Raw genomic sequence first — 135,891 nt, forward strand, 5'->3', positions numbered from 1 at the left:
GTCCTAACTTTGCCCTCTTGGGTGCTTCTGCTACCCAAGAAGAAGCAGCTCAGGCTGCCCCAATAAATGATGAGAGACATGTGGAGAGACAGAGGCCTAGCCAAGAGCCAGCACCAAGGCTCCGGACATGAGTGAGGTCATTTTAGACCTTCCATTCCCAGTGGAGCTTCCACTGACTAGTCACAAGAGTGAGTCCAGAGGAGGCAACATAAGAACCATCAATTCAACCCACAGAATCCTGAGAAAAATACATTGTTGTTTTAAGGCACCAAAGTTTGTTGTGGTTTGTTATGCAACAATAGGTAATTGATACATCAGCAGGGAGGTAAACCCATGACTGTGGAAAACAAAGAAGCCTTGAATACCTGTGCAATGGAGTCCATTAGAAAAGACATGCCATATAATTTGGATGCAAACAGAGTAGAGACATTTTTCACTTTTCCCAGAGATATTTAAAACAGTTTTCTGGGAACATCTTATCTTTATTTTGTCTCAGTTGTTTGAGACATAGCAATATATTATGCTGTCTTAGAAATGTTATTTCAGGCCAGGCGCGGTGGCTCAAGCCTGTAATCCCAGCACTTTGGGAGGCCGAGGCGGGTGGATCACGAGGTCAGGAGATCGAGACCATCCTGGCTAACATGGTGAAACCCCGTCTCTACTAAAAATACAAAAAACTAGCCGGGCGTGGTGGCGGGCGCCTGTTGTCCCAGCTACTCGGAGGCTGAGGCGGGAGAATGGTGTGAACCCGGGAGGTGGAGCTTGCAGTCAGCCGAGATCGCGCCACTGCACTCCAGCCTGGGCGACACAGCGAGACTCCGTCTCAAAAAAAAAAAAAAAAAAAAAAGAAATGTTATTTCAGGCCAGGCTCGGTGGCTCACATCTGTAATCTCAGTGTTTTGGGAGACTGAGGAGGAAGGATTGCTTGAGGCCAGGAGTTCAAAACTAGCCTGGGAGCGACCCCGTCTCTACAAAAAAAAAAAAAAAAAATTAGCTGGGCATGGTGGTGCATGCCTGTATAGTCTCAGCTACTCAGGAGGCTAAGGCAAAAGGATCACTTGAGCCCAGGAGTTATGGGCCACAGTGAGCTATGACGGCACCACTGCATTCCAGCTTGGGTGACAGAGTGGCACCCTGTCTCTAAAAAACAAAAACAGGCTGGGTGCGGTTGCTCACATCTGTAAACCCAGCACTTTAGGAGGCTGACGTGGGTGGATTGCTTGAGTCCAGGAGTTTGAGACCAGCCTGAACAACATGGTGAAACTCCATCTCTACTGAAAATACAAAAATTAGCTGGGCATGGTGGTGCATGCCTGTAGTTTCAGCTACTCAGGAAGCTGAGGTAGGAGAATCACCTGAGCTGAGGAGGTAGAGGCTGCAGTGAGCCAAAATCATGCCACTGCACTCCACCCTAGGCAATCGGAGTGAGACCCTGTCTCAAAAATAAATAAATAAATAAAAATAATAAAAAACAAAAGAAATGTTATTCCAATCCCATTTTTCTAACATTAGGATGAATTGCTTCCTTTATTTCTATTATTATATAAATAATATATAATAAATATGTTTATTATATATAAAATAATATTTATATATTATATATTTTAATATATATTATTTTTTGACTTATACTCAAGTTCTATTCTTCCTTTATTCGATCCTATTTTTGTGATCTTTACTAAATAAACCATTTATGCATTACTTTTTTTTTTTTTGAGACGGAGTCTCGCTCTGTCACCCAGGCTGGAATGCAGTGGCGCAATCTTGACTCACTACAACCTCTGTTTCCCGGGTTCAAGTGATTCTCCTGCCTCAGCCTCCCGAGTAGCTGGGATTACAGGTGCCTCCCACCATGCCCGGCTAAATTTTGTAGTTTTAGTAGAGATGAGGTTTCACCATGTTAGTCAGGCTGGTCTCAAACTCCCGACCTCATGATTCACCTGCCTCAGCCTCCCAAAGTGTTGGGATTATGGGTGTGAGCCACCGTGCCTGGCCTATGCATTCCTTTTTAAAGTGATTTTTAATGAATATTTAATCAACCAATACCTTGGTCCTAAAATGTGCAGGTTTTATAGATTGGCTCATGAAACATTTCTCTTTTTGTTTTTTTGGAGACAGAGTCTCGCTCTGTTGCCCAGGCTGGAGTGCAGTGGCATGATTTCGGCTCACCGCAACCTCTGCCTCCCAGGTCCAGATGATTCTCCTGCCTCCACCTCCCAAGTACCTGGGACTACAGGCACACACCACCACACCTGGCTAATTTTTCTATTTTTAGTAGAGACGGGGTTTCACCACGTTGGCCAGGCTGGTCTCGAACTCCTGACCTCAGGTGATCCATCCGCCTCAGCCTCCCAAAGTGCTGGGATTACAGGCGTGAGCCACCATGCCCAGCCCTGGCTAACTTTTTTATATTTTAGTAAAGACCGGGTTTCACTGTGTTGCTCAGGCTGGTCTTGAACCCCTGAGCTCAGCTCAGGCAATCCGCCCGCCTTGGCCTCCCAAAGTGCTAGGATTACAAGTGTGAGCCACTGTGCCTAGCCTCTTTTTTTTTTTTTTTTGACACAGGGTCTCTGTTGCCCAGGCTGGAGTACAGTGGCACAAACATTGCTCACTGCAGCCTCAACATCCTTGGGCTCAGGTAATCTTTTCATTCAGCCTTCCAAGTAGCTTGAGACTACAGGCACGTGCCACCATCCCTGGTTAATTTTTCTTTCTCTTTTTTTTCTGTATTTTTTATAGAGACAGGGTTTCACCATGTTGCCTACCTAGGCTGGCCTTGAACTCCTGAGCTCAACCAATTCACCTGCCTGGCCTCCCAAAGTCCTGGGATTACAGGCCTGAGCCACCACGTCAGGCCAAAACATTTATTTCTACTCACCTTGTCTTTTGCCTTTCTTTACTATAGATGTTGGAAAAGAAAATGCTAAAATTTCCAGGTTCCCTTACAGCTAGAGATGACTATATAAAACAATCTTGTTCAATGAGATGTAGGTGAGTATCTGCTGTGAGATCTTCCCTTGCCAGGTAAAAAGAAAAAGTCTCAAGAGGAGAAAGCCCTTTGTCTTGGCTCTTTTGCTTTCTCCCTGATTCAAAACAGGAGAATTAAGATGGTTTAATAAGGAGACTGTTTACAAAGCTGTGGGCAGGGTATAGGGAGACCACAAGGGATAGAGCAATGCCCCAAGGTGAATAACAGAAAAGAGGCTGATACTGCTATAGGCCTGAAGGCTGAGGGGAGTCACTGAAAACTAGGAGACAGCTGTGTGTGTGTGTTGGAGGAGGCGGCTGCCTTGAGAGGTGCTGTGACCTTCAATGAGGGACAGAGACACTCTCCTCCCTCCATTGAATCTCCTGTGTGTGCTTTCTTTTGGTTGAGATTCACTGAAAGCCAGGAGACAAGGCCTGCCTCCTGGACACAAATCTGGGTGGAAAAGAATGGAGAGTTCATCTCGACGGTACAAGCAGTATAAAAGGCATTTGTTTTCTTTCTTTCTTTCCTTTCTTCCTTTTTTTTTTTTTTTTTTTTTTTGTGATGGAGTCCTGCTCTGTTGCCTGGGCTGGAGTGCAGTGGCATGATCTCGGCTCACTGCAAGCTCCACCTCCCAGGTTCACGCCATTCTCCTGTCTGCCATTCTCCTGTCTCAGTCTTCCAAGTAGCTGGGACTACAGGTGCCCGCCACCATGCCTGGCTAATTTTTTGTATTTTTAGTAGAGCTGGGGTTTCACCGTGTTAGCCAGGATGGTCTCGATCTCCTGACGTCATGATCCACCTGTGTCGGCCTTCCAAAGTGCTGGGATTACAGGCATGAGCCACCGTGCCCGGCCTATTTCTGTATCCTACTGTGCAACACATAGTAAGAGTGCCTGGCACAAAGTAGAATATCTTTTTTTTTTTTTTTTTTAGACAGAGTCTCACTCTGTTGCCCAGGCTGGAGTGCAGAGTGCAATGGTGTGATCCTGGCTCACTGCAACCTCTGCCTCCCGTGTTCAAACGATTCTCCTGCCTCAGCCTCCCAAGTAGCTGGAATTACAGGCGCGCACCATCACACCCAGCTAATTTTTGTATTTTTAGTAGAGGCGGGGTTTCACTATGTTGACCAGGCTGGTTTCGAACTCCTGACCTCAAGCGATCTGCCTGCCTCAGTCTCCCAAAGTGCTGGGATTACAGGCATGAGCCAGCACGCCCGGCCTACGGCTTTTGTGAACATTAAATGAGATAACAATAAAATGCACCTGGCACATAGTATAGTAGAACTCTCTATAAATCTAGGTGATTTCCTTCCTTTCTTCCCTCCTCTACCAATCCTTCTGCAAGTCATTTTAACCTTAGCTTCAGAATATCCTGAATTCTCAACTTCATTCAACATGATCACTCTAGCCACGCCACTCTCATCTGGACTACAGGTAACAGTTTCTTCGCCAATCTCCCTGCTTCCTCTTGCTCCTGTTCCCCTCAAACCCCAATCCATTCACCAAAGCCAGGGAGATTTTTTAGAAAGACAATGTAGATCATGTCATGCCCCAGCTTAAATACCTTCAAGTACTTAGAATTAGCCCAGACTTCTTTATGTGGCCTGGCCTCTGCCATTCTCTTAGACTTCATCTGCTTTAGGCTAACTGGCTTTCTTTTTTTCTTCCCCTCTTCCTGGAATTTACTGAATTTATTTCCATCTTATCGCCTTAGCATTGGTGGATTCTTCTTTTGAAATCTGCTAACTGGTTCCTTCAGATCTTAGTTTAAATGGGGTTTCCTATGGGAGAAAGTATTACTAATCTAAAGTGGTCATCTCAGCCAGGCTCGGTGGCTCACGCCTATAATCCCAGCACTTTGGGAGGCCAGGCCGGGTGGATCACTTGAGGCCAGGCGTTCGAGACTAGCCTGGGCAACATAGCAAAACCCCGTCTCTCCCCAAAACACAAAATTAGCCAGTCTCATAACCCTGTCTCAAAATAAATAAATAAAAAAAAATTAAAAATGCTGTATTGTCTTTAAAAAATAAAGTGGTCATCTTTTATCACACCATCTTCTATAGCACTTAACGCTATCTGATATCTCCTTGTTGTATGTTTGTTTCCCCCTTCATAAGAGCAGACACATTGTCTTTCATGTCCATGTTCTGACCCCAAAGCTGGAGCAATGCCTGAAACACATAGTATATGTTCAGTATTTGTTGAAAAATGAATGTTTGAGGATCATGAGGATGAAGAAGAAACCTCAGACTACTTGATCATAAATTCTAGCAATTTCCGCAAGAACAAGAATTGCAGTTTGAAATCAGATGCTGGAGGACTGGAAACCTTGATAGGTCTGGGGCTGAAGGCTGGGGAAGCAGAGGGAATATATTGGAACTTCGGCCCTTTTCTTCGTATCTAAGGACCTCAGAGACCATGCAAAGGGCTAGAATCTTATGGCCAGAAACCACACAACGGGTATTTTCCATCCATAATTCTTCGCAGCCACTTCAGCTAGGCTGCAAATGCGCAAACGCCTTTAGGACCCCGAGTTCCTTTCTGTTTCTTTATGAATGAACCGGCTCCAGTCTGCGCACGCGCAGCTCCCAGTACTCCCGCTCCACGTGAGGCCCACCCTTCCCTCCTGCTGGCGGCACCGCCCTTACCCATTCTAATGGACCAATGGCGAGCGGCCTGAGGGGCGGAGCCCGGCGCGGCGCGGCACAGTAGTTCCCCCGGCGCCGGGCTCCCTCGCGTTAGACGTGCTGTGTTGTGATCACGTGGGCAGCTCCGGGCGCGGCGCTTGTTTTGGTTTCCCTCTAAGTTGCCCACGGCAGCTTCTGGGTGAGCGACTTTCCTGCACCTGCCCACACCCTGACCTCGTCTTCGGGCTCTCTCAGCCCGCAGTTCCGCAAGCCCCTGGGGCGGGCTCCTGCCATGCCGCTGGTCCGTTACAGGAAGGTGGTCATCCTCGGATACCGCTCTGTAGGTGAGTCTCCGCCCTGCAGAACTCGGACGCGCAGCAGCTTTGTGGCCAGAAGAGGCGCGCTGCCGTGGGAACGCGACCCAGGGAGGAATGGTGACATCGTAAGAATGGGGTTGTAGAGCGAGGATTGGAAGAGTGGAGGAATAAAGGTTGGTGGTGTGTGGAGGCTGCAGGAACCGCAAGCACTTAAGGCTCAATGAGGACCTGGCTGCGGTAATCTCAGAGTGGTCCCAGCGTTACTTTGGGGATAGGGGTGGGGTCACAATTTGAAAACCGGGATGCGGTCTCCGTGGGGACAGATAGTCGCAGGTGTCCTGGGGCGGGGCGGACTCGATCCTGAGGAATCTTGGATATTCCTGCGGGTAGGATGGGGTGGGGAAGGCGGCGGGAAAGGCTTCCTGCTGCGCTTCTGAATGCATCCGGTAGCCAAAGTGCGGACACCCCGGGTGAAAAGACGATGAGGGTAGACACAAGGGATAGGATTGCTTGAGGCACTCACAGACTGTGGTGTTAATTTGGGGTACCCTTTGGTCCTGGGCCACAGTCCGAAAGGACAGAGGATGTGAATGTGGATGGATGATTTGGATACAGCTGCCACACTGCTCCCCACAGGGAAGACATCTTTGGCACATCAATTTGTGGAAGGCGAGTTCTCGGAAGGCTACGATCCTACAGTGGAGAATAGTGAGTAGACTTCTCCCCTAGTGTGCTGGTGACGCGACACGGAGGGATTGGATAGCCCACCCAACTCCATAATGTATTTCTCTGGTGCCAAGGGGCTGATTTATTTACACATTACATCTAATTTCTTCTTCAGCAATCCTGTTCGATGGATGGCTAGAGTATGGATTTTGCAGGATACTGAGTCTGGGATAGTTTAAATGTAGACATTAAGAACCTTAGTGTGGGCCGGGCGCGGTGGCTCAAGCCTGTAATCCCAGCACTTTGGGAGGCCGAGACGGGTGGATCACGAGGTCAGGAGATCGAGACTATCCTGGCTAACACGGTGAAACCCCGTCTCTACTAAAAAATACAAAAAACTAGCCGGGCGAGGTGGCGGGCGCCTGTAGTCCCAGCTACTCGGGAGGCTGAGGCAGGAGAATGGCGTGAACCCGGGAGGCGGAGCTTGCAGTGAGCTGAGATCCGGCCACTGCACTCCAGCCTGGGCGACAGAGCGAGACTCCGTCTCAAAAAAAAAAAAAAAAAAAAAAAACAACCTTAGTGTCTCTTTCCAGTTACCTGGATAACTCCCTGGAGCTGATCTATCTGTGTCAACCCCAAGGTTAAGAATGTAAGGGGAGGCCAGGCGCAGTGGCTCACGCCTGTAATCCCAGCACTTTGGGAAGCTGAGGCGGGCGGATCGATTGAGGTCAGGATTTTGAGACCAGCCTGGCCAACATGGTGAAACCTCATCGCTACTAAAAATACCAAAATTAGCTGAACATGGTGGCACACACCTGTAATCCGAGCTACTAAGGAGGCTGAGGTAGGAGAATCGCTTGAACGCAGCAGGCAAATGTTGCAGTGAGCAAAGATTGTGACACTGCACACCAGCCTGGGTGTCAGGATGAGGCTGTCTCAAAAAAAAAAAAAAAAAAAAAAAAGGCCAGGCACCATGGCTCACGCCTGTAATCCCAGCTCATTGGGAGGCCAAGGCAGGTGGATCACCTGAGATCAAGAGTTCGAAACCAGCCTGGCCAACTGGTGAAACCCTGTATCTACTAAAAATACAAACAATTAGCTGGACATGGTGATGGATATCTGTAATCCCATCCACTCGGGTGGCTGAGGCAGGAGAATTGCTTGAATCCAGGAGGCGGAGGTTGCAGTGAGCTGAGATGGCGCCACTGTGCTCTAGCCTGGGCAACAAGAGCGAAACAACGTCTCAAAAAAAAAAAAAAAAAAAAAAAAGAATAAAAAGAATGTAAGCAGGGGGAAGGGAGTGGGAGGGATGAAGATAAATTGATCAATAGGTACAGATATATAGTTTGATAGAAGTAAGACTTAGTAGTATCAGTAGGGTGACTATAGCTTACAATAAGCTATTTTACATTTCAAAATAGCTATAAGAGTTCAAATGGTTCTAGCATAAAGAAAACACAAATATTTAAGGTGATGAATATTGCAGATATACTTACAAATTATATGAATGTATTATCACGTGTACCCTGAAACTTGGTGCATCTATTATTCATCAATAAAACAAAAGTAATTATTTTTCTTTTCTTTTTGAGACAGGGTCTCACTTTGTCATCCAGGCTGGAGTGCAGTGCCGCAATCTCAGCTCACTGCAACCTCCACCTCCTGGGTTCAAGCAATTCTCATGCTTCAGCCTCCTGAGTAGCTGGGACTACAGGCATGCACCACCATGCCCAGCTAATGTTTTGTATTTTTAGTAGAGACAGGGTTTAACCATGTTGGCCAGGCTGGTCTCGAACTCTTGGTCTTAAGTGATCCGCCCACCTTGGCCTCCCAAAGTGCTGGGATTACAGGTGTCAGCCACTGAGCCCAACCCACAATCTACTTTAAAAAAAAGCTGCCAAAAAAAAAAAAAAAAAAAAGAAGGTAAGACAGCCAGGTGCAGAGGTGCATACCTATAGTTCCAGCTACTTGGGAGGTTGAAGTGAGAGGATCACTTGAGCCCAGGACTTCCAGGCTATAGGGTGCTAAGAGTGCACCTGTGAATAGCCACTGCTCTACAGCCTGGGCAACATAGCAAGACTTCATCTCAAAAAAAAAAAAAAAACATATATATATATATATATATAATTATCCGGGTGCAGTGGCAGGCGCCTATAATCCCAGCTACTCGGGAGGCTGAGGCAGGAGAATCGCTTGAACCCAGGTGGCAGAGGTTGCAGTGAGCCGAGATCGAGCCACTGCACTCCAGCTTGGGCAATAGAGTGAGACTCTGTCTCAAAAACAAAAAAAAAAAGTCAGGGGACATACATTGCTGGCCCTATAAGGCACCTCACAGTCAAGTTTTCTTTTCTTTTCAGCTTACAGCAAGATAGTGACTCTTGGCAAAGATGAGTTTCACCTACACCTGGTGGACACAGCAGGGCAGGTACCAGTTGGGGTATGGTATCCAAAAGTGGCAGTTCAGCCCTCAGAGATGAAGTCTGGTAGTCTTTGTGGCTCATCTGTAAAGTAGTATTAAAAGCATTTTACCTGTTAAGAGTATGCAGGGCTCATTGGAGCTGCTCCATAAATACTTGTTGAAGTGACTATAGTAGGGCGTGCCCCAGGGAGGGTCACCTGGATGTTGTCCCACCAACCTTTGCCATCTGAGTGGTTTGGATCTAGGTACTGATGTTTCCATTTCTTGACAGGATGAGTACAGCATTCTGCCCTATTCATTCATCATTGGAGTCCATGGTTATGTGCTTGTGTATTCTGTCACCTCTCTACATAGGTAAGTGACCAAGGTTGTGAGTGTGGGACTTGGGAAGACCTGCGGACTGTCTCATAAAGTTATAGCTCCAATTCTTGTGTTTAAAGCTTCCAAGTCATTGAGAGTCTGTACCAAAAGCTACACGAAGGCCATGGGAAAACCCGGTAAGTGGCCTTGGGGGATAGGGACATAGTGTGGGCATGAGGGAGTAGGAGAGAGCAGAGGGGAGAATTGTCAAGTTAGAGAGGCTCGGATATAGATGCTGCCTGGTCTGATAAGGAGTCGTCCAGCCTTGATATAAGGAGTTGGGGAATGAGGGGATTCTGAAATAACTGCTGTTTCCTCACAGGGTGCCAGTGGTTCTAGTTGGGAACAAGGCAGATCTCTCTCCAGAGAGGTATGTAAATCTCTGCTACTTAGAGGAAAAGGAAGTGAAATGGACTAGGGAATCAGTCAGGCTCTCATCCTGGCTCTGCCACTGACTCAAACAAGTCATTTCACCTCTCTTTGTCTCTAACCTGAAGCTTAAGGAAGATAATACTTCTATCTTAAAAGCCACAGTTTCATATTTCAAGCCTCAGTCCTAGATTCACCCATTGTTCCTTTGTTTACCTATATTTTCTCTTTCCACAGCCCTCCTCCCAAAACTTGGGGAAATGGCGTGGGTCAGAGGAAGTCTTTTTCTTCCTTCTTTTTTTTTGAGATGAAGTCTTGTTCTGTTGCCCAGACTAGAGTGCAGTGGCGTGATCTCGGCTCACTGCAACCTCTGCCACCTGGGTTCAAGCGATTCTCCTGCCTCAGCTTCCTGAGTAGCTGGGACTACAGGCGCATGCCACCACGCCCGGCTAATTTTTTGTATTTTTAGTAGAGACGGGGTTTCACTATGTTAGCCAGGATGGTCTTGATCTCCTGACCTTGTGATCCACCCGCCTAGGCCTCCCAAAGTGTTGGGATTACAGGCATGAGCCACTGCGCACAGCCCATTTTCTTTTTAATAGAGATGGTATTTCACTGTGTTGCCAAGGCTGGTCTTGAACTCCTGAGCTCAAGTGATCCACCACCTCGGCCTCCCAAAGTGCTGCATTACAGGCATGAGCCACTAAGCCTGGCCAGGAAGCCTTGATTCTGAAGATTTTTCAGAGCACTTACCAACATTTCTATCCTCCATCTTTATGTCCCAAATTTGCTTCCAGAGTGAAGGGGTGGCCTGCACCTCCACACCTGTGGGTGTTTCTCGTTAGGTGGAACGAGAGACTTGAGAAAAGAAATAAGACACAGAGACAAAGTATAGAGAAAGAAAAGCGGGGGCCCAGGGGACCGGCGCTCAGCTTACAGAGGACCCACGCCGGCACCGGCCTCTGAGTTCCCTTAGTATTTATAGATAATTATCTTTACCATCTTAAAGATAAGGGAGTGGCAGGACAATAGGATCATTTTTAGGGAGGAAATTAGCAGTAAGACATAAGAACAAGGATCTGTGACATGAGTAAGTTTAAAGGAAAATCCTGTGCCTTGAGATAAACCTTTTAGCAACATTGTTTCATCCTATCACATGGGGATAAACCTTGGACAATACCTAGCTTTTCTAGGAACAAAGTCACACCCTGCACGCCCAAAATCCCTTAAACCTTGAGTTACCACAGCACATGTCTCTTGCAAGGACAAGGTTGCAGATTAACAGCATCTCAAATACAGAACAAAATGGAGTCTCTTATGTCTACTTCTTTCTATACAGACACAGTAACAGGCTGATCTCTTTCTTTTCCCCACACAGAGAGGTACAGGCAGTTGAAGGGAAGAAGCTGGCAGAGTCCTGGGGTGCGACATTTATGGAGTCATCTGCTCGAGAGAATCAGGTGCTCGGCCCGAAGACTAGAAGGGTGGTGGTGGTAGCCGTGTTTTCCTTATTGTACTGCTTGGTGGGAATGTTGCAGGAATGGAGCTTTCACCCCAGATCTGGGTGGTATTGGCACTGAACTGACTTTTGCCCTGAATCCTCTCCCCTTATAGCTGACTCAAGGCATCTTCACCAAAGTCATCCAGGAGATTGCCCGTGTGGAGAATTCCTATGGGCAAGAGCGTCGCTGCCATCTCATGTGAGCCCTTGGGTGTGGTGTAACTGCCTTGTTTCTGCCTCTGGCACTTGCCATGTTCCAGTGGGGGGTCAGACCCTCAGGACTTCACGGGTATGGTTGCCAGCTGTGTTCCTGACCCCTGGACACACAGTGTGGCATCCTCATGTTTGCACACTTTCCCCAGGCTCTAGTGGCCTGGATGTCAATGTTTACAAAGGGGCAAGGACCTCTCATGGACACTGGCCTCTAGCCCTCTGTTTTTGCTAGATGAATTCTGTTATAACCTGTGGGGTCAGGATATGAGTCCTGGGCATTATTTATCCAGGACCCATCCTCTTGGGTGAGTTTTGGGTGTTGGCTGGGTAAGGGGAGCCAGGGACTTCTGAAACAGAGCTGGCTCCCTGGGGTGACAATGTATATATGCAAATAAACTGAGAAATCTTTTGTTGTTGACTTCTTTTTCCTGTGTGTGTGTGAGACGGAGTTTCACTCTGTTGCCCAGGCTGGAGCGGTACAGTGCTGCGATCTCAGCTTGCTGCAACCTCCGCCTGCCAGGTTCAAGCAGTTCTCCTGCCTCAGTCTCCCACAGGCACCCGCCACCACGCCTGGCTATTTTTAGTAGAGATGGGGGTTCACCATGTTGGCCAGGATGGTCTCGAACTCCTGACCTTAAGTGATCCGTCCGCCTCAGCCTCCCAAAGTGCTGGGATTATAGGCGTGAACCACTACTCCCGGCCTTATTGTTGACATCTGTGTATCTAGGGAGAGCTCAGAGCCAGTATCTCTTTTTCCAAGGAGTCATGGCTGTGGTCTTTGGTGGGAAATCTTTCCTCCTACCTTGTTCCTATTCCTTATTCCTCACTTGTTAACGACCATTATCCTAACTTGCCTTTCCTACCTTTCTATTCTGCTGGGTTCCTCATATACTGAGTCCAGTTGGCTGCCACTCCCGTCCAAGTTTTGTAGCCTTTCAAGATCCCCTTAATTACAGAAACACCACCCTCTAGTGGCCAGATGCAACATGCTGACCTAGCTGTCTTCCTGGGGCCTCAGCATTTGCTTGGACTCAAAGCATACAGGGTTTCGGGAGAAGGAAGCCCCTCATTCCTAATGATGTAAGAATTGAGAGAAGTGTAGAGGCAGAGAGACTAAAGTGTTGTGAAGACTTTGACTTCCCGAGTGTTGAGTAAAGTAAGAAATAATGCATCTGGTGCCTATCAGTCCCCCCGGCCCTCCATGTCCCCAGTGTTTTTCATTAAAATGGCTGTCCTTTGCTCTTTTCATACCTTTCATCTTTTTGTACTTTTCACACCTTTGGTGGTCTACTTTTTTCAGGTGTCAAAGGCTATTGGTTCTGCTTTTATGGACCTACCACCTCAGTAGGATTGATATTTCAGCTAGGAAAGTTTGGTCCTGTTTGCCTCCGCTTTTCTTGATCCCCACCCTGCCACCAGCATGATTGCCTAACTAGTCTAATACCTCCTCCAAGGACGTGTAAGGGTTACTTTAATGGTAGATCTTCACAGGGAAGGTACAGACCTCTTCTGACAACTGGGGGAGCCCGAGGTACCTATCAATGTACTTACTTGGGAAGGATTGACAGAACCTAGATGTGATTTTTAGCTGTGACTTTGTCAGTGCCTGGCTCCAGGCTTACAGTGGGGATATGGCTTGTCATGCTGATTTTCAAAAGTCCTGACAGCTGCTTTTGCTTTTCTGATCCAGCATCTAAAAAGAAATAAGGGCTGCTAGAAGAAACATACTCCAAACAACAATCTCACTGGCTTAGGAGGTTCTGGGAGGTCACTAACCTCTCTCCTTATACTAAAATTAAGTCCTTTTGCACATCTGACCTGGGATACTCATTACAGGGGCCTACTTTCCTGCTGCCATTTTCACGAGGTCTGGGGTAGACTTAGAAACATGTGAAATTTTCTAGTTTATCAATAATCTCAAGGCGTGGGGACAGTAGTGATAGCGGTTAATAGCTCCTCCACTTAGCTGTGTGCCGGGTGCGCCTGTAATCCCAGCACTTTGGGAGACCAAGGTGGGTGGATAACCTGAAGTCAGGAGTTTGAGACCAGCCTGGCCAACGTGGTGAAACCCCATCTCTACTAAAAATAAATTAGCTGGGTGTGATGGTGGGCTCCTGTAATCCCAGTTACTAGGGAGGCTGAGGCAGGATAATTGCTTGAACCTGGGAGGCGAAGGTTGCAGTGAGCTAAGATCACGCCATTTCACTCCAGCGTGGGAGACAAGAGCGAAACTCTGTCTCAAAAAAAAGAAAAAAAAAAAACCCTGAAATAGTGGGTGGCTATCTGTGTTATTACTGGAGGTCTTTCTGGTGAGGGTCTGCCTCTCCCTGCCTCTGGGTGCAAACCTGGGAGGGGCCTTCCATTTTCCAACTTGTTTCTTGGTTAACTTATTCTATTGTAACCAAAAGAGGTGTGCGATCACTGCTGGAACTTTTTTGCTTAAATATGTGTGAATGGTCAGTGCAGAAAGCATGATGCCAATGTGTGGCTGGAGTAGGACACATCTAGTCCTGATCCCTCCTATGACTCTGACCAGTAGGGATTAAGGTCTCCTGCACTGTCGAATATAAAAGCATCAAGTCACATGTGGCTATTTAATTTCATTAAAATAAAAAGTTCCTTACTTGTACCACCTGCATTTCGAAGGGCTCGACAGCTCATGTGGTTAATGGCTACCATATTAGATAGTGTAGATTTAATCCATTTCTCTCACTGTAGAAAAGTTCTGTTGGGGCCGGGCGCGGTGGCTCATGCCTGTAATCCCAGCACTTTGGGAGACCAGGGCGAGCGGATCACGAGTTCAAGACCAGGCTGGCCAACATAGTGAAACCCTGTCTCTACTAAAAATACAAAAAAGTAGCCGGGTCTGGTGGTGTGCGCCTGTAATCTCAGCTACTAGGGAGGCTGAGGCAGGAGAATCGCCTGAACCTGGGAGGCAGAGGTTGCAGTGAGCTGAGATCGCACCATTGCACTCCAACCCGGACGACAGTGCAAGACTCTGTCTCAAAAAAAAAAAAAGAAAAAAAAAATTCTGTTGGATAGCACCGTAAACCCTTTCCCCACAAAGCTGGCATTGGATCGAATCGGCCTGCCTCTTTCTCCACATCTTCCTTTAAAAAACTGTAGTATTATTTGTAATCCTAGGAAAAACGTGGCCTTTGGTTTGAATAATGGCTCAACTTCTGACTAGATGTATTTCTGTGGGCAATCTTACCTATTGTAGCCTTAATCTTCATCTGTCATATGGAGATAATTCCATGTAACTCATAATGAAGGTGAGGAATAACTAAGAATATAGAAAGTATCTGGACATAGTTAATTTGTCTCCTTTTGTCCACCCCATATGTGCAGTTGATGCAGAAGAGGCATTCCAATCCTTTCTCATCCAGACTTACGGTGGGGGGGTGGTGCCTGCAAAGAGTATGTTTTGCGATCTTGTCTAGAACAGTACTCCGGCCAGGTAGCAGCGAGGCTACTTCAGTTTACTAAAAAAGGGACAGGGGTATTGAATATCTGAAAGGACTGGAGGTGGGAATGGGAGCACCCTGAAAAGGAAGGGAGGCTCTACATTTGTTTCGATGGGGAGGTGTGTGTAGTGACTGTGTGGGCACCGACAGTCCTTCCTCACACGGGGGACTGGGAGCCAGGAGGAATGACTAGGGACTAGTCCAGTTTTCTTCGGGTCCCTAAACGTGGCAAGAACCCACCCTCTGCAGCGCCAGGCGCGGTACCTCACTTTCTCCATTTGCGGACTCCAGTTCCCAGGATGCTAAGCAGCGGCCAATCTCCTGGCTCTTCTTCCATCCCCCTCCCGGGAAAGACTGCCCCTGGCCAAAGCGAGGGGGCAGTTGGAGTTTCAGGGACCAATGACTGCAAGGGTATGGAATTAAAAAGCAGCCGGAGTCCTAGTTTCGCGGCCTGGGCGGTAAATGAAGGGGCTCCAGGGCCGCGGCAGACAGGAGGTGGGCTTCGTTCCCACGTGTCTGCCCGGCTGCCGGCCCGGCGCGGTCGGGGTTAACCCGGAGCGGAAGGATCCCGCAGCGTGTGCGTAGAACTGCAGAGTCACAGCCTTTCCTCCGAGAGGGCGGGATCCCTCCGCCGCTCCGCTCCAACACAAAATAGGGCCGCCTCTTCTCCTTTCTCCCCCTCTCGAGTGGGGTGCCCCGGGCAAAAGGCCCCCCCGGATCTCGCGCCGAAGGCTTCACGAATCTTCACGACCGCTGCCCAGCTCTCGGGCCAGGAAATAGCCCCTTCGCAGGAACCACCCTACCGGCCGAACAGGAGGCGGAGGGGGGGAGGCGGAGCGGCGCCGCGCTGCACTACTTTCCTCTCCGGTTGCAAATGGCTGCCTCGTTCCCCACTTTCCGCTCAGTTTCCTGACCCCCCGGTGCCGGGAGCCGGGGTTGGGCCATGCACCTCTAGGCCCCCTGCGATCACAGTCAGCCGGGGGTCGAGGGGGTGCCACCGACCAAAGCCGGCCAGGCCGGGGGCGGGGCAGCTCCCGAGGCCAGAGGGGAAGGGAGGCGAGCGCAGGGCCTGGAGCGGCCGGAGGGGAGCGGGCAGAGGGCTCGCACCGCCCGCCCCTTCCTCTTCCTCGCCCACCTAGCCTCCTCCCTTCCCCGGGGGGAGCAGAAGGTGGGGGGCTCGAAGCCGCCGAGGGTGAGCGCTCGGGGTCGAGAAGCCCGGCGCTGGGTGTGTGTCAGGTTCAGCCCCGCGGCCCCGCCGGCCCCGCGTCGCCGTAGCTCGCGCGGCCCCGGGCGCCGGCCGGGGCGGGGAGAGGGGCTCGGCGCTCCTGCGAGGGTCTCACGTTCCATCCGGGCCAGGCGCGGGGCGGCGCGGCATTCCTTCCGGGCTGCTGGGGAGGCGCCTCGACGTTCCATCTGGAGAGCCTCGACGTTCCGCCCGAGCCCGGCGCGGGCGGCCGGGGCGCTGGCCGGGCCCTAGGACTAAGAGGCCGCCCGGCGACGCGGATGCGGAGCCTGCTCGCCCAAGATCAAAGCCACCGGTGCTCTCTTTGTGTCCGCTCGGGATTCGCCGCCCTGGGGCTGTCCATGGAAACCTAAACTGCTGGAACCTGAGGCAGAGAACCCCTCTTTGGCTTCTTGCTGTTTTTTGTGGGGGGAGGGTGGCCACTCCGACCTGGATTTACCGTTCTTGGCCCCCCTAAGCCCCCCCGTGCGGGGGGCGGCTGTGATCGCTCTGGCGGTTGGAGGTCGGGGAGCGGCCCGGGCTCTGGCCATGTTCTCGGATGAGGATTTCTGGATCGCCCTGTGAAGAGGTGAGTGAAGTCCGCCCGGCCAGGGCCCAGAAAGGGTTGGACTGGGGGCACAGCCAGATGGACTATCTTAGCCGGAGCTGGCCTTTAGGTTGGAGAAGGGGGTGCCAAAGCTGGGGAGCGTTCCTTTGGCAGGGTCTGTCAAGGGAACCTGAGCCAGTCACCAGGGCAGAACTGAGGCCTGGTATCTTGGGGTGTGCCTCTTTAAAGACTGGGGGTTCAGAGAACCACGGGAGTTTGGGAACCTGGCCAGATAGCCTCTCTGCCTGTTTATTTTTGTGTTGGGGGAGCTCGACTAAAGTAGGACCCAGGCCCTGATGCCAGCACCAATCCCAGGCTGCTGCTGCTCTTCTCAGGGTTCCTTGTGGGCCTTGGGACAGAGCAACTTGGGATGGTGGGGGAGGGTGCCACTGCCAGGTCAGACTTATTATGCCAGTTGGACCTTAAGGTTGTTCCTACCGAGTTGGGCACCCAAAGCAGTCCCTGGAAAACTCAGGGAACCCCAGATCCTTCACCAGGCCTTCTTTCACTGGGCAAAGGGAGAGTGTGTGGAAACTGACTAGTTGTGATGAAGGGGATGGCTGGGGCAAGAAGGAGGCGGGGCTGGGGGCAGCTCTGGCCCTGCTGTTCAACTTTAAACTATCCCTGCCTGGCAAAGTGACCCCAGTGAGGCCTACTGCTGTCTTAGCCTGCTTTGCCTCCCCTCCTCTTGGGATGGATCTAATCTCTAGAGGATTATAGAAGAGGCCGTTGAGATTTGCTCCCTGTGAATGTAGGCTGCAAAAAATGGCTTTTGTCTTTTGCCTTCTCCCGGCCTGGTATGGAGAGCTGGCTGCTGTGAGTCCCTGGCCGGTCCTGCAAGCCCCTCCCAGACTTCTCCAACCCTTTTTTGACCAGGGATTGTTAACTGGTTTTCTGATCCTGTACCAACTGTGCAGAATGGGGTGGCCTGTAGCTCTCTGGAGGAGAAATGGCTTGATCAGAGCTCTTTTCTCCTGGAAACCAGTGATTCTACCCCTGGCAGAAGGTATTGGGGAGAACGAGTGTGTATGTGCCTGCAGCTTGAGCCTCAATCCTGTGGGCCTTGCTTGGGCTGGGACTGCCCCTCTCACACCTGTCATGCTGCCCAGCAGGGATTTGGCTGGTGCATTTTGCTCCCTCTATCTGCTCCAACATACATATTCTAGATTTCTTTGAGTCTGGTTTTGAAAAAGAGAAAATAGAGGTTTTGCCTTTTAAAGATTTCTCAAAGGTGAGAGGTGGCACGGGGTAGTGGAGTGAGGTGAGCTGTCAACCCTGCTCTCCACTCCTGCATTCTATGGAGAGTCCCTCCTGTTTGTCCTGAAACAACTTCCTTACGTAGGACTGCACCTTGTTAGCTGTGCCTGCCTTCAAGATGAGCCAGGGACACAGTTCAGAGGGTCTGCAGGGCCAGTGTTCCTTTTGGATCCATCTCGGAGGGCTGACCCAAAATGGGGGTGGGAAGAGGTGTGGTTTGAGTCTCAGGCTGGGAACCAGGAAGTCCTGAGTCCTACTGAAGAGCTGTTCACTCAAGGGCCTGCTGCAGCCTTACACCTCTCCAAGTGTCCATTTCCCCCTTGCCTGGGAAAATGGAGTGAAAGCTGTTGGTCTGGGAGGGAGGCAGGAAGGAGAGTGGGTTGAGATAAATCCCTGTCCTTTTCTTTGCTGTTTTGGACCTCTAAGGTATAGGACTGAGGGGTGCCAGCACAGTTTTACTCCCTACATCTGTACCTACTGTCTGGGATCTCTAGTTCTGTGGAGGAAGCCTGGCGAGACACTAGTCCAGTTTAGATCCAGGGAAAAAATCCTTGGTGTGTATGTGTGTGGGTTTACTGACTGTGAATGATGGGACTGGGTAACCTGGGGTCTTTGTTTAGATACGTTCAGGGGCCTGTTAACTGGGAATCAGCACTGGGATCCCGGTGCTGGACTTCAGGGCTGGGGAAATAGGGACTGAGGGGTCAGGCTTTTTGGAGGTGCCCCCTAGATTATTTTTGGTACAACTTGTATGACATTCTTCTCTTTGCTGCTTAATCTCTCATCTTCCATGGCCCCATCCATGGGCTCTGGCTTTGGAGGATGGTCGTAGTCTGTCTCTCAAGGCCAGATGAAGGTGGTTTCTTTACCTTCTTGAGCAGTACCAGCCTTACCAGCTGAGAGGGCTGAACTTGGGGGAGAGCTGAGGAATTTGCCCCTCTGGCCTTGTGTGAGGCAGCTCTCCTCCTACCCACTGTATTATCATTGTTGCCTTTTACTTCTTGATGTTTGTGACTCTTTTGGCCTCAACTTTGAGAGCAGAGCGGGTAGAGGATCTTTGGGGGTATGTAGTGGTAAGATATAGTAAGATGCAAACAATTAGAAAACTTTAAGAGCCCCTTGGACATTCTGGGTGTGGTCAGGCCTTGAATGACTGAATGGAAGAGGGGCCTGGCTGCTGCCCTCCCCTCCATCTCCCACTTCCCATGGTAGCTTCTAAGGACTCCTTGAAGTTCTGGAGCAGCTTTTCTATGAGCCGGCCAGATGACCACCCTGCTTTCCTTTCAGGTGTGGTTGTGTGGCAGGTTTGGGAAAGAGAGATGGCTTGGGAATGGAGATGATGTGTATCAGGTGATGCTTTACTTTATCCAGTAGGTTCTGAGAGTGTTAGGGGAAAAAGGAATTTTCTTTCCTGTGACATGTCTCCAGAGGGGCATAGCCAGTATCTGGAAATAAAGGGTGAGTTCAGAGCAGGAGGAGTGATACTGTAGTTCTTAGGGAATTGATTTACTGATTTGGGGCACCTTTGAGGGTTCCCCCTTGTCTTGTTTGTCCCAGTCATTCAACCCTAAGTGGCTGACTGGGGTATTTGCCTTCCAGTTTGGGAGGAGAGGCTGTCCTTGCTAAGGGTGGTGTGGTCACTCTGGTTAGCCAAGAAGAGTGGAAAAGGTGAGAGATTAATTTATCAAACTTTTATTGTTTAGAGTTCTGTTTTAGGGATTTCCCCCACCTCACCATCACTTTAGGAACACTGTATTCTTCTCTGATTAAGAGAAAGGATTTATACTTCCCACTACAAGCTGCTGGCACTTATCCCTTTCTTCCTCCTCCTATAGGGTCCCTTTCCTATTCCTCATGTCTGTAATTATTGTTCTTCTCCCCCCTCCTCCCCCGGCTGTGCTTAATTCCCTCTAAGGTCTAGGAAAATAATACCCAAAGGTGTAGGTCTCAACTTTTTTAGGTATAACTTTAGTGTGTTTCATTAGGCTCTGATACAGGCATGCATTTCTTAGAAGGGACAAGGGACCGTTATTCCCCACCCCCATGTATGTGTGTGGAAACCCTGCTTGAGGGAAGAGGAAGGAAGCTACTCGGCTCTGCTGTGCTATGTCCTGCCCTGTTTAGAACTCCTCTGAGTGACTGTATGCTTCCTGAGACTACAATTCCCAGCATGCTTAGCCTCAGGCCTGGCTACACATGCTCAGTAACTCTCAAGGTCCACTTCTGTTAACTACTAGGGATATCTGAAGAGGAAGGGCAGTTGGTGTTGCTAAGGGCAATGACCTGAGACCTTCAGGCTGGATGAGACCCTGAGCTCAGTTAGGGCACGGGCCAGGGGTTCGTCTGAGCTGGATTTAGGTTGGAAGTGGGTGGAAATTAGGGAGTTTCTTCTTTTGTGATGGTGATGTCCTCGTAGAAACAAGTGGCGGTGGGGGAGATCCATCCATAGCTAGGCTATAGTTCTAGTAGTGTGTTCCATCTCTTGCAGTGCCTCAGACTCTGCCTCTGGGAGAGGGATTTTTGCTGGACTCAGGCTTCCTGGGTCATGACTACCCCTGGGTTGGCACGGACTGGCCTCTAGAATGGCAGCTTACTTGAGACTTGAAGAAAAGTTGTGGGAATAGGGCTCACCAAAAGCCAAAAACCCAGAGGCAAGGCAAACGGCAGTATTAGATATAAATGGATATGCTTCTAGTTGGATGCTATGGCCCCAGGAACTCTTACAGAGGAAGTGGGAAAGTCAAATGGATCCCCTGAGAATCTCTCCAGAGTGCGAGAAGAGGGTATGTGTTTATCTGGGGAGGAAGTGACCCTACAGGTTAGGGAGAATGACTTTCTTGTCAGTATAGGAGTTTGTAGTATGGCTTGCTCTGATGTCTGGAGGGTCTGGATGCCTTCTTCCCAGGATTCTGGGAGAAGTGCTTCTTGGGAAGACTTACTAGGCATATAGATCTCTTTCTTGGCACCAACAGGTCTCCCCGAGAGGGCCCTGCCCAGTCGGAGAGAGGGATGGACAGCCAGAAGCTGCCTGGTGAGGATAAAGATTCAGAACCGGCAGGTAAGTAGGACAAATTCTTTGTTTGCTTTTAGATTTCACAGGCAACCTTACATTTCTGGTCCTGGCCCAAGGACATGAGCTAAGTCTATGCAGCAGATAAGTAATGGAACAACTTTGTTCTTTGGGACAACAGTTGAAATATCATCACTCTGATCCACTCAGGTTTTGGATAATCTCATGTATCTGGTGAGTGGACTTTGTATTAAATAGGGATGATGACTGACACATGCTGTTTGTCTGTTTATTCAGCTGATGGACCTGCAGCTTCTGAGGACCCAAGTGCCACTGAGTCAGACCTGCCTAACCCACATGTGGGAGAGGTCTCTGTCCCTAGTTCTGGGAGTCCCAGTCTTCAGGAGACTCCTCAGGACTGCAGGTAACTTGTTTGAGGGCACATAAGGATTTTATTTGAGAGTCTAGGGCTTTCTTTTTTTTTTTTTTTTTTTTTTTTTTTGAGACGGAGTCTCGCTGTGTCTCCCAGGCTGGAGTGCAGTGGCGTGATCTCGGCTCACTGCAAGCTCCGCCTCCCGGGTTCACGCCATTCTCCCGCCTCAGCCTCCCAAGTAGCTGGAACTACAGGCGCCCGCCACCACGCCCGGCTAGTTTTTTGTATTTTTAGTAGAGACGGGGTTTCACCATGTTAGCCAGATAGTCTCGATCTCCTGACCTCGTGATCCACCCGCCTCGGCCTCCCAAAGTGCTAGGATTACAGGCTTGAGCCACCGCGCCCGGCCGAGTCTAGGGCTTTCAAGGAAGAGAAATTAGGAAAATGAGTGTCGGGGAAGCATGGGCATGCCAAATCATGGGGTTGCTGGGGGCCTGGCGTGGTACTGATGCTTGTGTGTCCACAGTGGGGGTCCGGTGCGGCGTTGTGCTCTCTGTAACTGCGGGGAGCCCAGTCTGCATGGGCAGCGGGAGCTACGGCGCTTTGAGTTGCCATTTGATTGGCCCCGGTGTCCAGTGGTATCCCCTGGGGGGAGCCCAGGGCCCAATGAGGCAGTGCTGCCCAGTGAGGACCTGTCACAGATTGGTTTCCCTGAGGGCCTTACACCTGCCCACCTAGGAGAACCTGGAGGTGAGTGAGGAGAATGGGGCAGCAAATGGGAGAAGGACTGGGTAGTCCTGAGCCAGCGATCCTCTTTCTGTTAACTCTTTCCTTTCTGTTTACCTCTTCCCACCTGTAAAGGGTCCTGCTGGGCTCACCATTGGTGTGCTGCGTGGTCGGCAGGCGTATGGGGGCAGGAGGGCCCAGAACTATGTGGTGTGGACAAGGCCATCTTCTCAGGGATCTCACAGGTGGGGCTGGGGCCAACGGATTGCATAGGTGAAGGGTAGGGCTGGTGGGCTTCTGAGAGTCAGGGTGGAATGAGAAGGAGTGTGGGTATACTGGGGCAGAGCTAGTGCCTGAACTGTTTCTTTGGGGAGAGCTGGCTGACACTGAGGCTCTTTCTTCACCCTGGCAGCGCTGCTCCCACTGCACCAGGCTCGGTGCCTCCATCCCTTGCCGCTCACCTGGATGTCCACGGCTTTACCACTTCCCCTGCGCGACTGCCAGCGGTTCCTTCCTATCCATGAAAACACTGCAGCTGCTATGCCCAGAGCACAGTGAGGGGGCTGCACATCTGGGTGAGAAGTCCTGATCTTTGGTCATAGGGCAAATGAGAGACCAAGTGTGCCTTGGATTTTTGTACTCTACAGAGCACTGATCAAAGTATAGAATTATATACTGTTGGTCTGCCCCACTAAAATAGGTGTGAACTTTATGAGCACCAGGGGTTTGCCTGTCTCGTTTACCATTGTGTCTCCAGTGCCTAGAACAGCTGGCAGACGTTGGGCAGGCACTCAGTAACTTTGTTATTTGTTCATTCTGTGGCCATGGAGTGCCTGTTTTGTGTACGGCACTGTGCTGAGGCTTACAAGGAATCCATAGCTGACCTGTGGTGTCTCTACCCCCTGCAGAGGAGGCTCGCTGTGCAGTGTGTGAGGGGCCAGGGGAGTTGTGTGACCTGTTCTTCTGTACCAGCTGTGGGCATCACTATCACGGGGCCTGCCTGGACACTGCTCTGACTGCCCGCAAACGTGCTGGCTGGCAGTGCCCTGAATGCAAAGTGTGCCAAGCCTGCAGGTAGGAATGGAAGGGCAGGAGGGAAGTCTTAGGCACAACACAGGTTAGGGTTGAAAATGAGGGCAATCGGAGAAGACCTGTTAACATGAAAACAACAAAAAAGAAACGAGGGCAGAGAGGACACTGTAATGTTCCCTGTGCCTCTGCAGGAAACCTGGGAATGACTCTAAGATGTTGGTTTGTGAGACGTGTGACAAAGGATACCATACTTTCTGCCTAAAACCACCCATGGAGGAACTGCCTGCTCACTCTTGGAAGTGCAAGGTGAGTGTACCCTGATTCTGCCCTATTGTCCCTAACTCTGCCTCCTACAGCATCCTCTGTCTTGACAAGTCCTGTACTTTTCTTTAGTCTTTGCTGTCTGACCAATGCCTGTTTTGCCCACTCCTTTCCCTTAGGCATGCCGGGTGTGCCGGGCCTGTGGGGCGGGCTCAGCAGAACTGAATCCCAACTCGGAGTGGTTTGAGAACTACTCTCTCTGTCACCGCTGTCACAGAGCCCAGGGAGGTCAGCCTGTCAGCTCTGTTGCTGAGCAGCATACCCCTGTGTGTAGCAGGTAAGTGGTGTGGACTGACTGAGATTGGGCTGGCAGGTTGGAAGGACTGAGTTTGGCAGGGTTCTTCTTAAATTGAGTGGACTTTGAGAGGAGAGCCTTAAGGTGGGCAGTGTCATCCACAGCATTCGTGCCTCGCCCCAGTGCACTCTCTAGGATTTGTTAGCTGGTGAGAGCCACAGTGCCTGCTCCCCTGTACCCTCTGCAGATTTTCACCCCCAGAGTCTGGCGATACCCCCACTGATGAGCCCGATGCTCTGTACGTTGCATGCCAAGGGCAGCCAAAGGGTGGGCACGTGACCTCTATGCAACCCAAGGAACCGGGGCCCCTGCAATGTGAAGCCAAACCACTAGGTGAGTAGGGTTTGAGGGTCCCTGAAATTCATCCCCTTTTATTCTGTGACAAGAGACAGTTTGTGCATTGCCCCAGACCCTGCACTTCCTGTGGGGTAGATCTGAGCTAGATAGGAGCATCGTGTTGTTGTGTCTGCAGGGAGAGCAGGGGTCCAACTTGAGCCCCAGTTGGAGGCCCCCCTAAATGAGGAGATGCCACTGCTGCCCCCACCTGAGGAGTCACCCCTGTCCCCACCACCTGAGGAATCACCCACATCCCCACCGCCTGAGGCATCACGCCTGTCCCCACCACCTGAGGACTCGCCCGCATCCCCGCTTCCTGAGGCATTGCACCTGTCCCGGCCGCCGGAGGAATCGCCCCTCTCTCCGCCGCCTGAGGAGTCTCCTCTGTCTCCCCCACCTGAATCATCACCTTTTTCTCCACTGGAGGAGTCGCCCTTCTCTCCACTGGAAGAGTCACCCCCGTCTCCTGCACTTGAGACGCCTCTATCCCCACCACCTGAAGCATCGCCCCTGTCCGCACCATTTGAGGAATCTCCCTTGTCCCCGCCACCTGAGGAACTGCCCACTTCCCCGCCACCTGAAGCATCTCGCCTGTCTCCACCACCTGAGGAGTCACCCATGTCCCCTCCACCTGAAGAGTCACCCATGTCTCCACCACCAGAGGCATCTCGTCTGTTCCCACCATTTGAAGAGTCTCCTCTGTCCCCTCCACCTGAGGAGTCTCCCCTCTCCCCACCACCTGAGGCATCACGCCTGTCCCCACCACCTGAGGACTCGCCTATGTCCCCACCACCTGAAGAATCACCTATGTCCCCACCACCTGAGGTATCGCGCCTGTCCCCGCTGCCTGTGGTGTCACGCCTGTCTCCACCGCCTGAGGAATCTCCCTTGTCCCCACCGCCTGAGGAGTCTCCCACGTCCCCTCCACCTGAGGCTTCACGCCTCTCCCCACCACCTGAGGACTCCCCCACATTCCCACCACCTGAGGACTCCCCCACATCCCCACCACCTGAGAACTCACCCACATCCCCACCACCTGAGAACTCACCCACATCCCCACCACCTGAGGACTCGCTTATGTCCCTGCCGCTGGAGGAGTCACCCCTGTCACCACTACCTGAGGAGCCACAACTCTGCCCCCCATCCGAGGAGCCGCACCTGTCACCCCGGCCTGAGGAACCGCACCTGTCCCCCCGGCCTGAGGAGCCGCACCTATCTCCGCAGCCTGAGGAGCCACACCTGTCCCCCCAGCCTGAGGAGCCATGCCTGTGCGCTGTGCCTGAGGAGCCACACTTGTCCCCCCAGGCTGAGGGACCACATCTGTCCCCTCAGCCTGAGGAATTGCACCTGTCCCCCCAGACTGAGGAGCCACACCTGTCTCCTGTGCCTGAGGAGCCATTTTTGTCCCCCCAGCCTGAGGAATCACACCTGTCCCCCCAGTCTGAGGAACCATGCCTGTCCCCCCGGCCTGAGGAATCGCACCTGTCCCCTCAGCTTGAGGAGCCACCTCTGTCCCCTCGGCCTGAAGAGCACCCCGAGGAGCCAGGCCAATGCCCTGCACCTGAGGAGTTGCCCTTGTTCCCTCCTGCCGGGGAACCATCCTTATCTCCCTTGCTTGGAGAGCCAGCCCTGTCTGAGCCTGGGGAACCACCTCTGTCCCCTCTGCCTGAGGAGCTGCCCTTGTCCCCGTCTGGGGAGCCATCCTTGTCGCCTCAGCTGATGCCATCAGGTAAGGGAAAGTTAGTACCCTCTTACTCTGGAACAGCTGTAACTCTTCATGGCATGTCTGATCTAAGAGCCCTTCTTTTTTCTCTTTCCTTCCAGATCCCCTTCCTCCTCCACTCTCACCCATTATCACAGCTGTGGCCCCACCGGCTCTGTCTCCTTTGGGGGAGTTAGAGTACCCCTTTGGTGCCAAAGGGGACAGTGACCCTGAGTCACCCTTGGCTGCCCCCATCCTGGAGACACCCATCAGCCCTCCACCAGAAGCTAACTGCACTGACCCTGAGCCTGTCCCCCCTATGATCCTTCCTCCATCTCCAGGCTCCCCAGTGGGGCCGGCTTCTCCCATCCTGATGGAGCCCCTTCCCCCTCAGTGTTCGCCACTCCTTCAGCATTCCTTGGCTCCCCAAAACTCCCCTCCTTCCCAGTGCTCCCCTCCTGCCCTGCCACTGTCCGTTCCCTCCCCGTTGAGTCCCATAGGGAAGGTAGTGGGGGTCTCAGATGAGCCTGAGCTGCACGAGATGGAGACTGAGAAAGTTCCAGAACCTGAATGCCCAGCCTTGGAACCCAGTGCCACCAGTCCTCTCCCTTCCCCGATGGGGGACCTCTCCTGCCCTGCCCCCAGCCCTGCCCCAGCCCTGGATGACTTCTCTGGCCTAGGGGAAGACACAGCCCCTCTGGATGGGATTGATGCTCCGGGTTCACAGCCAGAGGCTGGACAGACCCCTGGCAGTTTGGCTAGTGAACTTAAAGGCTCCCCTGTGCTCCTGGACCCTGAGGAGCTGGCCCCCGTGACCCCTATGGAGGTCTACCCCGAATGCAAGCAAACAGCAGGGCAGGGCTCACCATGTGAAGAACAGGAAGAGCCACGTGCACCAGTGGCCCCCACACCACCCACTCTCATCAAATCCGACATCGTTAATGAGATCTCTAATCTGAGCCAGGGTGATGCCAGTGCCAGTTTTCCTGGCTCAGAGCCCCTCCTGGGCTCTCCTGACCCGGAGGGGGGTGGCTCCCTGTCCATGGAGCTGGGGGTCTCTACAGATGTTAGTCCAGCCCGAGATGAGGGCTCCCTACGGCTCTGTACCGACTCACTGCCAGAGACTGATGATTCACTATTGTGCGATGCTGGGACAGCTATCAGCGGAGGCAAAACTGAGGGGGAGAAGGGGCGGCGGCGCAGCTCCCCAGCCCGTTCCCGCATAAAACAGGTGAGGGACTATCTAGCTGCGGGATGTGATCAGAGTTAGCCCTGTCAGAGGTATAGTCCTGTGTCACTGATACTTTCCCACCTTGCTTTGTGAATCCTATACTTGGAGATCCTTTATTCCAATTATTAAGGAGAAAATACTAATACATAGAAGGGACGAGTAACTTGCCCAGATTCATGATTACTCAGTAGTAGAATTGGGACCAGAAACTTGGTTCTTTCAAGTCACTGTTTTTTCTCCATGTCCATGTTGGCCACTCTTGGGAGGGAAAGAATGGGTTTGGGCTACAGCTATGCACTTGTTGATATCTGGGAGTTTGGCCTTTTCCCCTGCCCTGAGTGGGACTCCTGGGCTTATTACCTGTCTTACTGTGTCCATTTGTCACTTCTTCTGTTCAAGTGTGTAAACCCAACACGCTAACACTTGACATGCTCCTGTCATTGTCCCCTTCTTTCACTCAGGGTCGCAGCAGCAGTTTCCCAGGAAGACGCCGGCCTCGTGGAGGAGCCCATGGAGGACGTGGTAGAGGACGGGCCCGACTAAAGTCAACTGCTTCTTCCATTGAGACTCTGGTAGTAAGGAGATGCCTCCTATTCCTCCCATCCCCCGACCATGCTTTAGCACCCTCTGAGTCCTTCCAGTCCCTTGCGTGCTTGAATACCTGCCTGCTTGTCTAGGGCCTGTCTGGCTGTGTCTGAATTCCTGTCCACTTGGCCCCCAGGTTTTTCTGAAATCTCTGCTATCAGGCTGAGGCCCAGTTAGGGAGCTGGGGTGTTCTGTCCGTTATTTCTGGCTTTTGGCCTTCATCTTAGCCAGGGGTTCACACTTTCTTCCCCCAACACCAAAGAGGAAAGTATCTTGGTGGGGGCAGATTTATCTGCCTCACTTTCTACAACTCTTTCCCCATCAGGTTGCTGACATTGATAGCTCTCCCAGTAAGGAGGAGGAGGAAGAAGATGACGACACCATGCAGAATACCGTGGTTCTCTTCTCCAACACAGACAAATTTGTCCTAATGCAGGTACCATACAGTGAGACCTGGCACACTGAACATTGTGTATGTTTGTGTTTTGATGAGAGAATTGATGGGGAAAACTGGACCTACTTTTGGGGATACCCAGCTAATGAGAAAACAGACCATGAATTCTAATCATGTTGTTCATTGGTTTGTCCATCCATCACATTTCTCTTGAGTGTCTCCTCTGAGCTTGGCACTAAGCTAGGAGCTAGAGAAATAGCAGTGAAAAAGTCTTTGCCCTATGAAGTTTATAGCTTAGGGAACTTACATGTGTCCTCACTTGAATAGTCTTTAAGCTGATAGAATTTTGTCACATATGTGATTCTCACCTGACCAGTCTTTACCCCATCTTATCTTCCTTTAATTTCTTCTTACCTTTACCCATGTCAGGCTTTATAAATTCAAGTGACCTGACTAGGAGAGTGAGGCATCCTAGGAAGGAGCAGGGTCCCTTGGTAGCTTACAGCGTCCTAATGCTGTGGGATGGGGTTCCTGACTCTCTGGTCGCAAATCAGTGTTGTAGCATCATAGTAGGCTGGATCTGAGTGGGATGGGGAGATCTAGTTGGACATTCGGGTTTCTCTGTGTTTCCCCAGGACATGTGTGTGGTATGTGGCAGCTTTGGCCGGGGAGCAGAGGGCCACCTCCTTGCCTGTTCACAGTGCTCTCAGTGCTATCACCCTTACTGTGTCAACAGCAAGGTGAGTTCGGGCCCAAGAGGTGTAGACTGGGAAATAGGGTCAGTTATTTCTTACCTTAGTTCCTTGTCCTGGCCATACGACTTCTTAAAGTGGCCATTGGTCATAGATGTTGTTCATTAGTCACCAGTGGTTATCAAACTTTTCTTGGGGAAAAATACTTTGGAACTCATGGTGGACTTCATAGTTTCTTTGTGGTAGACCCTGACCTGCTGGTATAATTCAGTCCATTGTAAAAAATAACAACATGGCCGGGCATGGTGGCTCCCACCTGTAATCCCAGCACTTGGGGAGGCCTAGGCAGGCGGATCACCTGAGATTAAGACCATCGTGGAGTTCAAGACCATCGTGGCCAACATGGTGAAACCCTGTCTCTACTAAAAATACAAAAATTAGCTGAGTGTGGTAGCATGTGCCTGTAATCCCAGGAACTCGGGAGGCCGAGGCAGGAAAATTGCTTGAACCTGGGAGGCAGATGTTGCAGTGAGCTGAGATCGTGCCACTGCACTCCAGCCTGGGCAATAGAGTGAGCTCTGTCTCAAAAAAAAAAAAAAAAAGAAAAGAAAAAAGAAAAATTGGGGGACCTAATTCTGTCTACAGTCTCTTCTTAGGGACTTGGCTAGTGGAAAGACTGCCATTCCATTCACAATGAGGCAGTGGCTAGTGCAGCTCTTCTCTGATCAGCAGAGATCATTGGGAATCTAAGTTTAGAGTCACTGTTTTGGGGACAAGGGTGCTCTGTCTAAGTCTCCCTGTGCTCAAATGGAGGCCTAGTCTCTGCATTGAGGTTCCTCCAGCCTCACCCTTAGAAGTCCCACCTCCTAGGCTGGGCATGGTGGCGCATACCTTTAATCCCAGCACTTCACTTCAGGAGGCTGAAGGTGGATCACCCAAGGTCAGGAGTTTGTGACCAGCCTGACTAACATGGTGAAACCCTGTCTCTACTAAATACAAGAAGATTAGCTGGGCATGGTGGCAGGTACCTGTAATCCCAGCTACCTGGGAGGCTGAGACAGGAGAATTGCTTGTACCTGGGAGGTGGAGGTTGCAGTGAGCCAAGATCGCGCCATTGCACTCCAGCCTGGGGAACAAGAGCAAAACTCCATCCCCCCGCAAAAAAAAAAGAAGTTCCACCTCCTTTCCACTTCACACCCTGAGAAGTTCCCATTTTCTGCCTCAGATCACCAAGGTGATGCTGCTTAAGGGCTGGCGTTGTGTGGAGTGTATTGTGTGTGAGGTGTGCGGCCAGGCCTCCGACCCCTCACGCCTGCTGCTCTGTGATGACTGTGATATTAGCTACCACACATACTGCCTGGACCCCCCACTGCTCACCGTCCCCAAGGGTGGCTGGAAGTGCAAGTGGTAAGGAGACTGTGATCTTTATTGGAGCCCTGGGGCCTTGAGATGTTAAAGTGGATATGATGTTGAGTATGTGACAGAGGCTGGGTTTAGGAGGCCAGGCTGGTGGCTTGGGTTCCTGGTGAGGGGACTTCTGGGTACTTTGGATAGGTTGGGTGCTCAGGCTCTGTTTTCCTGCTCCTACCAGGTGTGTGTCTTGTATGCAGTGTGGGGCTGCCTCCCCTGGCTTCCACTGTGAATGGCAGAATAGTTACACACACTGTGGGCCCTGTGCCAGCCTGGTGACCTGCCCTATCTGTCATGCTCCTTATGTAGAAGAGGACCTACTAATCCAGTGCCGTCACTGTGAACGGTGAGAACATCCCTTTCTCTTCATGTTGGCCCTGTTGCTAGCCTCGCATTGCCTGAGCTCATTTCCTCCAGTCTCTGTTCTCCAGGTGGATGCATGCTGGCTGTGAGAGCCTCTTCACGGAGGACGATGTGGAGCAGGCAGCCGATGAAGGCTTTGACTGTATCTCCTGCCAGCCCTACGTGGTAAAGCCTGTGGGTGAGTACCAGCTGCTGGGTAGGGGGAGGAGTCCGGGCAGGGGTACCTTGCTTTGGGACAGGACCTCAGCCACGTCCGTTTGTCCTTCTCTCCATAGCACCTGTTGCACCTCCAGAGCTGGTGCCCATGAAGGTGAAAGAGCCTGGTGAGTCACAGAAATTTTGAATGCCAAAGCCAGACCAGACGTCAGACATCATCTGGTCTAACTCCAACCCCCCAGCTTCATCTCCTCATTTTAAGAGGAGGAAACTCAGACCCAGAGAAGTTAAGTGGCCTGCCCAAGGTTACCTAGTGAGTTAGTGGCAAAGTTACGACTAGAACCAAGTTCTCCAGCTTCCTGGGCAGTGTTCCTTTCATCAGGCACCATGGCCTCTTTACTGCCAGAATTTCATCTTCAGAACTCTTTTTTTTTTTTTTTTTTGAGATGGAGTCTCACTCTGTCACCCAGGCTAGAGTGCAGTGACACAATCTTGGCACACTGCAAGCTCCGCCTCCTGGGTTCACGCCATTCTTCTGCCTCAACCTCCCAAGTAGCTGAGACTACAGGCGCCCGCCACCATGCCCAGCTAATTTTTTGTATTTTTAGTAGAGACGGGGTTTCACTGTGTTAGCCAGTACGGTCTCGATCTCCTGACCTTGTGATCTGCCTGCCTTGGCCTCCCAAAGTGCTGGGATTACAGGCGTGAGCCACCGCGCCCAGCCGAGAACATAACTCTTTTTTATCAGTGAAAGGGGCCAGGGACATCTCCTTTATCGTGATATGGCACTGCTCCTAGCATCTAGGACACTGTGTGCTGGCATTCAGCAAGTAGGGGCCCTCATAGCCCCAGACAGCAAGATAATCACCCTAGTGACGCTAGGGTTAATCATGAGCAAAGGCAGGCTTCTGAGTTACAGTTCCTCTCTGAATCTCCCTGGGTCACTGACAGAGAACTCGGGCCTCAGCCAGTGCCTTAGGTGGTCTGTTCTCCCCAGCAGTTAGACTCTAAGCTGGACTTTTGTCACTATCTTTGTCTCAGCTAAGGACGTAGGTTGAAACTTGCAGTTCTGGTTTCCCTGGGTCCTCCATCCAGGGATCACACACTCTCCTCTAATGCAGAGCCCCAGTACTTTCGCTTCGAAGGTGTGTGGCTGACAGAAACTGGCATGGCCTTGCTGCGTAACCTGACCATGTCACCACTGCACAAGCGGCGCCAGCGGCGAGGACGGCTTGGCCTCCCAGGCGAGGCAGGATTGGAGGGTTCTGAGCCATCAGAGGCCCTTGGTCCTGATGACAAGAAGGATGGGGACCTGGACACCGATGAGTTGCTCAAGGGTGAAGGTTAGCTTGGGGAATCTTAGGGCGCGGCAGAATAGTGGGAGCATGCCTCTGGGAGTGGGATGTTGGGTGGGGGCTACATTGCCACTCACAGTTACCATTAAGCACTGCTGGTCTTGTCTAAGTGGCTCTGAGGCAAGGTCCTCAGCTCTCTCCATGGCAGGATGACAAGGTTAAAAGGGCCTATAGTTCTGATCTGCCTCTATCTCTTCTGTCACCATATGCAGGTGGTGTGGAGCACATGGAGTGCGAAATTAAACTGGAGGGCCCTGTCAGCCCTGATGTGGAGCCTGGCAAAGAGGAGACCGAGGAAAGCAAAAAACGCAAGCGTAAACCCTATCGGCCTGGTGAGGTCCTGGGATGGGTGTGTGGGGTGGTGGGGTGGCTTGGTGCAGCTCAATAGGTCCCCCAGCGGCTTCTCATCCGCAGCTCTGCCTCCTCATAGGCATTGGTGGTTTCATGGTGCGACAGCGGAAATCCCACACACGCACGAAAAAGGGGCCAGCTGCACAGGCGGAGGTGTTGAGTGGGGATGGGCAGCCCGACGAGGGTGAGACGGGTGAGGGCACCAGTGGGGCCTGGGAGAAGGTGGGGCAATGCTAGAGAGACCCAGTGGGTGGACTCATTGAAAGGGCCAAGAGGGTGGTAGACCCAGCTGGTGTTGTGGGAGAGTGTAGGCAAAAAGTGTCACCCTGCAAGTTGGGAGCAGCATGCCCTCAACCCAAGTGTGACACTTCTGTTCTGTCCACAGTGATACCTGCTGACCTGCCTGCAGAGGGTACCGTGGAGCAGAGCTTAGCTGAAGGGGATGAGAAGAAGAAGCAACAGCGGCGAGGGCGCAAGAAGAGCAAACTGGAGGACATGTTCCCTGCTTACCTGCAGGTTGGTCTCAGGCTCCAAGCAGTGAGGGAGGTGTCTGTGCCCTGTAGGGCATGAAGAAACCTGTTTCTCCTTGACTGCCCCACAGGAAGCCTTCTTTGGGAAGGAGCTGCTGGACCTGAGCCGTAAGGCCCTTTTTGCAGTTGGGGTGGGCCGGCCAAGCTTTGGACTAGGAACCCCAAAAGCCAAGGGAGATGGAGGCTCAGAAAGGAAGGAACTCCCCACATCGCAGAAAGGTTAGTTATGTGGGAGTAAGTGGTCTGAGAGAATCCGACTTCCTTCTGGCTTAGGAGCTGGCAGCTTATTTGATGGGAAATGGACTGGCCTCCAGGAGTCAAGTGTGGGGTCAAGGGTCCTGGCCTGTAGGGCTGTGGGACTGGAGACCTGCTCTGGGCATCAGACGTAGGACATCTCTGATTGGAGTGGGGCCTCTTGCTCATAGGAGATGATGGTCCAGATATTGCAGATGAAGAATCCCGTGGCCTCGAGGGCAAAGCTGATACACCAGGTGAGGGCTGCCAGGGGGACTGTGTCCTGTCTTGGCCTTGCCTCTGTCCCTCTGCTATGCCCCTGAGCATTGTCAGGGGTTAGAGGCTAGAAACTGTCCCATGGGCCTCTGTGGTTCAGAGTGGCCATGACCCATACTGGCCTTGACCCATGGGTTTCTCCTGGCATTTACAGGACCTGAGGATGGGGGCGTGAAGGCATCTCCAGTGCCCAGTGACCCTGAGAAGCCAGGCACCCCGGGTGAAGGGATGCTTAGCTCTGACTTAGACAGGATTTCCACAGAAGGTGAGGCTGTGACCCACACCTGTTTGTGTATAAGGGTTTTCTGTGGGAGAAGGAGGAGGTCCTATCTGTGGGACTATGATCTGTACAGCTTCTCTGGTGGGGAGTACTGGGCACCTTCCTTGGCCATGATCATTTGTAGACCTGTTGTGTCACCTGAACTTCCCAGTCTTCCTCAGTAGTATCCTTCATTCCCCCACAGAACTGCCCAAGATGGAATCCAAGGACCTGCAGCAGCTCTTCAAGGATGTTCTGGGCTCTGAACGAGAGCAGCATCTGGGTTGCGGAACCCCTGGCCTAGAAGGCAGCCGTACGCCACTGCAGAGACCCTTTCTTCAAGGTGATACGGGTGGGAGTGGTCTGAAGACTGACATAACCAAGCTTGCCTCCAGGATGATCCAGTCGCTCTCTTTTCTCTGATCCTGTTCATCTTGTAGGTGGACTCCCTTTGGGCAATCTGCCCTCCAGCAGCCCAATGGACTCCTACCCAGGCCTCTGCCAGTCCCCGTTCCTGGATTCTAGGTTGGTGTCTCTGTGTAAACTTCGTGGGCAGTCCCCGTTGTCCTTTCCCTCCATCTGAGTTCATGCCTTGCCTCCTTCAGACTCCTGCAGCACTTCCCCTGTTCCTCCCCATTCCCTTGTTAGTGGCCCTCCTCTTTTGGGGCAGGGCAGTGGCCTGAGGCTCTGGGCAGTTGGTCTGGGATGGGACTTGGCATCCCTGCGCCCTGTGACTCTCTGCCCCTGCGCCCCAGGGAGCGCGGGGGCTTCTTTAGCCCGGAACCCGGTGAGCCCGACAGCCCCTGGACAGGCTCAGGTGGCACCACGCCCTCCACCCCCACAACCCCCACCACGGAGGGTGAGGGCGACGGACTCTCCTATAACCAGCGGAGTCTTCAGCGCTGGGAGAAGGATGAGGAGTTGGGCCAGCTGTCCACCATCTCACCCGTGCTCTATGCCAACATTAATTTTCCTAATCTCAAGCAAGATTACCCAGGTACCTGTGGGACGAGGGCAAAGGAGACAGCCTGGCAACATGGCAGGTGGAAGGGTCGCCTGCCAAGTCTCCTCTGACTCACTCCCTCTGCCCTCCAGACTGGTCAAGCCGTTGCAAACAAATTATGAAGCTCTGGAGAAAGGTTCCAGCAGCTGACAAAGCCCCCTACCTGGTGAGACAGAAAGGAGCATGGGTTAGCATGAGAACTGAGAGGGAGGAAGGGATCTTTGGGTAATTTACCTCAGTTCTTTCCACTCCCCACTCCTAAAGCAGCTGGGCCCGAAGGGATCAGCTTCTGGGTAGGGAGTGTGAAAACACTGTACAGTATGGGGGCGGGGCATGAGACCAAGCACTAGGCCCTAAGGCTGTGTCCTGTATCTCTCAGCAAAAGGCCAAAGATAATCGGGCAGCTCACCGCATCAACAAGGTGCAGAAGGTGAGTGGGGCTGGGCTGGGGTGTAGCAGTCCTCTAGTGGGTGGCCTCTCTTGAGGGTGGAGGGCTGTGGGGCCTGCCTGCAGCAGCCTGACTGCCCTGTGCCTGGTCTCCTGTAGCAGGCTGAGAGCCAGATCAACAAGCAGACCAAGGTGGGCGACATAGCCCGTAAGACTGACCGACCGGCCCTACATCTCCGCATTCCCTCTCAGCCAGGGGCACTGGGCAGCCCGCCCCCGGCTGCTGCCCCCACCATTTTCATTGGCAGCCCCGCTACCCCCGCCGGCTTGTCTACCTCTGCGGACGGGTTCCTGAAGCCGCCGGCGGGCTCGGTGCCCGGCCCTGACTCGCCTGGTGAGCTCTTTCTCAAGCTCCCACCCCAGGTGCCCGCCCAAGTGCCTTCACAGGACCCCTTTGGACTGACCCCCGCCTATCCCCTGGAGCCCCGCTTCCCCACGGCACCACCCACCTATCCCCCCTATCCTAGTCCGACGGGGGCCCCTGCGCAGCCCCCGATGCTGGGCGCCTCATCTCGTCCTGGGACTGGCCAGCCAGGGGAATTCCACACTACCCCACCTGGCACCCCCCGACACCAGCCCTCCACACCTGACCCATTCCTCAAACCCCGCTGCCCCTCGCTGGATAACTTGGCTGTGCCTGAGAGCCCTGGGGTAGGGGGAGGCAAGGCTTCCGAGCCCCTGCTCTCGCCCCCACCTTTTGGGGAGTCCCGGAAGGCCCTAGAGGTGAAGAAGGAAGAGCTTGGGGCATCCTCTCCTAGCTATGGACCCCCAAACCTGGGCTTTGTTGACTCACCCTCCTCAGGCCCCCACCTGGGTGGCCTGGAGTTAAAGACACCTGATGTCTTCAAAGCCCCCCTGACCCCTCGGGCATCTCAGGTAGAGCCCCAGAGCCCGGGCTTGGGCCTAAGGCCCCAGGAGCCACCCCCTGCCCAGGCTTTGGCCCCTTCTCCTCCAAGTCACCCGGACATCTTTCGCACTGGCTCCTACCCTGACCCCTATGCTCAGCCCCCATTGACTCCTCGGCCCCAGCCTCCGCCACCTGAGAGCTGCTGTGCTCTGCCCCCTCGCTCACTGCCTTCCGACCCTTTCTCCCGAGTGCCTGCCAGTCCTCAGTCCCAGTCCAGCTCCCAGTCTCCACTGACACCCCGTCCTCTGTCTGCTGAAGCTTTTTGCCCATCCCCCGTTACCCCTCGCTTCCAGTCCCCTGACCCTTATTCTCGCCCACCCTCACGCCCTCAGTCCCGTGACCCATTTGCCCCATTGCATAAGCCACCCCGACCCCAGCCCCCTGAAGTTGCCTTTAAGGCTGGGTCTCTAGCCCACACTTCGCTGGGGGCTGGGGGTTTCCCAGCAGCCCTGCCCTCGGGGCCGGCAGGTGAGCTCCATACCAAGGTCCCAAGTGGGCAGCCCCCCAATTTTGTCCGGTCCCCTGGGACGGGAGCATTTGTGGGCACCCCCTCTCCCATGCGTTTCACTTTCCCTCAGGCGGTAGGGGAGCCTTCCCTAAAGCCCCCTGTCCCTCAGCCTGGTCTCCCGCCACCCCATGGGATCAACAGCCATTTTGGGCCCGGCCCCACCTTGGGCAAGCCTCAAAGCACAAACTACGCAGTAGCCACAGGGAACTTCCACCCATCGGGCAGCCCCCTGGGGCCCAGCAGCGGGTCCACAGGGGAGAGCTATGGGCTGTCCCCGCTACGCCCCCCGTCAGTTCTGCCACCACCTGCACCCGACGGCTCCCTCCCCTACCTGTCCCATGGAGCCTCACAGCGATCAGGCATCACCTCTCCTGTCGAAAAGCGAGAAGACCCAGGGGCTGGAATGGGTAGCTCTTTGGCGACACCTGAACTCCCAGGTACCCAGGACCCAGGCATGTCCGGCCTTAGCCAAACAGAGCTGGAGAAGCAACGGCAAGTAAGTTGATACTGTGGAGCTAAGCCCCACATATCACTGCTGTCTCTGGGTCAGCCCCATGATTAGAGTAGAATGGGCTTATTCCACTTCTGCTTTTTTTTTTTCTGCACAGCGCCAGCGACTACGAGAGCTGCTGATTCGGCAGCAGATCCAGCGCAACACGCTGCGGCAGGAGAAGGAAACAGCTGCAGCAGCTGCAGGAGCAGTGGGACCTCCAGGCAGCTGGGGTGCTGAGCCCAGCAGCCCTGCCTTTGAGCAGCTGAGTCGAGGCCAGACCGCCTTTGCTGGGACTCAGGTAGGTAGAGTGACAAGGGATAGTGGGGCCAGGATACTGAAGGTTGCCCCACCTTCATCTACCTTGTCTCTTCTAGGACAAGAGCAACCTTGTGGGGCTGCCCCCAGGCAAGCTGAGTGGCCCCATCCTGGGGCAAGGGTCCTTCCCTGGCGATGACCGACTCTCCCGGCCACCTCCACCAGCCACGCCTTCCTCTATGGATGTGAACAGCCGGTGAGGCTCCAGGAGGTTCCCTGGGGGTAAACCAAGGGGTATGAATTTTATCACTGTCGCACGCTCTTGTGATTTTCCTGTAGCACTAATCCTTTTCCAGTATCACTTTCTCTTCTTCCTCATTCCGTTTCTTCCTCACTGCATTAATTCTATCCTTCCTCACTGCCGTAAGCCCATGTTCTTGCTCCTTTTCATCTGATTTCATCTCACTGACTACTGTATATTCTTCCAGGCAACTGGTAGGAGGCTCCCAAGCTTTCTATCAGCGAGCACCCTATCCTGGGTCCCTGCCCTTACAGGGGCAACAGCAACAACTGTGGCAGCAGCAACAGGCAACAGCAGCAACCTCCATGCGATTTGCCATGTCAGCTCGCTTTCCATCAACTCCTGTACCTGAACTTGGCCGCCAAGCTCTAGGTTCCCCATTGGCGGGAATTCCCACCCGTCTGCCAGGCCCTGGTGAACCAGTGCCTGGTCCAGCTGGTCCTGCCCAGTTCATTGAGCTGCGGCACAATGTACAGAAAGGACTGGGACCTGGGGGCACTCCGTTTCCTGGTCAGGGCCCACCTCAGAGACCCCGTTTTTACCCTGTAAGTGAGGACCCCCACCGACTGGCTCCTGAAGGGCTTCGGGGCCTGGCGGTATCAGGTCTTCCCCCACAGAAACCCTCAGCCCCACCGGCCCCTGAATTGAACAACAGTCTACATCCGACACCCCACACCAAGGGTCCTACCCTGCCAACTGGCTTGGAGCTGGTCAGCCGACCTGCCTCGAGCACTGAGCTTGGCCGCCCCACTCCTCTGGCCCTGGAAGCTGGGAAGTTGCCCTGTGAGGATCCCGAGCTGGATGATGATTTTGATGCCCACAAGGCCCTAGAGGATGATGAAGAGCTTGCTCACCTGGGTCTGGGTGTGGATGTGGCCAAGGGTGATGATGAACTGGGCACCTTAGAAAACCTGGAGACGAATGACCCCCACTTGGATGACCTGCTCAATGGAGATGAGTTTGACCTGCTGGCATATACTGATCCTGAGCTGGACACTGGGGACAAGAAGGACATCTTCAATGAGCACCTGAGGCTGGTAGAATCAGCTAATGAGAAGGCTGAACGGGAGGCCCTGCTGCGTGGGGTGGAGCCAGGACCCTTGGGCCCTGAGGAGCGCCCTCCTCCTGCTGCTGATGCCTCTGAGCCCCGCCTGGCATCTGTGCTCCCTGAGGTGAAGCCTAAGGTGGAGGAGGGTGGACGCCACCCTTCCCCTTGCCAGTTCACCATTGCTACCCCCAAGGTAGAGCCCGCACCTGCTGCCAATACCCTTGGCCTGGGGCTAAAGCCAGGACAGAGCGTGATGGGCAGCCGGGATACCCGGATGGGCACAGGGCCATTTTCTAGCAGTGGGCACACAGCTGAGAAGGGCTCCTTTGGGGCCACAGGAGGACCACCAGCTCACCTGCTGACCCCCAGCCCACTGAGTGGCCCAGGAGGATCCTCCCTGCTAGAAAAGTTTGAGCTCGAGAGTGGGGCTTTGACCTTGCCTGGTGGACCTGTAGCATCTGGGGATGAGCTAGACAAGATGGAGAGCTCACTGGTAGCCAGCGAGTTACCCCTGCTCATTGAGGACCTGTTGGAGCATGAGAAGAAGGAGCTGCAGAAGAAGCAGCAACTTTCAGCACAGTTGCAGCCTGCCCAACAACAGCAGCAACAGCAGCAGCAGCAGCATTCCCTACTCTCTGCACCAGGCCCTGCCCAGGCCATGTCTTTGCCACATGAGGGTTCTTCTCCCAGTTTGGCTGGGTCCCAGCAGCAGCTTTCCCTGGGTCTTGGAGGTGCCCGACAGCCAGGCTTGCCCCAACCACTGATGCCTACCCAGCCACCAGCTCATGCCCTCCAACAGCGCCTGGCTCCATCCATGGCTATGGTGTCCAATCAAGGGCATATGCTAAGTGGGCAGCATGGAGGGCAGGCAGGCTTGGTACCCCAGCAGAGTTCACAGCCAGTGCTATCACAGAAGCCCATGGGCACCATGCCACCTTCCATGTGCATGAAGCCACAGCAACTGGCAATGCAGCAGCAGCTGGCAAACAGCTTCTTCCCAGATACAGGTAACCTCGGCTAGTAACATAGCCAAGTTACTCAGGGTGATCGTTGTTATCACTAAATGGGCACTGAGGCTAGAGACCTCAAATAATCCCTACTTAAGATGGGACACAAGGAACTTTGGCTAAATATCATACTAGTGGTAGAGGCAGAAACACTGTAGCTTTTAAGAAGAGAGAACAGTTCTGGCATATACTAGACATATGGCAGATGTTTGAATAAATGGAATGAATGTATGAATGAAGCCTAAGTAGCAGAGCCTTTGTGGCTGTAGTGAAGTTGAAAGCTTAGGACTTGAAGAGTAGTGGTGCAAAAAAAAGCAGTTGAGGTCAGGCACGATGGCTCATGCCTGTAATCCCAGCACTTTGGGAGGCCGAGGCAGGTGCATCACTTAAGATCAGGAATTCAAGACCAGCCTGGCTAAGATGAAACTCTATCTCTACTAAAAATACAAAAATTAGCTGGGTGTGAGCCAGGCGTGGTGGTGCATCCCTGTAATCCCAACTACTTGGGAGGCTGAGGCAGAATTGCTTGACCCCAGGAGGCAGAGGTTTTGGTGAGCCAAGATCGCCTCATTGCACTCCAGCTTGGGCAACAAGAACGAAACTCCATCTCAAAAATAAATAAATAAATAAAAATTAGCTGGGTGTGGTGGTGCATGCCTGTAGTTCCAGCTTCTTGAGAGGCTAAGACAGGAGGACTGCTTGAACCCAGAAGGTGGAGGTTGCAGTTAGCTGAGATCACGCCATTGCACCCCAGCCTGGGCAACAGAGCGAGACTCTGTCTTTTAAAAAAAAAAAAATTGGGATAGGTGAAAAAGTTCATTGAGGCTGTAATGGCGGGAAAACCTATGGGGTGTTTCAAGAACAGTGAGTGAATTAGTTAGGCTGGAGTAAACTGTTTAGTGTGAAGTAAGTGACATAATTTTGGTGAGGTAATATGGGGGCCAGATTGAAAAAGACCTCAAATTATAATACCATTTATTGAGTAATTACTATTTGCCAAGCAGTTTACTGAGCACTTCACACTTTTTGTCCAATTTAATCATTACAGCAGACTCATTAAATAGATATTGTTATTATCTTTGATTACAGAAGAGGAAACAGAAGTGGAGGTTAAGTAACTTGTCCAAGATTACACAGCAGCTAGCAGAGCTAGATCTGAAGTCTGGTCGGTACTCCTCTTAACTATTTACTGCCTCAGAATTCCAGGAGAGGGAGTTTGGTTAGTCCTTAAGAAAGTGGGAACTCTGGCCGGGCGCGGCGGCTCACGCCTGTAATCCCAGCACTTTGGGAGGCCGAGGCGGGCGGATCACAAGGTCAGGAGATCGAGACCACGGTGAAACCCCGTCTCTACTAAAAATACAAAAAATTAGCCGGGCATGGTTGTGGGCGCCTGTAGTCCCAGCTACTCGGGAGGCTGAGGCAGGAGAATGGCGTGAACCCGGGAGGCGGAGCTTGCAGTGAGCCGAGATCGCGCCACTGCACTCCAGCCTGGGCGACAGAGCGAGACTCCGTCTCAAAAAAAAAAAAAAAAAAAAAAAGAAAGTGGGAACTCTGGCCAGGTGCTGTGGCTCACACCTTTAATCCCAGCACTTTGGGAGGCTGAGGTGGGTGGATCACCTGAGGTCAGGAGTTCCAGACCAGCCTGGCCAACATGGTGAAACATCGTTTCTACTAAAAATACAAAACTTAGCTGGGCTTGGTGGTGGGTGCCTATAATCACAGTTACTCGGGAGGCTGAGGCAGGAGAATCGCTTGAACCCAGGAGGTAGAGGTTGCAGTGAGCTGAAACTGCACCATTGCACTCCAGCCTGGGTGACAAGAGCAAGGCTCTATCTTTAAAAAAAAAGGAAGGAGAAAAAGTGGGCGCTCAGTTAAGTTTTCTGAGCAGTGGAGAAATATACAAAGTGTGGGATTTTAGGAAGATTTAACTTTTTGGTAGTTGGTTGTTTCTTCTTTTTTGCCCAGCATTCTAGACAGACAGGAGAGTGGACTACAGGTGATGCATGTGGTACCCAAAACAGCTCTGGAATCTAGGGCTTTGCAACAGTGCCAGCATCTTGGGTTCTTGGGCTGTGCTAGTTGCACTAAGAACATTGCATTTGAAGAATGCTTTCCAAGTTATAAAGTGTAGTTTTTTTTTGTTTTTTTTTTTTTTTTTTGAGACGGAGTCTCGCTCTGTCGCCCAGGCTGGAGTGCAGTGGCCAGATCTCAGCTCACTGCAAGCTCCGCCTCCCGCGTTCCCGCCATTCTCCTGCCTCAGCCTCCCGAGTAGCTGGGACCACAGGCGCCGCCACCTCGCCCGGCTAATTTTTTGTGTTTTTAGTAGAGACGGGGTTTCGCCGTGTTAGCCAGGATGGTCTCGATCTCCTGACCTTGTGATCCGCCCGTCTCGGCCTCCCAAAGTGCTGGGATTACAGGCTTGAGCCACCGCGCCAGGCCTAAAGTGTACTTATATTCTTGTCACGTTTGATCCTCCTAACACCTCTGAGGTAGACGGAGTAGGGATCATCATCTGTATCAAATAAAAGGGTAAACTGAGGTGAAATAATGCAGGTTGACTCAACAAATATTTACGGAGCCACTTTTTCTAGCACGGTGCAAGTTAAAACAGGACCACATGTCCTGTGAATAATAGAGCTGATTCTTCCAGGTAGACTGGCTCCTAATTCAGTGGTCTTTCTGCCTTGCCATGCCACTGTTCTGCCTGGTGTGGTTGAGGTCAGGATGTTGAAAGGAATCGCAGATATTCAGTGAAGCATTGGCCCCATAGCCCAGCTCATTTGGTTCTCCCCTTTCCAGACCTGGACAAATTTGCTGCAGAAGATATCATTGATCCTATTGCAAAGGCCAAGATGGTGGCTTTGAAAGGCATCAAGAAAGTGATGGCTCAGGGCAGCATTGGGGTGGCACCTGGTATGAACAGGTAAGACTCAGGGCCGGAATGGGTTTGGCCTTTTTCTTTCCCAGTCACACCCCTTCTTGGCCCCCCTCCCTACTTGTCCCACGTCTCTTTGGCTTCCAACTTTCTTATTGCCAACACTTATCCTCTGTGCTTTGGTGGACTCCAGACAGCAGGTGTCTCTGCTAGCCCAGAGGCTCTCGGGGGGACCCGGCAGTGATCTGCAGAACCATGTGGCACCTGGGAGTGGCCAGGTAAGTGGTCAGGTGGGAGTAGGAACCTGTGTCTTATGCCATTGGGGCATCCTTCTTAGGGCCTAGCAGGGAACAATGACCCTTTAGCAGTCTCTCTCATTGCAGGAGCGGAGTGCTGGTGATCCCTCCCAACCTCGTCCCAACCCGCCCACTTTTGCTCAGGGAGTGATCAGTGAGTATGGGGCATGGGAGGAAGGTGCAGGGAAGTGGTTTGGGACATATGGAGGAAAAGGGATTGGGATTACCATTTTGCAGGTCTTGACACCCAGCTTCTTTTCCCAGATGAAGCTGACCAGCGGCAGTATGAGGAGTGGCTGTTCCATACCCAGCAGCTCCTACAGATGCAGCTGAAGGTGCTAGAGGAGCAGATTGGTGTACACCGCAAGTCCCGGAAGGCTCTGTGTGCCAAGCAGCGCACTGCCAAAAAAGCTGGCCGTGAGTTCCCAGAAGCTGATGCTGAGAAGCTCAAGCTGGTTACAGAGCAGCAGAGCAAGATCCAGAAACAGCTGGATCAGGTGGGGGAAAGCAAACTTCAGCCTAGCACCTAGAAGGCAGGGAAGAGGGATGGCATGGGGGGAGCCTGCCCCAGCCTGACCTCTCCGACCTCCCGCGTTAGGTCCGGAAACAGCAGAAGGAGCACACTAATCTCATGGCGGAATATCGGAACAAGCAGCAGCAGCAACAACAGCAGCAGCAGCAGCAGCAACAGCAACAACACTCAGCTGTGCTGGCTCTTAGCCCTTCCCAGAGTCCCCGGCTGCTCAGCAAGCTCCCTGGTCAGCTGCTCCCTGGCCATGGGTTGCAGCCACCACAGGGGCCTCCGGGTGGGCAAGCTGGAGGTCTTCGCTTGCCCCCTGGGGGTATGGCACTACCCGGACAGCCTGGTGGCCCCTTCCTTAACACAGCTCTGGCCCAACAGCAACAACAGCAACATTCTGGTGGGGCTGGATCCCTGGCTGGCCCCTCAGGGGGCTTCTTTCCTGGCAACCTTGCTCTTAGAAGCCTCGGACCTGATTCAAGACTTTTACAGGAAAGGCAGCTGCAGCTGCAGCAGCAACGCATGCAGCTGGCCCAGAAATTGCAGCAGCAGCAGCAGCAACAGCAGCAGCACCTTCTAGGACAGGTAGCAATCCAGCAGCAACAGCAGCAGGGTCCTGGAGTACAGACAAACCAAGCTCTGGGTCCCAAGCCCCAGGGACTTCTGCCTCCCAGCAGCCACCAAGGCCTCCTGGTCCAGCAGCTGTCCCCTCAACCACCCCAGGGGCCCCAGGGCATGCTGGGCCCTGCCCAGGTGGCTGTGTTGCAGCAGCAGCACCCTGGAGCTTTGGGCCCCCAGGGCCCTCACAGACAGGTGCTTATGACCCAGTCCCGGGTGCTCAGTTCCCCCCAGCTGGCACAGCAGGGTCAGGGCCTTATGGGACACAGGCTGGTCACAGCCCAGCAGCAGCAGCAGCAACAACAGCACCAACAGCAAGGGTCCATGGCAGGGCTGTCCCATCTTCAGCAGAGTCTGATGTCACACAGTGGGCAGCCTAAACTGAGCACTCAGCCCATGGGCTCTTTACAGCAGCTTCAGCAGCAGCAGCAGCAGCAGCAGCAGCTGCAACAGCAACAGCAACTTCAGCAGCAGCAGCTTCAACAACAGCAACAGCAGCAACAGCTTCAACAACAGCAACAGCAGCTTCAACAACAGCAGCAGCAGCTTCAACAACAGCAGCAGCAACAGCAGCAGCAGCTTCAACAACAGCAGCAGCAACAGCAGCAGCAGCTTCAACAGCAACAACAGCAGCTACAACAGCAACAGCAGCAGCAGCTTCAACAGCAGCAACAGCAGCTACAACAGCAACAGCAACAGCTGCAACAGCAACAACAGCAGCAGCAGCAGATGGGCCTTTTAAACCAGAGTCGAACTTTACTGTCTCCTCAGCAACAACAGCAGCAGCAGGTGGCACTTGGCCCTGGCATGCCAGCAAAGCCTCTTCAACACTTTTCTAGCCCTGGAGCCCTGGGCCCAACCCTCCTCCTGACGGGCAAGGAACAAAACACCGTAGACCCGGCTGTTTCTTCAGAGGTCACTGAGGGGCCCTCTACACATCAGGGAGGGTCGTTAGCAATAGGAACTACCCCTGAGTCAATGGCCACTGAACCAGGAGAGGTAAAGCCCTCACTCTCTGGGGACTCACAACTTCTGCTTATCCAACCCCAGCCCCAGCCTCAGTCTAGCTCTCTGCAGCTGCAGCCACCTCTGAGGCTTCCAGGACAACAGCAGCAGCAAGTTAGCCTGCTCCACACAGCAGGTGGAGGAAGCCATGGGCAGCTAGGCAGTGGATCATCTTCTGAGGCTTCATCTATGCCCCACCTGCTTGCTCAGCCCTCTGTTTCTTTAGGGGAGCAGCCTGGGCCCATGACCCAGAACCTTCTGGGCCCCCAACAGCCCATGCTAGAGCGGCCCATGCAAAATAATACAGGGCCACAACCTCCCAAACCAGGACCTGTCCTCCAGTCTGGGCAGGGTCTGCCTGGGGTTGGAATCATGCCTACGGTGGGTCAGCTTCGAGCACAGCTCCAAGGAGTCCTGGCCAAAAACCCACAGCTGCGACACTTAAGTCCTCAGCAGCAGCAGCAGCTACAGGCACTCCTCATGCAGCGGCAGCTGCAGCAGAGTCAGGCAGTACGCCAGACCCCACCCTACCAGGAGCCTGGGACCCAGACCTCTCCCCTCCAGGGGCTCCTGGGCTGCCAACCTCAACTTGGGGGCTTCCCTGGATCACAGACAGGCCCCCTCCAGGAGCTAGGGGCAGGGCCTCGACCTCAGGGCCCACCCCGGCTCCCTGCCCCACCAGGAGCCTTATCTACAGGACCAGTCCTTGGCCCTGTCCATCCCACACCTCCACCATCCAGCCCTCAAGAGCCAAAGAGACCTTCACAATTACCTTCCCCCAGCTCCCAGCTTCCCACTGAGGCCCAGCTCCCTCCTGCCCATCCAGGGACCCCCAAGCCCCAGGGGCCAACCTTGGAGCTGCCTCCTGGGAGGGTCTCACCTGCTGCTGCCCAGCTTGCAGATACCTTGTTTGGCAAGGGTATGGGACCTTGGGATCCCCCAGACAACCTAGCAGAAACCCAGAAGCCAGAGCAGAGCAGCCTGGTACCTGGGCATCTGGACCAGGTGAATGGACAGGTGGTGCCTGAGGCACCCCAACTCAGCATCAAGCAGGAACCTCGGGAAGAGCCATGTGCCCTGGGAGCCCAGTCAGTGAAGAGGGAGGCCAATGGGGAGCCAATAGGGGCACCAGGAACCAGCAACCACCTCCTGCTGGCAGGCCCTCGCTCAGAAGCTGGGCATCTGCTCTTGCAGAAGCTACTCCGGGCAAAGAATGTGCAACTCAGCACTGGGCGGGGGTCCGAGGGGCTGCGAGCTGAGATCAACGGGCACATTGACAGCAAGCTGGCTGGGCTGGAGCAGAAACTACAGGGTACCCCCAGCAATAAGGAGGTGAGTACTCTGGCTAGAGTAGAGCAGGTAGAGTGGGGCCTAGAGCCAGCGGGGGGCAGAATGAGTGAACCTGGGTCAGACAGAAGAGATGAGGGCTCTGAGGAGGAGGGTAGCAGCCTTCACTGGGCTTATTTGGCTTAGGATGCAGCAGCAAGGAAGCCTTTGACACCGAAGCCCAAGCGGGTACAGAAGGCAAGCGACAGGTTGGTGAGCTCCCGAAAGAAGCTGCGGAAGGAGGACGGGGTCAGGGCCAGCGAGGCCTTGCTGAAACAGCTGAAACAGGTGACCCCCAGGAGCCAGTCCCCTGGTCCCATCCCAGGATAGGGGGCACCCTGTCCCCCAGCTGTGCAAGACAGCAACGCAAACGCTCCAGGTTTTCAACTTTGTCATCTTGCCCCTTGTAGGAGCTGTCCCTGCTGCCTCTAACGGAGCCTGCTATCACCGCCAATTTTAGCCTCTTCGCCCCCTTTGGCAGTGGCTGCCCAGTCAATGGGCAGAGCCAGCTGAGGGGGGCCTTCGGAAGTGGGGCACTGCCCACTGGCCCTGACTACTATTCCCAGCTGCTTACCAAGGTCAGAAAAATGGCAATATTTTTTGGGAATAGTGAAGTTCTTGGGAAGGTGAGGGTGGGAATGGAAAACTTGAGGGAATTGCTGACGTAGAGTGGGGCCAGGAGATTATACCAGTCTCCCTATGCCATCTTGCACACAACACCCCACCCCCCACCCCCCAGAATAACCTGAGTAACCCGCCGACACCACCCTCGTCGCTGCCCCCCACCCCACCCCCATCGGTGCAGCAGAAGATGGTGAATGGTGTCACTCCATCTGAAGAGCTGGGGGAGCACCCCAAGGATGCTGCCTCTGCCCGGGATACCGAAGGGGCACTGAGGGGTAAGTCAAGAGCAGATGCCACCCCTGGTGGGGTTTGGTAGCTGGAGTCCAAGCCAGTTAGTGTGCTGTACAGTTTAGAAATGAGTGGGTTGCCTGCTGTCCTGTGTGTTTACATAACAGGGCACTTGAGGTAGGAAGGGCCCCTTCAGGACTGATTTCTTGGGGACCAGAATGGACATTTGGAGTCTAGAGCAAACGCAATAGGGGAGCTGGGTGGCAGGGAGCATCTTTATGAAGCTTTTTATAGAAGGAACAGTCCAGCTTTAGTGAGTGTGGAGCTAGACTGATCTGGATTTGAATTCTGGTTCCTGCATTCATTCAACTGTGTTACTGTATCTACGTAACTTGATTGACTTGTGTGAGCCTCAGTTTCCTCACTGTAAAATGGTTATTGTAGTACTCACCTAATGGAGTTGTTAAATGACTAAACAAACTCCAAAGAGTGTATCTAAAGCCAACTGCCACCAGGCATGGTAGCTTATGCCTGTAATCCCAACACTTTTGGAGGCCAAGATGGGAGGATTGCTTGAGGCCAGGAGTTCAAAACCAGCTTGGGCAATATAACAGGACCCCATGTCTATGAAAAAAATAAATAAATAAATAAAGCCAGTGCCTGGCATGCAGGACAGACTCAGTAAATATAGCTTGTCTGCCTCAAACTGGTAGGTGGGAGGACAGTTAATCGTGATAGCTGAGATCTCATGCTAATTAGGCCTAAAATACTGGGAGAAGGTACCATCAGCCCTGGCCACCCTCACCTGACTTTTCTTCTCCCCCACCCACCCCTCAGATACTTCAGAGGTGAAGAGTCTAGACCTGCTGGCCGCCTTGCCTACACCCCCTCACAATCAGACTGAGGATGTCAGGTAGGAGTGGGGCTGGAAATGGGGATGAGGAACAAGGGTGGGGGACAGGTTGCCTCATATTTCCTTTGGCCAATGGCAGATTTCAAGTAAGACATCTATTCATCTCTAGATTTAGGAGGAGGAGTCTGCAGGGCTGTAGCAACAAATGTCTACTTTTGGTCCCTAGGATGGAGAGTGATGAGGATAGCGATTCTCCTGACAGCATTGTGCCAGCTTCATCCCCTGAGAGCATCTTGGGGGAGGAGGCCCCTCGTTTCCCTCATCTGGGCTCAGGCCGGTGGGAGCAAGAGGACCGGGCCCTCTCCCCTGTCATCCCCCTCATTCCTCGGGCCAGCATCCCAGGTATGTGCTACTCTGGATGTGGTCCAGGCCCAGTTCACCTGGGTTGTCCGAAGCTGGGGGAGAGGCAGCCAGGGGTTACACAAATCCCTCTTTCTCATTCAGTCTTCCCAGATACCAAACCTTATGGGGCCCTTGACCTGGAGGTCCCTGGAAAGCTGCCTGCTACAACTTGGGAAAAGGGCAAAGGAAGTGAGGTGTCAGTCATGCTCACAGTCTCTGCTGCTGCAGCCAAGGTGTGTCCTAGGGGTACCTCGAGGCTGAGGGGAACCTGATCAGAGGGCAGTCCCTAGAATTTGTCTGGATAAGAAAAATTGTAGTTGTTTAAAAACATGTATTGAGTACCTATTGTATGTGAAAGCCTGGGCTAGAGTCTGTGGAATTTGGATAAATGAAGCATGATTCCTGCCCTCACAGGGCTCATAGTCCCATGGTAAAGACAGACAAGTCAACAACTAAGGAGCGCCTCTGTGTGTAATGCCACAGGTACTACATGATAGCGTTGCCCCAGTCATGTTTGGTGGGACTCTGTCAGCTGTTTTGAAAATATTAACGGACTTTTGTGGTCAAAGAAAGTTGGAAAACACAGTTAAAATGACAGTATGGGTTTCTTTACTACAAGTAAAGTCCTCAGGTCCTTTTAATTTGCTGACGTGTATCATGAGCCTCCAAGTCATGGATAGAGCATGCATCACTTCCTAAATGTAGTTGACGTAGTCCCCTTTTCGTGGAGCTCCCGTCATTGCCCACAGCAGCTTGGGAAAGGCTGCTGTGAGGGAAGTGTGTGAAAAGAGCTGGGTGACACAGGATAGAACTCCTACCCTGGGGAGTGGGTTCTAGGTGTCCTTGTCCCCACCCAGCTGATAGTAGAACTCACCTCAAACACTTGGCTGACATGTTTCTCCCATCCCTTCCCCGGCCCTGGCAGAACCTGAATGGTGTGATGGTGGCAGTGGCAGAGCTGCTAAGCATGAAGATCCCCAACTCCTATGAGGTGCTGTTCCCAGAGGGCCCCGCCCGGGCAGGCACTGAGCCTAAGAAGGGGGAAGCTGAGGGTCCTGGTGAGTGTGGCAGGGAAGCCTTTTGGGACTTGAGGGGAGTGATTCTGTTGGGACGCTCTGATCCACTCCTTTCTGCAGGTGGGAAGGAAAAGGGTCTGGGAGGCAAGAGCCAAGACACTGGCCCTGATTGGCTGAAGCAGTTTGATGCAGTGTTGCCTGGCTATACCCTCAAGAGCCAACTAGACATCTTGAGCCTCCTGAAACAGGTAGGTCTAGGGGAGAAAAAAGGGTGTGTGTTAGAAAAAAGGGGCTGCTGGCTAGGCATGGTGGCTCATGTCTGTAATCCCAGTGCTTTGGGAGGCAAGGCGAGTGAATCACTTTAGGCCAGGAGTTTGAGACCAGCCTGGCCAACATGGCGAAACCCCATCTCTACTAAAAACAAAAACAAAAAAGTAGCCAGGCATGATGGTGCATGCCTGTAATTCCAGCTACTTGAAAGGCTAAGGCATGAGAATCCCTTGAACCCAGGAGGCGGAGGTTGCAGTGAGCCAAGATTGTGCCTCTGGATCCAGCCTGGGCAACAGAGCAAGACTCTGTCTCAAAAAAAAAAAAAGAAAAGAAAAAAGGGGCTGCCTAGGGCAAAGAATGTGGAGGCCTTTTGGGAGGGTGGGATATGGGTGAGGGGAAGGAGGGAGCTAGTTAGATGAGGAGCTGGCACTAATGATACAGGGCACCCTCCTACAGGAGAGCCCCGCCCCAGAGCCACCCACCCAGCACAGCTATACCTACAATGTCTCCAATCTGGATGTGCGACAGCTCTCGGCCCCACCTCCTGAAGAACCCTCCCCGCCCCCTTCCCCCTTGGCACCTTCTCCTGCCAGTCCCGCTACTGAACCCTTGGTTGAACTTCCCGCCGAACCCTTGGCTGAGCCACCTGTCCCCTCACCTCTGCCACTGGCCTCATCCCCTGAATCAGCCCGACCCAAGCCCCGTGCCCGGCCCCCTGAAGAAGGTGAAGATTCGCGTCCTCCTCGCCTCAAGAAATGGAAAGGAGTGCGCTGGAAGCGGCTGCGGCTGCTGCTGACCATCCAGAAGGGCAGCGGGCGGCAGGAGGATGAGCGGGAAGTGGCAGAGTTTATGGAGCAGCTTGGCACAGCCTTGCGACCTGACAAGGTACCTCGAGACATGCGTCGTTGCTGTTTCTGTCACGAGGAGGGTGATGGGGCCACTGATGGGCCGGCCCGCCTGCTGAACCTGGACCTGGACCTGTGGGTGCACCTCAACTGTGCCCTTTGGTCCACGGAGGTGTATGAGACCCAGGGCGGGGCACTAATGAACGTGGAGGTTGCCCTGCACCGAGGACTGCTAACCAAGTGCTCCCTGTGCCAGCGAACTGGTGCCACCAGCAGCTGCAATCGCATGCGTTGCCCCAATGTCTACCATTTTGCTTGTGCCATCCGTGCCAAGTGCATGTTCTTCAAGGACAAGACCATGCTGTGTCCAATGCATAAGATCAAGGGGCCCTGTGAGCAAGAGCTGAGCTCTTTTGCTGTCTTCCGGCGGGTCTACATTGAGCGGGACGAGGTGAAGCAAATCGCCAGCATCATTCAGCGGGGAGAACGGCTGCACATGTTCCGTGTGGGGGGCCTTGTGTTCCACGCCATCGGACAGCTGCTGCCTCACCAGATGGCTGACTTTCATAGTGCCACTGCCCTCTATCCCGTGGGCTACGAGGCCACACGCATCTATTGGAGCCTCCGCACCAACAATCGTCGCTGTTGCTATCGCTGTTCTATTGGTGAGAACAACGGGCGGCCGGAGTTTATAATCAAAGTCATCGAGCAGGGCCTGGAGGACCTGGTCTTCACTGACGCTTCTCCCCAGGGTGAGCGGTGGGCCCTTGAAATGGATAATATGGTATGGGGAAAGTTTCTCCCAGGGTCACTGTTACAGTGTCTGTAAGAGGACCTGTAGCCTCGATGTGAGTGATCCTCCTTCCCCCACCTCAGGCAGGCAGGGGGTCTCTTGAAAATTCCCAGTGAAAGTGTTTGAGCCTCTCTGTCACCCTAAATTCCCTTGTAGTTGAAAATATTTTGCTTGTCTAATCTCACATATTCTAGTTCCTTTTGCTATCCTCAGTGGAACGAAAGGAAACAGTTCTGAGACTATTGTCTGCTTCACCTAACCTAATCCTAACCGAGTTCCTTGTGGTTGTTTTTCCCTGGATGAAATCAGAATTACTTTGATTTGGGCCGGGCACGGTGGCTCAAGCCTGTAATCCCAGCACTTTGGGAGGCCGAGACGGGCGGATCACGAGGTCAGGAGATCGAGACCATCCTGGCTAACCCGGTGAAAACCCCGTCTCTACAAAAAATACAAAAAACTAGCCGGGCGAGGTGGCGGGCGCCTGTAGTCCCAGCTACTCGGGAGGCTGAGGCAGAAGAATGGCGTAAACCCGGGAGGCGGAGCTTGCAGTGAGCTGAGATCCGGCCACTGCACTCCAGCCCGGGCGACAGAGCAAGACTCCGTCTCAAAAAAAAAAAAAAAAAAAGAATTACTTTGATTTTAGTTTTAGTGTTAATGACAAAATAACAGTAAGAGCAGGTACCTTTTTTTGAGTGTGTACTGTGAGCCACAAACTAAGCTAAGTGATTTGTGTAGTTTATTTTGTTCATACAACCCTATGAGGTAAGTATTGTACTACGATTATGCCCAGTTTACACATAAAGAAACTGAGTCTTAGATTTAAGTACAGTTATGCATTGCTAAATGACAGGGATACATTCTGAGAAATGCATTGTTAGGTGATTTTGTCATTGCGTGAACTTCATAGAGTGTACTTACACAAACCTATATGGTGCAGCATACTACACACCTAGGCTCTGTGGTATACCCCATTGCTCCTAGGCTACAAATCTGTACAGCATGTAACTAGTGAATACTGTAGGCAGTTGTAACATATGGTAAGTATGTGCATCTAAACATAGAAAAGATACAGTAAAAATACAGTATTATAATCTTACTAGACCACTGTTGTATATATGATTCCTCATTGAATGAAATGTTGTTAAGCTGCACATGACTGTTTTGGCTCAGGGTCCCATGGCCAGTACTAGAACCTGAACGCAAGTCTTTCCAACTCCAAAGCATGCCTGTTCTTTCACTAGGGACCTTCCATGGCCTATGCTGGGTCTACTGGGCCCTGGGTTTCTGTCTCAAGGCTCTGTGATGACCTCCTGGGGTTGGAAGCCTCCTGCTTCTTAACAGACAGTGAGACTAGGAGGCCAAGAGAGGATCCGGAAGACCAACACACCTTCATGATAGGGAGGCTTGAAGGCTACAGAAAACAACTGCGGTTCTGGATTGGGGTTAGGGACTGGAGGTCAGTTAGCAGAAGTTGCCTCTAAGGGCTGCTCTCTTCCCTGCTTCTTAGCCGTGTGGAATCGCATCATTGAGCCTGTGGCTGCCATGAGAAAAGAGGCTGACATGCTGCGACTCTTCCCTGAGTATCTGAAGGGCGAGGAGCTCTTTGGGCTGACGGTGCACGCTGTGCTTCGCATAGCTGAATCAGTAAGGAAGGGGCTGGGAGCTGGGGGGCTTGGCGGGCACTGAGAACTTTGGCCACCCCAAAAAAACTCAGGCTAAGGTGAGTATGAACTGTGCCCACAGCTGCCCGGGGTGGAGAACTGTCAAAACTATTTATTCCGCTATGGGCGCCACCCCCTTATGGAGCTGCCACTCATGATCAACCCCACTGGCTGTGCCCGATCAGAGCCTAAAATCCTCACACACTACAAACGGTGAGCTTGTGATGCTGGAGCCAAGGGAGGGTGTGGGTGTTGATAGGGATCCTCTGGTCCCATCATGAGGATTTAGGATACAGATCAGAGTTCTCGTGGAGAAACTGGGGGATCACTCTTAGACCTCCTAATTAGAGGGCACACAGATATTGGTAGGTTATCCTTTTCCTCTTCTCCCAACCTGCTCAGATGCACTTGGGATATAGGACAGAATTATCTCGGGCACCCTGGGGAGGTAATGGGTAAACTGGTGAAATTTTATGAAATATATAAGGGACCTGGTCACCTTTTTCCTCTCCTGTTTTACTTCCAGCGGGAGGGCCTTTGATTCTCCCAAACCTCAGATACCCCATGAGTGCTAGGGTCACCTTCCCTTCCCTGTGAGTGTTGGTGTAAAAAACAAATAGTTAGAGATATAATAGAAAAATAATAAAACCTTACATTTGTATAGCACTTTATACTTTTTTTTTCAAAGCGTTTTCACATCCATTATCTCATTTGATCCTCACAACAACCTTATGAGGTAGGTAGGGCAGGTGGTATGACCCCCATTTTACAGCTGAGAAAACTGAGACCCAGAAAGATTAAATGACTAGGCAAAGATCACACAGCTGGGACCAGATCCTTACCTCTGTGGGTCCTTGTTCTTTCTGTGTACCAGGGACCTTAGTCCTTGGGTAGAGGGAGGCAGAATCTATGGTAGCAGGGCTTTCTTGAAGGTCTTTGGTGGCTCCTAGGCTGTCGTAGAGTGTCAGAGACTCTCTATCCCTAGCCAACCTTGTCCTTGATGCCCTGCAATGGTGGTTTTCAAACTGTGAGTGCATGTGTTCCAAAAAGTCCTCAATCACATAAACTGATGGGTTGAACTTGGCCTTCCCATGCATATCTCTTCCTTCCCCAAATTGGATTAAACCAGAAGAGCTCCATTGTCATCTAGTTTATGTATTGGAGTTCCAGTCAACATTTTGTTAAAGAAAAAAGCAAAGATTTCTGCTAAATAAAAAAGAACCAGAAACATTTGAAAACCACTGCTTTGGGATGGCAAGAATTTGGCTGGTACCCTAGGGTGGTAAAAGGTATCCTGCCAGGCAGCCGTCATTCCCCTGCACTGAGCCATCTGCACAGAGGCCAATGTTATGTCAGAGAAGGGGACAATCTGAAGAAAGGATACCACCTTTAGGCTGTGAGTTCACAGCCAGTTTTAATTCAAATCTAGCCCAGCGTGGTAGGCACAGTCCCCATTTTCAGGGCTTCCGGTATGTGCAGGAGGTAGGATTCAGACATTCAGGCAAACCATCAGCTTAAATTCTAGGCCTAGGCTACTTGCAGAAAACTTCCCAGAGGAGCATGGCCTTGAGAATGGTTTGGCAAGAGAGTGGTAGGAAGTGGGAGATGGGAGAGCAGGCTCAGTGTAGGGGAATTGGTGCCCCCCATCTCCCTCCACACTTCACCCCTCACCCTGGGCTCTCTGTACCACCCAGGGTGTCAGAAGGGTCCCTATAGCTAGTTGCTTCCTCACCAGAGCTGAGACCCAGGTGCCTCTACTCCTTTCCCAAGGCTGCACTTCCAGTGCTTGCCAGCAGCACACGCCCCTAACTGATGTGTTGCACATCCCAGGAGGTGGTGGAGGAGGTGGGTGGTGTGTACTTGGTCTGAGGGCGAGCTGTCTTGTCATGGATTGTATCACCTCCCAGGCCCCATACCCTGAACAGCACCAGCATGTCTAAGGCATATCAGAGCACCTTCACAGGCGAGACCAACACCCCGTACAGCAAGCAGTTTGTGCACTCCAAGTCATCTCAGTACCGGCGGCTGCGCACCGAATGGAAGAACAACGTGTACCTGGCTCGCTCCCGCATCCAGGGCCTGGGGCTCTATGCAGCTAAGGACCTAGAAAAGCACACAATGGTTATTGAGTACATTGGCACCATCATTCGGAACGAGGTGGCCAACCGGCGGGAGAAAATCTACGAAGAGCAGGTATAAGCTGACAGAGGGGCCATTGTGGTGCATAGTCCTCACTCAACCAAGGAGCAAGGGTCAGGATTGGTCATAGGAGGGCAGGAGGAAAGCTGTGGTGGGGAAGGGAAAGGCAGGAGAAATGAAGAACATGCAACAGAAGCCCACTGCCTGAGTCTCCTACCTGATCCCACTCTCTGATACTCTTGTCCCTTCTTCTGCAACCTCTGCCTTTCTAGAATCGAGGCATCTACATGTTCCGAATAAACAATGAACATGTGATTGATGCTACGTTGACCGGCGGCCCTGCCAGGTGAGAGATGACGAGGAAGGAGGGAAATTAATGGTCCCTGAGTAGCACTCTGGGGGATAGACAAGGAATCAAAATTTTCCCAAGTTAGTTGCCTGACATCCCTGACTCTGTCCTTCTACCCAGGTACATTAACCATTCCTGTGCCCCTAACTGTGTGGCCGAAGTCGTGACATTTGACAAAGAGGACAAAATCATCATCATCTCCAGCCGGCGAATCCCCAAAGGAGAGGAGGTGAGAGGAAGTATCCTGAGTGAGTGACAAAGCAGCTACTACTCCTTTCACCCCTTCTCTGCCATTCCCTAAATGTGGGTTCCTAGGCTGCACACCTCAGATCGTATCTTCTCTGCCCTCCCTTCTTCCTGTGGGGGCTAGCATTGATTCTGCCCTCTTCTCTTTTCAGCTAACCTATGACTATCAGTTTGATTTTGAGGACGATCAGCACAAGATCCCCTGCCACTGTGGAGCCTGGAATTGTCGGAAATGGATGAACTAAGAAGCTTTGAGGCTACCAGGCAGGGGAGTCCCCCTACCCACAACCTCTTCCCTGAAAGGGTTGAGGGGGAAGAGAGGTAGCAGCCAGAGCCAGGACCCAGGGCTGGGGCTGCCGGCTGACCGGAGCCCCTGGAGCAGGAGGCTGGGGCAGAGGGCCCTAGGCCAAGCCCACCCTGGGCACCAGGGACAACCCTCTTCCCCACCACCGGCCCTCAGGCTGGCATCTCTGCCCCCAGCTCCAGGAGGGGCCAGACAGAAGCAGCCATTGGGCATCTCAGGTTTGAGGGGGATATGGGCCGGGAACTACCCAGAAGCATCTGGGAGGCAGCAGGGTAGGGGAAGAGGATGTGTGGCCGGGCCTCACAGCCCTGCTGCTCCCACTGACCTCTCCGGCCCAACTCAAGGCTGCAAAGAGACTTGACTAAGCTTGACAATCCCAAAGGCCGGGTCCCACACCTGGCCCTGCCTGCCGGGTCCTGCCCCCACCCTCACCCCCATCCCCCTCCCTCTTGATCTGTCTGTTTCCCTCTTTTCCTCTGTGTTTCTGTCTCTCTATGGGTTGTGTTTCCTTGTTTTCCACTCTGACAAATGCAACATGAACGGGAAAGAGGCGCCCAGCTGCCTAGGAGGGCAAGCTGGGCAAGCCGGGCAAGGAGACCCCGCACCCACACCTACCTCATTTAAGTGTTGGATTTTTTGCTGTTTTGAAATGTGAGACCCTCTCCAAGCCCCCTACTGCCCCAACCCTCTCCCCCACCTCACTGCCCTCTTCTGAGTGGGTGGAAGAGGGGGTAGGAGGAGGAAGAAAAACAACAACAAAAAATCCATCTTTGTTTTTAATTATGGGCATGGGATGGTGGTTGAGGCAAATGATGATGAAGATTGGGGATGACTGGCCCCTAGTTGCTCTAGGACTTCCTTCTCCATCTGGACATGGGGGCAGGAGGGGGCTAAACCTAGGACCAGGATATCTCTCTCCTGTTTTCCCAACCCCATCATGAGCCCGTTTGCCCTCCAGCCCCTGGACGGGTTGGGTGGGGGGTAGGGTGAGGGCTATCCCTGAGTGGCATGCCCATACCTAATGAGGCAGGGTGTGGCCCGGAGCTCCCACTTTCCCTCAGTCACCAAACTGCTGCTGGTCTGGTGGGAAGGGGTGGTGATGTGGGGGTGGGGAGCTTAGTGTCAGCGAGGGGAGGGTGGGGGGTATTTATCTATTTATACATGGGATTGTACATAGTCTTGTGGGGCATGGGGGAGCCGGCTGGAGGTGAGAACCCTCCCCTCTCCCCCCACCCCCGGGGAGAGCAAATGTAAAACTACTAATTTTTGTGCTTTATATATTCTATATAAATATATCTATTTTCTTTTTACAAAACCAGTTTATAAATGGTAGGGGGGTGTGGGGCGGACACATGGAGCTCCCCTTGTGGGGGGGCCCCCTCCATTACCCAACCTACCGCCCTTTTCCTCACCCCCCACCCCACTCCCCACCCCCTGGCTGTGACTGCTGTAAGATGGGGGTATAGAGGCTGGGCAATTCCCACCCCCTGTTGTATAGTTGGACTATGTTATAACGCACAAAAGAGACCTGACCCCAGGGGGAGCCAGAGGGTGATGGGTTCCTTGCCTCCCTTTCCTTCCCCTTTCTGCCCAAGCTTGTGCTGCAGTTTAACCTCTTCCTGGGGGTGGGGGTAGGTAAGGGGTGGGTGACACCCCAAACCCCTCTCTGGTAGGGAACCGTGGGGATGAAGATGAAGCTTATATGCAGTTCTCTTCTAGGGGCTGTGGGCAAAGGGCATTTTGTAATTAATATTTTCAAGAATCCGATGTCTGGAGTGTAGGGGTGGGCTTGGTGGTGGTGGACGGGCGGGCCTGCTGGAGGGGGAGCTTGGTGGCTGTTGTGATTTTAGGTTTGTTTTTGTTTTGTTTTGAATTTGGGGAGTTGTGGATTGTTGGGGGTAGGGAGATTTTTTTTTTTTTTTTTTTTTTTTTTTTTAAAGCTGCTTCCTCAACTGTTTCAAGCTGCAAATGTTTAAGAGAATAACACCCCCCACTCCCACAGGAACCGCTGTAATTAAATCAGACAGCAGGAAGACTGGGCTGCAGCCCTCAAAGCCACAGCCCTTGATGTTCCTTTTCGGAGAGCAATAGGTCTAGGCTACAGGGAGGGGGAGATTGGCTCCCGTGAGTCAGGCTGTGTTTGGGGCTTGGGCCCTGGGATTGGGAAAAGGGGATGGGGCAGACTTTGTAAGCATATGCTAGGTATCCGATAGTCCTGTAGAATTTAGTGAAGAAACCTTATACAGTTTTTAATTTTTATATAAACTATAACTCAGACCCAAGCTACAAGGTTGGAATTTTGGTTGGTTTTTTTTTAAGTACCCTGCCTGTATAATTGCATCAGAATCCCCCACCCCCCGTGTTTGTATTTTGGGTTGGTTTACACTCGCACATACTCAATTTTCAGTTTTCCCCTTTACAGTCTTCTCCCCTCACCTCCAGGACCCTCCCCCTTTTTAAAAAATAAATCGCTGACAAGTGTGAATCCCGTGAAGACTTTATTTTGTGTTGTGTGTATCCTGTACAGCAAGGTTGGTCCTTCGTAACAACGGATGAAATGGTTCCCTTTTTTAAAGCGCCCTCTCTCCCTCCACCCTCAGCGCCCCTGTCCTTGGCATGTTTTGTATCAGCGATCATTCTGAACTGTACATAATTTATGTTGCGAGAGGCAAAGGGCAAGTTTTGGATTTTGCTTCTTCCAAGTTTGTTTTTAAACGACAAATAAAAAAAGAACATTTTAAATACAAGCGGCTCCGTCCCGTGACCCTCGCCGTCAGCCGGATCCGTGCGGTCCGAGAGGACCCGGGGGAGGGCGGTTACCTAGGCCCGCCACCGCCGGAAGGGTGGGTTCCACGCCTTCCGCCGTAGTCTGGCGACTGCCGTGACGTGGGCGGAAGTGGCGTCGCCGCACCGGATGTGGGGCGTGGCCTTCCCCAAGAGAGTTTCCTAAAGCGAGAAAACCAAGCCGGTGCCTCTTGCAATGGAGACGGTGAGGAGCGCAGGAGGGCGGTCGGGGGCGCTGTAGAGCCTAAGACCCCACTTAGGAGACCGGGAGGGCCGGGCAGGGGCTGGCGCTGGTGTCTAGCAAACAAAAAGCAGCCGGGTGTCTGCCCTATCCCGTGACCGTGTCCCTCCGCTTCTTCGTTGGGCGCATCTCCTGGGACTGGGCCGCGCCCCCGCCGCCTTTCCGTACGCGGTACCCTTAGCCCAAGCAGGCAGTGACTCCTGGCCCTCCTTGGAGCCCACGTAAGCCGTGGCAATCTTGGGCTTCCTTTCCTCTTAGCACCTCAAGCCCTTTTAGAGGTTTGAGAGCGCGGGGTTGTGATCCGGCTTTGCTGGGTGAGGCAGGGGGCGTCCAGAGGGATCTCCGCTTGCAGGTAGCTGCTGGACCTCGGTAGTCTTTCTGTGATCCCTGCAATCCCTGGCAGGAGGACATCTGAAGATCTTTATACTGCATCCAGTGAAGTCACATTCCCTTAATAAGACCGAGAATTGAGGTTTGCTTGAAAGAGGAAAACTTGCAATATTAGAGGCCGATGTGTCCCTGGACAAGTTTAGGTCATGGCCCGCTCTGCGACTCTAAGCAGGAGTTTTGGCACAGCGCATTCTTGGCGAGCAGGCATTGACCAATTGTGGCAGGGCCCTGTCACCCTCCCACAGATGCCGCGGGTTGCCTGCTGCATGTTTGCACCCACCCTCACTCTCAGGAGTCTTTTTCTAGCGCTCTGTAACCCCTCCCATACACTTCCCTCTCCACAGTTTTTAACCATGTGTCTTCTTTCAGGCAGAGTAACTCTTCCCATCTTGGTTTTTATCATTTGCTACTGTAGTTATGAAAGGACTGCAGGTTCACTTTGCTTTGGATTACATGCCCATAGTAATTCTTTGCCACACCCTTTCTCTGCCCACAGAGAGGTTGTTTCTTTCAGGTTTTTGAAAAGAAAACCGACCAAAGTACTAAAACGATTCGCAGTTGGTCTCCCAGGCAAGGGAGCCAGTTCTGACTAATCAAGATAATCTTGAACAAAAATAAGGAGTCTAATTCCATTAAATTTAAAATAACATGTCATATTCTACTTACTTGTGAGTGTAGTATGGTTTACAGAGCATTTTTATGTAGATTTTCTAATTTAGCCTTCACACTTTATGTACTGGATTAGGCTCTGGGGTAGAAGTTAAAAAGAGGAAAAAGAAAACAGCCAGGTGTGGTGGCTCATGCCTGTAATGCCAGTACTTTGGGAGGCTAAGGCAAGTGGATTGCTTGAGCTCAGGAGTTCAGCACCAGTCTGGGCAACGTGATGAAACCCTGTCTTGACAAAAACAAAAACACAAAAATTACCCAGGCATGATGGTGGTGGTGCATACCTGTAGTCCCAGCTACTCTGGAGGCTCAGGTGGAAGGATTGCTTGATCCAGGGAGGTGGAGGCTGTAGTTAGCTGAGATCATGCCACTGCACTCCACTCTGAGTGACACAACGAGATCCTGTCTCCAGAAAAAAGAAAAAGAAAACTCCTGCTTTGAAAATGTTCAGCCTAACTGGAGTAAGGGTGAGGGCAAGCCAGCAACAGCTGTTATTTAAAGGTAGACTATAATAAATGCTATCATTAATATGAAAACAAAGGACTGTGACAGAATAGTTGAGAGAAAAATTACTTTGGACCTAGGAGAGGGCACTGCAAATTGAGAGAACAGTATGAGCAAGGGCACTGAAACTGGGGGATGTGGAGAATTGGGGGTGAGCCAGCGGCTTGATGTTGCTGGCTTTGGATTTTGGTCGCAGTGAGAGAAAAGACTGGAAAAGTAGGCTAAGATCAGGTTGAAGGTATTACACCCCATGCTAAATTTGAACTTTGTTTTGTAATAGGGGACCCATGGAAGATTTATGAGCAAGTCAGTGAATGTCTTTTAGGAATGTTCATAGCAGCTTTCTGTACATGGACTGAGCTACTTCGGAAAGTAAAGTTTCTTGTTAATGGAGATGAAAGCCCCTTCCAAACCTGAGATGCTTTGGTGAAAGCACGAAAGACAAATTGAAAAGCAGATAGATAAGGGCCAAGGACCCCAATTTAAACAGTCTTGCAGAAGTGAGAGGTAAAAGCCTAAATTAAGGCTGTAAAATTGGCAATGAGAGAGATATAGATCTGAGGCATTTCTAACATTACCAGCTTAGCTGATAACTGGTAAGAAGACAGCTGTATAAAACAAAAAAAACAAGATGGGAACTACAGCAAGAATAATAGGATTGGAGGGACAAATGTTTTGTTTCGTATTGAAGCATTTGAGGAGTCTCTGTGACATCTATGGTTGTCAAACAAATAATTGGAAACGTAGATCAGAAGTTTGGAAGAAATTGCGAGTCTGTTTGTCAGATGTAGACTGTGTCTCTGTAATATTTTGTACTTACTTGGTACAGTTGTACTTTCTCAGGTCCCCTATGTTATTAAAAGTAGAAAGGAGGCCAGGCACAGTGGCTTATGCCTGTAATCCCAGAACTTTGGGAGGCCAAGGTGGGCGGATCGCTTGAGCCCAGGAGCTCAAGACCAGCCTGGTCAACATAGCGAGACCCCATCTCTACAAAAAAATACAAAAAGTAGCTGGGCTTAGTGGTGTGTGCCTGTAGTCCCAGCAGCCCAGGAGGCAGAAGTCAAAGGATTGCTTGAGCTGGGGAAGTTGAAGATACAGTGATCTGTGATCATGCCACTGCACTCCAGCCTGGATGACAGAGTGAGACCCTGTCTCAAAAAAAAAAAAAAAAAAAAAAGTAGAAAGAAGTAGATGTAACTACATAATTCCCCCTCTGATATGGTGAAACAGGCAGAAAGTTAAAAGTCATTATCGGGCTCCGTGGCTCATGCCTGTAATCCCAGCACTTTGGGAGGCCGAGGCGGGCAGATCACAAGGTCAGGAGTTTAAGACCAGCCTGGCTGGCCAGGCACAGTGGCTCACGCCTGTAATCCCAGCACTTTGGGAGACTGAGGCAGGTGGATCAAGAGGTCAGGAGATCGAGACCATCCTGGCTAACACGGTGAAACCCCGTCTCTACTAAAAAATACAAAAATTTAGCCAGGCATAGTGGCGTGCGCCTGTAGTCCCAGCTACTTGGGAGGCTGAAGCAGGAGAATGGCGTGAACCTGGGAGGCAGAGCTTGCAGTGAGCGGATATCGCGCCACTGCACTCCAGCCTGGGCAACAGAGCAAGACTCCATCTCAAAAAAAAAAAAAAAAAGACCAGCCTGGCCAACATAGTGAAACCCCATCTCTACTAAAAATACAAAAAAACTCAGCTGGGCATGGTGGCAGGCGCCTGTAGTCCCAGCTACTTGGGAGGCTGAGGCAGGAGAATCACTTGAACCCGGGCAGCGGAGATTACAGTGAGCCAAGATCACGCCACTGCACTCCAGCCTGGGTGACACAGCGAGACTCTGTCTCAAAAAAAAAAAAAAAAAAAAGTCACACATTCAGTTGTATTTGACTCTGTTATGTTGGTATCTGTATCTCTAGTTAGCTATATGTTTCTTTCCTCCCTCTGTAACTTAGTCTTAGGCATATCTGTTCCTATCAGTGTGCATCATTCTTTGAGAATTAAAAAACAAAACAACTGTGAATTATATGCAAAATCCTGTGCTTGGTGGTATGGGGGATACAAAGTATAAGATAGTTCTAGGTTTCCAGGAATTTATAATCTGTTTGGATAGATAACGGACAAAATAAGTATCGCACAGTACAATATATATCATATGATGGGTAAATTCTACAGAAGTAGCTGTTTTTGTGCCTTTGTGTAGATCTTTGTGAGACTCTGATATATCATGTGTTTATCTTTATCACAGCCCTCTCTCCTACTTACAAGTGATGAGGCTGTTGTTCTGATAGTCCTGCCAAAATGGCAGGCCAAGCTGACAGTCTTATGCAGTCCAGAGGGAAGAGAAGGAGATTATCCCCCTTACTCCCTGCACTCTCCCCTAGCCCATTAAGGGAGAAAAGTTTAGGGCTGTTGTAAACTTCCCTGGTTTAAGAAGTTTGTCAGCCAACCTCCCAGGTTGAAGTTTTTAATGTCATGTTACTACAGAAGCTATGGGGATGAAGTATGGTTTTAAGTTATTTTGGAGATATCACCCAGAGAAAGTGGAGCCAAGACTGTTGATGCTAGCAGATGAAAATTGTTGTGATCCCTTCTGGGTTCCTAAATAACAATGGCATTTCCAAATGTTCCCACTTGAGGGAGCACAGAAATGGTTCTAAGTTTTGTCTAGTCAAAGCACTCTAATCTCAGACTGCCTTGGGAAGGGAAACTTGGAAAACCAGCATCCCCTGGCTATAGCAGCCTTCGTTTGACTGACAAGGGTGCTGAGTGGACTCGAGTCCCCAGTTTCAGAACATTCATGTTCCTTATCCACCTCTCAGTCATTCAGGCTTTGACTGGCTAACAGTCAGCTACCGGGATCCTCCCCAGTTGTGGCCCTCTCTCTACCATGGAGGTAGACAATGGTAGAACCAATGTCTGTGGTTCTAGTGCCTACAAATATGCCTAGTGAGTGTCTGTGTTTGGGGGAAGACAATGCTATCTCTCTGGCTTCCATGTTTTAATAAAGTGGATCTGTGAGAATCTTGTAGGGGTTAGCCCTAAGCTCAGATCTTTAGTCTTAGCTTTTAAGACCTAATGTTTCATTAGGCGGTATAGTGTACAAGAACATGAGCTTTGCAGATAATGCTCATTCCACTCAGAAGTGGATAGAAGTATTTCTGGAAGGCACAATATTGTAGCAGTATTGGTTTCTTCTCTTCTGTGATTCCAGAGAGGTAGAATTTCATCAGAATGGAATAAATACATTCAAAAATTTTATAAAAATGGCTGGTTGTGGTGGCTGATGCCTGTAATCCCAGCACTTTGTGAGGCCGAAGCGGGCAGATCAGTTGAGGTCAGGAGTTTGAGACCAGCCTGGCCAACATGGTAAAAACCCCGTCTCTGTTATAAATATGAAAATGAGGTGGGTGTGGTGGCACACGCCTGTAATCCCAGCTCTCAGGAGGCTGAGGCACGAGAATCGCTTGAACCCAGGAGGAGGCAGTTGCCGTGAGCCAAGATCACGCCACTGCACTCCAGCCTGGGCAACAGAGCGCGACTCTGCCTCAAAACAAAACAAACAAACAAGCAAATTTACAAAAATGAACACTGCCAAGATAACCAAACTCTTCATCAGTTATAATAAATTATTTTCTTAGGTATAAGTAGTTTTAAAATTTTTTGTTTTTTCATGTATGTTATTTATTAAAATTTTGATGTTATAAAAAAGCAAACCACAAGCTCTGGAACCAGAAGATAGGTGTTTGAATGCCAGCTCCACTCCTTATCAGCCATGTGACCTTGGACAGCTTGCTTAATGTCTCTTGACTCTCAGAGACAATCTGTGAAAATAAGGCTAATAATAGTATTTACTTCAGGGTTGTTATGAAGATTAAATGAGATCATTATTTCTGAAGAGCCTAATAAGGCTGGGTGCAGTAACTCGTGCCTGTAATCGTAGTGCTTTGAGAGGCCAAGGAGGGCAATCACTTGAGCCCAGGAGTTCAAGACCAGCCTGGGCAACATGGCGAAACTCCATCTCTACTAAAAATACAAAAATTAGCTGGGTATAATGGCGTGCGCCTGTAGTCCCAGCTACTCAGGAGGCTGAAGTGAGGGAGGATCACCTGACCCGGAGGAAGTCAAGGCTGAAGTGAGCTGTGATCACACCACTGCACTCCAGTCTGGGTGACAGAGCGGGACCCTGTCTCAGAAACAGAAAAAAAACAGGGTTGGGGGAGGTGGTGGCTTTATAGTGCTTTAAAGAAAGTCATTATTTGTTCACCAGCCCTTCCCCTAATGTTGCTAGGCTTAAATGGATGGAACCAGGTTAAGCTGAATCTGTTTTCTTGTCTCTCCAGGTCATTTCTTCAGATAGCTCCCCAGCTCTGGAAAATGAGCATCCTCAAGGTAAGTTTACTGAAGAAAGGAAAGTGGGCATGGAAACAATAGCCTGACCCTAACAATGTCTTCAACAATGCTTTTGAATCTCTACCCTGGGAAAGTCAAAGCAGGGCCAGATAATGGGCCAAACCACAAAAATCAGTGACAGTAGTTTGGCAAGATCACCCAGGAATAAATCTTGGGCAGATTGGGGATGGTTAATATCTTCAATTATCAAACCACTTGAGAGAAACTTCTGAGGTACAGGGAAAACTTCCATAGGCAGCTCTGGGCTGGCTAACCATGTTTTAGAAGTCCTGGGTATTTTCTGCGTAGTCCAGAAACAGTGCCACCAGGATTTTATCACCCAGCAAGCTCACTAAAGCCATTGAGTGTACACAAAAAATTATGCAAAGGGCTGGGCGCTGTGCCTTACTCCTGTAATCCCAGCACTTTGGGAGGCCGAGACAGGTGGATCGCTTGAGCTGAGGAGTTTGAGACCAGCCTGGCCAACCTGGTTAAACCCTGTCTCTACTAAAAATACAAAATTAGCCAGGTGTGGTGGTGCATGCTTGTAATCCCAGCTACTTGGGTGGCTGAGGCAGAAATTGCAGTGAGCCAAGATTGTGCCATTGCACTCCAGCCTGGGCAACAAGAGTGAAACTCCATCTCAGGAAAAAAAAAAAAAAAATTAAATTAGAAAAAGGCTCTTAGAACTAATCTAGTGGCCGGGCGTGGTGGCTCACGCCTGTAATCCCAGCACTTTGGGAGGCCGAGGCGGGCGGATCACAAGGTCAGGAGATCGAGACCACGGTGAAACCCCGTCTCTACTAAAAATACAAAAAATTAGCCGGGCGCGGTTGTGGGCGCCTGTAGTCCCAGCTACTCGGGAGGCTGAGGCAGGAGAATGGCGTGAACCCGGGAGGCGGAGCTTGCAGTGAGCCGAGATCGCGCCACTGCACTCCAGCCTGGGAGACAGAGCGAGACTCCGTCTGAAAAAAAAAAAAAAAAAAAAAAGAACTAATCTAGTAATAGAAGCACTAAACCTCTAAAATCCAGAGCACAAGGAAGACAATTCCAATGCCGGCCAGTGCCTATTTTATGTTTTTGAGTACATTTGTATTAGCACCAAGGCAGAAACCTGAAACTCAAATTGCCTACATGGACCAAGCAGTGAAGTGAACTACATATGATTATGACAACCTGTAGATCTTGTGTTGCATCTAAAGGAAGGTGACAACTGGACTGGCTATGGTGATTCATGACTGTATTCCAGCACTTTGGGAGGCCAAGGCGGGTGGATCACCTGAGGTCAGGAGTTGAAGACCAGCCTGGCCAACATGGTGAAACCCTGTCTCTACTAGAAATAAAAATATTAGCCGGGCGTGGTGCCGCACACCTGTAATCCCAGCTACTTGGGAGGCTGAGGCAGGAGAATTGCTTGAACCTGGGAGGCAAAGGTTGCAGTGAGCTGAGATCGTGCCACTACACCCCAGCCTGGGGGACAGCGCAAGACTCTGTCTCAAAAAAAAATTACAATTAAGGCAGCTGGGTTGTGGTGGCTTATGCCTGTAATCCCACCACATTGGGAGGCCGAGGCAGGTGGATCACCTGAGGTCAGGAGTTCCAGACCAGTCTGATCAACATGGTGGAACCCCATCTCTACTAAGTAGAAAACATTAGCCGAGCTTGGTGGTGGGCACCTATAATCCCAGCTACTTGGGAGGGTGAGGCAGGAGAATCACTTGAACCCAGGAGGCGGATTTTGTTGCAGTGAGCCAAGATCATGCCATTGCACTCCAGCCTGGGCAACAAGAGTAAAACTCCGTCCCAAAAAAAAAAAAAAGGCAACAACTATCTAGGTCTGGTCAATTAAGACCTATTTTTGGCAGATCTTCTGACTTTGAAGACACTAGAAATTTGGATTTTTATGTAAATTTCTAGATTAAAAATTTTTGATTTAAATAAGTCTGGGCCGGGCGCGGTGGCTCAAGCCTGTAATCCCAGCACTTTGGGAGGCCGAGGCGGGCGGATCACAAGGTCAGGAGATCGAGACCACAGTGAAACCCCGTCTCTACTAAAAATACAAAAAATTAGCCGGGCGCGGTGGCGGGCGCCTGTAGTCCCAGCTACTCAGGAGGCTGAGGCAGGAGAATGGCGTGAACCCAGGAGGCGGAGCTTGCAGTGAGCCGAGATCGCGCCACTGCACTCCAGCCTGGGCAACAGCGTGAGACTCCGTCTCAAAAAAAAAAATAAAAAAAATAAAAAAAATAAAAAAAAAAAAAATTAAATAAGTCTGGGCACAGTGTAACACCAGCACTTTGAGAGGCCAAAGCAGGAGGATCACTTGAGCTCAGGAGTTCGAAACCAGCGTGGATAAGTGAGACCCTGTCTCTACAAAAAATTAAAAATTAGCCGGGCATGGTGGTGTGCACCTCTAGTCACAGCTACTGGGGAGGCTGAGGTGGGAGGATTGCTTGAGCCCAGGAGGTTGAGGCTGCAGTGAGCTGTGATTGTGCCACTGCACTCCAGCCCGGGCAGAGAGTGAGATCCTGTCTCAATTATAAACAAACAAACAGGCCGGGTCCTGTGGCTCACGCCTGTAATCCCAACACTTGGGGAGGCCGAGGCTGGCGGATCACGAGGTCAGGAGATCAAGACCATCCTGGCCAACATGGTGAAACCCCGTCTCTACTAAAAATACAAAAAATTAGCCTGGCGTGGTGGTGGGCGCCTGTAGTCCTAGCTACTCAGGAGGCTGAGGCAGGATAATTGCTTGAACCTGGGAGGTGGAGGTTGCAGTGAGCCGAGATGGTGCCACTGCACTCCAGCCTGGGCGACAGAGCGAGACTTGGTCTCAAAAAAAAAAAAAAAAAAAAAAAAGACACAGAGAAAGCCAAATCCAATATATTTGTGGGCCTGTGGCCTGAATGATAGTATTTAACTATCAGTGTAGTGTATGTATCTTCAACTGGTGTCCAAAAACATTTTCTTGGGAGTTTGAATTCTCAAGTTGAAATAACAATGGTAGGCTTCCAGTTAAAGATGGTAGATTGGTAGATTGGGCTGCGCATAGTGGCTCATGCCTGGTAATCCCAGCACTTTGGGAGGCTGAGGCGGGTGGATCACTTGAGAACAAGAGTTTGAGACCAGCCTGGCCAACATGGTGAAACCCTATCTCTACTAAAAATATAAAAATTAGCCAGGTGTGGTGACACATGCCTGTAATCGCAGCTACTTGGGTGGCTGAAGCATGAGAATCGCTTGAACTCAGGAGGAGGAAGTTGCAGTGAGTGGAGATCGCACCACTGCACTCCAGCTTGGGTGACAGAGCAAGACTCTGTCTCAAAAAAAAAAAAGATGGTACATTGAATATATATTCACAAAAAGTCCCCTAAAACCATCATAAAGGAAATTTTTTAAAGAAAAAGATACAAACACACCATAGGGAAAACAGGAGAGGAGATAATAGCAATGAATTTTTGGAAGCTGAAAAGCAGACAAAAGAGTGATGAATGACTTAGATCTGAGAAAACTGAATTATAACTAGCAGTGAGAGCCAAGAAGCATTAAGGTCTAAGAAACAGTCAGATCCCAAGACACCCTATCCCATTGAGTGATCGGGTGAGCAACAGTGAGCAACTCCACCTCCCACCTGTGGCAAAGACTGGAAATCTGGCAAGGAACTCGGGCACAGCTTAGGACTGAAGTACTGCACTGAAAACAGGAGCATGTAGTGAACTATACTAGATACTGAGCCTCCAGCTGTCTTTTCCTTTTCAGTTTCCAGAGCGCTGGCAGAAAAGACTTCACCCTCCAAGCATGAAATTGAATAATCCTTCTCTCCAGAATCCTCTTGAAGGGAAGTTCTAAAATATTTAAGTATTGAATGTTTCCTACCCAAATGATTCGCAGTCAGTAAGGCTCACTTACACACTTAGAGCTTCCACTCAGCTTTAAAGCCTCCACTCTTAAGTTATGGTTTAAGTTTTCCTTTAAACCAGGGATTACCAAACATCTAAAGAAAGGATCTGTGAAAAATGATCCAAACTGCCCCCGACCCCACCCTGGAATGTACCTTTGTTTTACTCTGAAGGCTGTATCTCCCTGGTAAAAAATAAATAAAAATGAAAAAGCAAACTGCCCCTCCCGAATTCATGTACACACGGAAGAAACAAACATGAAAAAAGCAACTGGAAGGAAAAGGGGAGAAGAAAACTTTAATATTATTAATATAACCTTAGGTAAAGGAACATATTTCTCAATACCTGTGAAAGTAGTATATCTTTAAAGAAAACAACAGCCGGGCATGGTGGCTCACGCTTGTAATCCCAGCACTTTGGGAGGCCGAGGCAGGCAGATCACCTGAGGTCAGGAGTTCGAGACCAGCCTGACCAATATGATGAAACCCTGTCTGTACTAAAAATACAAAAATTAGCTGGGCATGGTGGTGTGCACCTGTAATCCCAGATACTCGGGAGGCTGAGACAGGAGAATCGCTTGAACCCAGGAGTTGGAGGTTGCAGTGAGCTGAGACTGCACCATTGCATTCCAGCCTGGGCAACAAGAGCAAAACTCTGTCTCAAGAAAACAAAAGCAACAACAAAAAACCATATTTCCACCATGAAACAAGTATAGGATACAATTTTTTATAGAAGGAATTTTCAGAAAAGAAAAAGGAACTCTTGGAAATTAAAAATATAATAGCAAAAATTTAAACACAGCTGGAGGTTTCAAAAGTCAACATGAAGAAATTTCCCAGAAAGGAGAGTTAAAAATCAACAAAGTAGAAAATAGGAGAGAAGGTGCAGTGGCTCATACCTATAATCCCAGCACTTTGGGAGACTGAGGCGGGAGACCAGGAGTTCGAGACCAGCTCAGCAACACAGCAAGACCCTGTCTCAACAAAAAAAAATAAAAATTAGCCAGGCACAGTGGCATGCACTTGTAGTCCCAGCTACCCAGGAGGCTGAGACAGGAAAATTGCTTGAGCCCAGAAGGTCAAGGGTGCAGTGAGCCATGATCTCGCCATTGCACTCCAACCTGGGTGACAGAATGAAAGCCTGTCTCTTTAAAAAAAAAAAGGAAATATTTCAACAACCCACAAAACAAACAAACATTAAAGGATCAGTCTAGGAGGTCCAGTTTCTAAATAGGAGTCATAGAAAGAGAAAAATGGCAACACAGAGGGAAGGAAATAATTGAGGAACTAATTCAAGAACATTTATTGGAACTTGAGGACATTAGTTTTCATATTGAAAGGGCCCATCAAATATTCAGCACAATGGATGAAAGTGACCCACCCAAAGCACAGTCATCCTGAGATTTCAGAACACTGGAAACAGAGAAGATCCTATGAGTTTTCAGAGAGAGAAAAAAAAGTCACATACAAAAAGTCAGAATTGCCTCTCAACAACACCAGCAGCTAGCAGGCAGCAGAGGAATGCCTTCAACATTCTGCAGGAAAATACATTCCAAGCTTTCCTGCAGATTCTCTATTCAGTCGAATTATAAATCCAAGGATGAGGGTAGAATAAAGATATCTACAGGCTGCAAGGTCTCAAAAACATGTACCTTCCATGCACCCTTTCTCAGGAAGGTACTGGAAGATGTGTTCCACCAAAATAAGGGAGTAATCAAAAAATATGAAAATGCGATATAGGATACAGGAGCACCAGTGGAGGAGAGACGTGAAAGGGGTACCCAGGATGGTGATGAAGAAAGATCCCAGGATGACAGCAGTGCACACCAGTTAAACCAGCCCAGATTTGAGCAGGTCAGAAGGCTCCAGCGAGACTTCTTTGGGTAGTTTAAATTGATAGACTATCTAATGCTTTTTAACCTCTTGAAAGGAGATTTAAACAACTGGTGAAGCATTTGGGGGTTGGATTAGTTATAAGAATTATACATAGAAAATTAAACAAACAAAAGGACAAGACATTAACTCCAGAGAAAACAAAGTTGTGAAAGGAAGAAAAAAAATCATAGTTTATTATTTGGCTTATTTCTGAATAATAAATATTCAGTCAAAATGATTTGAATACTGGCTGGGTGCAGTGCTCATGCCTGTAATCCCAGCACTTTGGGAGGCCGAAGTGGGCGGATCACATGAGGTCAGGAGTTCGAAATCAGCCTGGCCAACATGGTGAAACCCCATCTCTACTAAAATACAAAATTTAGCCGGGCATGGTGGCGGGCGCCTGTAACCCCAGCTACTTGCAAGGCTGAGGCAGGAGAATCGCTTGAACCTGGAAGACTGAGGTTGTAGTAAGCTGAGATCATGCCACTGCACTCCAGCCTGGGTGACAGAGCAAGACTCCCTCTCAAAAAAAATAAATAAATAAATAAAAAAGATTTAAACATTATGGTTTAGCTCCTGGAAGAATGGGGAGGATGGGAAGTACATGTTTGTGGTGAAGCCCTAGTAGGAGAGAGAACTAGAAATTCTCCTTTTCTTTGGTAGGTAGATGATAAATAATGCCCCAAAATGAAAAAAAAAAAAATCGGAAACTAGCAATACAAACATGTTATTTAAGGACATAGAATTAAGTACCAAAATAATCAACTAAAAGAGGTAGATAGATGTTCTCATCTCTGGGGAAGGGTAGTACAGGAAGGTGGGTTGCAAGGACTGCATTTTTTTCTTAACAAAATTTGTAAAACTGACTGTTTAAACCGTGTGTCTGTATAACTTTGGTTTAAAAATTAAATATTAAAAACCAAATTGATTAAAGACTTAAGAGCATGAAGTTTGGAATCAGATCTGGGTTTGTTTGAGTCTTTCTTGCCACTTATTAATGGGTGAACTTGAACAGTTTATTTAACTACTCTGAAACATGAGGACAGTACTTACACATTTGTTGTAAGGATTAAATTTTGTAATTTTTTTTTTTTTTTTTTTTTTTTGGAGACAGAGTCTCACTCTGTCGCCCAGGCTGGAGTGCAGAGGCACAATCTCGTCTCACTGCAACCTCCACCTCCTGGGTTCAAGCAATTCTCCTGCCTCAGTCCCCTGAGTAGCTGTGACTACAGGCACGTGCCACCACGCCTGGCTAATTTTTGTATTTTTAAAGTAGAGATGGGGTTTTGCCATGTTGCCAGACTGGTCTCAAACTCCTGACCTCAGGTGACCCACCCACTTTGGCCTCCCAAAGTGCTGGGTTACAGGCGTGCGCCACCATGCCCAGTCAATGTAATTTATTTATTTATTATTATTTTGACACGGAGTTTCACTCTTGTTGCCTAGGCTGGAGTGCAGTGTTACAATCTGGGGTTACTGCAACCTCTGCCTCCCAGGTTCAAGCAATTCTCCTGCCTCAGCCTCCCGAGTACCTGGGACTACAGGCGCCCACCACCATGCCCAGCTAATTTTTTGTATTTTTAGTAGAGACGGGGTTTCACCGTGTTAGCCAGGATGGTCTTGATCTCCTGACCTCGTGATCCACCCACCTCAGCCTCCCAAAGTGCTGGGATTACAGGCGTGAGCCACCGCGCCTGGCTAATGTAATATTTTTAAGTGCACATAGTATAGTATGTAGCACATTCAAGCTATTATTTTGGGAGATTGCTTCCCTAGTTTAGAGCGAGCAATTAAAATCACAGGAATAGAAAAAGGTAAACTACCCAGGATCTCCTGGGATGATTTCTGATTTACAGGGTGGTCCCAGAATGGACTATCAGGGTGTTTTGAGCCAGGTTGATTGAGCACTGGGCTCCAACTTATTGTTAATGAGAAATGGCCCAACTTGGACCATGACTTTCCCATTTGCAGGTCTTAAAATTTTAACTTTTTTTTTCAATTGAGACGGGTTCGCTGTGTTGCCCAGGCTGTCCTTGAGCTGCTGGGTTCAAGTGATCCTCTGCCTCAACTTCCTGCGTAGCTGGGATTACAGGTGCTTGCCACCATGCCCAGCACAGTCTTGGAAGAATTTTAAGCAGCTTATTTCATTGAAAAAAGAGGAAAGTGAAAATGTGCTAAATATATGAAAGGGAAAGCTTGGATTAAAGATGAGAAACATTTTTAGATTATAACATGTTAAAGAGAGATACTATAGGCTTTATGTTTTAGTCAACTTTCTTTTACCTATAGGGACCAATAGATAAAGTCTTAACCTGGAGATAGGGGTTGGATGAAATGGTTTCTAAGAGGTTTATGCAGGTTTTGTGGAAACAATAGGAACAAGACAGATAAGGGGCCTTATAAAAAAAATCATGCTGTAAATATTTGAGATACTAGAACACTATTCTGTTTTCTGTCTCTTTTGATTGGGAGTTTTTATGGGGAAGGAAGCTGCTAACTATCCCACCCTATGCAGAGACCCCAGAATCCAACAATAGCGTGTATACTTCCTTCATGAAGTCTCATCGCTGCTATGACCTGATTCCCACAAGCTCCAAATTGGTTGTATTTGATACGTCCCTGCAGGTGGGTGAATCCTCTTTTCCCTTCCCCCTTTGGAGCCTGTGGTTTAATACCTCTCATCCTATCTCATCCTAAGGGTAATATCCTTATCCTTCTGTGAAGTTAGTCTCATGTTTTACCCAACATGCCCAAACACTGTTCTTTATTTTACAGTCCTGCCCCTGTGGATTTGCCTTTATGATTATTACTGTCTTGGCTACAGGTGAAGAAAGCTTTTTTTGCTTTGGTGACTAACGGTGTACGAGCTGCCCCTTTATGGGATAGTAAGAAGCAAAGTTTTGTGGGTAAGCAAAAGTTTCTGGAACACATTATTATTGGCATCTTGTGCTGGGCAGGGAGACAAGCTTCAGGCAGTACTGAGGGCTCTGTCTTGTCCTCTAGGCATGCTGACCATCACTGATTTCATCAATATCCTGCACCGCTACTATAAATCAGCCTTGGTAAGGAACCTTAGCCCAATGACCAAAATCACTTTCCCTACCCTAAGTCCCTCATTCTCATTTCTTTTGCTCCCAGCAAGCCACAAGGGCTTCAGGAAGCAGAGAGATCAGGTCTCAAATTCTGTTGCTTCTGCTTTCAGGTACAGATCTATGAGCTAGAAGAACACAAGATAGAAACTTGGAGAGGTATGTAGAGAATTGGGGTTGTAAAAGGTTATAAAGGGATGGAGGGTTTCTGGGAAATGCTTTTCCATGGTGGTATTTTGTGACCCATCCCTTTTCCTTTCAGAGGTGTACCTCCAGGATTCCTTTAAACCGCTTGTCTGCATTTCTCCTAATGCCAGGTGGGTTCCAGTTATCCATCTGTCCAAAAAGGGGAAGAGATTTGCCATCAGCCTAGCTAATGCCCTAGACACCCAGGGAAAGGGGAAGAAGAGAGAAAAGACACACACACACACACACACACACACACACACACACTCTTACACACTTTCTCTCTCTCTCTAAGTCTGGCCTGTACTCTGCCCCCCTTCCCTAACCATTAGCTTTCCCTGTTTAGTGATACACTTTATGGAGCTGTTTACTCACCCTCAGCCCCAGCACTTTGGAACTTATTATCTCCAACCCTCCCACAGCTTGTTTGATGCTGTCTCTTCATTAATTCGGAACAAGATCCACAGGCTGCCAGTTATTGACCCAGAATCAGGCAATACTTTGTATATCCTCACCCACAAGCGCATTCTGAAGTTCCTCAAATTGTTTGTAAGTGCTCCTCAGCCCAGTTCTTTTTTCTCTTTTTTCGTTTATTTATTTATTTATTGAAAAAAGAGACAAGGTCTCACTGTGTTGCCCAGGCTAGTGTCGAACTCCTGAGCTCAAGTGATCCTCCCGTCTCAGCCTCCCAAAGGGCTAGGATTACAGGTGTGAGCCACTGCATCCAGCCCCACTTCTTATTTATTTATTAATTTATTTTGATACAAGGTCTTACTCTGTTGCCCAGGCTGGCGTGCAGAGGCACTATCATGGCTCACTGCAGCCTCCAACCTCTTGGGCTCAGGTGACCCCCAATCTCAACCCCCAGAAGAGCTGGGACTACAGGTGTGTACCACCACACCTGGCTAATTTTTTGGTATTTTTTATAGAGATGGGGTTTTGCCAAGTTGCCCAGGCTGGTCTTGAACTCCTGGGCTCAAGCAATATGTCCCCCTCAGGCTCCCAAAGTACTGGGATTATAGGCATAAGCCAGCGCACCCAGCCCTTATTTCTAACATACTGGGTTGGAGGGGTTATCCAAGGGTGGCTTTGGGTGCCTTGAAAATTAAGCTGATGGTTCTTTCCTCAGATCACTGAGTTCCCCAAGCCAGAGTTCATGTCCAAGTCTCTGGAAGAGCTACAGATTGGCACCTATGCCAATATTGCTATGGTTCGCACTACCACCCCCGTCTATGTGGCTCTGGGGATTTTTGTACAGCATCGAGTCTCAGCCTTGCCAGTGGTGGACGAGAAGGGTGAGAGATTGGGCAGAAGGAGAGGGAGGGAAGATCCAGGCAAGTCAGGGTGGCTCCGGGAAAATCTGTTTTCCCCTCAGCTTAGCCAGGAGGGTGATTCTGTGAGTAGGGGGAGCTTTAGACCCCAGATCCTCCTTACTGAGCTGCCTCTGTCCCCCTAGGGCGTGTGGTGGACATCTACTCCAAGTTTGATGTTATCGTGAGTGATTGTGGAGGGTTTGGGAGGTAGGGAAGGGTGGGGGGTGCTATTAAATATGGAGAGGGAGAAGGGAGTCTCTTCTGTGATCTAAGGGTCTTAGAAGCTTCCAGGCTTTCAAATCCTATTTGAAAAGGAATTGAATGAGTTGGGTATGCCTTGTGGCTGACAATTGCCCTGAATCCCTCTGGTGAAGTTGGATGGATTCAGGGTTTGGAGGCTGGCTTTCTTGCTTCCCTGCAAGCTCCTTCCTCTGTCTCCCCAGAATCTGGCAGCAGAAAAGACTTACAACAACCTAGATGTATCTGTGACTAAAGCCCTGCAACATCGATCACATTACTTTGAGGGTGTTCTCAAGTGCTACCTGCATGAGACTCTGGAGACCATCATCAACAGGCTAGTGGAAGCAGAGGTAGGGAGGCCAGCAACCCTAAAGGAGCTGAGGGGAGCAACCTTGAGAGTGGGGTTTGGCAAGGAGAGTAGGGGCAGAGGGGCTTCCCCTGAGGCCAGCACTAAACATTCCCTTTTTCCCTTGTTGTTCTGTGCCAGGTTCACCGACTTGTAGTGGTGGATGAAAATGATGTGGTCAAGGGAATTGTATCACTGTCTGACATCCTGCAGGCCCTGGTGCTCACAGGTGGAGAGAAGAAGCCCTGAGCTGGGGGAAGGGGTCAGGCAGCACCAAGGGATATGCCCAACTCACTGCCTGCTGTGGAAGCTCTGTGGGAATCAGATGAAACTTGGGGGAATTGTGACTCTGTTCCCTGCTCAGGGCCCCCTGCCCTTCTATCTGGGAGCTAGGGAAGGTATAGGGGGAGGAAGGAGAATGGATTTATAGCTACCCTTACCCTCACACATACACTTGAAAAAAACTTTCAGCCTAGCCAATTCTAGCCCCTGTCTTCTTAGACATAGCCCCCTTTCTGGGTGAACTATAGGCTCTGTGCCTCTCAGACAAATCCTGATCTCTAAGAGATCCCCAGACCTCACTTGCCTCTGCCTCCATCTCAGCCCTGATTCAACCCTAAGATAACAGCACAACAAAATTCTTCATAAAGATATTTTTATTCACCTGTTCCATGCTATATGGAGGAGGCTAAGTCCATTTAGTGACATTTCTTCCCATAATGTGAATGGGGAGGATTGTGGGGAGGAGGGGCTTTGGGTTCCTGTGTTTGTGCATATGAAGGGAGATGGGGGTTAGGTGGAGGAGGAGGGCAGCGTGATTAGCTAAGGTTATTGCTTTTTGTGGCAAATCTAATTAAATGACAGCTATCTCTTCATGGTATTGCAGTGTTTGATTTTTATAGTTGATGGATACTACTGTCCTACTTTATATGGCTTCTTCAACTGGTCATTAATAATAACGTGTGTACACACACACACACACATGTACACACACAAAACTGTGTGCCAGACATCATTCTCAGTGCTTTACATATATTAACTAATCCTCAGAACAATAGTAGACACTATTCCAGTTTTTTACAGATTTTAAAGAATGGAGGCACAGAGAGGCTGGGTAACTAACCCAAGACCACACAGCTAGTAAAAAAAAAAATGGAGCTAGGATTTGAACCCAAACAGTCTTTACTGCTACAGTAGACTTCCGACTTCTAATTCTTTCACAACTACTCCTTACCCTGTGGTTCCTCCTTTCTATCTCACTTTCCCCTCTGCCTGAATCATGGCTGGTACCCAAGGAAAATCCTGTAACAGTGTTAGTGTCTACTCCCAAGAGTAGACAGACTTTAGGGTCTCCTTTGGGCAGAGAATCCTGCCACCATTATCAGCTTTTCTTAAGGAAGGTTGGACTGTTTGGCTTTTGCTCAGTTGGCACTATTTTTTTTTTTTTTTTTTTTGAGATGGAATCTCGCTCTGTTGCCCAGGTTGGAGTGCAGTGGCGCAGTCTCAGCTCACTGCAACCTCTGCCTCCTAGGTTCAAGCGATTCTCCTGCCTCAGCCTCCTGAGTAGCTGGGATTACAGGCGCGTACCACCACACCCGGCTAATTTTTGTATTTTTTAGTAAAGACAGAGTTTCACCCATATTGGCCAGGCTGGTCGCAAACTCCTGACTTTGTGATCCACCTACCACAGCCTCCCAAAGTGCTGGGATTATAGGCATGAGCCACCGTACCCCGCTGGCCCTATCTTTAAACCTGCAAATCCCTTGCCTTTCTTCCAAGGTGAGACAGAGCTGGATGGTGGGAGAACAGCAGGGCACTGGTCACTCCATCAGATCCATTCCCTGTACTGAAACCATGTAGACCCAAACAGCAGTCAGCACCCAACACCAGAACTGCTAGACTGGAGTATGAGCTAAATTTGGGTGCCAGCTCACCCCTGCCTTACAGGTATGATACAGTTTCCTATCCAAACCAGGAGCAATTTCAGAGTCATTGCTTGCCCCTTCCCCCACAGTGCTGCTAACCCCTTCCCTGACAGTGCCTAACCCCTCTGATGACCCTCCAGCCACGGCATACTGGGTTCTCCAAACTAGGCTTCCCGATGGAACACAGGGAAAAGCATCAAGGCCCTCATCAGATTCGACCTGAGGAAGCTTATTTTAAAAAAAGAAGGTGGCCCTCATCAGAGCTCTGCTTTCAGTGTTGCATCATGACTGTAGAGGAGCCCCTGCTTCAGCCTTCACCCCTTTACAGCTCTCACAGCACATTCTCAAACTTGGGGGAGGAAGGCTTCCAAGTTATTAGAATTAGAGTATGTTTATGTGTGGGGAGGGTAAGTACATGGTGGAAAGGACAGATGGCCTCTTATGTCACATTCCCTCATTAAGGAAGATTTGCCTAGGGAGGAGGCAGGGGCTTTAAAAAGCCTCAGGATTCTAGTGGGACCTAGGGTGGAAGGAAGCACCTTCGAGTCAAGTCATCGGTGCAGCTGGCAGGTGTGTGGAATCAAGGGGGGTAGGGTGGATGGGACAGGGAATGTTTGCATTCTCTCTAAAGGTTTGTGTTAGGGAGCAGAGGCCTGGTTTTGTTGAGCTGTTAGTCTCTGCCCCACAACAACCTTTCTGGTTGTTCCCCATCCTCTTAAAAGGAAGGGTCTGGACCCAAAGGGCTCCATGTACATTAGTGGAAAACTAATTGGGAACTCTTGCTTCTCTGATTTCCCCCTAAAACCCAACCTATCAGTCTCAGTGTGAGGATGAAGCTGAGGGAGAGACAAGGGATAAAATTTGGGAGACTCACAAGCTTCTATTCTTACCTATTCCTCTCCAGAGGCAAATTATCCCTTCTTCCCAAGGAACCATTGCCACACACACACTCTCTTTCCCCTCTCTGCACCCCTCCCCTCCACTGAGGCTGCTGCCATGGTTGCCAGGCATGGTTGCTAAGTCTCTGCATGGAAGGGTTGGCGTGGGCTGTGCTGCCACTAACATTACCATGGTGAATCAGGGGACACCTGGTATAAGCTTAGGAGGAGGGATCATGTGGATGTAAGCAACAGCCCCCCAGGACAGAGGCAGCCCAAAGGTGAGCATCTGGAGCACCACTTCAGGTGGGGGCTGAGTGAACTAGGCAATTGTGGTGGTGAGGGGGAGCTCTACATTGGAAAAAAAAAAAAAGGCCACTTTTATCATTTCAGTTGCTAGGGGATTAGTTTTGCCAAGCAAACACACCATCTCTCCTCCATCCCCCTCTGGAAGGGTGAGAGTGCATAAGCACTTACTCTGTCCTCCATAAAGCTGGGCAGGCTGTGTGGGCACAGAACAATATAACCCCCAAATCCTGCTTCTAAATTGGAGGTGAAAGCCTGCTGCTGTGGGAGGGCTCCCTGGCTGCCCAAGGACAAACATGTAGAATGGGACTGGTAGGGCAGCTTGGGTGGCCAAGGCACACGCCTGTGTCCTGCTGTACCAGCAGTCCTAGGCTGCAGCACTGAGCTGGCGAGGAGATACGGGTGTAGGGGTCACCCTTTTTGAGCTTAGGGAAGGCAGCTCTCCCTCAGAGTCGCACAAAGCTTGGTGAAAGCCACCGCCTCCTCTCTCCACCGCATGGGAGCTGGTTACTCATCTCATCTCTGCACCCGAACAGCCACTGCCGCTAAAAATAGCCCCCCAGCCGTGGGCCAGCCCCTCCTGCACCCCAACCCCATGGAAACCAGCAGAGTGGCAGGCAGAGACCTTGAGTTCCATTCTCACGCACTCTATGTTGGGGAAACTGAAATCTGAGGCAGGAAGCCAGGGGCAGAACCCTGGTGGTCAGGCAACCTGACAAGCAGGAGAGTAAAGGGTTAAAACGGCAGGAAGGTTGAAGAAACAGGGGCGGGGGAGGGGGCACTGTCAGCTTGGCAAGAATCATAAGTCCCTCCCCCGCCCACTCGTGCGATCCCATCAGGCTTGGGGGACAACAGCAGTGGGAAGGGGCGTCCAATCCCGGGCCCCAGGGGGCGGCCGTGCACATGGGGGAGGTAGCAGCGCGGAGCAGTCCGCGCGGTGTCACATGCGCGCGCACACACAGAGACAGGCACACACACGTGTGCCCGGGTATATATAGTTCCCAGTCCCCGGGCCCGCGGCTCTGCAGTGGGCGCCGGCTCCCTGGGCTGGGAGGGGGCTCCTGGGGCGGGTGGGAGGGTGGGGGGCCGGGGTGGGGTGGGGCAGGATGCTGGATGGCCCACTGTTCTCCGAGGGGCCTGACAGCCCCCGGGAGCTCCAGGATGAGGAGTCTGGCAGCTGCCTCTGGGTGCAGAAGTCCAAGCTATTGGTGATAGAAGTGAAGACTATTTCCTGTCATTATAGTCGCCGCGCCCCTTCTCGACAGCCCATGGACTTCCAGGCCAGCCACTGGGCTCGCGGGTTCCAGAACCGCACGTGAGTGAAGCAGGGGTGAGGGGAAGAGAGTGGTGGGGCGGGGAGTGGGGTCCGGACCACCCCGCAGGCACCAGCGAGCACTACTGATCCCCCTTCTCTTTCCCACGCCTCCCACCCCTGCCCGCTCCCGAAGGCTGGGGCCTGACTCATCCGGTTGTTTGGGGGAACAGGAGTGGGTGTGAGAAAGGGCAGGAGGTGAGATGGGGCAGACGCTGTTAAAGTGTGCAGGCAGAGATGGCGAGGAGTCCCGCTTCGACTTCAGTCCTAACATATACGCACGTGCACACGCGCACACACTCACACACACCCCTTCACATGGCTGCCCCAAGTGGTCTCCACTGCTCCCAGCTCCCCGGACCTCGGTTCCCTTCCCCCACAGACTGCTCACCTGGGTTCCTGCTCATTGTCCCAGGTGTGGGCCGCGCCCGGGATCCCCACAGCCGCCGCCCCGCCGGCCCTGGGCCTCCAGGGTGCTGCAGGAGGCGACCAACTGGCGGGCGGGGCCCCTGGCCGAGGTCCGAGCTCGGGAGCAAGAGAAAAGGAAAGCGGCGTCGCAGGAGCGGGAGGCCAAGGAGACCGAGCGAAAAAGGCGCAAGGCTGGTGGGGCCCGACGAAGCCCCCCGGGTCGGCCCCGCCCGGAGCCCCGCAACGCCCCTCGGGCAGCCCAGCCGGCAGGGCTCCCTGCTACCTTGCGGCCGGAGCGCCTGGCGCTGGTGGGGCGAGCGCCCCGTCCATCCGCGCAGCCGCAGAGCGACCCAGGGTCGGCGTGGGCGGGGCCCTGGGGAGGTCGGCGGCCGGGGCCCCCAAGCTACGAGGCTCACCTGCTGCTGAGAGGTTCTGCCGGGACCGCCCCGCGACGCCGCTGGGACCGGCCGCCACCCTACGTGGCTCCACCTTCTTACGAAGGCCCCCATAGGACCTTGGGGACTAAGAGAGGCCCCGGACACTCCCAGGTGCCCACTTCATCAGCCCCACCTCCGACTCCGGCCAGGACAGAGGGAGGGCGCACAAAGAAGAGGCTGGATCCTCGGATCTACCGGGACGTCCTCGGGGCTTGGGGTCTCCGACAGGGGCAAGGTCTCTTGGGGGGATCCCCAGGCTGTGGAGCGGCCAGAGCAAGGCCAGAGCCCGGCAAGGGGGTCGTGGAGAAAAGCCTGGGGCTGGCTGCTGCTGACTTGAACAGTGGTAGCGACAGCCATCCCCAAGCCAAAGCTACAGGGAGCGCAGGCACCGAGACAACTCCTGCGGGGTCTGCAACTGCGGCTCCCAGTGACCCGCGTCCCGCTCCCAGATCCAGGCACCACCTCAAGGGCTCGAGGGAAGGGAAAGAAGGAAAAGAACAGATCTGGTTCCCTAAATGCTGGATTCCCTCCCCTAAAAAGCAGCCGCCCCGCCATAGCCAGACACTCCCCAGACCCTGGGCTCCCGGAGGCACCGGATGGAGAGAATCCCTGGGTCTTGCAGAGGGGGCAGGACCGGAGACCCTGGAGGGTTGGAAGGCGACCCGCCGTGCCCACACCTTGCCCCGCAGTTCCCAGGGCCCGTCCCGTGGGGAAGGAGTCTTTGTCATTGACGCCACGTGCGTGGTGATACGATCCCAATATGTTCCAACGCCCCGAACCCAGCAGGTGCAGCTTTTGCCCTCTGGGGTGACACGCGTGGTGGGGGAATCCGCCAGCCAATCGAAGCCCGGCAAGGAGGACAGTGAAGGGGCCACGGTCTTTCCTTCCCCTTGCCGAAAGCGGCTGTCGAACAGTCGCCTTTTACACCAGCCCGGCGGGGGCCGCGGGGGCGAAGCTGAGGGCGGGAGGTCGGGGGACTCCTCACTGGAGGAGCGCACCTCCCGCATCTTGGGGCTCCCGGCCCCGGAAGTAAACCTGCGGGACGCCCCCACGCAGCCAGGTAGCCCAGAGCACCAAGCCTTAGGCCCAGGAGCTTCGGGAGCCCAGGGCAGGGCCGAGGGCTCGGAAGTGGCGGTGGTCCAGCGGCGCGCGGGCCGGGGCTGGGCGCGGACCCCAGGGCCCTACGCCGGGGCCCTGCGAGAAGCCGTGTCCCGTATCCGCCGCCACACCGCCCCTGACTCGGACACGGACGAAGCTGAGGAGCTTAGCGTCCATAGCGGCTCCTCTGATGGAAGCGACACAGAAGCCCCAGGCGCCTCCTGGCGGAATGAGAGGACCCTGCCCGGGGTTGGAAACAGTTCGCCGGAGGAAGATGGGAAGACAGCGGAACTGAGCGACAGTGTCGGAGAGATCCTAGATGTCATAAGCCAAACCGAGGAGGTCCTCTTCGGGGTGAGGGACATCAGGGGGACTCAACAGGGAAATAGGAAGAGGCAGTGAGAGGCCCCTTCTTGTATTTGAGTCCCCAACACATCCATCCTTGGGTCCACTGGTCCCCATTCTTCCCCAGACTTCCTTTGCTTCTCTTTTCCTTGTATCCTTACCCATACCTATTCCCATCCTTGAAATATAAATGAAAGGAAGGGAAGCATATGCCCATTAATGATTTTGTTTCAGGAGAGGTGAGAATCAGCAGTAGATTTAATTAATGTCTGTTATGTTCAGGACACAAGGGTGAGCTCTTCGCAGCTGATGCACTGGGTGCGGAGCTGAGCAGAGAGGCCTAACAAGGATCAGGCAGGAGGGCAGGGGTGGTGGCAGCTATAGGAGGGCAGTGTAGGGCAGGGCCTCTGAGGAGGAGGGAAAAAGTGAAGGAGAGGCTTTGGACCCGGTGGCAGAGTGATCAGATGACAGAGGGGTTCTTGGCAGAAGAGGAATAGGTCCAGCAACAACCAGCAAAGCAGAAGGAGGGCTCACCTTGGTGTCACAAGTCTTGGATTTCAATCCCAACTCTGCCACTGACTTGCTGGTTGACTGAGGCCTGTCACTTTCCCTCTCCAGGCCTCCTGGTATATAAAACAATGGTATTCTAAGGTCCATCCTTCCATCTCTGACATTTTGAGATCTTTGGAAAGGACTCTATCTCATCCTCCCCTCGACAAGCCAAGAATGAGAGTTGGGAATAAGTGAACAGAGTTTGAGGGTTTCTGGGCGGCCTCCTTGTCACCTGAAGTCATGATCAATTCAGGAGACTGCCCAAGGTTTGCAGAAGAGGTAAGGGAGTGAGGCACTCCTATCCCAGTCTCCCAGGTTTAGGTGAGGGCTCCCCAAAGCAGGGCAAGATAGTGGCCCTGTCACTGACCCTGGCCTGTGGTGGTCTGAGCTGGGGAGGGAAGGACACCAATGAATCAGCTTGGGACCTCTTTAGGCCTTCCCCTTTTCCTCCACCCTAATGCTCCTTAGTGATGCTCTGAGGCGTGGCCACGATTTCCCTCCCAGGTGGTATCGCCCACCTGAAAAAATCCTGAGAATGTCTCCCATCTCGGCCTCTTCCGAAGAAACTGGCCAGGCAAGGAAAGAGGCCGGTCCCCAGAAGCCAGTGGGCGTGGGGTGTGATACTCTCTATAGCCACTACAGGGCGCGCGCAGGTCGCGGATCTCCCCAGTTGCTAATTCCGGCTCTGCCACTCAATCCGATCCCTAGTTCCCAAGCGCGGGTCCCCAGCCTTGCAGTCTCCAGCCGTGCTGGGCCGGGAGCAGGCCTCCGGCCTCCCAGACCTCTGGAGCCCGTCGGTCCCATCTTTGTACTTATCCACCCCAGCCGGCTTGGGACTCAGACACCGAAGTCTTTTTTTTTCTCTCCGATCCTTGGACACCTCTGTCTGCCATTTATTAGCCATGTGAACTTGGCCGCATCACTTCACCTCCCTGAGCCTCAGTTTCCTCATCTGTCAAATGGGGGTTTATAAACACCTACCTCGCAGGGTTGTTGTGAGGACTTAATGCGATAATGTATGTAAAGCGCCTTGCACACCGCCTGGCACACAGTAGGCGCTCAATAAATCTAAGCTTCCCTTTATCCAGCCTTGGCATCGTCTTCCTTTCACTGACTTTTTCCCCATGGTGGCCATCCCCCGGGACTCCTCTGCTACGTCCTGCTCTGTGTGAGGGAGAGGGGGCTGCTTTCTTCGTTGGGAGTTCCTGGCCCACCTCTTTTCTCCCCCAGCCAGGACTCTCCCTTCCTTGCCCCCAGCCCACCCCTGTTGGCACTTCCCACTGCCCTGCGCCCTCCCCCGGCCCCCCATTCCGAGCAAGGGCTGAGTCAGCCGGGATAAATTTAGCTGCCGGCTCCGCGGGCCCGGGGGCTTCTCCCAGACTCAGTCGCCGGGTCCTGTCCCGGCCCCCGGCCCACCTCTGCTCCCACTCCAACCCAGACCTGCCAACTCCAACTCCCGCTCAGCGTTCAGGTCCCCAACCCGGCTCTCAAACCACTTATGGTTTTAGTCTCCAATTATCTCAACATCACTCCCGCCTGCAACCAGGGGTACTCTGAGCAGAACTCGGAGTGGCGCAGGACCACCTGGGGTGGGGGGTGGCCACCATCTGGCAGGAGCTGGGCCGCTGGCCTTGGTTCAGTGGAGGAAGGTCTCCTCTTTGGGTTTCTGAACCGGAGGGAAGACACTGGTCAGAGCTATCCAGGAAGATTCATCCCAGAGCCTTCCTGGAACCCACACTACCAGGTTTCAAATTAGCTGTTGCTGGAGGAGTGTCACCTTGGGCAGAGATCAAAGGTTACTGAGATCTGCCCTTGAGGTCAGGAATTCCAGACCAGCCTCCAATATGGTGAAACTCCGTCTCTACCAAATATACAAAAATTAGCCAGGTGTGGTGGCACGCACCTGTAATTCTAGCCACTCAGGAGGCTAAGGCACGAGAATCGCTGAATCACTTGAACCTGGGAGGAGGAGGTTGCAATCAGCCAAGATTGGGCCTCTGCACTCCGGCCTGGGCAACACAGCCAGACCACATCTCAAAAAAACAAACAAACAAAGGTTATTGAGATCCGTCTCCCTTTCACCTACAATTCTATCTACTCAAAAAAACAAACAACGGTTATTGAGATCTGTCTCCCTTTCACTTACAATTCTATCTACCTACTACCAATTCTAACTACTGAGCATGTACTGAGCACCTACTGGAAACAAGAAACTGTGCGGGATTCCAGGATAGGGATGAGTAAGGCCTTTCTGACAATGGGGTGAAGGTGAGCAATGTGTTAAGTATTACAATGAGTCAAACAAGGGAGATTGTATGGATTTTGTGAGATAAGGGAAGGCTCCATGGAGGAGATGACCTCAGTGTTAGAATTTGGTGAAGAGGTATTTCAAGTAGAGGGATCAGCCAAAATAGAGGCATGGATGCAGGTAAGCAGGGTATGTTTAGGAAACTGCTCAATGGTCTGATTTGCCTGCAGCTGCGAGTACATTAATGGCAGTTGTGGAAGATAAGGCAAGAGTGAAAACTGAGGCCAAGGCCGGGCGCGGTGGCTCAAGCCTGTAATCCCAGCACTTTGGGAGGCCGAGGCGGGCGGATCACAAGGTCAGGAGATCGAGACCACAGTGAAACCCCGTCTCTACTAAAAATACAAAAAATTAGCCGGGCGCGGTGGCGGGCGCCTGTAGTCCCAGCTACTCAGGAGGCTGAGGCAGGAGAATGGCGGGAACCCGGGAGGCGGAGCTTGCAGTGAGCTGAGATCGCGCCACTGCACTTCAGCCTGGGCAACAGCGAGACTCCTAAAAAAAAAAAAAAAAGAAAACTGAGGCCAGACTGGGGTAAGCCTGGTCCAGCTGAGGAGTAATGTGCCTTGGGCCTCCAGGTTTGGGAAGAGGCTGGACTTCGGGGGAGGAGGAAAGTTGAGGAAGGGCAGTGTGTGGTGGCTCACACCTGTAATTCCAGCACTTTCGGAGGCTAAGATGAACAGATCACCTGAGACCAGGACCAGCCTGGCCAACATGGTCCAACCCTACCTCTATGAAAAATACAAAAATTAGCTGGGTATAGTAGTGCATGCCTGTGATCCCAGCTATGGGGGAGGTTGAGGCACAAGAATCACTTGAACCTGGGAAGCGAAGGTTGCAGCAAGCCGAGATTGCACCACTGCACTCTAGCCTGGGTGACAGAGTAAGACTCTGTCTTAAAAAACAATAACACACACAAAAAAGAAAAACAACAACAACAACAAAAAAAAAAAACAGAACAAACAAAAAAAAAAAAACAAAGAAAGTTGGGAAAGACCAGGGCAGTGATGAAAGCATCTGCCTAGATTTTTCTACAACCAAAGGGCTCTAGGGCTCTGGGACTGGAAGAGGAGGTGAGCTGTATGCAACCTTGGAAGGGCTGACCCTATGAGGGTGGGCTTTACCATGCTGCCTGAGCCCCTTTGAGGATGAACACACAGGAAGCAAGTTTCTGAAATCTCACCCACACTGCTAACATAGTCGAACGACTTGACTAATGTGTTTAGAATGTGGTTTCTGGAGCTTCTACCCCATACTAGCTATGTGACCTTGGGCAAGTTACTCAACCTCTCTGTGCCTTGGTGTCCTCAGTTATAAACTGAGGTTGTTAAAAGTGCTTTTCATTAGCTGCGTGTGGTGGCACTCTCCTGTAGTCCCAGCTGTTCAGGAGGCTGAGGTGGGAGAATTGCTTGAGCCCAGGGGTTTGAGGATGCAGTGAGCTATGATTGCACCACTGCACTCCAGCCTGGGCAACAGAGCAAGACTCTGTCTCTAAAAATAAATAAATAAATAAATAAATAAATAAATAAATAAGTAAACAATGTGCTTTTCTCTTAGAGTCGTTGGGAGGAGTAAATAATTCAATATGTAAAACACTTGGAACAGTTGGCCAGGCACAGTAGCTCACCCCTGTAATACCAGCATTTTGGGAGGTTGGGGTGGGAGGATTGCTTGAGCCCAGGAGTTCAAGACCGGCCTGGGCAACATAGCAAGACCTTGTCTCTCTGTTTTTTGTTTCTGTTTTTTCTTTTTTTTTTTTAATTTTTTTAATTAAAAAGAAAAAACATAAAATAAAAGAAAGAACAATACCTGGTACATAGTAGGTGATTGACTGTTAGCTCTGATTATTATTTCTCTCTAGGGCTATTTTATTAGTGTTGGGGTATGAGAACAGGAGGATGGGACAGAGAGAATTAGAAGTAGGGGAGGATGGCCAGGTACGGTGGCTCATACCTGTAATCCCAGCACTTTGGGAGGCCAAGGCCAGTGATCATGATGTCAGGAGTTTGAGACCAGCCTGGCCAATACGGTGAAACCCCATCTCTACTGAAAATACAAAAATTAACCAGGTGTAGTGGCGCATGCCTGTAGTCCCAGCTACTCGGGAGGCTGAGGTAGGAGAATTGCTTGAACCCAGGAGGCAGAGGGTGCAGTGAGCCGAGGTCACGCCACTGCACTCCAGCCTTGGCGACAGAGCAAGACTCCGTCTTTTAAAAAAAATTGCGGGGTGGCTCACACCTGTAATCCCAGCACTTTGGGAGGCTAAGGTGGGTGGATCACGAAGTCAGGAGTTCGAGACCAGCCTGACCAACATGGTGAAACCCCATCTCTGCTAAAAATACAAAAATTAGCTGGGTGTGGTGATACGCGCCTGTAATCCCAGCTACTCGGGAGGCTGAGGCAGGAGAATTGCTTGAATCTGGGAGGCAGAGTTTACAGAGAGCCAAGATCGTACCACTGCTCTCCAGCCTGGGCGACGGAGCAAGACTCTGTCTCAAAAAAAAAAAAGTAGGGGAGGAGGAGAATCAGGCAGCAGATGCCAGTGGAGAGGAGGGAGGAATCCTGGGGTGGGTACAGACAGCCCTTTTAATGGGTAAATGGTGCCCTGGCAGTGCTTGAGCGGTTATGGTGTCAGTGCAGCACACCCCTTCCCCCAGAACTTACTCCATCTTTGCCTAAGGATAGAGTCAGCACCAGCTGCCAAAATTCTGGGGAAAAAAGGAGAGAGACAAGAAGGGGAGGAGTGACTCCAGGTCTAGGGGCCAGCCCCTGGTGAGCCATATCTCAGACTGACCCTCCAGGGCTCTGTGGGTGGGACACTGGAGGCTCCCTGCTGCGAAAATGACTTCTAAATCTGGCTGTGTCTGCCAGCCAGCCTTGAGACAGAGGCCACAACCACCCCCTACCTTGGGACAGCCTCACTGGTCAGGAGTAGGGACAGCAGACGCAGGAGGATGTGGTCAATTTGGGGCAGCAGACCTCAGGTTAGTGCAGGATCCTGCTACCCTCCCAATAGCCAACTTCTTCCCGGGGAAGCCCCTTTCTGCCCCCGATGGGACCCAGTTAATATGGCTTTATGAGAGTCAAGAGCCGTCTCTTTCAGACTCTCAGGGGACGGCTGGGACTTCCCTAGATCAGCCACAGATAGGTGATAGGTAAGGAAACCAAGCCCCAGCATATAACTCTGGGATTTCAGAGTGTCAAGGTCAGGAGTATGAGTGTGATGTGTGTGAGAAGAAGAGGGCCAGGAGAGATAACTGAACATGAGGACACAGGAAGTGTGTAAAATGTGTCTATGGGGAAGCAGCAGCATTCACTCAGTTGTTCATTTGTTTACTCACCCATTAAACATATATGCCAGGTGCTAGGAACACAAAAGAGACTCAGGCATGCTTCTTCCCTTCAGGAAGCTCACAAGCTAGGGTGCGTATGATATAGGGAAAGAGATGTGGAAGAGGAAACCCACAGTCATTGCAGTGCAGGAAGATGGCATAATATATGTTAATGAAAGCATTCCTGAGAGAGCAGGGAGGATGAAAAGAGGAGCAGCTCCCAGACTATGACTTCTTATGGGGAGTGGAATGTATCCAGGCGTCTGGGAGACAAGTTGCTGAGGGTGCAGATGTTAGTGAAGGAAAGTTTGGCCTGAATACGTCTCTGCCTCTGCATATCCTGGCATGGGGTGAGCTCCTTCCCTTGAAGCCTCTGGCGCTACCTAGACTTTTTTTCAATTTTCTTTTCTTTTCTGCCACCCAGGCTGGAGTGCAGTGGTGCGATCTCAGCTCACTGCAACCTCCACCTCCCGGGTTCAAACAATTCTTCTGCCTCAGCCTCCCGAGTGGCTGGGACTACAGCTGCGTGCCACCACGCCCAGCTAATTTTGTATTTTTAGTAGAGACAGGGTTTCACTATGTTGGCCAGGCTGGTCTCGAACTCCTGACCTCAAGCGATCTGCCTGCCTCACCCTTCCAAAGTGCTGGGATTACAGGCATGGGCCACCACACCTGGCCATTTTTTTTTTCTTTTTTCTTTTTCTGAGACAGGGTCTTTCTATGTCACCCAGGCTGGAGTGCAGTGGCACGATTACAACTTAACTGCAGACTCAGCCTCCCCAGCTCAAGTGATCCTTCCACCTCAGCCTCCTGAATGGCAGGCACCACAGGCACATGCCATCACGCCTGGCTAAATTTTTTTTTTTTTTTTTTTTTTTTTGTGGAAACGGGGTCTCCCTATGCCACCCACGCTGATCTCGAACACCTGGGCTCAAACGATCCCCCCATCCTGGCCTCCCCAGTTGTTGGGATTACGGGTGTGAGTCACTGCACTCTGCCTACATAGCCTTTTGTGAGTCCTTTTATGGATAGATTTTCCATTCATCCATCTACCCACCCATCCATCTATACATTCCACATCCACTTATCCACCCATCCACCAACCTATTTGTCATCTATCTGGCCATTTATACTTTTTTTTTCTTTTTTAAGACAGTCTCACTCTGTTGCCTAGGCTGGAGTGCATTGGTGAGATCTCTGCTCACTGCAGCCTCCGCCTCCTGGGTTCTAGCGATTCTCGTGCCTCAGCCTCTTGAGTAGCTGGGATTACAGGCACCCACAAACATGCCTGGCTAATTTTTGTATTTTTAGTAGAGACAGGGTTTTACCATATTGGCCAGGCTGGTCTGGAACTCCTGACCTCAGGAGATCCACCAGCCTTGGCCTCCCAAAGTGCTGGGATTACAGGCATGAGCCACTGTACCCAGCCGCATTTATACTTATATCAATTTATTCCTCTGTCCATGCATCCATTTATTCATGTTGCCATCTATTCACCATTTAACAAAGGCATATGATATGCCCAGGTCAGTGCTGCAAGGGCTAGCCTAGTATGAGGATGAGTAATATACACAGACAACCACCAATGGGATACCCAGTATGCGCTGCTAATGAAAGCCCTACCAACATGGTGCTTCAGGAGCTCTAACAGGCAAGACCAAGGGAAATCAGAAGAGTCTTCATGGGGGAAGGAACATCTGAGATGGGTTTCAACAGTGGGAGACAGGGAAGGGGGGCATTCTAGAATGTGGGACAATGCAGAGAGGTGGGAAAACACGTGGCTTTCATAGGGAACAGAGGCATTAGGGAATGCAGAGGGGAAGAAGGGTGAGTCCTGGAAAGATGTGTGGGAGCCAGATCTTGAAGTATTTCTTTTTTTTTTTTTTTTTTTTTGAAACGGAGTCTCACTCTGTCAACCAGACTAGAGTGCAGTGGTGTGATCTCTGTTCACCACAACCTCCACTTCCTGGGTTCAAGCGATTCTCCTGCCTCAGCCGCCACAGTAGCTGGGATTACAGGCGGGCACCATAACGCTCAGCTTATATATATATATATATGTGTGTGTGTGTGTGTGTGTGTGTGTGTGTGTGTGTGTGTGTATATATATAGTAATTTTAGTAGAGACAGGGGTTTCACCATATTGGCCAGGCTAGTCTCGAACTTCTGATCTCAAGTGATCCGCCCGCCTCTGCCTCCCAAAGTGCTGGGATTACAGCTATGAGCCACCATGCCCGGACTGTTTCTTGGTAATGAAGATAAAACATTTGCACTTCAGTGAGAGGAATTGAGGGAGAGGTGAATGATAGAGTTTTTGAGCTGGGAATGTTCTAGTGCCTCCTCAACACCTGGAGAACTTTTTTTCCTGCGGCTTGATCGTAACCTCGTTGGTCTTGTTACCTTGTGGAATCTGCTGCTGGACCATGAGCTGCTGGAGGTGATTTAGCTCTGTATACCCAACAAGTTTGGCATGGAGCAGGCTCTCAGAAAATGCTGGAATAAAGAAGGAACAAATGATAAAACTGTGCCACAGGAACGCTGGCATAACAATGCAGTTCAGACATACAGGAAGAAGGATGGCTGCGGCCTGGGGTGATCCCCTGCTCCTGAGAGATAACCCTGCCTTCTTTGCTAGAGTCTCTCCAGGAGCTCTTCCAAGAGTCACCACAAGGAGGCGCTATCCCAACTGCCGCTCTGAGTTCGGCCAGGGTCTGTCGTGTTACAACTGGTGAAGTGCCCACCCCTGACGGTCCAGGGGTGGTCTAGACATTTCCTTCCAGCAAGTCCTGAGAGAATGAGGGGCCTGAGTGCAGCTGTGGAAGAGAATAGCTCACAGATCCCAGTTTTAAAGCAAGTACCGGCTTCATCTGTAGTCATCCATTCATTTGACAGTGCCTATTACGTGCAAGGTACAATGTTAAGCTCTCATAAAAGCAACAGTGACCAAGACACAAAGACATAGTTCCTGCCCTCAAGGAGCTCACAATTGGTTCTGCCTAAATCTTCCTTTCTTATCTCTCTCTCTTTCTTTTACACACACACTTGCTCCCCAGGGCCAACCACCTTGACCCAGAAAGCTGTCTCCACGTGAAATATGCTCTTTGGAACTCTTGCCCCTCCAAATCCAAGTTTCTCGCTGAGGTTGCTGCATGGCCACATTAGTGTGACCCCTGGGAATGCTGTGACTCTTGACCGCTCCTTCTTGACGTGCCTCCTTTTGCTCTTCACCTGACAGGCCCTTTCCTGCTGTCTCTCTCAGCCTCTCCCATCACATCCACAGCCGCTCTGCCAGCCCTGGTAGGTTTAGGGACCTCCCCAGAGTAGGCCTGGTACAGGTTAGGACCTCCTAACACCCTGGAGGCTATAGGGACATGAGGATGGATCTGCAAAAGCACCCCGTGAGACCCCGGCATCACGCCTCTGGAGATGAGGAGTTGGAGAGTCCAGAAAACCAAAATCCTCAGAAACAGGTCCCGCTCTGGCCTGGGGCTCTGCCAGCCAAATCCATCCCCTGACAGAGGCTGCCTTCTTTTCTCACCTTCTTTGGGGGGACCAGGAGATAGCTCTGTAGTGATGGCTGTGGGAGACACTGGTGGGGAGGTGAAGCATTGTGGGACACTGTCCACTTTCCCAACATGCTCCAGGGCCCATCGTAGCCCTTGGCGGGTTTGGAAGAGGAGGGGAGGGAGGGCTGGTGCGGAGAGTGGGAGCCAGGCCCATCGAGGTCCCAGGAGTGAATGCCTCATTGTTGGCCAGGCCAGAGTCACAGATAATTACCTCAATTAGTGACAATGGGAGAGTAATAAATACAGGCTTAGTGTCTCCTACCCCACCAGGGCTCCGAAGATTAATCCAGGCTGACGGGCGGGCCCTGAAAGGCGTGATGGACAATTCATTAAACTCCCCAAATGCCGCACAACCTGGGCGTGAAGGCTGAGTTAGCCCCCTGGGGGCTGTGCCTTTGTCCCGATTGTGTGTCTCCGCCACAGCAGAGCCGGGCAGCCCCCAGAGAGCGGGGAGGTGAGTGGGGCTCCCCAAGCCGGGCCAGGCGGCGGGAGGATTAGGCCTCGGTCCGGCCCTGGTTGCCCTGGCACACTGGCCCGGCCTGGCTGGAATGTCCGTGGGGGGGAGCCGGTCGAGCATAGGGGCGGGGCCGACAAGGTGGGGTAAGGGGGGCACACAAAACCAGGGGCAGGAGGAGTTAATTAGACGCCAGCCGAGGAGGGCGAGGGGCCACAATAGGGCTGAGGGGCCGCCAGGGATGGCCCCTTAACTTCCGAGGATTAATAGGGAGGAGGGAAAAGGGAGGGGTTCAGCCCTGGGGGAGGAGAGCTGGGAGCTTCATAGGGTGGAAGTGCCCCCTCTTGCCCCAGCTTGGCACCTACTTGGCAAGTGGCTGGGAGGCGGGAGGCTCCGGCAGCCTGGACAGGTACCCTCAGCATCCCAGAAATGGCTCTTTCTTCATCACATGGCACCTACTTAGGGAGGATGATTGCGCAGGAAGGGGAGAAAGGACCCCCTCATTTACAAGGGAAGTAGTGGAAGCAGAAGTGTTTGGGGGCCCTGTTCTCAGTCACCCCCCAGCCCCATGCCCCGTAACCTATTCTGAGGCACAACCAGGAGCCTGAAGCTTTGCTTTCCTGATGAGGCTGCCAGGTTGAAGCCAGGAAGTCCTTAGTGGGGGCTGGAGGTGATGTGAGCACATGGAGTAGGGGTGGCTGTGTGTGCTTGCACCTGTGTATGCAGACACTGTGCACACAGGTGTGCCTGTGCACAGGGTCTGGCATTCAGTTGGCTTTCAGTTAATGCTTGTCGAATGAATGAATGAACTTCCGTTTTGCTGAGCGTAAATGCATGTGAAGAAGAGAAGTAGCATCCGGCTGTGCCATGACACAGAGTGCTTTGGGCCCTTTCATTCTGAGCTTTCAGCCAGGGCCCAGGGAGGGTAGGGACCCCATCTCTGAAGAGATAAGCAAACGTTCAGAGAAAATGGAGTGGCAGTGGTTCCTTCACCTTGAAAAGGGGGGAAAATATGGTAGCCTTTAGGAAGCCCCACTTCCTCCTGGGCCTCAGGGAACGGGGCAGCCCTGGCTCCTCCCTAGGAGCCACCCCACCCTGCCCCTCCCAGGGGATGACAAGGGAGCGAGTTGGCGGCAGTTCCCTGGGCATATTTATAACCTGCTGCTCGCTCACCAGCGTCTGCTTTTAGACCAGACGGGGGAGGGGGCAGGGGGGTGGTCTGTCTCATGCTGGGCGCCCCGGCTGGGTGTGGAAAGAGTGAGTAAGGGTGAGTGGTGGGCAGCCCTGCATGGATATTCCTGCTCACACCACAGCCAAACAGCTTATTTTCTCCTCATTTTGTTATTTTTCTCCCTCAGCACTGGAGAGGAGGACTGAGCCAGCCTGGGGCGAGGGGGGAGGCTTTGGGGGAGGCTGGACCCTAGGGTATTTGCAGCCCCACTGACAGGGTTTTTCCAGGGTGCGTGTGGCAGGGTGTGTGTGGCACTGGCTCGCTGACCCCCTGGGGACTGTACACAGCCTGCCTTTCTTCTCAGCTTTTCCACTCCCCCCAGGATATTTCAGGACTAGTCTTTCTCTCACTTGCTCAGGCCAACCTGTATCCAGGGTCCTGGCACCTGAAGATCAGAGGTGGTGGGAGGTGGTGCATCAGGCACAGTCCTGATGTCACCATCCTATGGCCACCACCCTGAGCCCACTGTGGCCCCTGAGACCTTTGTGAGTCTCCTTTCTAGGCACAACTGTTCTTCTCCCCAGGATGTACCTGCTCCAGCCCTGTGTGAGGACAGCACAGATGATCACAATAACAAAATGATTAGCTTCTATACAGTGCTTTGCAGATCCCTCCGCCCTTTTACTTGTTTTTTGTGTGTGTGTGTGTTTGTGTGTTTTATTAGTGCCCATTGAGGGCCCAGCCTCATTCTGCACTTCCCAACACCATCACCTTTGAAATTCCAGCCCTTGGAAGAGAAGGGCCTCCGTGCCGAGGGCTTGAGTATGGGAGTCTGCCCTTAAACTTCATTTATGTGCAGAGGGCTTTACACTTCATTGAGCCTTCATTGCACTCCCTCTACTATACTAACCATATCTGTGGATGTGCTTGATCCCCTGGCCAGACTGTCAACCTCCTCCAAGCAGGCACTGTGGTTTATGAATCATTGTATTGCCAGCATTTGGCAGATGCCTGGTATAGAAGAGGTGTCAGTGAGTATTCAGATGACCCAGGCTTTCAGGTACATCATCTCATCTGAACCTCATCACCTCCCTAAAAGGTTAAGTAACAATAACCATCCCTGTTTGATAGGCAAGGCAACTGAGTCTGAGAAAGTACAAGATTTGTTGAAAGTCTGGGTAGGGGCAGAAAAGAATTCACCACTTTCCCTTGCTCTTCCTCCAGCTCCTGTTTGTCAACCTGGTTCAGAGTGCCCCAGCTTCCAAGCCTGATAGCTGATACTGACTCCAATTCTTGGAGTTTGAATTTAGGTGAGAGTAGTTGGAGACAGTTGCCAACACTTTGCCTCTACCCTGCTGCTTCGCCCCAACTCTGGGCACTGTCCAGCAGGGGCCCAAGCCCCGCCTCCCACCTCTGGCAGCCTATTAACTTCTTATATGGGGAATTGAGGGATTTAATAGCTCTTTGGCTTATAGACTGGGCATTCTCTGCAGGATGCTCTTTATGGAAACCCAAAGCTTTTCAGGTACCTCTTCCCCAGGATCAAGAGGTTTTTATTTCTCCCCCTAGGGTGAGGAATCAGAGCTGCGATGGTGCTAGCTTGGCAGGTGGAAAGAAAGGGAAAGGGATGTCATTGCAGGATTGAGCAGTTCCTGGCTCCATTCCCTTACCCTTACACATATCCTAAAGGCCCACAGCGGGTCACACATCCAGGGAAAGGTAGGAGGCACCAACAGCAGAAGAGGCCTGAATAGGAGAGAAGGGAATAGGGGAGAAGGGGAAATTCTCAAGCTGACTGGGAGCAGTTGTTGCTCTTAGGGGATAAGTGGGGTGTTTCACAGCTCCCCTTGCCCTTCTGATCCTCCCCTGTGGGGAGGGGTTAGGATTAGGGACAGACATTAGAGCTTAGAAGGGGTTAGTGTTTGTCTGAAGTTAGGGTTAAGGCTAAGGTTCAACCTAGACCTAGGGACAGGAAGAGGATTAGAGTTAGAGATAGGTTTAGGGCCGTGGGTAGGATTAGAACTCCCTCTGACTCTGGCGAATGTGAACACAGAGGTATCACATTGGTGTTAGTAACAAAATCCTCATTCTGGCTCTTTATGGGAATGGCTAGCTTCGTGGTTTGGTTATGGACCACATTAGGGTTTACTTTGGTTACATTGGTTTAAGCCTAGCCTGCATTTGGATTCTAGCCTACCTGCTCCCTTCTCTCCCACCAGCATCTCTGAGCTTCTGGGTCCAGCACCGGGCTCATCACCTATTATCTGGATCTCCCTGAGCCCAAGATTGGGAGCGGGGGTCCTAATAAGGTATTATATATATACCTAATAGTCTATACACACACACACACATACACACACACACGCGCGCGTGCGCGCGCGCGCACACACACACACACACACACATATATATATATATATATATATATTTTTTTTTTTTTTTTTTTTTTTGTAGAGATGGGGTCTCCCTAAGTGGCCCAAGTTGGTCTCAAACTCCCGGGCTGAATCAATCTACCCTCCTCGGTCTCCCAAAGTGTTGGGATTACAGGCATGAGCCACTGTCCCAGGCTGGTATTTACTTTTCTGCTGGTGGAAGGGCTTCACCCTTGTCCAGTGCCCTGACCACAGCTGAAGAAGCCAAGCTTCAGGGACCAGTAGCTCTACGTCAGGGGCAGCAGCACCCTTTCTGCTTTAGTTTCTCTTCCTACTTTTTGGAAGATGGTCACAGTTGTCATTCAATAGTAGCTATTTTCTCAACAGCTGTTCCAGGCAGGAAAAGCAGGCACTGGGGTTGTTTAACCCCCATTCACCGAGTATATGCACTTGTCCATATCACACAGCCAGTTGCTGTTCTACGAGGAAGAAGAACCCTGCAGGGTTGTTTGGCTACTGACCAGGTTCCTCTCTCAGGAGAGCTGGATTCCCAGTGGCCTCCTTAGGGTCATCCAAGGGTCAGAATCTCAGGGTCCTCTGGCAAGATTAGGAAACCAGTCCCCCAACAGCATATTCTATTTGTTTGAGAGAGGTAAGCTTCCAAGCCTGGGAGTGGTAAAAGGAGAGGATAGGGGACACCACAAACAAGGCTGTGTTCTGGATTCAAGGAAAAGCCACCAAGCCATCGATAAAAATAGAGATTTTATTCTGCAGAGGAAGATGCTACATTGGTGGGGGCGAGGAGCCACTAATAGCTACAATGGAAGGAAATACCGATTCCAGGAGGCAAACGCATCTTTGAGAAACTGAGGAGAGAGGAGGGACCATAAAAGGCTGCAGGAAGAAAGAAGAGAATAGTGGAGAGGGATAGGGTTGGGTTGGAGGTGTTCTTTGCAAACCAGGCTGGGACCCAGCACAATAAATAGTTTTATTTACAACATCCAAACTCGTGGCTCTGTATCCACGTTTCAGTGCAAATTATTTACACACTGATGAGGAGGCAGGACAGGAAGGGGTAGGAGGTGGCCCACGGAGGCATGGCTCACAGCTGTTCAATGGCTCCACGACAGAGACTGGGAGAATGGGGGCATTTCTGCTGGTTCCCGCAACCTCATTTCCACATCATCACAGCTGCCCTTTTGCCCTGGAACCTCCTGCTTCAGCGGCAGGTGGGGAGGAGAAAGGCCCTGATGCCCAGGTGTGGGTTCAGGGTCTGCACCCGTGGCAGGAGAATAGGAAGGGGCCTCGGAGGACCCAGAGAAAACGCAGGACAAAGGGGAAGAAGAGAGGCAGAGAGGTCACTGGCGCGATGGAGCAGGCAGAGTGACACCGTCAGGAGCTGACCCCATGGCCGAGGGGACCCATCCTTCTCCCACCTCCTGGCCAAGCAGGGGGCAGTGCAACAAGGGGTCTCCCGCGGAGAGGGAGGGAGGTAGGTCCGGGGCAGGTCCATCAGGATGGCAAGAGGGTTCATGCCGCCCCAGGCAAGTGGTTTGAGGAGTCCCCAGGTAGGAGGAAGTGGGAGAGATGGGATACATATGAACCGCGGGGAGTGTGACTGGAGGTACTCGGGTGGGCGAATAACCGGGTCTTGAGTGCCAGCGAGTCTGTTTGGGGGAGGGCTCGCGGAGAGCGTTCCCGGGGGCAAGTCCGCGCAGCGCCTCACAGACACTCGTGCAGTACGCGCGTGTGCGTGCAGTTGCGGCAGCTGACGTGGCAGCACCAGTGGAAGGTGCAGTTGCAGCGCTCGGTGACGCGCTGCGTGCGCGTGCGGTGGCCCCTGCCGCAGCAGAGCAGCTCGCAGCCGTCCAGCGCGGGCGACGAGCTGTTACAGGCGCGCCCTGCCGTGCCCGCTGTACCCAGGCGTCCGCTGTACGTGCAGAAGTTGGGCGATTTCTCGAAGTAGACGAGGTCGTGGGGGGAGGGCGGTTTGTGGGCCGGGTCTTCCGGCTCCAGGCGCAGCAGCTCCGCCCGCGAAGCGCGGTTGCTGCCGCGGTTGCCGTAGAGGACGCGCGAGGCGCCGTCGAAGCGGTCGCGCAGCACATCGCCCACGGCGCGCAGGGTGGGCAGCCGCATCCAGCACGTGCGCACCGTGCAGGATCCGGACATCCCGTGGCACTTGCACTCCTGACGCATCTCGGAGAATACGGTCTGCGGGGAGAGGGGAAGAAAGAGTGTCCCAGGACACCCGGCCAGAGTCACCCTCCCAGACACTGCCCCCTCCCGGACGCCACGGGGGCCGGACCTCAGCAAAGGCCCAGGCCTAGCTGAGCCCAGGGGAAGGGAGGCGCGAAATGTTCCGCTGAGATTTGGAAACCCTGCCCAACCCTGCTCCGCCGCGGCGGGTCAGTCTCGTCCTCTCAGGCTTGTTTTTCAAATCTGTATAGTGAAGAGACTGTGCTTGATTTGTAACCTCTTCTACCTGTCCGCGGGCCAGGCATCCCTTTGCCCTCAGCCACTGTCTCCTCTATTCTCCGGCTTCTTTCCAAGCCTCCAGCTCTCCCAGGACGCCCTCTCCTGGTGCCCCTTGCCTTATCTCACCGACCGTCTCTTCCCCAGCCCGAGGTTGGCCGCTGCCGCTCCGCTTAGGGTGCGGAGCCTCTCAAAGCTCACCGTACGGCCAGCCTCGTTGTTGTGAAGGTTCATGAGGAAGCGCAGGTCCCGCCCCTTCTCCCCGGAGTCCACGAACTCCCGGCCGAAGAGGCGGCCGAAGTCAATGTTGTCGCTGCAGCCCCCCCAATGCCAGTCGGGGCCCCCGGGGCCGCGCCGCCGGTAGTCACACGTGCAGGATTCGATGGAACCCTCTGAGCAGGAGCGCGCCACCGAATGGGTGACCCCGGCGGAGGTGATAGCGAAGATAAACGCCGTTTCTCGACAGCCTGTGGGAGAAGGGAGCAGGGGATCGGCGAGGGTGTACGCGGGGCGCGGCCAGCACCCTCAGCGAAGGGCTTGGGACCGGAATCCAACCCCCGACTCCGCACTTAGAGTCCTGAGAGCCAAGGCCAGCAGTGCTGGAAAGCTGGTCTCTAGGGCTAGTAGAGAAAGCAGGTGCGTGGGCACGCAGCCACGTCCACGGGCGTAATCACACCTTACTGGGAGGTTCCAGGGCGCATTTTGGCTCGATAGCGGAAGTGGAGCAGCCCCAGAGAGAAAAACCAAAGAGAGGGGAGCAGAAGAACCATACATCCCCAAGACTTCTTCGCAGCCCAAAAGTTTCAACCCATGTTGGCGATGCAAGCCTTGCTAGGCGAGAGGCAAGACACACGCCTGCAGAGAGCAGCTTCCCAGGCGCTTTTGAGAGAGGCTGGGGGAAAGCGGCGGTCAGCCGGCGTCCGCGACCTGAAACTTTATCTGGGGCAGTAGCTCAGAAAAGTTAAGCTTCGCTTCCAGGGTGCACGCTGGGCACCAGGCACTTGGCGGGTTGATCGTGTGACCCTCCAGACGCCTGGGACACCTTCTCTGAACTCGCCCGCCCATGCCCTGGGGGTGACCCCGCGTTTCCCCTGCTCCCGGAAGCGTCGCCTTCCTGGGCACCCACCTCGGTTGACGATCTTGCCGAAGAGGTGGGGCCCTGGAGCAGTGGGACAGTTCCAGCGGCGATTCCGGAACTGCCACTTGCACTCGCGCACGGCACTCTGCAGCCCCCCACTCACGCTGTGCAGGATCCCCGGATTTTGGCGTATCAGACGCCGCTGTTTGCGGCTCAACAGCTGCAGACTGGGCTCGAGTACCAGTTGCAGACTCTTGGAGTCCGTCAGCAGGTTCGTGGAGGAGGCTACGTTCACAATACCCCTGGTGGGACGTATGATAGCTCAGGCTCAGGAAGGGGATCCGCACCCTAACCATAAAAACTGTGCCACCCAGTCCTCTTCCTGGGGGTATGTGGCTGGAGAGAGTGGCGGGAGATTAATAATACGCTAATAACCCCGCGCTCCCAGGCTCACTAATTTGAAAGAACTGGGCGTCCAGACTTGTGTGTCCCCAGTAGTCCCAGGGCTGCTCGCCTGAGCCCTAGGTCCGGAGACTGGACAGAAGAGGTACCCGGAGACCGAGTGTCTACCTCGGATCTCCGAGCCTCTTCCGGTCAGCCTGAGCGAGATAATCGTGGCCTGCAGTTTTTGCCCACCCAAGGCGTGAAATGCTTAGGAGTCCCACCCTCTTCTCCCCTCCTTTCTAAGCGAACGCCTGGCCCTTCACTTCCCGAGGTGGGGAAACCTGTGGTGAGGCCACTACCGTGAGGCTGGAGTTGGCGCTCAAAGGGGAAGGGCGGTACTAGATGAGAGTGGGCTCCCTGCCTGGGGTATCTTAGGCCTCCGCGGGCGGGCGGATCATTTGCCCCACTTCTACAGAGCTGGAGTCTGGGGCAACTCCATGCCAGATCGCCCTTCGGTGTCGCGGAGGGAAGTCAGAGCGGGGAGGGAGTCTGTGGGCAGACGGATCCCAGAGCGTGGGAGCTGGGTAGGGTTGGCCCCTGGCTCTGTGCCTCGGGACAAGTGGCGACCCCGCACCAGCTCACTTACCACCATCGGCCACTGCTGTTGGCAGCCAGGGCTGCGGGCAGAGCGGCCAGCGCCAGCAGCAGCGTAGCAGAAACCCAGCCAGGCAACAGCGCCCAGAGCCCCATGGCCTGCCTGACTTTGCCCGCTCTGTGCTGCAGTTGCGGCGACTTTGGCTGTTGCCCGCGACGATGGGACGGGACGCGGCGGTGGCGGCAGTGGCGAGAATTCGCAGTCTGGCTTTAACAACCCTGGGGGCGGGCGGCGGACAGCATGGCTCGCGGTCCCGGCTGGTGGGCTGAGGCGGCCACGGCGGGCGGCACCGCCTCTTATAGTTGCGGCGCTGGCTGAAGTGACGGGAGGAGGCTGCCCCGCCGGGCCGCACTGTGGCACCAGGGCGCACCGGTTAGGGGCGCAGACAATGGGCAGCGAGCGGGGCTGTGGTTCCCGCCCGTCTGAGCCGAGAGCTGGCGGGTTGGCCGTCGGGGCTCACCCCCGCCCCCTGCCCAGTGGCCCCCGCCTCCGGGCCTGCACTGGCCGCGGACCCCTCCCCTTGGGACACCCTCCCACGCGCGCTCGCCTCACTCAGCTGAGCGTCCGGAGCCCGTCGGGGACTAGCATCCGCCAGGGGGCGCGGCGAGAGTGTGCTGCGGGGAGAGCCCGCCAGGGGCCCAGCCCGCCTCGCCACCCGCGGTGGGGTTGTCCCCTCGACGTCACCCCGGGCCCCTCCGACGTCCCCTCTCTCCCCCGTCCTGACTGTCGGAAGGAAAGCTGTGGTTCTGGGCAGCGACTCCGGGGAGACGCTTAACCGCCCAGGAACCCCCGATGGCTGGACAGAGAAGGAAAAGGGGGAGACGGGGGCGTGAGGGCGGCTGTGGTCAGGGAAATCCCGGGGATGAGTTGTGGGGGTGAGCTGACCAAAAGGAGCCTAGCGGTGGAGAGAAACCTGAAGCAGCAGGCAGTTTGCTCATGTGGGCCAGAAGGAGCGAACAAGTGGCTCTGTGTGTGTGTGTGTGTGTGTGTGTGTGTGTGTGTGTGTGTGTGTGAAGTGGGACAACATGAATATGGGTGGGAGTGAGAATGTGCTGTGTTCTGAGGGTGCATCCTCTTGTGTGTTGGTACGTGCAGAAACTCCTTGTTCTGGTGAAGGATGTGAGGAAACTTTCCAAAGAATTTTGGAATTTCGCTCAAGTCAGAAAGGGTCATGGAGTCACCTTGTCACAGTCATCGCCTGGGGCAGTGTGTCAGGAAGGTGGTGGCGACGGTTGACAGGAGACTCAGAAGCATGATTGAGGGATGCAGAGTGTCTGGATTGTGTATGGAGTGGGTGGATGAGCGTGTGCATGGGATGATTAAATATGTGTGTATATGTCATTCTGTTGCCCTTTGTACCTCGTGGCATCCTATGGTGTGTCACACTGTGGTATGTGTCAACCAGTGCATGTCATTGAGAGAGAGAGCTGAGCCTACAACCAAGATGGTATTGAGGTGAACCGAGCCTGGAGTGGCTAAGTCTCTGAGGCCTACGCTCAGAAAGGATGGGAAGTGGTGTGGATGTCCAATGTATGCATGGTGATGGAGACGACTGGGAAGACAAGGGTTATTGCTGGCTGCATTGAACCTAGATTAGGAAACTTGTGCCTCCATGTGTTTGCTTCTGTTTGGATTTTTCTGCCACGTTTCTGTCTTCCCCCAAAGCTCTGGTTCCCACCATACTGGGATACCCAGAGTGCCTGTGAACATCTCATCCATTGTACATTTTTCTCTTCTCTCCCAGGGACTCCTACTCAGCTTCAAGGCCACTTTGGCCTCCTATTGAAGAAGTGACAGGCTGGGTGCTGTGGCTCATGCCTGTAATCCCAGCACTTTGGGAGGCCAAGGTCAGGAGATCGAGATCATCCTGGCCAACATAGTGAAATCTCATCTCTAATAAAAATACAAAAATTAGCTGGGTGTGGTGGCGTGCACCTGTAGTCCCAGCTACTCGGGAGGCTGAGGCAGGAGAATGGCTTGAACCCAGGAGGAAGAGATTGCAGTGAGCCGAGATCACACCATTGCACTCCAGTCTGGGCTACAGAGCGACTCCGTCTCAAAAAAAAAAAAAAAAAAAAAAAGAAGAAGAAGTGGCTGCTTTTCCCTATATGATGAATAGGGGGCACTGCCAGCCTGGTTATCATGCCCCACCACCACACACAGATGGCCCCTGGAAGGAGGGAAGATCTTTACATCTCTTCTCTCTCCTCATTTTGCAGAATTAAGAATAGATCAGGCAGTTGTTCAAGGTCCACATCTAATAAATGAATCAATGGTAGAACCAGGTTAAAACCCAGACCAATTTGACTCAAAGCCCATGCTCTTTCGAACTTACCAGCTGCTTGCCAGTGTGCAGCAATTGCATGCTGGGAACCCTTCTCAAAATTGATAGGTTAAAATAATTTTTAGGGCCTTCCTGCCTCCCTTTTGAGTTCTAGCTCTCATTTTTTTTCATCTCTCTTGTCTTTTAGGATGCCTTCTGACTGAGAAATTTCCCCAGGCCTGAACCTAGAGTCTTAAGTCCCAGAAACGACAGGATTCTCTTCCAAGGCAGGGAAATCACTCTTAGGAATAAATGTCAGGTAAGTTTCATTAATATTCCTGGGCACTTGTGTTTTAAATGGGATGTATGTTAACCCAAATGAAGCCTGATGGAAGTTATTTTATAAAGAAATGTCCTTCTTTCCCTTTTTTCTTCCCCTTTGCCCAGCCTAGTATATCTGGCCCTTCCAAGGATCCACCCCTGAGGGAAAAGGTGTAGTGGTCCAGCGTCCTCCATAGATCCAAAAGCCAGTAGTGTCTGCAGAGAGGACTCAGCATAGATGACTCAAGTAAATGGACAATGTCCCATGGGGAGCCTGTCCTTTACCCCTTATGAGTTTCTTCCCACTGGGGCCTGTGTTACAGCTTTTGGCCTGGTGGATTGATAAAACACCGTGAGGGTGGGAGGCTGGCTGGAAGATATGGAAGCCCTGTCTTTGACCACTGGTGTCAAGCAGAGGTGGGAAGAGAGGAAAGGAGCCACTGTGCTTTGTTCCAACATTCCACCCACCAGGAGTAGGGGAGAAGAGGGTAAGGCCCCTAGATCTGGGTCACATTTGTTATGACCTGGCTCACATTTCTTTTTCTTTTCTTTTTTAAAATATGAAATGCTTCACAAATTTGCATGTCATCCTTGCGCAGGGGCCATGCTAATCTCTGTATCATTCCAATTTTAGTATATGTGCTGCCAAAACAAGCACCCAAATTTCTGTTTATATCAAATAATCATGATATCAACTGTCCCCTCTTTCTTTCCTGCATCATCCACTTACCTCTCTCCTGGAACATACACATAAGCATGCAGACATGCTGCAATAGTACCCATCTGAAAAACCCAAAAACTTCATTAGACCCCACATTACTGCCCAAGATTGTTCCATTTCAGTGCTCCATTTTACTGCAAAAATCAAAAGGGTTGATTTAATTACTAGAGCCGATATCTTTTCTTTTCTTTTCTTTTCTTTTTTTTTTTTGAGACGGAGTTTTGCTCTTGTTGCGCAGACTGGAGTGCAGTGGTACGATCTCAGCTCACTGCAACCTCCGCTTTCTGGTTTCAAGCAATTCTCCTGCCTCAGCATACTGAGTAGCTGGGATTACAGGTGCCCACCAACACTCCCAGCTAATTTTTGTATTTTTAGTAGAGAGGGGGTTTCACCATGTTGGCCAGGCTAGTCTCGAACTACCGACCTCATGATCTGCCCACCTTGGCCTCCCAAAGTGCTGGGATTACAAGCATAAGCCACTGCGCCCAGCCCAAACCATCTTTCCTAAAACAGAAGTCTGATTAATTCATTTGTCTGCTCAAAATTTTCCAATGAGTCCCCATCTCACTCAAAGTAAAGGCCAAAATCTTTACAGGGACCTCCTTCCTAGCCCTCCAGCTTCATTGCCTACCACTCTCTTCCTTGTGAATTCCTCCTCACCAGCCCCGCTGGCCTCTTTTCTAATCCTTTGAACCAAGCATGCTCCTTTCTAAGGGTCTGTGCACCTGCTTTTCTGTCTTCTAAAATGCTCTTCCTCAGATCTCTCCATGCATTTGTTCCCTCGGTTTGTTTTCCCTCCCCCTTTATAAAATAGAATCCCACTACTAATCTCCTTTACTCTGCTTCATTTTTCTCTATATCAATTTTGACCATGGATGACTTTAAAGGCTTGAAGTTGAAAATCAGTAGCAAACCACCCCCCTGGAATAGGGGTAGAGGTGAGATGTTAGAGGGGAGAGGGGCTTTGCCTTGGCTTTGGGATCTGGGAGGAAGCAGGCACCAGGGTTGAGAGTTTGTGGGCAGAGGAGCCTACCCTCCTTTGAAGCACCCGCAGGCAGCACTGCCCCATTGGACTAGGAAGGCATAGCCCATCCATTAGGCCTGAGTAGAGAAGGGGGCAAAAATTCTGTCTAAGGTAATCCCATGGATTTGTTGGGGTCGACTGCTGAAAGTGGGGCCTTCCTCAGAGTCCAGTATACAGTCGGCCCGCAGACCCTTTGGTGCCTCCAGGTGGTGGCCTACGGTGCTGCAGCAGAAGGCGCATTAGGCAGAGGGTGGGCAGCGCAGCTGAGCTCACCGCCACGGGCGCATCCATCCCTCCTGGGCCTATAATTTGGGTTCCCCAGGCCTGGCCGCCCCTATCAGCGGCTCAGCAACAGATGAGTCACCCGGGACCCCGGGCCAAGGCAAACATGGGGGGAGGAGGAGGAGGAGGCTTCCGAGGCTTTAGCCACCGCCTCAGTTGCTCGACATCCCCCAATCTCCAGGGGCCCCCACTCTTTTCTTTGACCCCCGCCCTCCAGTGCCCCAGTGTTCTTCCCACATTGCTCTTGTTACACCCTCCATCCCTAGGATAGGAAGGGCAGCCCTCCACTCTTCTCATCGAGGGGAAGGGGAACCAGCTTGCTCCTAGATCCTCCCTGCAGTGATGAAAGCCCCCCACTTTCCCCCTCCTGTCATTGGCCCCGACCCACGTCAAGGTCTCTCTGGTTCCCGTCCCTCCCCTTTCTTGGAGCTGGCCGCGTGCTTGGGGTATTAGGCAATGGGTGTGCACCCGCAACCCTCTCCAGGCCCCGCCTGTCCCACCGCCCTCTAGCCGCCTGCGGGTCAGTGCTCAGGCCAGCCGGTCGGGCTGAGGGCACTGCGGGCCAGCTCAGGCCACCCAGTCTGCCGGCCTGTGGCCTCTTGTCCCAGAGTTGGGCTTCAGTAGAGAGAAGGAGCAGGACTCTGGGTCCATGGATTTGGAGCAGTCCTGCTTGGGGAGACCTAGGGTCACCAGGAAGTTGAAACCTATTGTAGTAGTTCTGTCCGTTGCCCCTTCTTGGCACCTGACTGTATGCTGGAGCTTGACAAGGGTAGAATCAGAAGGCAAAAAAAAAAAAAAAATAATAATCCCAAACCTAAGGGGGACCCAGGAGACACATGGAGAAATACAAATGTCCATGAGGTCCCCATGGAGAAGAAAGGCTTAGGCAACCTCATTCCCCTCTTCCAAGGACCTGGCAGGAATCCCAGGCTGACTGCAAGAAAAAGAATAAGGACACTGGTGGGGATCACGAATCCAGGTGTAAGGATGAAAACTATAAGATGGGACTTGCAGATTCTGGTGACCTCCAAAACCACACATGGTTTGGCTCTTGTCCTCTAAATGGGAAGGAGGGTCAGGAACTCTAGGGCTCCCTTTTCCCCATCCCAGAGGTAGGGAATCAGAGAAAAGCAGCCTGGTCCAGGATGTCCAGTGTCAGAGACCATGGCACTTTCACCTCTCCAGACTGCTCATCAACCTGGCACATAAAGGTGATCTGTAAATATCCCAACAGATGTTAAGTTCGCTTGATCTCCTGTCTCAGACTGCTGTGCCCGCTATCCAACAGTGACCCCTGCAGCACGGGCAGGACCTCCAGCAGCACAGACTGGAGGCTGGCTGCCCAGCAGAGCTGCAATGCCACCACCAAGAAAGAGGTGACTGTGGTTGTGGGTATCATCCCTGTGCCTCTGCTTGCTGGGGGCAGTCTGAGTCAATGTGCTTGGGGCGCGTGGGGCCAGCCGTGCCTTGGGCTGCGGTCTGGCGGGGCGGGGGGCGGCTGGAAAGCCTGGGGCCCCTCTCTGGCAAAAATAGCCCGCAGTGGTTAGAGCTTCGAGGGTGAGTCAGGCGGGAGCACGGTGGCGCCTAACCCCTTCGCTGCCACTGGATCTTCCTAAGGCGGTTTGCCTTTGCCTATGCACCCCAGGACCAGGCTCTTTCCCGGCTGCCCTTAGGCTTGGCTCAATTTTGGATCCCAAGGCCCTCCTCATCCCACAAGAAGCAAGTCTACAGCTTGGAGCAGGAATCCAGGCCACCCAATGTGCAGACCGGGGGAATCCCGAGAAGGGTAGGATACCTCTGTTGGCAAGCATCCCTGCCAGGCAAGGAAGCATCGCGGCAGGCTGATGATCTTTGGTGCTACCTGAACCTCTGCTAGGGCCAAACTCTGAGGCCAAAGCTGACCCCTCCAAAGGGGCAGGCGCAGGGCTTGGAAGTGGGTGGGAACCAAGCTGCCCAGACCTGTGCTTCTCCTGCCCGCTCTGAGTACCCTAGGTGCACTCAGGCTGTGGGTGCCACATGTGACTGTCCCACACCGAGAAGCCCAAAGACTGTCCGGCTCCATCCTCATCTTGTCAAAGGCACTTTCCAGCCACCCTGATCTTGGTGGAGAAACTGACTCAAAGAGAAGTGATGAAAGATGTGGCCACTTTGGTCCCGTTCTGGCTCCCTAGGAAGGTTACTACACCCTCCCTGCAGCCTTGGCGACCCCAGAGCAGGTGAGAGGAACTCTGGCCACCTCCTTCTTCAGTAGGGCCAAGCCTGAACCCAGGCGTCGGGGGAGAGGGTGTGTGTGTGTGTGTGTGTGTGTGTGTGTGTGTGTTTGTGTGTGCGCGCGCCGCGCGCGCGCGCGCGCTGGGAGGAGGGGGAGCGGCTGCATTTGCCTGGTCAAGGCTGGGAGTGGAGAGTAGGGTGGGGAAGCCCCAGGCTCGGGGAGGGGCCGCAGCTCTGTCAGCCCGGCAGAGCCACCGTGAGCTCCGCGCCAGCAAAGCCAGAGCCCTCAGTCCTTTGCTCGCAGGCTTGCTAGCTCTCTGGATCACTCCCTCCCTTCCTCCCTCCCTTCCTCCCCGCGGCCGTGGCGGCGCTGGGGAAGCGGTGAAGAGGAGTGGCCCAGCCCTGGAAGAATGCGGCTCTGACAAGGGGACAGAACCCAACGCAGTCTCCCCACGGTTTAAGCAGCACTAGTGAAGCCCAGGCAACTCAACTGTGCCCGTCCCGGACCCCGCACCCAAACCACTGGAGGTAATTAGACCTGGGAAAGCAGGGAGGGCAGGGACGTGCACACAGGGAAGAGACAGGCACGTGTGTAGTCAGACAGACAGACACACATCCACCCACAGAAGCACAGAGACACATAGAGAGCCAGAGATATTGCTAGCAATAAAGACAGAGAGAATAAAGGAGTGCCCCTAGATTTAGAAAGCAATGAATGTGAGAGCCAAGGGGTGAGGACCAGACGGGTGCCTATGGAGGAGGGGAGCTTGTAGTTAGGCAAGGTGGGGGATAGGGAAGAGGACTCAGTCTGCCCCACAGTCCCTTTTAGGAGAGAGCTAGGCTCGCCTCCCCATCTTTCCTGCACCGGGAGCCTCTCCTCTTTCCTTGCTGCTCAGGGAGGAGGCAGTGTGGGTGGGGAACTCATTCTTGGACCTTTTTCATGGAGCTTGCTTGCCCTTGATGACACCTGGAGGTGACACCCCCTTAGGTGGTGGGGAACCTCCTCCCTATCCCTCTCTCTAGCCCTGTGAGGGCGGCGAAGCTAGTCGTGGGGCCCTGGAAAAGGGAGCAGTAGAGGAGGTTGTGGAGTAAGTGTTTGTGAGTCTGTGTGTCTGAGTTTGTATGTGAGTGTGTGTCTGTGTGCTGGGCGTTGTGTCTGATTGGGCAGGGTTCCAGGGGTGCTCACTTGAGTCCTGAGCTGGGACAACTCCTGGACTCTTCTTCTTTAAGACCTCCAAGCCTCAGGGACTCTGGGAATCAAGGGGTGATTCTTCTTGTTTGAAGAGGAATGAGAAGGGTCAGTAGGGTGGCACCGGTGGTTTAGGAGCCCGAAGGAGGGCATCACTTGGTTCCCCAGGCGAGCCGCCCTATTCCTGAACCCGCATCAAGTCTTCCCGTCCCGCAGGTCCTGATCGATCTGCCGATCTGCCCACCGGAGCCTCCGGGCTTCGACATGCTGGAGGAGCCCCGGCCGCGGCCTCCGCCCTCGGGCCTCACGGGTCTCCTGTTCCTGGCGTTGTGCAGTCGGTGAGCAGTTCGCCTTGTCTCCCAGACCCCAGAAGCACCGACCAGGGGTGGGGAGAGTTGGAGGGGTCTGGACCACAGACCCCAGACGCCTTCTTGGTTCCCAGGGCTCTAAGCAATGAGATTCTGGGCCTGAAGTTGCCTGGCGAGCCGCCGCTGACGGCCAACACCGTGTGCTTGACGCTGTCCGGCCTGAGCAAGCGGCAGCTAGGCCTGTGCCTGCGCAACCCCGACGTGACGGCGTCGGCGCTTCAGGGTCTGCACATCGCGGTCCACGAGTGTCAGCACCAGCTGCGCGACCAGCGCTGGAACTGCTCAGCGCTCGAGGGCGGTGGCCGCCTGCCGCACCACAGCGCCATCCTCAAGCGCGGTGAGCCTGGCTGGGCGGGTAGGCGCTGCCGCCGAGGCTAGAGGGTGGGGGGCGGACCGAGGCGCGCGGAGGCGGGAAGGAACGGGTTCGCTGCTTCGGGAGGGGCCTCTCCTGGAATTCCCCCCTCCCCCCTCAGACCCGCTCTGAGCCAGGTCTGGCCACTCGTCTGGGGCCCTGTGCGCCTAACTTCCACCTGCGTGCTGCCGGCGAGGCAGCTGGGTCCCTGCTCTCCTACCCTAGGGCCCCCCTTTCCTGCCTCCGCCCAGCTTAATCTGGGTTGCACCTGTGAGCAAGAGATGCCCCCAGTCCTGGAAGCTTCAAACGGCCCCCTATTCCCTCTCCTATTTTCTCTCCCCCCATCTTGGCTGGACAAGCCCAGGCTGGTGTCCCCAGTGTCTCAGCGGGGGTGGAGTGACGCCCCCAACCGTTTAAGGGTTAAATCTGCTCCCCTAATTGCTGGGGTTCCCAGGAGCCAAAGCTGGGAACAAAGACCCTGATGACTTTGAAGCTGGGGAGCCAGTCCCCTCCTCTGTGCTGTGGGGGCTCCAGGTGTTGCTCACCTGAGCAGGTGAAGAACGGCTGGAGAGGCAGAGAACAGGTCACTGCTGGCCTGGTCTGGGAGGCATGGCTGCCTCTCCCCATTCCCTGCTGGAGTTCACTCCCTGAGGTGTAAAGACCCATGGGGGCTCAGCCCAGAGATGGGGGCAGTGCTCTGGGGACTATGGGGTTAATAGGCAGCTGCCATCTGCAGGGGAATTCCCAAGACTTGTGCAAACAGCTTCACCCCTGGAGGGTTGGAGTTGGGGGATCAGAAGGCTGGCCCAGGAGCCCTGGATCCTGGGGTAGGAGAGGCCTGGTCTCTAAGAGGGTGCTGTCTGTCATCTTCTCAGGGCTCCGGAGAGCCCCTGCCTAAAATGAAGTGAGGGTCCCCCTCCTTCCCCACAGGGCCTGGTGTAGGGCAAGGCTTGGACACCTAAATGGTAAGCATGTTTATTTAAGTCTGGGAAAGGCTTGGCATCCTGAGCTTCTGTGACCCCCAAAACATAACAAAGAAGCCAACCTTTTAAGAGGGCCTTAGGGAAAATCACTCCCCCACCTCTCTCCTCCTCTCAGTGTTTTATAGGGTAATAGCAGGTTAGGATAAACATTAAAAGGGCAGTCTTGAAGGGCAAATATAAAACTACATCCTGGGAAGCGGAAGGGCAGCTCCATAGCTCCAGTGCTTTGGGGGTGCTAGGGTGGTGGAAGGTAGGTTGGTTAAAAGACTCACTAACCCTGAAGTGAAATTAAAAAAAAAAAAAACAGAACCACAAAGGCTCTGCTGCCACCTCACCCAAGCTCCCTGCAGGGTTGGGGGAATTTCTAAGGCTTTCAGATGTAGAACTCGGTTGTACACATCTTCAAAGACCTCAGGGACTCCCTCTTAGTCATCTCCCAACTCCAGGGGTCTCTCCCTCTGGGCTAGCTCTTTCATCTACACCTGAAAATCACCGACTTACAGAATGAGAATGGGCCTCAGAGATCATCTTGACCCATCGTCTCCCACCTCCCTTTAGAAATGAAGAAGTTGAGGCTCTGTGCTTTCTGTACCCTTCCTTGTCCCATGACTTTCCTCCAAATCACTCAGCTGGTAAATGGCAGGGTCAGGATTCAGTTAGGAATTTCTGGAGTTGGAGGGGGGCTGTTTATTTCTTTCTGCCTCCACACTCTCATCTGCCTGTCAACCTTACCTCCACCATCACAACCTTCTCATCCCCAGGTTTCCGAGAAAGTGCTTTTTCCTTCTCCATGCTGGCTGCTGGGGTCATGCACGCAGTAGCCACTGCCTGCAGCCTGGGCAAGCTGGTGAGCTGTGGCTGTGGCTGGAAGGGCAGTGGTGAGCAGGATCGCCTGAGGGCCAAACTGCTGCAGCTGCAGGCACTGTCCCGAGGCAAGAGTTTCCCCCACTCTCTGCCCAGCCCTGGCCCTGGCTCAGGCTCCAGCCCTGGCCCCCAGGACACATGGGAATGGGGTGGCTGTAACCATGACATGGACTTTGGAGAGAAGTTCTCTCGGGATTTCTTGGATTCCAGGGAAGCTCCCCGGGACATCCAGGCACGAATGCGAATCCACAACAACAGGGTAGGGCGCCAGGTATGTGTGTACATCTTGTCCTGGGTCTCCCCAGCTTTTGAGGCCTGGTTAGAGTTTGAGAGGCACAGGGGAATAATAGGATAAAGTGTGATGAGTGACTGACACCATCAGCAAGTCACCCAGCCTCAGTTTTATATCTGTAAAGAACCTAATGATACTTACCTTACAATGTTATTAAGACTGAGCTAGCAGGCCAGTGTGGTGGCTCACGCCTATAATTTCAGCACTTTTGGAGGCTGAGGGGGGAGGATTGCTTGAGGCCAGGAGTTCAAGAACAGCCTGAGCAATGTAGTTAGACCCCATCTCTATATTTTAAAAAATTATATATAAAAACAGACTGGGCCGGGCGCGGTGGCTCATGCCTGTAATCCCAGCACTTTGGGAGGCTGAGGTGGGCAGATCACCTGAGGTCAAGAGTTCGAGACCACCCTGGCCAAGGTGGAGAAACCCAATCTCTAATAAAGTACAAAAATTAGGCGGGGTGCGGTGGCTCACGCCTGTAATCCCAGCACTTTGGGAGGCTGAGGCGGGCAGATCACGAGGTCAGGAGATCGGGACCATCCTGGCTAACACGGGAAACCTCGTCTCTATTAAAAATACAAAAAATTAGCCGGGCATGGTGGCATGTGCCTGTAGTCCCAGCTAGTGGGGAGACTGAAGCAGGAGAATCGCTTGAACCCGGGAGGCGGAGGTTGCAGTGAGCCTAGCTTGTGCCACTGCACTCCAGCCTGGGTGACAGAGCGAGACTCCATCTCAAAAAAAAAAAAAGGGCCAAAACTTAGCTAGGCATGGTGGCCGGCACCTGTAATCCCAGCTACTCAGGAGGCTGAGGCAGGAGAATCGCTTGAACCTGGGAGGCGGAGGTTGCAGTGAGCCGAGATGGCTGCACTTCAGCCTGGGCGACGAGAGCAAGGCTCCATCTCAAAAAACAAAAACAAACAAACGAAAAAACAGACTGATCTAGCAAATGGTATACCCAGCATAGTGCCTCATCCTTGGCTCACTACATAGTAGCTATTATTACAGCTGCCTTCCCTACAGAATTTAGGCATGCTGTGGGCCAGACTCACAATTTTATAAGTGCTTACAATGGAAAGAGCACTGGATTGGGTGTCAGGACAACTAGAGTTGAGTCTTGGCTCTATTACCAGCTGTTGATGGAAGACGGACAAATCACACCGCTCTGGCCTCAATTCTGTCATCATAAAATGAGGGAGTTGGCTATTAGTTAACCGCAATGTCCTTTCTATTCTGATATGCCACGTTATTCTTGCCTCCATTTGTCCCTCTCTGTGTTCTCTGTTCCCTTCCCTCTGCTGTGCCTCTGTGTTCTGTCCATTTGCTGCCCTCCGCTTCACCTCTTCTCTCCCTGATGCTCTAGGTGGTAACTGAAAACCTGAAGCGGAAATGCAAGTGTCATGGCACGTCAGGCAGCTGCCAGTTCAAGACATGCTGGAGGGCGGCCCCAGAGTTCCGGGCAGTGGGGGCAGCGTTGAGGGAGCGGCTGGGCCGGGCCATCTTCATCGATACCCACAACCGCAATTCTGGAGCCTTCCAGCCCCGTCTGCGTCCCCGTCGCCTCTCAGGAGAGCTGGTCTACTTTGAGAAGTCTCCTGACTTCTGTGAGCGAGACCCCACTATGGGCTCCCCAGGGACAAGGGGCCGGGCCTGCAATAAGACCAGCCACCTGTTGGATGGCTGTGGCAGCCTGTGCTGTGGCCGTGGGCACAACGTGCTCCGGCAGACACGAGTTGAGCGCTGCCATTGCCGCTTCCACTGGTGCTGCTATGTGCTGTGTGATGAGTGCAAGGTTACACAGTGGGTGAATGTGTGTAAGTGAGGGTCAGCCTCACCTTGCGGCTGGGGAAGAGGACTGTGTGAGAGGGGCACCTTTTCAGCCCTTTGCCCTGATTTCCTTCCAAGGTCAATCTTGGTCCCTGGAAGCTTAAAGTATCTACCTGGAAACAGCTTTAGGGGTGGTGGGGGTCAGGTGGACTCTGGGATGTGTAGCCTTCTCCCCAACAATTGGAGGGTCTTGAGGGGAAGCTGCCACCCCTCTTCTGCTCCTTAGACACCTGAATGGTCTAAGATGAAATGCACTGTATTGCTCCTCCCACTTCTCAACTTCAGAGCCCCTTTAACCCTGATTCATACTCCTTTTGGCTGGGGACTCCCTATAGTTTCACCACTCCTCTCCCTTGGATAACCCCAGGCACTGTTTGGAGCCATAAGATCTGTATCTAGAAAGAGATCACCCATTCATGTGTACTATCCCCAAACTCCTCTACTGCAGCCTGGGCTCCCTCTTGTGGGATAATGGGAGACAGTGGTAGAGAGGTTTTTCTTGGGAAGGGGACAGAGTGCTGAGGGGCACTCTCCCCTGAATCCTCAGAGTTGTCTGTCCAGGCCCTTAGGGAAGTTGTCTCCTTCCATTCAGATGTTAATGGGGACCCTCCAAAGGAAGGGGTTTTCCCATGACTCTTGGAGCCTCTTTTTCCTTCTTCAGCAGGAAGGGTGGGAATGGATAATTTATTGTACTGAGACTTGTTCTTGGTTCCTGTTTGAAACGAAAATAAATTAAGTTACCGGACTGGATGCAGATGGTGATGTATGTACCCACACTTGGGATCCCAGTCCATAGCTTCTTTTCTAGGTTAATTCTCCTACCTTCCTACACTCAATGACTTTATGTATATCCTGCTGAGTTCCACAAAGGATTTGAAATGAATCTCAGTGACTTTGTTGGCAACTTTTCCTTTGTAAAACCAGGAAGGACTCCTCGGTGGGAAGGGCTACAGTTCCAGATGTAGGCCCTATTGACTCTCTATGTGCCTCAGCTCCAGATTTCACCTTGATCACTGCCTTAGAACAAGGGCTGGCATTTTTTTTGTTGTTGTTTTTTACTGTAAAGGGTTAGATAGTAAATATATTACACTTGTGATCTTTGTCCCAACTATTCAACTCTGCCACAATTACTCAACTCTGCTGTTATAGATCAACAGCAGCCATAGACCACACATAAATGAATGAGCATGGCCGTGTCCCAAAAACTTCATTCACAGAAAGGGGCTGCAAGACCAAATTTGGTCCCCTAGCTGCAGTTCGTTGACCCTTGTTCTAGACCACGAGGTTGCCTTCGTTCTGGAGTTTTTCAGTCCTAAATGTATCTCGACACTGAACTTTGACCCAAAAGAACAGGTACTTTTTTCTCTGGTTCCAAAGGAGTGAACTTGGGATATAGATGCAAGACTGATGGGAAACGTGTAAAACGTTGACTTTGTTCTGGAGTTTTTCAGTCCTAAATGTATCTCAACACTGAACTTGGACCCAAAAGAACAGGTACTTTTTTCTCTGGTTCCAAAGGAGTGAACTTGGGATATAGATGCAAGACTGATGGGAAATGTATAAAAGAGATTTATATGCTTGAAATGGGAGTTTTTCCCTCTGGAAAGTAGCAAAACCAGCCATGTTCTCTCATGGAATTATCTGCAATTTTTTTTTTTTGTCCTTATTTATTTGATTGAGACAGGGTCTCACTTTGTTACCCAGGATGGAGTGCAATGGTGCGATCTTGGCTCACTGCAACCTCCTCCTCCTGGGTTCAAGCGATCCTTGTGCCTCAGTCTCCCGAGTAGCTGGGATTACAGGTATGCATTACCATACATGGTAATGTATGATAAGTTTTGTATTTTTAGTAGAGATGGGTTTTCGCCATGTTGGTTGGCCAGGCTGGTCTCAAACTCCTTGCCTCAAGTGATCCACACGCCTTCGCCTCCCAAAGTGCTGGGATTACAGGCATGAACCACTGTGCCCGGCCTATTTATTATTATTTTTTTGAGACAGGATCTTGCTCTGTTGCCTTGGCTGGAGTGCAGTAACGTGATCTTGGCTCACTGCAAACTCCACTTCTTGGGCTCAAGCAATCCTTCCACCTCAGCCTCCCAAGTATCTGGGACTACAGACACACGCCACCATGCCTGGCTAATTTTGTGTGTGTGTGTGTATTTTTTTGTAGAGATAGGGTTTCACCATGTTGCCCAGGCTGGTCTTGAACTCCTGACCTTAAGCGATCTGCCCATCTCAGCCTCCCATGACCTTCCTCATTTAGAGCTCTTTTGTATTTCATCTTAGTAAAATAATTCCTTTATCTTTTAAGAGATAACCTCAACTAAACAGAAAAGGATTTATTTTTATTTATTTATTTATTTATTTTTGAGATGGAGTTTCACTCTTTTTTTTTTTTTTTTTTTTTTGAGACGGAGTCTCGCTCTGTCGCCCAGGCTGGAGTGCACTGGCCGGATCTCAGCTCACTGCAAGCTCCGCCTCCCGGGTTTACGCCATTCTCCTGCCTCAGCCTCCCGAGTAGCTGGGACTACAGGCGCCCGCCACCTCGCCCGGCTAAGTTTTTGTATTTTTTTTAGTAGAGACGGGGTTTCACCGTGACAGCCAGGATGGTCTCGATCTCCTGACCTCGTGATCCGCCCGTCTCGGCTTCCCAAAGTGCTGGGATTACAGGCTTGAGCCACCGCGCCCGGCCGAGTTTCACTCTTGTTGCCTAGGCTGGAGTGCAATGATGCAATCTTGGCTCACTGCAACTTCCACCTGTCTGGTTCAAGCGATTCTCCTGCCTCAGCCTCCCAAGTAGCTGGGACTACAGATGCGTGCCACCATACCTGGCTAATTTTTCTATTTTTAGTAGAGATTGTGTTTCACCATGTTGGCCAGGCTGGTCTCAAACTCCTGACCTCAGGTGATCCGCCCGCCTCAGTCTCCCAAAGTTCTAGGATTACAGGCATGAGCCACTGTGCCTGGCCCTAGCCCAACATCTTTGAAAACAAACTGTTATCGGGCCGGGCACAGTGGCTCACGCCTGTAATCCCAGCACTTTGGGAGGCCGAGGCAGGTGGATCACGAGGTCAGGAGATCAAGACCATCCTGGCTAACACGGTGAAACCCTGTCTCTACTAAAAATACACAAAAAAAATTAGCTGGGCGTGGTGGCGGGCGCCTGTGGTCCCAGCTACTCGGGAGGCTGAGGCAGGAGAATGATGTGAACCCAGGAGGCGGAGCTTGCAGTCAGCCAAGGTCGCGCCACTGCACTCCAGCCTGGGTGACAGAGCGAGATTCCGTCTCACAAAATAAAAAAATAAATAAATAAACTGTTATCTTTCTTTCTTTTTTTCAGATGGTGTCTTGCTCTGTCTTCCAGGCTGAGTGTAATAGCTCAATCTCGGCTCACTGCAACTTCTGCCTCCCAGGTTCAAGCGATTCTCAGCCTCCTGAGTAGCTGGGATTACAGGTGCTGGCCACCACACCGAGCTAATTTTTGTATTGTTTAGTAGAGACAGGGTTTTGCCATGTTGGCCAGGCTGGTCTCAAACTCCTGACCTCAGGTGATCCATCCGCCTTGGCCTCCCAAAGTGCTGGGATTACAGGCGTCAACCACCAAGCCTGGCCTAAACTGTTATCTTTCTAAGATTCAATGCAGAAAAGGAATATGCATCACACATTTAGAACTTCACAAATGACTGTACACTTTATGCGGCTGCCAGATGCTGACTCTAACAGGTTGTTTCTTTGGCCAGAGAATGTAGAAATAGTTCTCTCCACTTCTCTAGACAACAGACACTTCTGCTATCCAAAGTACCCTCAAAATCAGATGAAATGAGAGTAGCACCAAGGTAGTGAGGACATTGAGGAGTATTAGGTGAGGGCAGTACTTTTTTTTTTTTTTGAGACAGGGTCTTAGGGTCTCTCTCTGTCACCCAGGCTGGAGTGCAGTAGCATGATCTTGGCTTACTGCAACCTCCACCTCCTGGGCTCAACTGATCCTCTTGCTTCAACCTTCTGAGTAGCTGGGAATACAGGCGTGCACCACCAGGCCCAGATAATGTTTGTATTTTTAGTAGAGATGGGGTTTCGCTATGTCGTCCAGGCTGGTCTTGAACTCCTGGACTCAAGCTATCAGCCCTCCTCTGCCTCCCAAAGTGCTGGGATTACAGGTGTGAGCCACTGTACCCGGCCAACAGTTTTGTTTGTTTTTCGTCTTGTTTTTAAGAGATAAGAGTCTTGCTATGTTGCCCACGCTGGTCTCAAGCTCCTGGACCCAAGCAATCCTCTTGCCTTGGTCTCCCAAAGTATTGGGATTACAGGTGTGAGCCAATGTGTTCAGCCAGTACTTCTTTTTAAATTTAGAGTGTCTTGCTCTGTTACTCAGGCTGGAATGCAGTGGCAAGATCACCGCAGCCCTGAACTCCTTGACTCAAGTGATCTTCCAGCCTCAGCCTCTCAGAGTGTTGGGATTTACAGGCTTCAGTCACCACACTGGGCTCTAGGGCAGAACTTTATGGCCAAATTTTATGTCCTGGATTTCCACTTGAGCATTGAGAATTCTGGGTTTGGAAATTTGATGGAGACAGAAGAAATCCCATCCTTACTTCAGGCACTTACTGAACCTAGTGTGTGTGGAAGGAAGAGGGGATGCACTTAGAATGGGCATAGGATGTAAGAGAATAATGATAAAGAATATTTATAATCAGAATTTCTCATACTCAGGACGAGAAAGGAGAATCTCTAACAGAGTCACAGCATGATTATTTCAGCTTTTTCCTGTTTCCTTCCTTTGTACTTTGGGTCCTTCTTTCCTTTCTAGCATTCCCTCTTCTTTCATCAGATACACACTGTGGCAGACTTAAGCCCCAAACCACAGCCTTGACAAATTCCAAATGGATTTTGTCAGCAAGGCCAACACACTCCTTCGCCACTTCCTAGCCCTGCTCCTAGCACATGCGCTGGGCTCAGACCCAGGCCTGGGGTCAGTGACAGGGTTGGAGTATGCAACCCACAGAGTTGGTGGCTACAATTTCAGCTTTTACTAAGCTCCAATGGCAGCCAGAGGGAGGGAGAAAGGTTGATGAACTGTAAGGCGGGCCTCTTGTCCCTCTTCAGCTCTAGATGAGTTCTACTCCTGCTGGCCTTTACCAAGTGGTTGGGAAGTTGCGGGGGGCAGTGGCCAGCTAATTGCCAGCTGGGCAGCACTCCTCCTATCTCTGCTCCTGTTTGCTCCATGGGCAGCCCACTCTGATGCTGCAACAGACACTTTCTTCTTCAGATTCCAGACAGGTGAAGGACAGAAGTGCTGGGAGATTCTCTAGTTCCATTAATCAATCCTGACTAACATACCATGGTACCTGCTGCTTACTACATTAGACTGTCACCATTTCCATCCTTCTGTTGCACTGGGGATACAACCTTGAGAAGATCTGAAGCACTGGGCAGGAATATCAACAGGTTCCACCTCCTTGTCCGAGTTCCACAAGGCATGTGCATGTGGTAAGGGCACTAGGGAGGTTTTATAAAGCATAGTTTTGGTGGACAGTGTGGTGGGATAACCTGGTGGAGTGCTACTAGAAATTTCTAGAGAAAGAAATGCAAGAGTAATCACATGGAAATATCAAAAGACCCACTCTAGGAGTAATAATACTGGAGGAAGATCCTTTTGTAGTTCATAAGCATAATGACTGGGTGTTCACACACACGTGAGATGTCCCACCCTCAAACCTTGTTACATTGGCCGGGCGCGGTGGCTCAAGCCTGTAATCCCAGCACTTTGGGAGGCCGAGGCGGGTGGATCATGAGGTCAGGAGATCGAGACTATCCTGGCTAACACGGTGAAACCCCGTCTCTACTAAAAATACAAAAAACTAGCCGGGCGAGGTGGCGGGCGCCTGTAGTCCCAACTACTTGGGAGGCTGAGGCGGGAGAATGGCGTGAACCCGGGAGGCGGAGCTTGCAGTGAGCCGAGATCACGCCACTGCACTCCAGCCTGGGAGACACAGCGAGACTCCGTCTCAAAAAAAAAAAAAAAAAAAAAAAACCTTGTTACATTGGCACACTATCCATTTGACATAAACAACAACAACAAAATACTGGAGGTGTCTTTTGCCCTTAAAAACACAGAGCTGGGCTAAGCGCAGTGGCTCATGCCTATAATCCCAGCACTTTGGGAGGCCTAGATAGGAGGACTGCTTGAGCTCATGAGTTTGGCCTGGGCAACATGGCAAAACCCTGTCTCTACAAATAGCATAAAAATTAGCTGGGTGGGCCGGGCGCGGTGGCTCACGCCTGTAATCCCAGCACTTTGGGAGGCCGAGGCGGGCGGATCACAAGGTCGGGAGATCGAGACCACGGTGAAACCCCGTCTCTACTAAAAATACAAAAAATTAGCCGGGCGCGGTTGTGGGCGCCTGTAGTCCCAGCTACTCGGGAGGCTGAGGCAGGAGAATGGCGTGAACCCGGGAGGCGGAGCTTGCAGTGAGCCGAGATCGCGCCACTGCACTCCAGCCTGGGCGACAGAGCGAGACTCCGTCTCAAAAAAAAAAAAAAAAAAAAAAAAAATTAGCTGGGTGACTGGGTATGGTGGCTCACACCTGTAATCCCAGCACTTTGGGAGGCCAAGGCGGGTGGATCACCTGAGGTCAGGAGTTCAAGACCAGCCTGACCAACATAGTGAAACCCTGTCTCTACTAAAATATAAAAATTAGCCGGGCGTGGTGGCACATGCCTGCAATCCCACCTACTTGGGAGGCTAAGACAGGAGAGTTGCCTGAACCCAGGAGGCAAGGGTTGCGGTGAGCTAAGATTGTGCCACCGCACTCCAGCCTGGGCAACAAGAGCGAAACTGTCTCAAAAAAAAAAAAAAAAATTAGCCAGGCATGGTGGCGTGCACCTGTAGTCCTAGCTACTTGGGAGGCTGAGGTGGTAAGGATCATTTGAGCCCAGGAGGTTGAGGCTGCAGTGAGCCGACTGCGCCACTGCACTCCAGCCTCAGCAACACAGCAAGACCCAATTTCTTTTTTTTTTTTTGAGATGGAGTCTCACTCTGTTGCCCAGGCTGGAGTGCCGTGGCACCATCTCGGCTCACTGCAAGCTCCACTTCCCGGGTTCACGCCATTCTCCTGCCTCAGCTTCCCGAGTAGCTGGGATTACAAGCGCCCACCACCACGCCTGCCTAATTTTTTGTATTTTTAGTAGAGACGGGGTTTCACCGTGTTAGCAAGGATGGTCTCGATCTCCTGACCTTGTGATCCACCTGCCTTGGCCTCCCAAAGTGCTGGGATTACAGGCTTGAGCTACCCCACCTGGCCAAGACCCAGTTTCAAAAACAGAAAAAAAAAAAAAAGAAAAAAAAAAGAAAAAACAAACAAACAAAACCACCAACAAAAACCCACACCACAGAACTGCCCAGCACAGTGGCACATGTCTATAGTCCCAGCTATTCAGGAGGCTGAGAAGGAGGATCACTTGAACCCAGGAATTCAAGACTGTAGTGTGCTATGATCGCTCCTGCGAATAGCCACTGCACTCCAGCCTGGGCAACATAGTGAGACCCTGCATCTTAAAAAAACACAGAGATGTGGCTCACGCCTATGATCCCAGCACTTTGGGAGGCTGAGGTGGGTGGATCACGAGGTCAGGAGATGGAGACCATCCTGGCTAACACAGTGAAACCCTGTCTCTACTAAAAATACAAAAACGTGGCCCGGCATGGTGGCACACATGTGTAGTCCCAGTTACTCGGGAGGCTGAGGCAGGAGAATCGCTTGAATCTGGGAGGCAGAGGTTGCAGTGAGCCAAGATTGTGCCACTGCACTCCAGCCTGGGTGATAGAGTGAGACTCCATCTCAAAAAAACACAACAAAACAAAACAAAAAACTCCCACAGAGATTAGCAGAGCAACGGCCCTTAACAGCAGTGCCCAGGACAGATATAATTCCTTGTTATAAATAGGTTCCTTGTTATGCATCTCATCCCTTACCATCTTAAATTAAGGTCCCCTTGGCTTGACATTCTAGGGTCATGTTATCAGGTTAACATAAGAGAGAAAACAGACTGAGTTAAGGGACTGGTAAGTGCATACACCAGGGATTGATGAGGACAAGGAGATCGACGTATATGGCATCTACCAGCTTTTTTTGTTGTTGTTTTTTTGAGACAGAGTCTTGCTCTGTCACCTAGGCTGGAGTGCAGTGGTATGATCCCGGCTCACTGCAACCTCCGCCTCCCAGGTTCAAGTGACTCTCTGGCCTCAGTGCAAGTAGCTGGGATTACAGGTGTGTGCCACCATGCCCAGCTAATTTTTGTATTTTCTGGTAGAGACAGGGTTTCACCACATTGGCCAGGATGGTCTCAAACTCCTGACCTTAAGTGATCTGCCCACTTCAGTCTGCCAAAGTGCTGGGATTACAAGTGTGAACACAGGGCCTGCCCCAGCTTAGTTCTTCTTGGAAGCAAGAAAACAAACAAACAAACAAAACCAACCAAGGCAATAAATTCATAAGAGCAACAATTTTGGGTCAAGCCTTAGGGAAGAGCCATGTGTTCGTTCTCTTATACTGCTGTAAATGAGAAGAGAGGGCACTTAGAGAACCTTCTATTGGCGGGGCGCGGTGGCTCACGCCTGTAATCTCACCTACTCAGGAGGCTGAGGCAGGAGAATCGCTTGAACCCGGGAGGCAGAGGTTGCAGTGAGCCGAGATGGTGCCATTGCACTCCAGCCTGGGCGACAGAGCGAGATTCCGTCTCAAAAAAAAAAAAAAAAAAAAAGGAATCTTCTGTCCTTAGCATTATTAGTGCCCTTCTATCACAGCTATGATAGTTTCAAGGCAGTTCTGCATATCTAGAGGTGCAAAACGGAGTGTGAGGGAAGTAGGGGTAGGTAGGAAGCAAGAAATACGGGTGCAAAGTCCTTCACCTTTCCTTGGGATACTAAAATCCCTACTCATCTAGGCACACTTCCTCAAACCACACTTCTGAATATTAGGCTTCTACTCTCCGTCTTTCAAGTTCCAACTTCTTAACTGGCCCAGAGTCCAGCTGTTTTCCTTCAGCCTCTTAAGTTTATCACTCTCCTTCCTCTTCCTTATGGGAAAGGATCTCTTGATTCAGACCCCAGAGTAATCTAGTCTCAGGAATAGTGAGCAACAGCAATGGTGCAGTGAGGGATCTCAGGGGATTGCAGTTAGCCCAGATTAAGAAATAAAGATGGTCTGCCTGGGTAAGGCAGACCACAGAAACGACTGTTCGTTCACCCATATCCCGATGCTGCCTTTGCCCGAGGAGCCCCTGGGCCCCTCAGCCCAGCCCGTCTCCAACGCAGCCAACTTGCCGCCTCAGTCCTTAAATTCCAGGCACAACCCAGGAGCTTGGGATTCTCACCTCAGTCCTCACTGTCTCATCCCCATTCCCGGCTCCCGCCTCCGCCGCCCACAGCCCCCACACCGGCCTCCGCCCAGACTCCAGCTCCAGCGTCCGGCTGCCTGTGCTGCAGCCGCTGCCATGGTGATGGGTCTCGCGAGAACTGCCGCCTGCTACCGCGCAGCTCTCGCGCGATCGGGGAGGTGGGAAGTATCCCGGGCTGGGGGTGGGGGTACGCCGCACAGCTCCAGTAGCCGTCGCGGCTTCCGGTGCTAGGTGGAGGGAAGGAAGGAGGGAGCTGGGGAGCGGGCCAGGGCAGCGGCCGGGCTGAAGTCGGCTTGGGGAGCCGGAGGGAGCGGAGCGGAACCTGCGGGGCGGAGGCGGCGGCCGCAGCGGCGCAGCTGATAGCAGGAACAGGTGAGAGGCTGGGAAGGGAAGGCGGGTCCTGGTAGAGAAGAGGCTTGGTCAGGGTGAGGGCTGAGGAGATAGAGCGCCTCCCGGGCCCCGCCCGGCACTGCTTGGCGTGGGGCGGTGGTATCCTTCCCACCCGAAAACTCAAAGAGGGGGCGTCTGGCCAGCTTTACGCCTGCCCCCGCATTTGAAGGACGCGGAGCTGGGGTGGGGGTGGGGGGCGCACACGGATTTGTCCTCCGCCTCGCACAAGGGGGCGACCTGGGCTGCAGTTAGGTTGTCGCCTGCAGGAGGTGGGCTGTTGAGGGGGAGGAAAACCGTCCGAGGAGAGGTAATGCGGGGGCGGTGATGGCTGTTTGTATCTTTTCTGTTAAAGGGCTAGGGAATGCTGCTTTCTTCTACTCCCTCTCCCTCCCCCACCTTAGCAATAGGAGACCGGAGAGAAGCCTTGCTGTGGTTACACCCCCTCCCCCATCATAGGGCAGGGGTGCGTAGGGGGGTTGGGGGTTAGCCAACAGGGCAGGCTGCTGGTGTACCACATGGGCGCTGTTCTGATAGAGGTTGCGCTTTGGAGTCTAGGGAACCGCAGGTTGGGAAGAGGGCAGCAGGTGGGGAGAGGGTGGAGAGGAGGCAGGAGAAGGGGGAGGGGGATCTGATCTTCCTGGGAGAAGAGAGGTGGGGCCTTCCTCCCCAGGCGGAGCGGGGGCGGTCTCACAGGAGGAGGGAGCATCTTGTCACTGGCCCTGAGTTTGTGTCTTCCAATCCGCTTGCTTTCTTTAGGAAGTACCAGGATTCCCGGAACAGAAAATGGAGCCCTGGCTTACGCGAATCTTTTGAGGGGAGGAGGGGGAGTTGGGGAGGTGGAGTTCCTGTTAAAACGGGCCACTTGATTAGCTAGGTGGTAGCTGTTATTTTTGGGGAATTCCCTTCTTGATTGCATTAAGGCGGGTCTACATCTTTCCAGACCAGGAGGAATGTGGTGGTGGAGGTGGAGGATTGTGGTATGTGATCAGGAGTGAGAAGAAATAGTAAGGCCATCCTGGTGAGGGAGAAATGTAACCTAAAACCTGTCTCTGCTGTTGTTGGATTGGGTCACCCCTGGTCTATGGCATGAAAGTTTTATTGGGAGATGTGCTGCAAGAGTCTGATTGCTTGGGTCAGTGCAACAGGACAGAATCTAGTCGCTGCATGCCTCCTTGCCTGTCCTCAATCAGGTAGGTAGTAACAGTCTTTGCTGCCATTTTGTCTTGGGCTTCTTGTTGGGTTAGGTGTCTTCACTTGCCATGACTTGGGACATGGGACAGTGTTATGGGACAGTGGATTATCATAGCCCATTGGACTTGAGTTTGAAAAACATGTCTGTAAAAGTTCTTTCTAAGAAAAAAACTAATCCATTAAGGTTCAGCTTTTCTCAGAATGAATGATTGACCTTGGAAGGGCTCCCATGTATCACATATTCACATGCGTCCTGTTTCCCAGCATGGAATTATTACCTTGCATAGTTAGAAGTTTTATAGTTGTCTATCTTGCTTTTCCAAAGAGACTAGAAGCTTTTTGACTGCAGGAACTGGATTTCATCTCCTCTTCCACAATGCCCATGCAAACAGTAGGTACCCATAATGAACTTAGAATGTATTCACATAGAATGTGAATGGATAGCTTTCTAACTGTAGTTTAAGGAAAGGGCAAGAGATGGCTTGGCTGTCAGCAGAAGTGCCTGGAGATAGCTTAGCAAGGGTACAAAGACCCTTAGCCTTTGTAATTAAGAAGTTTTGGTGTCTCTGCCTTCCTAAGAGGCACAGAATAGGCATAGATAATGGAAACTAAGACCCAAAAAGAGAAATATTACTAGAACACAGAGTCATTATCTGCAGTCCCAGCTTTCCTGCTTCCCCATTGTGGGAAAAGGGGTCTCTCCATCAGACCTAAGTCTTTCAAAGTGTTATATATGAATTGGGATCCTGGAGTTTGGAAGAGGGACCAATGTATGTATGTATATGTGTGGTGTCTGGCACAGAATTGGTACCAGTGAATGGTAGCTGCTATTGTACTGAATGCAAGTATAAAAGGAGAGCACACAGCAGACTGGAAAGAGTGGAAGTGAGTGAAATCACACAAAGAGTCATATTGTAGCGTGTGTTCAGCCACACTACTCTTTTACACTAAAGTCATAATAAGAGGAAGTGGACTCAGGATAGAGGGTGGGATTTATTGGTTAGAAGGAGGAACTTTAAAATCAGGTCAGTAAAAGCTGACTATGTAACCGAAGGAAATTGTAGAATCTGCTTCCCTATATACCTTTATTTTTATCCAGCCAGGCTGGAGAGTAGTGATGTGATCATAACTCACTGCAGCCTCAAGCTGGGCTCAAGCCATCCTGCACTTCAGCTTCCCAAGTAGCTGGGACCACATGCGAGCACCACCGTGCCCAGCGAATTTTTTTTTACTTTTTGTAGAGATCTCACTATGTTACTAGGGCTGGTCTCGCTCCTATATCCTCCCACCTTGGCCTCCCAAAGTGCTGAGATTACAGGCATGAACCACCATGCCTGACCTCTCCTCACCATTTTTGTTGAGGTAAATTTAGAGGCAGAATGGTATAGTAATTAAGAGTGGATCTTGGAATCAGACAAAATTAGATTCAGATCCTGCTTCTGCTAATTACCAGTGCATGTTCCTTATAAAATTGCTTCTGTAAAGAAGGTAATGATACATGGTTTTCAAGAGAATTACTATTTTTTTGGTTGTCAGTAGAATTAAATGAGATAAATGTAAAGCACCTGGTATTGTACAAAGCGTATAGTAAGTACCAAATAGCTGTTAGCTGCTATTAATAATCCATTATCATAATACTAATAATATGAACACTCAGGGCTGCCTTAGAGGAAAAGAGGTTTACAAAAGAACAACTTGCTGCCTGAGGTGCTTGTGTAGAGGGATGATTGTTACCATGAATTTCTATGCTGGTTGTAGTCTTATGAGCAGCGAAATCTTTTTTCATCGTCAGCATCACAGAGACAGCTCTTGCTGCCTGAGTGGGAGGTGAAGCTGGAGCAAGGCAGGGGCCCTGAACCATCAATTTGGATGTAGGGTGAAGGCATGGGGGCACAAGAATAGTATTCATATTAGAAAAGTCAGTGTGACTCTGAAATAATAGTTCACTCTTCCAGAAAAGAGCACCCTGGTGACCCAGGTCAGGGATTTAGATTCCTAGATCCCCTTATTTTAGGTCTCAGTCAGTATTTGAGGATCTTCATTTAGTCCACTCTTTTCATTAAGTCCAATCTTTAAAAAATGTCTGCTTTTGAGTATCTGTTTCAGAATATCATGGCCCAGAAATTGTGATATCTGTATAACTGTCTTCTGTACCTTTTTCACTCCAATATCTGTTGCAAATACAGATAGAGTGCTAATATAACTATTTGATAATAAAAAGACATGGGGAGCTTTTGGAAAGAGTCCCACAGATGTTCGAAGGCTTCATGTTATAGTCAGGTAAAGAACTGACTAAAGTAGGGATTTCATGAATGTGTTAGAGCTTTGCCATGGACTTATGCAAAGGATCTGCCACACCATGTGGACCAGAAAGGAAATGGCTCAAGATGTTAGAGATCCACCATTATTACCATATTCCTGAAGAAAGTTGAGATGACTGGGTGTGGCAGGTCTCTTGGTACCTTTTAGTTCTCCCATTACTGCTGAAAGCCTGGCATAATCCTTCCTTTATTAGCTTATGCACAGGAGTTTGTCAAGCATGAATGTTTAAACTTCAGCATGAGCTTAAGATGCAGGAGAGCATTTGCTCTCTGTTGCAATGGTTTATGTCCTTTTTTTTTTTTAAAGCAGTCAAACGTTAAATAAAATTTTATTTGAATTCTAATACATAAAATGGACAAAAGTGGAGTTACTTTCTACTGGTGGTGGAAAGTGGGGGGTGGGGTATAATTACACCTCCTCATGTGATCTCTCCGCTCTTCAAGCAGAACCCTTGGGCTCTGAGGACATGGAAACCATTTCTTCAGTTTGTCAGATACAGGGAAAAGGATCAGAGACCACCTATAGAATACTGTCTTCCTCAACCCCACAAGTGTTTTGCCACTCTCAGTAGAACTGTTCTCAACACGCATGTCAGTCACTAGCTATAGGTCAGTCATTGGTGCTGGATGCTGGAGACGTGAAACATGAATAAGGCATAGTCTGTGCTGGCAAAGAGCTCACAGTCTAGTGAGGTACTTTCCAGCCTTTTTCCCATGATGGTATACACAAAAAATGGTAATAGTGAGACTTGAAATCTGAGATGGCTGGCCCAAGAGCTCTAGCCACCCCAAGCCCTGCCCAGCCATCCAGTGGCTGATAGGATCAGTATCTCCAGCTGACCTGTAATGCACTCGAGGCACATTGGGCAGTTCCAGCTCTGGAAAGCAAAACAGGCAAACATGAATACTGCAGCAAGTCCTAGAGTAAAAGTGTGTTTGGGATGCTGAGGGATCACAGATAACTCTTATACCCCAGGCAGGCAGTTCTCTGTTCCTCTGTGTCCTTAGGCTCCTCTGTATAATGGTTGGCCTTGTCCACATCATGTCTTCCTGTTTAAGCAGTTTACTGTCAGCTCCATCTTAACTTGCACAGTGGAACCAGTTTAAGGGCAGAAGATTATTAGGGGTCTAGGCTATTAATGGACTTTCAGTGATTTTGTAATTAAGAATGTACAGTGTTCTGGATATCCAAGACTGTAGAGGTGGGCATTGGATTGGTACAGCCATAGAATATCAGGAGCTGTAGTGGTTGTAAGCTGGTCAGATTCTAAGAATAAGGCAAGCTGAAATTTTTGGGTAGAGGGCAGTGCCACAGAATGTTCCAAAGAAACAAATGAGTCTAGTTTTTATCTTGTCAGTGTTTTATCTGGCTAGGATTCTAAAACAGACCTTGTCCTCTGTTCTGACTCACTTGCTGAGGGTTGTCCATGGTAAAAGCCAGACCCTTCCCAGGCATTTTGGGTCTCCATCAGACAGGGTGGTTCGGGATCCTTCTTCACTTCACAGCTGTGGCCTCCTTCAGGTTTGTGTGTCCTGGAGTTTTTTCCAGGATTGTTCTTTGACTAGATGGGAAGCTGGCGTAACAATTCTGGCCTGAGCCTAAATACCACTAATTGAGTTAATTGGGACTTATTTAGTTAGATGTGTTTTAGTTTATATCAAAACTGTAGCTTTGGATCCTCCCTCTTTTCTTTTGTATGTTCTATCCCCATTGGTGTCTATGATGTCTTGCTCTCTTGATTTCCCTTCTGCCCATCTGGTTGCTTCTTATTCTTTCCTGGCCTGCTTTTCTGCCCACTACTTTATTTATTTATTTTTTTAATTAATTTTTTTTTGAGATGGAGCTTCGCTCTTGTTGCCAGGCTGGAGTGCAATGGCACGATCTTGGCTCACAGCAACCTCCACCTTGTGGGTTCAAACCATTCTCCTGCCTCAGCTTATGGAGTAGCTGGGATTACAGGCATGCGCCACCATGCCCGGCTAATTTAGTACTTTTAGTAGAGACGGGGTTTCTCCATGTTGGTCAGGCTGATCTCGAACTCCCCACCTCAGGTGATCCACCCATCTTGGCCTCCCAAAGTGCTGGGATTACAGGCATGAGCCACTGCGCCCGGCCTATTTATTTTTTGTTTATTTGTTGTTGTTTTTTTTTTTTTGAGATGGAATTGCGCTCTTGTCACCCAGGCTGGAGTGCAATGGTGCAATCTCACCTCGATGCAACCTCCGTCCACCTCCTGGCTTCAAGCAATCCTCCAGTCTTGCCTCCTGAGTAGCTGGGATTATAGGAATGCCCCACCATGCCCAGCTAATTTTGTATTTTTAGTAGAGATTGGGTCTCACCATGTTGGCCAGGCTGAAGTCTCGAATTCCTGACCTCAGGTGATCCACCCACCTCGGCCTCCTAAACTGCTGGGATTATAGCTGTGAGCCACCGCACCTGGCTCCCGCTACTTTAAATGTTGGTGTGTCAGGCAGGTTTCCGCCTTTGCCCTTTTCTCCTATTCTACTGTGTACACTATCCCTAGATATTTCAGTTAGAATGTATTAGTTACAAAAATAGAAAACACATATGTGGCTAACAGGCTGAGAGGATTTATTAAATCATATAGCAAGACATCTAGTAGAAAGGCAGACATAGGCTGGGTGCCGTGGCTCACGCCTGTAATCCCAGCACTTTGAGAGGCTGAGGCAGGTGGATCACTTGAGGTCAGGAGGTCTCAAACTCCTATAAATACAAAAAATTAGATGGGCATGGTGGCAGGTGCCTGTAATCCCCCAGCTACTTGGGAGGCTGAGGCAGGAGAATCGCTTGAACCCAGGAGGTGGAGGTCGCAGTGAGCCGAGCTTGCACCATTGCACTCTAGCCTGGGCAACAAGAGCGAAAACTCCATCTCAAAAAAAAAACAACAAAAAACAGCAGACACAAAAGAACACATATTGTACAATTCTACTTCTATGAAGTACCTAGAGTAACAAATTCATAGAGACAGGAGAATGGTGGTTACCAGGGGCTACAGGGACAGGGGGATTGGGGAGCCTCTGTTTAACAGGTACAGTTTCAGTTTGGGAAGATTAAAAAGTTCAGGTGATGAGTAGTTGTGATAGTTACACTACAGTGTGAATGTACTTAATGCTACTGAATTGTATACTTGAAAATGGTTAGAATGGTAAACTTTATGTGTATTTTACTATGATTTTTTTTTTAAAAAAAGAAGCCAGCCAGGTACAGTGGCTCATGCCTGTAATCCCAGAACTTTGGGAGGCCGAGATGGGCGGATCACTTGAGCCCAGAAGTTCGAGACTAGCCTGGGCAATATGGCGAAACTTCAATTAAACAAAAATTAGCCAGGTGTGGTGGTGCATGCCTATAGTCCCAGCTGCTCCGGAGGCCGAAGTGGGAGGATTGCTCGAGCCTGGGAGTGAGCCATGGCTGCAGTGAGCCACGATCACGCCACTGCACTCCAGCTTGGGTGACAGAGCAAGACCCATCTCAAAAAACGAAAGAAGCCAGGCATGGTGGTGCATGCCTGTAGTCCCAGTTACTCAGGATTGCGTGAGCCCAAGAATTTGAGGCTGTAATGCACCATGATGGCACCTGTGAATAGCCATTGTACTTCATCCTGGGCAACATAGCGAGATCCCATCTCTAAAAAAGAAAAAGTTTAATTTACCAGCTTGATATTGTCATTAAGGACCCAACCGAGTTTTTTTCCATTTTTCTGCTCTGATATCCTGGAGTTTTAAATATCTGTTTCCTTCTCTTTATGGTCTCCAGATTATTCTAGCTTCTCATCCTTCTACATCATCAACATTCAAAGGCTGGACAAGAGAACATTGCCATAGGTCCTTTTCTAAGATTGAGGGGCCAGGCACACAGTGGCTCATGCTTGTAATCCCAGTACTTTGGGAGGCTGAGGTGGGAGGATTGCTTGAGGTCAGGAGTTCGAGACCAGCCTGGGTAACATAATGAGACCTCGTATCTACAAAAAAAACTTTAAAAATTAGCCAGGCATGGTGATGCACACCTGTAGTTCTAGCTACTTGGGAGGCTGAGTTGGGAGGATCTCTTGAGCCCAGGAGATGGAGGCTGCAGTGAGCCATGATCATACCACTGCGCTCTAGTCTGAGTGGTAGAGTGAGACTGTGTTTCTGAAAACAACAGTAATAATAAAAACAAACATGTTCACACTCAGATCTGTTCCTCTTGTATTTTCTTTCTCAAGAAATGCCACCCAGTCCCTAGGCCAGAAACCTGGGAATCGTCTTTGATTATTCTCCTCTTCTGCCTACATTTAAGCACTCATTAAATCCTGTCGATTCTACCATTATGATGTTTCAAGTCTGTCCTCTCCTCTCAGTTTCCACCTCTAGTTAAGAACTTGTGATTTATCACCTGTATTACTATACCTCCTAAGCAGTCTTTGTGCCTCCAGTCTTTCCCCTTTCTAATTTACTCCTGAAACTTCTGCCAGAATGGTCTTTCTAAAGCACATTCCTGATCACGTTACTCAGCATGGCCTTTAAAGCCCTTCATGATCCAGTCCCTGCTTATCTCTCCAGCCCCATCCCTCATCATTTTCTTTCTTTCTTTTCTTTTTTTTTCTTTTGAAACTGAGTCTCACTCTGTCACCTAAGCTGGAATGCAGTGATGTGATCTTGGCTCACTGCAATCCCTGCTTCCTGGGTTCAAGCAAGTCTCCTGCCTCAGCATCCTGAGTAGCTGGGATTACAGGCCCGTGCCATCACACCCGGCTAATTTTTGTATTTTTAGTAAAGATGTGGTTTCACCATATTGACCAGGCTGATCTTGAACTCCTAACCTCAGGTGATGTGCCCGCCTTGGCCTCCTAAAGTGCTGGAATTACAAGCGTGAGCCACCGCGCCCCTGCCTTCATCATTTCTTTTACCCACCATGCTGTATCCAAATAAGCTACCTCCCAGTTGCACCTGGCTTTGGCTAATAAAAAGTGCTATCTGGCTGGGCACAGTGGCTCAGGCCTGTAATCCCAGCACTTTGGGAGGCCATGGACGGGTGGATTACCTGAGGTCAGGATTTCAAGACCAGCCTGGCCAACATGGTAAAACCCTATCTCTACAAAAACACGCCTAGCATGATGGCAGGTGCCTGTAATCCCAGCTATTTGAGAGAAGTAGGAGATTTTTCCTGGGATAATCACTTGAACCCAGGAGATGGAGGTTATAGTGAGCCGAGATTGTGCCATTGCACCCCAGCCTGGGTGACAGAGTGAGACTCTGTCTGAAACAAACAAAAAAATTAGCCGGGCGCGGTGCTGGGTGCTTGTAACACCAGCTACTTGGGTGACTGAGGCAGGAGAATCGCTTGAACCTGCGAGGCAGAGGTTGTGGTGAGCTGAGATTGCGTCATCGCATGAATAGCTGGGATTGCAAGGATAACAGTGCGCCATCATACCCGGCAAATTTTGTATTTTTAATAGAGACGGGGTTTCACCATGTTGGCCAGTCTGGTCTCAAAGTCCTGACCTCGGGTGATCCACCTGCCTCGACTTCCCAAAGTGCTGGGATTACAGGTGTGAGCCACCACACCTTGCCTGTAATCTTCACTTTAGGAGGCTGAGACTGGAGGATCGTTTGAAGTCAGAAGTTCGAGACCAACCTGGTCAACAAAGTGAGACTCTTATCTCTACCAAAAATAAAAATAAAAAAGTTAGCTGCGGCACGATGATTTGGGCCTGTATGTAGGTCTAGCTACTGGGGAAGCTGAGGCAGTAGGATTGCTTGAGCCCAGGATTTGGATGCTGCAGTGAGCCTGGATGACAGAGTGAGACCTCATCTCTTAAAAAAAAAAAAAAAAAAAAGAAAAGAAATTTATATATTTTTATATATATATATATATATATATTTTTTTTTTTTAAAGTGCTATTTGAAACTTAGGTCTTTTTTTCTTTTTCTTTTTTTTTGAGACATTTTCTCTCACTCTGTCACCTGGGCTGGAGTGCAGTGGCGTGATCATGGCTCACTGCAGCCACAACTTCCTGGGCTCAAGTGATTTCTCTTGTCTCAGCCTCCTGAGTAGTTGGGACTACAGGTGCACACCACGACACCCAGCTAATTTTTTTTTTCCCCCATAGCGACAGGCATTTGCCATGTTGCCCAGGCTGGCCTTGAACTCCTGGGCTCAGGCAATCTTCTTGCATCAGCCTCCCAAAGTGCTGGGATTACGGGTGTGTGCTGCTGCGCCTGGCTCAGTCTTTATGCCTTTGCACACACTTCCCCTGCCCAACTCCCTCTTTATTGTCTGATTACTTCCTCTTCTTCCTTTAGGAGCCAGCTCAGGTATGACCTGAGAATTATGTTTCAGAATCACCCTTTACCCTTCAGTGTTGATTTACTGCTCCAGCTTTCTGTCCACATAATACTATGTGCTTACTCTACTCTTACTCTCACACTGTTTTGTAATCCTGTCTTTACTAGTCTTTTCCATTAAAGAGTGAATTTCATGGCCGGGCACGGTGCTCCCACATCCCAGCACTTTGGGAGGCCGACGTGGGCAGATCACGAGGTCAGGAGATCGAGACCATCATAGCTAACACAGTGAAAACCCATCTTTACTAAAAGTGCAAAAAAATTAGCTGGGTGTGGTGGCAGGTACCTGTAGTCCCAGCTACTTAGGAGGCTGAGGGAGGAGAATGGCATGAACCCGGGAGGCAGAGCTTGCAGTGAGCCGAGATTGCGCCACTGGACTCCATCCTGGGCAACAGAGTGAGACTCAGTCTCAAAAAAAAAAAAAAAAAGACAGTTTCATGAAGGCAGAAACTGTCTCCCTCTCTGTATCCCTAGTTCAGTATGCTCAATAAATGTTTGATGAATGAGGCTGGGTGCGGTGGCCCACGCCTATAATCCCAGCACTTTGGGAGGCTGAGGCGGGCAGATCACAAGGTCAGGAGATCAAGACCATTCTGGCCAACCTGGTGAAATCCTGTCTCTACTAAAAATGCAAAAAATTAACCAGGAGTGGTGGCACGCGCCTGTAGTCCCAGCTGCTCGGGAGGCTGAGGCAGGAGAAGCGCTTGAACCTGGGAGGCGGAGGTTGCAGTGAGCCAAGGTCGCGCCACTGCATTCCAGCCTGGGTGACAGAGTGAGAATGTCTCAAAAAAAAAAAAAAAAAAAAAAAAAGGTTTGATGAATGGATGAAAGCTGGTATCAGAAGCTATTTCTTGACTTTGGGAAATCTTTAAGTCTAGTATATATCGTTAAGATACTAATCTAGGAGTTCTTATGTTCTGATTTCAGTGCTCTTGAGACAAGAACTTGGAGTTTACACAGGTCATAAGCCAGCTGCACCAAGAAAACTCAGTACAGGCATACTCTGCTTTTGTTTCTTTAAATTGTATTGATCTACTGGTTAGCTGTGCTAAAAATAGCATCTCTATTAGTGATATTTCAATTTGAAAATTATCTAAGAACAAATCTGTTTTTACTGCACTCTGCCTGGCAGCAGAGGGTTTGGAGACCCTGGTCTTCCTTCCCCTGGACCCTGAAGAGGAGGAGGTAGTGCCAGATCAGGAGTCCCCTCAGAGGTGTCTCATAGCACATTCTTGGATCATTCACTGGAATCAGGTAGAGGGAGTATGTGTGGCCGACTGGGATGTGTGACTCTCAAAAGCACCTGGAGATTGAGGCAGGCATGTTCCTGCAACATATGTAAGGAAAGATGGTTGAGTAGCCAGTTACAGCAACAGCCTGCTTCTCCTGGGGGGATGAGGTGGGGGCAGTGAGTTGTCCTCAAGTGAGGATATCCTTAGATGAGGCTTAAATCAGCTGATGTGCTTAACTGAATTCCTTCAGTGTCCCACACAGATTGTACTAGAGCACGTGTTTGGGTTCCTATTGTTTTTACCTGTGATAATAAAGTTTCTGACTGTAAAAGAGAACCTGGAGATACCTTCTTTTTAATAGAGATGTTAGTATATTCCATTTTTCATCTTGAGCCATTCACTTTCAGTCTTAACTGCTGATTCTTGATATCCAACAGCCAATGGAACCCTGGCATTTTGCCCTGTCAACACAGGAGTACCATCTGTGATGAAAGAGTAACTATAGGCTATATAATACATGGAGAAACAATTCACGGTTTGTTGACTTCGCCATTCTGCTTCCTAGTGCTTTTCTAGGAATGTATTGTGAAAGCTATATAGCCAAAGATTTGTATTCATGGCACGAAGCTGAAAGCTGCTACCATCTTGGTGGTAGGGCAGCATGCTCTCTGGTATTAGCAAGGGACAGGGAAAGCCAAGACAAGAAAGCCAGCATCCCCTTTGAAATGCTCATTTAAATCAAGCTCCAGATTATACTTAAAGAAAAGTCATGGCCAGATGTGGTGGGTCATGCCTGTTATCCCAGCACTTTGGGAGGCTGAGGCGGGCGAATTGCTTGAGGCCAGGAGTTTGATACCAGCCTGGCCAACAACAGAGGTGCAGTGAGCAACCTCTGCCTCTGCACTCCAGCCTGGGTGACAGAGTGAGACTCTGTCTCAAAAAAAAAAATTAAATAAATGAAGAGGAGGAGTCATAACGTCCATTAGTTTCAAGGCCCTGGGCTTCGCCAGGGAGACACATGATAGCTACTGGATGTTTATTTTTTGAGATAGAGTCTCACTGTTAACGTAGGCTGGAGTGCAGTGGCGTGATCTCGGTTCACTGCAACTTCTGCTTCCTGGGTTCAAGTGATTCTTTTGCCTGAGCCTCTGGAGTAGCTGGGACTACAGGCATGTACCACCATGCCCAGCTAATTGGTTTTTTTTTTTTTTTTTCTTTTTGAGACGGAGTCTCACTGCTGTCTGCCTGGGCTGGAGTGTGATGGCATGATCTTGGCTCACTGCAACCTCCACCTCCCAGGTTCCAGCAATTCTCCTGACTCAGCCTCCCGAGTAGCTGAGATTACAGGCGCCCGCCACCACGCCTGGCTAATTTTTTTGTATTTTTAGTAGA

The 135,891-nt window shown here is 51.4% G+C and overlaps 7 protein-coding genes, 3 long non-coding RNA genes and 2 other non-coding genes across 28 annotated transcripts in view; 8 read left to right on the top strand and 4 right to left on the bottom strand.

Moving 5' to 3' along the window:
* The first annotated feature begins 5,700 nt into the window (after window positions 1-5,700).
* Window positions 5,701-11,860, top strand: LOC105492886 (RHEB like 1). 6 transcript variants are annotated; one of them, XM_011760227.3, is made up of 8 exons: window positions 5,701-5,941; window positions 6,551-6,622; window positions 8,938-9,017; window positions 9,271-9,353; window positions 9,440-9,496; window positions 9,682-9,729; window positions 11,107-11,188; window positions 11,343-11,860. In XM_011760227.3, the coding sequence occupies exons 1-8, from the start codon at window positions 5,890-5,892 to the stop codon at window positions 11,430-11,432; spliced, it is 564 nt and encodes a 187-aa protein (XP_011758529.1). In that variant the 5' UTR covers window positions 5,701-5,889; the 3' UTR covers window positions 11,433-11,860. The 6 variants fall into 6 exon arrangements, with proteins under 6 accessions (XP_011758529.1, XP_011758531.1, XP_011758534.1 ...); XM_011760229.3 differs by having other exon boundaries at window positions 5,702-5,941; window positions 6,483-6,622; XM_011760233.2 differs by having other exon boundaries at window positions 5,703-5,941; window positions 6,483-6,622; window positions 8,938-9,005.
* Window positions 11,861-15,514: 3,654 nt separating this feature from the next.
* On the top strand, window positions 15,515-70,001 carry LOC105492887 (lysine methyltransferase 2D). The gene is made up of 57 exons (XM_011760238.3): window positions 15,515-16,720; window positions 20,968-21,053; window positions 21,303-21,429; window positions 21,905-22,128; window positions 22,240-22,349; window positions 22,517-22,679; window positions 23,013-23,178; window positions 23,328-23,442; window positions 23,577-23,734; window positions 23,940-24,085; window positions 24,225-25,817; window positions 25,913-27,021; window positions 27,483-27,596; window positions 27,932-28,042; window positions 28,636-28,740; window positions 29,918-30,099; window positions 30,284-30,448; window positions 30,534-30,643; window positions 30,741-30,788; window positions 31,743-31,964; window positions 32,189-32,308; window positions 32,407-32,511; window positions 32,713-32,843; window positions 32,929-33,076; window positions 33,283-33,348; window positions 33,522-33,632; window positions 33,832-33,969; window positions 34,067-34,151; window positions 34,382-34,623; window positions 34,722-34,795; window positions 35,009-35,059; window positions 35,176-36,987; window positions 37,100-37,282; window positions 37,359-37,495; window positions 37,728-39,595; window positions 42,395-42,518; window positions 42,664-42,748; window positions 42,854-42,920; window positions 43,031-43,263; window positions 43,365-46,241; window positions 46,383-46,523; window positions 46,646-46,813; window positions 46,975-47,134; window positions 47,925-48,000; window positions 48,167-48,342; window positions 48,445-48,575; window positions 49,268-49,400; window positions 49,479-49,606; window positions 50,085-51,225; window positions 52,774-52,910; window positions 53,010-53,140; window positions 54,835-55,120; window positions 55,339-55,412; window positions 55,536-55,644; window positions 55,814-58,954; window positions 64,891-64,939; window positions 68,696-70,001. Exons 2-55 carry the CDS (start codon window positions 21,005-21,007, stop codon window positions 55,904-55,906), a joined length of 16,758 nt encoding a protein of 5,585 aa, XP_011758540.2. The 5' UTR covers window positions 15,515-16,720; window positions 20,968-21,004; the 3' UTR covers window positions 55,907-58,954; window positions 64,891-64,939; window positions 68,696-70,001.
* Window positions 58,447-69,811, bottom strand: LOC139356770 (uncharacterized). 2 transcript variants are annotated; one of them, XR_011609176.1, is made up of 2 exons: window positions 69,734-69,811; window positions 58,447-60,448 (listed from the first exon to the last, which is right to left on the bottom strand). It is a non-coding gene; the product is annotated as an uncharacterized lncRNA (long non-coding RNA). The 2 variants fall into 2 exon arrangements; XR_011609177.1 differs by having other exon boundaries at window positions 58,447-60,452.
* Window positions 58,867-76,761, top strand: LOC105492889 (protein kinase AMP-activated non-catalytic subunit gamma 1). 2 transcript variants are annotated; one of them, XM_011760241.2, is made up of 12 exons: window positions 58,867-58,954; window positions 64,891-64,939; window positions 73,228-73,337; window positions 73,537-73,618; window positions 73,716-73,774; window positions 73,915-73,960; window positions 74,064-74,118; window positions 74,410-74,536; window positions 75,117-75,282; window positions 75,444-75,481; window positions 75,744-75,890; window positions 76,028-76,761. In XM_011760241.2, the coding sequence occupies exons 1-12, from the start codon at window positions 58,946-58,948 to the stop codon at window positions 76,133-76,135; spliced, it is 996 nt and encodes a 331-aa protein (XP_011758543.1). In that variant the 5' UTR covers window positions 58,867-58,945; the 3' UTR covers window positions 76,136-76,761. The 2 variants fall into 2 exon arrangements, with proteins under 2 accessions (XP_011758543.1, XP_011758544.1); XM_011760242.2 differs by lacking the exons at window positions 58,867-58,954; window positions 64,891-64,939 and adding an exon at window positions 70,133-70,688.
* Window positions 76,762-80,012: 3,251 nt separating this feature from the next.
* LOC105492888 (dendrin) lies at window positions 80,013-84,230 on the top strand. Its single transcript, XM_011760240.3, has 2 exons — window positions 80,013-80,310; window positions 80,723-84,230. The coding sequence occupies exons 1-2, from the start codon at window positions 80,102-80,104 to the stop codon at window positions 82,650-82,652; spliced, it is 2,139 nt and encodes a 712-aa protein (XP_011758542.3). The 5' UTR covers window positions 80,013-80,101; the 3' UTR covers window positions 82,653-84,230.
* A 6,826-nt stretch (window positions 84,231-91,056) lies between these two features.
* On the bottom strand, window positions 91,057-92,479 carry LOC139356560 (uncharacterized). The gene is made up of 2 exons (XR_011608562.1): window positions 92,317-92,479; window positions 91,057-91,271 (listed from the first exon to the last, which is right to left on the bottom strand). It is a non-coding gene; the product is annotated as an uncharacterized lncRNA (long non-coding RNA).
* A 117-nt stretch (window positions 92,480-92,596) lies between these two features.
* On the top strand, window positions 92,597-97,252 carry LOC139356771 (uncharacterized). The gene is made up of 3 exons (XR_011609180.1): window positions 92,597-92,798; window positions 95,194-95,279; window positions 97,116-97,252. It is a non-coding gene; the product is annotated as an uncharacterized lncRNA (long non-coding RNA).
* On the bottom strand, window positions 97,084-101,513 carry LOC105492891 (Wnt family member 1). The gene is made up of 4 exons (XM_011760251.3): window positions 100,922-101,513; window positions 99,940-100,193; window positions 99,015-99,280; window positions 97,084-98,552 (listed from the first exon to the last, which is right to left on the bottom strand). The coding sequence occupies exons 1-4, from the start codon at window positions 101,023-101,025 to the stop codon at window positions 98,064-98,066; spliced, it is 1,113 nt and encodes a 370-aa protein (XP_011758553.1). The 5' UTR covers window positions 101,026-101,513; the 3' UTR covers window positions 97,084-98,063.
* Window positions 100,036-114,381, top strand: LOC105492890 (Wnt family member 10B). 7 transcript variants are annotated; one of them, XM_071071780.1, is made up of 11 exons: window positions 100,036-100,162; window positions 103,402-103,512; window positions 103,641-103,761; window positions 105,123-105,173; window positions 106,776-106,917; window positions 107,187-107,757; window positions 108,057-108,280; window positions 109,158-109,279; window positions 109,384-109,646; window positions 111,406-111,779; window positions 113,161-114,381. In XM_071071780.1, the coding sequence occupies exons 8-11, from the start codon at window positions 109,206-109,208 to the stop codon at window positions 113,617-113,619; spliced, it is 1,170 nt and encodes a 389-aa protein (XP_070927881.1). In that variant the 5' UTR covers window positions 100,036-100,162; window positions 103,402-103,512; window positions 103,641-103,761; window positions 105,123-105,173; window positions 106,776-106,917; window positions 107,187-107,757; window positions 108,057-108,280; window positions 109,158-109,205; the 3' UTR covers window positions 113,620-114,381. The 7 variants fall into 7 exon arrangements, with proteins under 7 accessions (XP_070927881.1, XP_070927882.1, XP_070927883.1 ...); XM_071071781.1 differs by having other exon boundaries at window positions 103,641-105,173; XM_071071782.1 differs by lacking the exon at window positions 105,123-105,173.
* On the bottom strand, window positions 104,069-104,172 carry LOC112428670 (U6 spliceosomal RNA). The gene has a single exon (XR_003020727.1). It is a non-coding gene; the product is annotated as a U6 spliceosomal RNA (small nuclear RNA).
* Window positions 114,382-119,271: 4,890 nt separating the features above from the next.
* On the top strand, window positions 119,272-119,380 carry LOC112428674 (small nucleolar RNA U13). Its single transcript, XR_003020731.2, has one exon. It is a non-coding gene; the product is annotated as a small nucleolar RNA U13 (small nucleolar RNA).
* Window positions 119,381-123,213: 3,833 nt separating this feature from the next.
* Window positions 123,214-135,891, top strand: part of LOC105492892 (ARF GTPase 3) — a 21,881-nt gene continuing 9,203 nt past the window's right edge. The window contains exons 1-2 of one of the 4 annotated variants that reach the window (XM_011760253.3): window positions 123,214-123,717; window positions 124,351-124,600. In XM_011760253.3, the coding sequence (XP_011758555.2) occupies window positions 124,497-124,600 (104 nt within the window). In that variant the 5' untranslated portion in view covers window positions 123,214-123,717; window positions 124,351-124,496. The remainder of the gene's footprint in view (window positions 123,718-124,350; window positions 124,601-135,891) is intronic. The other 3 variants (XM_071071783.1, XM_011760256.3, XM_011760254.3) reach the window with 3 other exon arrangements.

Source organism: Macaca nemestrina, chromosome 10 (assembly GCF_043159975.1).
Source record: "Macaca nemestrina isolate mMacNem1 chromosome 10, mMacNem.hap1, whole genome shotgun sequence".
Taxonomy (NCBI): Eukaryota; Metazoa; Chordata; class Mammalia; order Primates; family Cercopithecidae; genus Macaca; species Macaca nemestrina.

What these genes read in the sequence shown, in the direction of transcription:
- LOC105492886 (XM_011760227.3), top strand. Translation starts at nt 5,890, where the DNA reads ATGCCGCTGGTCCGTTACAGGAAGGTGGTCATCCTCGGATACCGCTCT. An exon ending in CCTCGGATACCGCTCTGTAG is followed by an intron (nt 5,942 to 6,550) that starts GTGAGTCTCCGC and finishes TGCTCCCCACAG; the next exon opens with GGAAGACATCTTTGGCACAT. An exon ending in TCTGTCACCTCTCTACATAG is followed by an intron (nt 9,354 to 9,439) that starts GTAAGTGACCAA and finishes TTGTGTTTAAAG; the next exon opens with CTTCCAAGTCATTGAGAGTC.
- LOC105492887 (XM_011760238.3), top strand. Translation starts at nt 21,005, where the DNA reads ATGGACAGCCAGAAGCTGCCTGGTGAGGATAAAGATTCAGAACCGGCA. An exon ending in GGGCAAAGCTGATACACCAG is followed by an intron (nt 33,349 to 33,521) that starts GTGAGGGCTGCC and finishes TGGCATTTACAG; the next exon opens with GACCTGAGGATGGGGGCGTG. An exon ending in GTACCCCCAGCAATAAGGAG is followed by an intron (nt 46,242 to 46,382) that starts GTGAGTACTCTG and finishes TATTTGGCTTAG; the next exon opens with GATGCAGCAGCAAGGAAGCC.
- LOC105492889 (XM_011760241.2), top strand. An exon ending in TAAGAAGCAAAGTTTTGTGG is followed by an intron (nt 73,619 to 73,715) that starts GTAAGCAAAAGT and finishes CTTGTCCTCTAG; the next exon opens with GCATGCTGACCATCACTGAT. An exon ending in GCCAGTGGTGGACGAGAAGG is followed by an intron (nt 75,283 to 75,443) that starts GTGAGAGATTGG and finishes CTGTCCCCCTAG; the next exon opens with GGCGTGTGGTGGACATCTAC.
- LOC105492888 (XM_011760240.3), top strand. Translation starts at nt 80,102, where the DNA reads ATGCTGGATGGCCCACTGTTCTCCGAGGGGCCTGACAGCCCCCGGGAG. An exon ending in CGCGGGTTCCAGAACCGCAC is followed by an intron (nt 80,311 to 80,722) that starts GTGAGTGAAGCA and finishes TCATTGTCCCAG; the next exon opens with GTGTGGGCCGCGCCCGGGAT.
- LOC105492891 (XM_011760251.3), bottom strand. Translation starts at nt 101,025, where the DNA reads ATGGGGCTCTGGGCGCTGTTGCCTGGCTGGGTTTCTGCTACGCTGCTG. An exon ending in CGGCAAGATCGTCAACCGAG is followed by an intron (nt 99,281 to 99,939) that starts GTGGGTGCCCAG and finishes CTTCTCCCACAG; the next exon opens with GCTGTCGAGAAACGGCGTTT. An exon ending in ACAACGAGGCTGGCCGTACG is followed by an intron (nt 98,553 to 99,014) that starts GTGAGCTTTGAG and finishes CTCTCCCCGCAG; the next exon opens with ACCGTATTCTCCGAGATGCG.
- LOC105492890 (XM_024796346.2), top strand. Translation starts at nt 109,206, where the DNA reads ATGCTGGAGGAGCCCCGGCCGCGGCCTCCGCCCTCGGGCCTCACGGGT. An exon ending in CAGCGCCATCCTCAAGCGCG is followed by an intron (nt 109,647 to 111,405) that starts GTGAGCCTGGCT and finishes TCTCATCCCCAG; the next exon opens with GTTTCCGAGAAAGTGCTTTT. An exon ending in ACAACAGGGTAGGGCGCCAG is followed by an intron (nt 111,780 to 113,160) that starts GTATGTGTGTAC and finishes CTGATGCTCTAG; the next exon opens with GTGGTAACTGAAAACCTGAA.